The 144179-nt window shown below is 37.1% G+C and overlaps 9 protein-coding genes across 23 annotated transcripts in view; 4 read left to right on the top strand and 5 right to left on the bottom strand.

Moving 5' to 3' along the window:
* raph1a (Ras association (RalGDS/AF-6) and pleckstrin homology domains 1a) overlaps positions 1-19463 on the bottom strand; it is a 73179-nt gene extending 53716 nt beyond the window's left edge. For all 5 annotated transcript variants that reach the window (XM_059499757.1, XM_059499758.1, XM_059499760.1 and 2 more), the window contains exon 1: positions 19193-19463. The gene's annotated coding sequence lies outside the window, so the exon portion shown is untranslated. The remainder of the gene's footprint in view (positions 1-19192) is intronic.
* Positions 19464-25615: 6152 nt separating this feature from the next.
* On the top strand, positions 25616-29039 carry LOC132094684 (T-cell-specific surface glycoprotein CD28-like). Its single transcript, XM_059499347.1, has 4 exons — positions 25616-25766; positions 26256-26600; positions 28397-28545; positions 28710-29039. The coding sequence occupies exons 1-4, from the start codon at positions 25640-25642 to the stop codon at positions 28785-28787; spliced, it is 699 nt and encodes a 232-aa protein (XP_059355330.1). The 5' UTR covers positions 25616-25639; the 3' UTR covers positions 28788-29039.
* Positions 29040-30696: 1657 nt separating this feature from the next.
* LOC132094683 (uncharacterized) lies at positions 30697-34560 on the top strand. Its single transcript, XM_059499346.1, has 5 exons — positions 30697-30806; positions 31536-31862; positions 32014-32207; positions 33906-33953; positions 34063-34560. Exons 1-5 carry the CDS (start codon positions 30752-30754, stop codon positions 34177-34179), a joined length of 741 nt encoding a protein of 246 aa, XP_059355329.1. The 5' UTR covers positions 30697-30751; the 3' UTR covers positions 34180-34560.
* An 800-nt stretch (positions 34561-35360) lies between these two features.
* On the top strand, positions 35361-47145 carry si:ch211-67e16.4 (uncharacterized). Of its 4 annotated transcripts, none has more exons than XM_059499755.1 (4): positions 35361-36142; positions 37522-37959; positions 44287-44334; positions 44438-44713. In XM_059499755.1, exons 1-4 carry the CDS (start codon positions 35662-35664, stop codon positions 44590-44592), a joined length of 1122 nt encoding a protein of 373 aa, XP_059355738.1. In that variant the 5' UTR covers positions 35361-35661; the 3' UTR covers positions 44593-44713. The 4 variants fall into 4 exon arrangements, with proteins under 4 accessions (XP_059355738.1, XP_059355737.1, XP_059355736.1 ...); XM_059499756.1 differs by having other exon boundaries at positions 35367-36142; positions 44551-44680; XM_059499754.1 differs by lacking the exons at positions 44287-44334; positions 44438-44713 and adding an exon at positions 42178-44263 and having other exon boundaries at positions 35363-36142.
* A 1385-nt stretch (positions 47146-48530) lies between these two features.
* Positions 48531-66338, bottom strand: LOC132095027 (fer-1-like protein 6). Of its 2 annotated transcripts, XM_059499751.1 has the most exons (39): positions 66239-66338; positions 66004-66135; positions 65856-65918; positions 65706-65784; positions 65416-65572; positions 64999-65185; positions 62975-63167; positions 62456-62772; positions 62224-62332; positions 61444-61600; positions 61240-61360; positions 61042-61142; positions 60308-60398; positions 59893-60012; positions 59635-59787; positions 59362-59539; positions 59138-59262; positions 58597-58731; positions 58286-58432; positions 57988-58095; positions 55502-55663; positions 55211-55382; positions 54679-54800; positions 54286-54408; positions 54148-54193; positions 53996-54040; positions 52812-52888; positions 52572-52700; positions 52341-52481; positions 51997-52124; positions 51721-51891; positions 51471-51625; positions 51239-51381; positions 50972-51060; positions 50784-50882; positions 50187-50428; positions 49806-49963; positions 49474-49574; positions 48531-49254 (listed from the first exon to the last, which is right to left on the bottom strand). In XM_059499751.1, exons 4-39 carry the CDS (start codon positions 65779-65781, stop codon positions 49074-49076), a joined length of 4959 nt encoding a protein of 1652 aa, XP_059355734.1. In that variant the 5' UTR covers positions 65782-65784; positions 65856-65918; positions 66004-66135; positions 66239-66338; the 3' UTR covers positions 48531-49073. The 2 variants fall into 2 exon arrangements, with proteins under 2 accessions (XP_059355734.1, XP_059355735.1); XM_059499752.1 differs by lacking the exon at positions 53996-54040.
* A 2325-nt stretch (positions 66339-68663) lies between these two features.
* On the bottom strand, positions 68664-80335 carry prkag3b (protein kinase, AMP-activated, gamma 3b non-catalytic subunit). Of its 5 annotated transcripts, none has more exons than XM_059499746.1 (13): positions 80174-80335; positions 78900-78942; positions 77993-78105; positions 77803-77884; positions 72747-72805; positions 72296-72341; positions 72152-72206; positions 71938-72064; positions 70313-70478; positions 70183-70220; positions 69934-70080; positions 69667-69835; positions 68664-69208 (listed from the first exon to the last, which is right to left on the bottom strand). In XM_059499746.1, the coding sequence occupies exons 1-12, from the start codon at positions 80318-80320 to the stop codon at positions 69719-69721; spliced, it is 1140 nt and encodes a 379-aa protein (XP_059355729.1). In that variant the 5' UTR covers positions 80321-80335; the 3' UTR covers positions 68664-69208; positions 69667-69718. The 5 variants fall into 5 exon arrangements, with proteins under 5 accessions (XP_059355729.1, XP_059355731.1, XP_059355730.1 ...); XM_059499748.1 differs by having other exon boundaries at positions 77993-78136; positions 80174-80272; XM_059499747.1 differs by having other exon boundaries at positions 77993-78133; positions 80174-80272.
* A 1168-nt stretch (positions 80336-81503) lies between these two features.
* Positions 81504-96089, bottom strand: LOC132095025 (tubulin monoglutamylase TTLL4-like). 2 transcript variants are annotated; one of them, XM_059499744.1, is made up of 19 exons: positions 95989-96089; positions 93050-94417; positions 92425-92495; positions 92035-92089; positions 88907-89025; positions 88639-88749; positions 87806-87882; positions 87425-87619; positions 87261-87343; positions 87046-87174; positions 86816-86938; positions 86552-86650; positions 85290-85424; positions 84310-84447; positions 83388-83484; positions 82899-83109; positions 82757-82827; positions 82283-82332; positions 81504-82183 (listed from the first exon to the last, which is right to left on the bottom strand). In XM_059499744.1, exons 2-19 carry the CDS (start codon positions 94336-94338, stop codon positions 82021-82023), a joined length of 3216 nt encoding a protein of 1071 aa, XP_059355727.1. In that variant the 5' UTR covers positions 94339-94417; positions 95989-96089; the 3' UTR covers positions 81504-82020. The 2 variants fall into 2 exon arrangements, with proteins under 2 accessions (XP_059355727.1, XP_059355728.1); XM_059499745.1 differs by lacking the exon at positions 95989-96089 and adding an exon at positions 95836-95966.
* Positions 96090-99689: 3600 nt separating this feature from the next.
* Positions 99690-110958, top strand: si:ch211-67e16.11 (uncharacterized). 2 transcript variants are annotated; one of them, XM_059499743.1, is made up of 7 exons: positions 99690-100333; positions 103694-103915; positions 105154-105324; positions 105454-105585; positions 105673-105842; positions 108282-108518; positions 109618-110958. In XM_059499743.1, exons 1-7 carry the CDS (start codon positions 99868-99870, stop codon positions 109804-109806), a joined length of 1587 nt encoding a protein of 528 aa, XP_059355726.1. In that variant the 5' UTR covers positions 99690-99867; the 3' UTR covers positions 109807-110958. The 2 variants fall into 2 exon arrangements, with proteins under 2 accessions (XP_059355726.1, XP_059355725.1); XM_059499742.1 differs by having other exon boundaries at positions 109615-110958.
* A 1370-nt stretch (positions 110959-112328) lies between these two features.
* Positions 112329-140234, bottom strand: abcb6b (ATP-binding cassette, sub-family B (MDR/TAP), member 6b). The gene is made up of 18 exons (XM_059499741.1): positions 139774-140234; positions 139452-139650; positions 136774-136866; positions 136490-136682; positions 136278-136399; positions 135446-135555; positions 135283-135348; positions 135076-135201; positions 134911-134987; positions 134717-134780; positions 134123-134208; positions 133947-134004; positions 133728-133832; positions 122488-122662; positions 122106-122218; positions 121931-122025; positions 116884-116952; positions 112329-112856 (listed from the first exon to the last, which is right to left on the bottom strand). Exons 1-18 carry the CDS (start codon positions 139858-139860, stop codon positions 112730-112732), a joined length of 1965 nt encoding a protein of 654 aa, XP_059355724.1. The 5' UTR covers positions 139861-140234; the 3' UTR covers positions 112329-112729.
* Between the last annotated feature and the right edge of the window lie 3945 nt (positions 140235-144179).

Here is a 144179-nt window from a genome sequence, read left to right as displayed (position 1 = left end):
CGTACCGGTCTCCCTTGCTGAGTGGGGCTCTGACGAGCCGCAGGAAGGCATCTTAAAAAAGACGCAAGCTCTTTTACGAGTGTGTGTCGCAGGGCGAACACACACGCATAAAGAACAACTGGATATAACAGAATTGAAAGGATATGTGCGCCGGACCGCGCAGCAGTAACGGCAGTAGAAGGCGGCGAAGGCCAGCAGCTTCAGAATGGCTCGTCCCGCTGAGATGCTTCTCAGACGGCGCTTGCTTCCTCCGTGATCCAGCGATGCGTGAGCTTCGCTTAAGAGATGAAAAATCAGGTGAGTCAGCCTTTTCAAGCTCCTTTTATAGGGTTGGGCCACACCCGTTTCGGCGGGAAGTGGCGTGATGGGCGCGAAGCGTCCTAATTGGTCTGATATTGCATCAGCCTGCGCTTGATAGGCTGTGCACTTGCTGCAGAGCAGCCAATGAGCGAGCGAGCCGTCTCGCCTATGGCTGTGTACTGCTGCAAATGCGCTTTACAAAAATTCAAAATTAAGGATAATTTTTTGCTTCAGTATTTCGTGAAAAGAGACTTTTCCCGTAGCCTCTTAGCTAAGACGCAGTACGAGAGAGCTCTCGTAAGAGAACCAAATCTTAAGCTAAGGAAATCTGAACCCTCACTGATGAGCAGGGCAAGAGCACCAAACACACTTTCCACACACCCAGTGAGGAAAATCACAAACGTTTGCAATTCAAATTCAAGGATCAGCTCTCTGCAGCAGGAAGCCACATAAAGCCTAATGTTGTGAGCTAGTTACATCTTGTTCATACTGATGGAAGGAGAAACAAAAGAACGATTATCACTGTGACCTCCTCCACATCCTTCTTTCCATACAGACGAAAACTGATACACTTCCCTTTGATGAACATGCGAGTGAGAGAGAGTATAGGGTAGAGCAGCATGCAATGCAGATTTGAAGTACACAGTTGCAGTGTTTCGGCGCAGGACGTCAGAGAGGAGAAACCGAGCTGTCACACAGCATCAAAGCAAGCAGTGACCACACACTGACCTAATACAGCAGCTCCATTTAGAAAAAAACACACTAGTGGAAGGAGCTTGTGCCATTTAGGCCAGTTTCATTCAGAAAAAGAGAAGACAAACTCATGTTTTTAAGAGAACAAGCTACTTTTTAAATCGCTACATCAAATCTTTAATGTTGTATTGCACAAAAATGCTTTTGATGTGAAAAAAGGATTAAACAAATGCCAAGTTCTGTTATGAAACTCAAGATGGCATAGGCTGATGGGTCGTTAACACAAAGTGATGATATTCACAGCTTTAATCTACTTTAATCTACTGATTGGTTCGTGCTTGGTGCTTTACATTTAAAAAGCTTGTTAGCATTCACAAGATCATTTCACAGCATGCTTTAGAGTTCCTTTGAAACCCTCCACCCTCCCCAGCTCCACCTGTATAGATCTGCTACGTGTTATTTTATATGCTATATGTGCAGCAGATCGTATCAGCGCATGTATTGGCAGTAGTAAGTTCCTGTGCTTGTTTTGCAGCAGCAGCAGCAATAACCAAGAGCTGCAGCAATTCAGCAAACGAAGCAGATCTGTTCCGCAAAGACCAAATGCATTAACCTTGTCATACCCACTATCATGCTAGAATTTTCAGAGAGCTGTCATGTTAGAACTGAAAGTGGTGACAGCCAATTTTGTTAAAATCTGCTGTTCATTGTTTCTGACTTCTAACCAGTTTTTTTTTCCATATTTAAATAAAATCTTTTTACTCTAAATGCAAAAATCCATTATCTGTTCAAATCCACTGTCTCTGTATGAGTCTTAATTCAAAAACACCCACTTGTTTTTTTTTATATATATACTGAAATGACATTCTGAAATTTATGAAATGAAATTTTGACACTGAAAATTTGCTGAACATTGGTAGACGTGACCACACCTATTGACTACTGACTTGAAAAAGCTGCAATGTAATAATAACTTGACTGTAATTTAACTACTTAAATACTGATATGCGTCATCAACTAGAAGTGTGGGTGCAGTATCACTTTTTCGCAATGATTTTCAGTCGGCTATTGATATGACTATAGTCTTCATCTCAAGTAATTGCACATCTTTTTCAATCGTAGTATCCATTTACTAAAGGGTAATACCCAACACATTTTCACAGCAATTTTGTTTCCCCCCAAATTTACAAATTCATACATTCTCATTCGCTGCTTATGCCCCACTGACAGTTAGGTTTCGGACATTTCCCAGATATTTCCATTTCTTTTGCAGATGAAGCAGACAGCTATGTGTATTTGTTTATTAATGTAAGTGCATCTGTGTGCACGTCTCTACCCTACAGCTCTCATTTCAAAGTCAGAGCTGTAAAGGAGGAGGTCCGTTCGCCCTCCAGACAGACACAGATTAAATGAGAAAAGGAGGGAGCTGCTGACAGCCTATTACTGCACCGCCACGGGCTTTAGTGTTTCACCTGTCTCTTCGCCCTCCAGGGCTGCATTTGGAATTGAAATAATTAACCTGGCAGAGCTAGTGAGCTGCTGGTAGTGTGGACAGACACAGCGGAGGCTGAGAGTCATTATTAGGTCAGTAGGACTCGCAGAAGGAATGGACCAGAGGCCATACTATGGCTTTGATATGTGATGGGTGTTTAACAGTGAAAGCCACTGCACACTCTCTCTGAAGCCCTAGAGAAGAATTACCATCACCCATTCACGAAAAAGCTCGAGCATCATAGCTAGTGGTAGTAATTAGAACTCAAGCAGCTCACAAGAGAGAAAATAGAGTACTGCAACAACTGGGTCATGCAAATGGTTGGAGGGAGACTACTTCTACCACCTCTCTGCAAAGTCTGGTGTGACTCAGTAGGCTAAAAAGAATGAATAAAGAGATTTTGAGGCAATCTGCTGTGAGACTGCTGTAGCAATCAATGACATTTTAGGAAGCAAGTGCCAGAATCTTAAGCAATCCCCAAAACAGTTTACATGAGAATAAATATAAACTGTGCTTTAAGGCTTCAGGCGGTGCACCTTTGAGGAATTCTGTCTAAAAAGCTAAGCACGTTCTTAGATCAGACACTGTAAGACAAACCAGAGAGGAGAATAACTAATTAGCAGCATTTTCTAAGGCAACTATCACAAATGCTTTGAAATTATCTTTGAAAACTCCCAACCCTACATATATTAATCACAATGTCTGACTTAAACTACTATTCAATAGAGCCCAACCGATATATCGGCCGGCCGATATTATCGGCCGATATAAGCTAATTGCATTTAAATCGGCATTTATAACGGCCGATGAAACATGAGAAACAGAGTCTCATGCTTCACTCATGTTATGAGTGTTGCATAGTGTGCCCACCAGAGGGAGCTCTGCAGCTCCAGAGTTAACAACAGCGCCAGAAGTCCACTACAGAAGAAAGCGATCAGCCAAGCCACGGAGATGTAACTTACTGTTTTGACGTTGAGTCTGTCGTTCGTCATGTGAAATGATTGTAGATTTAGTTCATACCCTGTATATAAAAACTGTGTGGTAGTTCTAGCTAACGGTCCTATCATTATCACTTCTAACTATTCACTTACAGCCGCTAATGCATTGCTATATTAGATTAGCCACAAAGCTAATACCATGTTTATCAGTGGAAGAGCGCGAACGTTAATAGGAGGTCAAACTATAACGTTAGCGTTTAACTTATTCTTATTCTATTGCGGTGTGTTTCCCACATAATGACCGCGTAATTGGGCCTTTCACACAGGACCCGGTATGCACGGCGCTTGCCGCTGGGTTCAGCGTTGCCCTTCAGATACAACGCGATTTGCGCTGCGCTATGGCGTAGGCGGAGTTTTAAAAACGTTTAGCGGGAGCTCTTTCATAGTCTGTTCCTCCTCCTTTCGGTCAGCAGCAAACATGTATCTGTCCCGTTGTAAGAAGCGAGCGATAGCGCTAGTCCTGCTGATGAGAATTAAGAGAGAAGCAAGGAAGAAGAGGCTACCCTCAGGTCCAGAGAACAATTTGGTGAATTCAGGCTGGTTACGTAACTCTAACGCTAATAGCTTCCTTTTTAGCAGGCCCCTTAAATGCTTGCTATTTACTTGTTTGAAGGTGGTTCTTCTCAAAATTGACAGCGGTGTGTTCATGACACTAACGTTAACCATTCAACTTCGAATTGATTCCCTAATCTTCCAGTAATAGTAGGCAAAACGATGTTCTGTGATAGCAAATATAGTGTAGTTACAGTAACTACAGTAGGTGCGTCAGAAATGATTAAACCAGAGGGGACATGTAAATAAATGAGCTGAACAAGCGCTTTTTTTTTTTTTACATATTGTTTCAAAGCAGCTTTACAGACATAACAGGAAAATGTTGAAATAATATTGTTAAATATAAATAGGTAATACCTATTGCTTGACAAATAAAAAATATATATATATTTCTCATTTTTGCCTATGTAGGAGATCCCAGTTTATTATTATTATAATTCTAATGATGACATGAGTAATGATACATGGTGATATTATTAATACACATGCTTATTCTTTCTCTGTCTCTCTTTCTGCCTACAGATGGCTGAAAAAGGTGAATGCTGTAGCAGCAAAGTGTGGGACTACTTCTGCAAATACTTTAACTTTAGTATTATAATTTATTTACAGTACACACACAGACTGTTAAAACCAGCTTCAACTGGAAGAAAGTAAAAGTGTTAAATGTTTAAAACCAGACTGTTTTTTGATCATTAAAAAATATATACTTTTGATGTGCAATTGTTTAGTCATTGAGACTGTAATCTAAGGCTTTTTTTTTAACATAGTCCATTCTGGAAAATGGTTTATACAGCCCACATACATAGAACAGGCAGATATTTTGCTATTGAATGTTGTGTAAGTGCAGTTTATAGGAAATGGGTCAAAAATCCCTATCGGTCGGGCTCTACTATTCAAAAATATTTTTTATTTTTGAAAAAGGGATATTTTTTATACCGCGGATGCAAAAATGATAGTAAAGATATATATATATATATAATGTTACAAAAGATTTTCAAATAAATTTAGTTTGAACCATCTATTCATCAAATAATCCTGAAAATGTATAATTGCTTAAAAAAGAACTGCTGAACTGGATGCTTCAAATTGTAATATTTATCAATATAACTGTTTAACGGTCCATCTTATGATCAAATAAATACCGCCTTGGTGTCCATAAGATACTTTTTTCAAAAACAAAACAAATTAAATCTTCCAGACCACAAATATCTGAATGGTACTTTTATACATTTTTCGCAAACAATCAAACTTATGGCTTTAGTCTGGTGGGTGATAAAACATGCACAAATATCCCATAAGCTCACACTTAAGGAGGTACCATATACACCAGAATATCTTTGAGAATCCAGGGTGGATGGTTTTAACTTGGGCATATAAGTAACCACCCAAACACACAAGAAACTACATCAACACACTAAAAACAACACTTTTACATAAGCTTGTGTATTTGGCAAAAAAATAGCAGAACAACAGTAAATGGTGGCCGCACCTTAGATGTGGCTACTCCTGCTTTCCTGCTTGCTTTTCACCAACAAAGCACATTATGTGACTCTCGTAAAAAGTGTGAAATAGTCCCATATGAGACCCACATGAAGTAACAACTGGGTCCATTTAGACTCCAAAATTGCACCGGCGAGTGACACAGATGAAGATACACACTCAAAAATATGACTTAACAACCACCCACTACGACCTCCAACAAATCTCACACAAAAGCCTCTCTGTGTGCTTGTCTTTTATAAGAGAGTTATGTTCTGAGTGGCTCAACTCCCATGACCACATGTCTTTTCTACACAGAGTATCCTAAACTGGGCCACATGGACAGCAAGACGGTCGCCCCACCTTCCCTGAGCTTTAACAAACCCGGGTGGTGCTTAGTGTTAGCATGGCCACTGATGAAAATAGCATCAGTCAAAAAGGATATACAAGAGACAATCGCTTCTACATTAGATCATTGCAGGAAAACACAGCAACAAGAAAGAATGGTGTTAAAATGGAGCTGGTGGAGAAACAAGACAAAGCAGGAACAATATTGGTTGCAGCCATTTCCTCCAATTCAAAAATAGAACCGTATCTGGAGGCTAAAGTAATGTTTTAAAGAAACTAGGCAGCATGTGCAGACGGGAAGAGCTGCTAATGGACAACAGCAGAACATTTAAGTTTTTAGAGAAACCATTCAAAGGCAAATGACATAAATGTAAAGACACCATAACCAGCAGGGATCTCTTTCTGGAGAGATCCTGGTTTTTCCCTCTGGGTGGGAGAGTAAGCATGAGAAGACACCTCATCCATATCGATCCAGGCTGTTGGCCTTTCCCAGAAATGCTGCAGCTCTGTACACTGGTAGACATTGAATGGCGATATGAGGCATTATTACGCATTAGGGCTGTCACTTTTGAGAAAATTCGAACGGATATCAAATATCATGCAATGTATTCGAATATCTACGAATAACTACTTGATCTGGATTAAGTGCGGCTCTCTTTTTATTTACAATGTTCCCCACGGTGGAGAACACACGTGCGGAGCGCACAGACGTGCCTGGCTACTAGCTATTATTCGCTTGATTTGGTCATGGGCCTATGCTACAATACGTCTAGAGTGCCCTCTACTAGATAAGATGGCAAAGAATAGAATAAAAAACAAACGGTCTAATGACAGACTGTAAAAGATGCGCTACACATGGCACTTTAAAAACCGGATATTTTATTTATAGTTCGATTACGGATATTGTGTAATATATATATATATATATATATATATACACACACACACACACACACACAGTGGGTACGGAAAGTATTCAGACCCCCTTAAATTTTTCACTCTTTCTTATATTGCAGCCATTTGCTAAAATCATTTAAGTAGGGCTGCTCCGATCACGATCTGACGATCGTTAATGCGCATCTCGTCAGTAAAGCAGGTTCTATAATCAGCGGTAACTTCCATCAGGTGCGTGATTTCACATAGAGCAGCTGTTACTACACAGAGCCGTTGTTAACTGAGAAGATGCGCAAATAAACACTGAAAATGAACGTGGATTTGCGCAGCTTCTCAGTTAACAATGGCTCTCTCTCCATCGCGCATATTAATCAATTGACACGATGGTGTCGATGTTTAAATCATTTAAAATGAGAATGTAAGTGTGCTCACCCCATTTTTGTTTGTAAGAAAAAAATTTATTAGATTTCATATCGCAATATATATCGCAGAAAAATAAAATATTGCAATGTAATTTTTTTCTAATATCGTGCAGCCTACTTAGCACATGTGGCTTCACAACAACTCCGTGACTGTTCTTGACTGGCCCAGCCAGAGTCCTGACTTAAACCCAATTGAGCATCTCTGGAGCCCTGAAAATGGCTGTCTACCGATGTTTACCATCCAACCTGACAGAACTGGAGAGGATCTGCAAGGAGGAATGGCAGAGGATCCCCAAATCCAGGTGTGAAAAACTTGTTGCATCTTTCCCAAAAAGACTCGTGACTGTATTAGATCAAAAGGGCGCTTCTACTAAATACTGAGCAAAGGGTCTGAATACTTAGGACCATGTGATATTTCAGTTTTTCTTTTTTAATAAATGTGCAAAAATGTCAAAAATTCTGTGTTTTTCTGTCAATATGGGGTGCTGTGTGTACATTAATGAGGAAAAAAATGAACAAATGATTTTAGCAAATGGCTGCAATATAACAAAGAGTGAAAAATTTAAGGGGGTCTGAATACTTTCCGTACCCACTGTATATATATTATATTATGTGGTTGTCCTGAACCATAAAACCAGTCATAAGGGTTTTATAAAGATTTTATAAAGATTTATACATCACATGAAAGCTGAATAAATAAGCTTTCCATTGAGGTGTGGTTTGTTAGGATAGAACTAGGGATGGGACGATAACCGGTTTTATTGATAACCGTGATAAAATGTGCTGAAGGTTAGTAATATCGTTTAAAAATGAATTATCATTAAAACCGTGTTTGATTATCGCGGTTTTAATAACTCACTATTAAATAATGTCCAGCCAGCAACAGTCTGACGCAAGCGCAGCGCACAATGTTTTTTTTGTTTTTTTTTCGAGAAGGAATGGCGAAAGTCAGTGACTTTTCTATGCTTTTCTATGCTTCTACACTTTTCATTGTAAGGAAGGAAATGCCACAGAATTTAATCTTTCTTTAAATTAAGTGCATAGAGTTGCTTGTTTTATTAGTTGTTTGATGATTATTAAATATAAAACTTGCTGAAATGTTTTCAGTGTGAGCATCAACTATTTTTGAACACTTTCATCTCGTTTCAACAAAACCGTGATAATATTGATAATCGTGATAATTTTAGTCACTATAATCGTGATATTAAATTTTCATACCGTCCCATCCCTAGATAGAACAATATTTGGCCGAGATACAACTATTTCAAAATCTGGAATCTGAGGGTGCAAAAAATCTAAATATTGAGAAAATCACCTTTATATTTGTCCAAATGAAGTTCTTAGCAATGCATATAACTAATCAAAAATTATGTTTTTATATATTTACAGTAATAAATGTACAAAATATCTTCATGGAACATGATCTTTACTTAATGTCCTAATGATTTTTGGCATCAAAGAAAAATCAATACTTTTGACCCATACCATGTATTTTTGGCTATTACTATAAATATACCCCATAGTGGTCCAGGGTCACATATAAATAATTACCAGCTTATTGTACAAATTGTACATTTAATTGTACAGCATCACACATAAAAAACATAATGATTTAGCAATGAAAATGAAAGCAAAACACAATGACAAGCTAATACATACAAAGGAAAGCCTTAGGCATGAATCTGATGAAGAGCCATCATATGAACTCCAAAAGCCCCGCTTTGAAATTCTATCCCATATCCAGGAGGAGGGAGCACAAATCCATTAGCCATCTCCACTTTCAAACCGCAGTAGCTGTCTTTATCTCATTTCGACACACAATGGTGTGTATATGTGCATGTCTGGGTTTAATCGCAGAGGAGCTGATTAGTTTCTGTGCACAGTATTAGGAGCCATTGGAGGGTGAGAGCGATCTGTTTCAGAACACACACATGATGAGTATTAAGAAGCACACAATGGTAGAAATGTTACAATGACATCTCTGAGCCAAATATGACAACAGAAAGGATGGAGCTATGCCACTTTTGTCAAGATCTCTTTAAGAGAATAAGTACACTGTGTGCACAGTAAAGGAATAGTTCACCAAAAAATGTTATTTCCTGAAAGTTTAATCACCCTCAGTCAATTCAGGATGTAGATGAGTTTGTTCTTTCATTGGAACAGGTTTTGAAAACTTTACTTCACTTTTTCACCAACTGATCCTCTTCAGTGAATGGGTGCCGTCAGAATGAGTCCAAACAGCTGATAAAACATCACAATAACAAACAAGTAAAATGCACTCAATTTACCCTGCATGCGCACTTATGATGCCCTTAAATGCTGCATACACAAGCTCAGGATAAAAGAAGAACTTATTCATTGTGAAACATTCAAACTCCATTTAAGTTTTGACTATACAGTAATTACAACTCAGTATTACATGTAATACATCCTACAACAGGATAACCAATGCCACAAATGTTGTTACATGACTTGGTCGACCCCCCCAAGAGATTAAAAAAAAGAAAAAATGCTAAATAAATTTGAGCAGCAAAAGAATAACTAAAAATTAAATAGTGCATATCCACTATGTACATGTAGACTCTGATTTAAAAGTATCTAAGAAAAATGTGAAAGGAACGTTACGTTGTAGCACACTGTCTCGATGGTGGTCTGATTAAATTTCACCTTCCTGAACTTTGTGGAAACCTTGCGCATTTCCATAAGATAGCTGTCTTCTGAAGAAGAGATCTAGACATTTAAACTCTGTAACACCCCTCTTTAGCCACCCACTGTGAATCTGGCTCTGGGACAGTGTTAGGAGGATCTAGGCCATGATGACACTTGAAGAGGTGGATCCTCACAACACACGCAAACACAGACATGGGTTTTAAGAGATGGTCAACCACTCTAACAAATGCTGTATTTAAATATACACACATTTCAAAATTCAGTATTAACTATCATTATATCAAGAAAAAAAATAATTACACATTATTATGTTTAAAATCATAACAAACCTGGCAACAGTATGCTTGATCCAACTATAATGTGACATTGCACACCTCTAGGGCCTGATACACCTTGCATTACTAAACACATTAAGACTTACTCTGCCCTAACATGTAATTTCTCCATTACAGCAATCAGTTTGGAAATTTCTTCTGAACTGAGCTTCCACAGAATGACCCATTTGAAAAAACAAAACAAATGTCAATAAACCCAAGTTATATGAAGGTGTCAATCTATACAAACTTCAAAATATTTCTTATAGAGATCCAGAAAGATTTGCCTCTCGTTTACCAGAGGGAAAACAGCTGAGATGCAATTATGTCTCTCCTTGCATTATGACAGCTGTTCCAGGCATGTCATAACACGATCAAATGATTTTCTGTGCTTTCTGAACAGTAAGGAGTTCACTCTTAGAGCTGGATATATAGAGGATGATGTTACACCCAGTGCTGTGAGACTTACTTATTAATTATGAGAGAAGATTGCAGCTCAAGAAGATAAAGTCTCAAACTATAGTCAAGCAACCCTTTTTAAAAAGAATGAAAATAGCTAAATAGATCGCATCAGTTTAAAGAGGCAAAACAATAAGAATGTCAATTGTCAAATTAAACTTTACAACAGCTGCATATATGAAACACAACTAATAAAACTAGAAAACTTTTAACTAAACGGCAGCAACTAAAAACGAAAAATTAATCGAGCATGTTTATTCACAGACAGTCCGAACTAGGGATGGGACGATAACCGGTTTTATCGATAACCGTGATAAAATGTGCTGAAGGTTAGTAATATCGTTTAAAAATGAATTATCATTAAAACCGTGTTTGATTATCGCAGTTTTAATAACTCGCTATTAAATCATGTCCAGCCAGCAACAGTCTGACGCAAGCGCAGCGCACAATGTTTTTTTGTTTTTTTTCAAAGAAGGAATGGCGAAAGTCAGTGACTTTTCTATGCTTTTCTATGCTTCTACACTTTTCATTGTAAGGAAGGAAATGCCACAGAATTTAATCTTTCTTTAAATTAAGTGCATAGAATTGTTTTATTAGTTGTTTGTTGATTATTAAATATAAAACTTGCTGAAATGTTTTCAGTGTGAGCATCAACTATTTTTGAACACTTTCATCTCGTTTCAACAAAACCGTGATAATATTGATAATTGTGATAATTTTAGTCACTATAATCGTGATATTAAATTTTCATACCATCCCATCCCTAGTCCGAACCAATTCACTAAAATGGATCACACCAAACACTTTTCTCTCTTCATTCTCTCTCTACATTCTCAATCACCTTGACTTTAACCAGCTATTGAGCTAGTAAAATAAACCGTGTAATTAATCAATAAACAGAGAGCTGGGAGGAAGTCCATAAACCTGCGTCCTGATCTCCATCCTCTCATTCCTCCCCCAGTCCACCGCAGAGGGAACAGAGCAGAACGCTTGGCACGCAGGGAAGCAACAACATTGGACGAGTGAACCAAAAGCAAGGTTAGATTTTCCAAGCACGGATTTCGACATTATATTAACTCCCCAGAAAGTTATTCATACTCTTTTTCTATTCATACTCTTTTTCATTTTACGATCTGGCTTTCTGGTAAGTGTATAGTTTTATTGCTGAGAGATTACCACCTTTTATGAATCATCTATAAAACCAATAATGAACTGGGTTGCATGGCTACATCTAAGGTAAGACCTCAAAGATTGATAAACCACATACAGGGCAAGACAGAACAACTTTTGACGCTCAGATTGCACTGACAAGGCCACGCAGAGATTTGATCGAGCTGAGATTTGGGAACACAGATAACTATGGTGCAAACGTGCAGTCAGAGACACGTCTGCCACTATTTGAGCTGACAGAGAGACAGCACAGGCCGTGATAGCTGATGCTCTTTCATGCGAAATCTACCTGAATTTTCACTATCTAATGCACACATCCCTGAACTCACTTGGCTGCCTTACGAGAGTAGGTCAGGACTGATATGGAGGCTTTAACAGCAGGTCTCTAGTAGGCCACTTCTTTGGTCATGCTCAAAAGAATATCACAGTAACGTTTGCTAATACCTAAAACATCCTAAAAATGACACACTCTCTTTTAACTGTGTTGGAGAACTCACTAGAATCCAACACATTCTCATGTTACTGACCTTGTTTTTCTCACTCTCTTTGTGGTTTCTCTTTGGACTTATACTCAGGTGCGACTTATAGTCCAAAAAATACGTTATATTTATCCCTGAATGAGACTATTTGATAATTAATTTATTAAATGTATAATTTTTGTTTATTTCATTGTTACACAAATTAATTTAGGGACTTTAATTTAGTGATTATTATTATTATTACAATTTTCCAAGAAAAATTTAAATAAAGCTCAGAGTAGTTATTAGGAAAGGTTATAGGTGATTACAGTTGGTTATACTCTACCATTCAAAAGTTTGTTTGTATTTTAAAGAAATTAATAATTTTATTTGACAAGGACACATTGAATTGATCCAAAGTTACAATAAAAAAGAAACGATCACAAAAAAAAAACACTGCGTTGACAATAATAAGAAATGTTTCTTGAGTAGCAAATCAGCATATTTCTGAAGGATCGTCTTGACACTGAAGACTGGGAGTAATGATGCTAAAAATTTTGCTTTACCATCAAAAAATATTTTATATAACGTATAAATAAAGAGCAGTTAGTTTTGGTCAAATAAATGCAGCCTTGGTGAAAGTAAGATTATGTAATTCTGTGTATGTGAAGCTTCAGAGTCAATAACACAGCTCAGGTGACTAGCTCAAGAAAACTGGGTGCCAATGCCAATAAGCAAAGATAGCACATTTTTTAATCATACACTTCTGGGGGCTCCTGCACCAGACAAGCAACTGGCATTGATAGCTTTTCCCCCTGGTATTCATAGGCCTTCTTGGTTCAGATAAACAGGTAGTCCCATTTCAATCTCACGTCACTGCTGCAATGTTAGGCCTCTCAAATGAACAGATTACACCATGTGATGCCACTGGCATAGAGATTACACACTTCATCTTACTAAACCCACTTCACCTTTTACTGAAACCAAATCTGCGCACTGCCTGAGGAGAAGGATAGCTGATTGGCAGAATCATGTAGTATATTTACATAGGGTGAGGCATTGTTCCACCTATCCACCAAAACAAAAGCAGCTCACGCAGCAACAGGATGAATCAGCAAAATACCCACATATACAAACTACTTAGATACTAACAAATATAAAAATTATACCACCTTTCATCACCAAATTTCAACTGATGAAAGCTTGATCTACAGCATTTCTACAGACAACAACCAATCCACAACGACCAACCCTCTCAGCACTCACAGCAATATCAAAGCGCCGCAGGCAAACCTGCTCCACCACAAATACGTTAAAAGTGCTCTCTATCAGCAGTGAAAATCAATATTGTGGAACAAACGTAAACAAGACTGATTACATTTAAAACATGGTTCTGGTTGGTCAATTATTCCGCTTTCAAGTATTTATATAAACATAATGGCCACTATATGATACTCTACATTATACAAACTCGAAGTCATATATCATTTTTCACTTATGAAATCCAGGGGTTGCTCTTGTACCACCCGTTTTCTCATATGATAGATAAAACAATATGACTTAATCAATGTTAAGTATTTATTTGGTAAGTGGCCATGCAATAAGCAGGATAATGTAGTCAGCAGGTCATAACCACAAAATAAACCCATTTCAGGGTGTTACAAGACACCTATACTTCGCATTGTGGTCCTGATTACTCCATCTGGATTATTTTGTAATGAGCTGCTGACTGTACAATATCCCTTAAAACGGTGCCTCATAATAAGAATCACATGTACTGCATTTCTGAAACACTCCTGAGGAATGCAAGAGCAGAGAAACTGCTGTCAGATATGCACTGAAGGAGGACAAACAGCACATGTTGAGAGTGTCACTTCACACTCGTCTGGTGGTAGTCCTTAAGCAGATCTGATAGAGCTCTGGTTATTCATTCCTTCTCTCCCATTAGCCCGCGTCCTATGGGAAACAGTCAGTTCTCTCAGAGGGACGTGGGGAAGAAGGCTGCCAAGGTCAACTGTGTCCATAAAATCTTGGCAGCAGTATAATGTGACACTTAATCTCATTGACAGTCAGTGGCTAAAGGAGCTCAAATGAAGGCTGTAGCCTGTCAAAAGAACTACTCTGCTTTCTGTGGTCTTAACAGATTTAAAATAAAAATCTGTCATCGTTTACTCACCCTCATGTTGTCCAAACTTGTACAGCTTTCTTGCCAAATCCTATGGGTTTGCAACAACATGAGGGTGAGTATATGAAAGAATTTTCATACTTTGGGTGAGATATCGTTTTAGTTGTGGTAAAAATTCCCAGGCAAAAAGGGTCTTGTCAATGTTAAGAAGCACAGCTCACACAGATGTCACATTCAAAACAAACAGCTGTCTGTTGTTTAACACACCAGATTTGTGTTACCAGCCCATTGTGAAATCTGCGAGGGAAAATCGAACGTCAGTGTTAATGTCAGTGTTCTGTGCAACTCTCAAGTAAAGCTCTGAGGTGTGGATCATGTTCAATCAGCCAGGTATAAAAAATTCTGTTCATAAGAGAAGAGCGGGCAGGCGCGTGCTAAAGCAATTAAAAGAACTTTCTATGATTTACATAGATTTTTTCTATGTAAGTACAACGTAGTTAAGGCCACCTAATATAAAGTGGCCAAATATAAAGTGGCCAACTTTCTTTGTCAACTCAGACTTTGATCCTGATTTTTTTTTCTTTATGCAATCTTTCAGTGCAATCTTTTGATACTACAACTTATTAATGTATACAGATCATGTAATACAAATATCTATTTAAAATAAACAATTTATAATAACTGTTAAACTAAAATTGCTTGTGTGTAAAAGATATATAATAATAATAATTTGAATCACAATAATTATATAAATCATAAAATGACTCCGTAATTATCATTAAAGCCAGACTTATTCTATTGTTTTTTGCGTTTTTTTTTTTTTTGCATTAGTGACCTTTAATTTGGAGCAAGATAAACTGGAGTGACTTTGATATATCGCCCAGCCCTAATCTGTATACCATATCCAGTGTAGACAAGATAGCGGCAGTGATCTTAATGTCTATTCACTTTTGATGCAACGCGACACTCACATTATTAATGATTAATAATGATAATGATTAAGTGTAAACAAGTGTCAAGGCATTAAGCAGCTGAATGCCAGTGGGCGGGGCCTATGGTGAGATGATGACTATTGATTGATGTCTTGCACTGGAACTGAATCACAAACCATACGTAAAATGATTTCATAATGTTTTGTCAGGAAATTACCATTTTATTTTGATTATGTTGTCAAGAAACAGCACCTTGGATCCAAACAAGCTGTTTTCTGAGGATAATTACATAAATGTTTTTTTTTTTTAATTGATTAGATGAGGACATTTAAAGTTATGAAACTTGCATTATGTATTAAGCATACAAAGACCTCTCAAGACTTTTTTATGTCATGACCCCTTTAATATAACTCCACTTGTATTCGTCTGAATGAAGAAAGTCATAAATCCAGTACCTAGGATTGCTTGAGGATGAGTAAATCATAGGGGAATTTCATTTTAGGTGAACTATCCCTTTAACTTGATTTACAGTGACAAAACAGACTACTCTTTGGTGATATATGCTGGACTTCTCCATTAATTTGACCTGCTTAAGCACCTAGCTAATTGACTGCAAACTTGCATTCATAAACAGTATACTTCCATCCAATCAACAACCAGACAGAACCAAGTCCACACCCATTTTCCCCCATTAATCCATTTCACCTGGATGTACATCACAATAAAGAAGAAAATATCTCTCACTATTTCTGTTTCATTGCATCTTAATGTTTCGGGTCAAACTAAAATATGCATTGTGACAGCAGATTGGTGTATGAATGCAAAAAATCTTCCTCTCCAACAGTCTGCCTTTCACAAAAAAAAAACATGTCACTTGCCTGGTGGTAGCTGCCAATGTTCCTAAAACAACACTGGATGAGAGGTTGTAAACACTTTTAATCTTTTACCAACATAGGCAATACTGTCAGAAGGGAAGCCAATGCAAGGGGGCAAAATCTGCCATTGTAGTAACACAGTTCACATTGATATGAACATTATTACAAAACCAAACACGCCTAAATAAAACATTAGATCACAATGCAAAGCTCAACAAACCATGTGTTCAAACACTCGTCATGAGTCACCCTGTTCAACCTTTATGTTTGTAGTGTGATGGAGACAGAAGGGTTTATGACAAATCATTCTGATGACAAATAAGGCTTTGGTCTAAGGTCTGTTATCCAAGGGAGCAAACATCTGCATTGAGTGCCATTCATGAGCCAAACTATAAGCTGACGACAGATCACACACACCTGACAATACATTTGAGCTGCTATACAGCAGATGTCACCGAAATGAGCTGATTAAAGTTGGCACGAAGTCCTGCCTCACTCACGAAACATTAGCAATATTCCACTCGTGCTGCTTAGAAGATTGATTCACACGGTTGACCTGCTCCTGCCACAACAAAGGACGTCCTCTCGTCCGAGACTCATGGGACGCTATTAATTTAAATCATTTCATTCCCTTTCATCCTAGCTGCCCGTTTCCTCTTCGTCTGCTATTTTCCTCCGTCCTGAAGAGCCTTGCCGTCATCTCTGGTTTCAGTCCTGAGTCGAGGGAGAGTGGGCACAGTGTGAGCCGTCAGATAGCTGCTCATGCTGCAAAGGTCAGCAACCACAGAGAACCTACTGGATCTTTATCAGGACTCATTTATGATCACTTAGAACAAAGAATCTGTCGAGCAGAAAAAGATCCAGGCTGCATCTGGACTCCAGGGTCCTCACAGAAAAACATCCACCCTAGTTTCACAATCACCTGACGTCATTCTTGTATAGGAGGCCAGCTCTAAAAAGAGGAATCCGGTGGGGATGGACACTGGCTTACTGCTGCACATATGGTGAGAGGTAATGAAAGCAAATTCTGCAAATAACACTAACAATGTATTTTAGGGGAAAGGTCTTATAAAGATAGCAACACAAAAGAATAAACATCCCTTTGTAATTCTTATTTGTAAATATATATATATATATATATAATGGTTTTACAACCCTCTCAGCACATATTCTACAGCTCCCACTGGATTAGACTGAAGCAACAGCACTCGGAGCAGAAAAATAAATCTCAAGTTTAATGCATTACCAGCAGCCAAGATCTAAGGCAAAGAGCTCACTGGAATATATTTCCTGTATACCAATGATACACATTTAAGATCCACTCTTCCAATCTGCAGCTGGCCTCACCAAAGATGCATATTAAAGGATATGCAAGATGATCTACTCATTTAAGGATAATTTTATATGATAGCCTTCTGCAATCTACTGTTAAAATGGCATAGGAGCAATAAAGACATGATTTTGGATCGTTCTGACCAATACACCAGCATTTTTGGGGATTGGTTGAAACTACTGGTTTAAAAAGTGGCTTTTAGAACAGTCTACTTAAAGGAAGAAGAAAAAATCATTATGTGGATGCTTAAAATGTATATTATGACTTCTGTAAATTGAATTCTCCAAACAAAAAATGTTCAGGAGTCAGTAAGATTTTTTTGCTCACCAAAACTGCATTTATTTAAATAAAAAATACAGTAAACAAACTCACACTGAAATATCATTGCAATTTAAAATGTTATTTTTCTTATGACAGTCATTACTTTAGCCTTCAGTGTCGCATGATTCTTCAGAAATCATTCTAATATGTTGATTTGGTGCTCAATAAATTTTCTTATTAGAATCAATGCTGCAGTTGTGCTGATTAATAATCTTAATGTATAGTTTTGTCCAATTATTCCAGGTATAATACATTTTTTTCAGGATTCTTAGATGAATAGAAAAAGTCCTTAGTAACAGTCTTTACGGTCACTTTTTTATGAATTGGATGCATTCTTGCTGAAGAAATGCATTATTGCTTTTTTTTTTTTTTTTACTAGTTACATTAGTTGGAAATGTATTAATTTTTATAGTTTAATAATTGATTTTTTTAATCATTTGAAATGTTTTCTGTTGAACAGTTTTAGCGTTTGCATGCTGGAAAAACTCTAAATATTTAATGGCAGGTTTCATTGTGGCAGTATACCAAATGTAACGTGACAATACTGTGTGTCTGTACAAAGACTGACTTACTGAAACAAAGCCTGAAAAATAAATATTCACTGAAGTAAAATATTACACATACTCAGACAAGCTGGGAAAAAATGTGTGAAAACAGGCCTCCACTCTACAGGCACCAAGACTGGCACTTAACCCACAACTGTCATGGCAAAGGGTGGAGCCTGAACATATCAGTGTGTGTGTGTGTGTGTGTGTGTGTGTGTGTGTGTGTGTGTAGGGGAGGGGAGGTCCAATGTGGCAACAGCTCATCTGTTTGCAGTATGAGGTACTGCAGAACACACTCCACCAGGTACAAAGAGGAAAAACACAAATAACAGCAAAAATGAGGCTTGCATTAGATACAGAAATGCTGGAAACCCAAAAGGCTTTTAGCAAATGAAACATCAGAGGTTAAACATCTCAACCAGCTTCAAGAGCTGGAACAACAGCAGATGCATTCAGATAGATGGAGATGCATATCCTCCCCTCTCTTTGACAGACCGATTAATCCCACCTCATTATTCCAGATTCCTTATCCATGCCTCCATTAACCGTTTCAGTATTTTATTATCGAATATAACGTTTCTTCAAGGGAGCAGCCCACATCATATTCAGTCATTGAAGGCACTGCACAGCTGTCTGAATTTCAATTTCAGGGCTGTTCCCTGGATTTTCCTCTGTGTATCTCTAGATAATGAGCTAATAATTCACCGCCAGCTTCAAATACACAAGCCATGCTTGTGATCCGCTCATTAATATCTTCATTTCAGAAAGAGGTCGCATGCAGCAGCGAGTGTAAATGAAGAGTAAGCGCTTACTGTCGCAAACCAGCCGACGGTTCCTGCGGCTTCTGTCTTGTCCGAAGGAAACGGTAACAATGGGGGGAAAGCCACTGATGTGTTGCGCAAATCCAGCGACAGAATGCCCGCTCCTCTCCCACCTTAATCTGGTTTTCGCTTCCCGTGCAGATTGCTTATATTTGATGATGATGATGATGATGATGAGACAAGCGAGCCTCCCGTTCCTCTCCCGCTTCCATTCCCGTTCTGAGCTGTGGACCGATGCGCGTTCCTGTCTCCGTTTCCTGTCCAGCCCCGAAATCCATGTGATTGCGCCCTACCCGTTGTGACGTCACGCAAGGCATGGAAATACGAATCACTTACGTTTTGACACCAGTGAAAATTTCTGCTTGTGTACCAAGTAGCCTATGCGTTGAAATGCATTATAGGCCGCTCTTACTATATAAGCTATATGGGACATTTCCCATATTTATCTCGCCTTTGCGTCCTCTAAACAAAGATTTTTTTTTTTTTACATATTTGGGATATTTTAATCTGTAGCCTAGTTCAGAGGTAAATAATTAAAACGATTTGTTTTTTCAATCTTCTATCGTGAAATTAATAAAAGTTGCTGTTGCTTCGGTGTAAAAATGGAACATACACTTGAAAAACAGAACGTGTGCGTTCAAAAGTTGGGCCAATATAAGATTGGTCCAGTAGGCTAAGGTGTTTTTATTATTAAATTGTTGAATTAATTCATTTATAATGTTACCAAAAAAAAATCGATTTTAAATGCTATTAATTTGTTTTCTATCTTTATCAAATAGTCCTAAATAATATATCACGGTCCCCACATTAATGTAAAGCAGCACAACAGTTGAAAATTGATTAGCAAATATTAAGAAATGTTATTGAGCAGAACAGCATAGCAGAATCATTTTTGAATGTTCGTGTGACCCTGAAGACTGGAGTGATTATGCTGAAAAGTTTATGATCACAAGAATGGATAACATGTATATAGCCTATATATATATATATATATATTAAAAGAGAACAAGTTAATTACAAAAATGTTTCTTACTATTACAAGGGAGATAATGTTATTGACCCATAAATGTTTGAATGGCGGCTTATTTTTGTGGAACATGTCATCTTTTGTATTGACTTCATTTATGGAACACCTTATCAGTTTAATTAGCTTAATGCTTCTACACACAAGTTTCTGTGTGATTCCACAGGTGCAGACAATGTTAGTAGTTTAGGGGTTCAAAAAGTTATGAAATGAGAGTGAAGGCCCGAAGCCTACCCACATCAAACAAGTGTGACTCATCAACACTATGTGAAACTGAGACCACTACAATCTCATCATGACCATATTTCTGTGGTCTCTACTGATGAAACTATATGTGACCCTGGAGCACAAAACCAGTCTTAAGTCACTGGGGTATATTTGTAGCAAAAGCCGAAAATACATTGTATGGGTCAGAATTATTGATTTTTCTTTTATGCTAAAATCATTAGGATATTAAGTAAAGATCATTTTCCATGAAGATATTTTGTACATTTCTTACTGTTGATAGGGTATATTAAAACTTAATTTTTGATTAGTAATATGCATGGCTAAGAACTTCATTTGGATTTTCTCAATATTTTGATTTTTTTGCACCCTCAGATTCCAAATATTCAAATAGTTGTATCTCAGCCAAATATTTTCATATCCCAACAAACCATACATCAATGGAAAGCTTATTTATTAATTTTACCTACTTTAAGAAGGTTTATAATTCTCACAAATTGTTTTTGTGGTCCTGGGTCAATAATTAATCCCAAAAAAAAAAAAAATTTAAAAACGGAAAAAAAGTTCAAAATATAGAATCATACAAGAACATAGTAGATGTAAACAAACTAAAAAGATATATATAAAACATGCAATACAAAGTGAATTTCACAGCCTTGTGTGTTATAGCATTAAACCAAACAACAGGTGCGAGAGATTTCATGTTTATTCTGCCATTTAGTGGTTATATCTGTTACTGCATGTGATTTTCAAAGCTAGTTTAATGCAATTTTAAGTATAATCAATATAAATATTGAATGAATGTATTAAGCAATTAAAGCACCAATCAGTGCATTTGACATTTGTAGATAGTATATATAAAATACTATGCAAACACTTTCAAATTTGCATTCTTGATAATCAAAGCAATATTTTAAAGAAGAATTTGTAAGAATTAGTTAGAATTTCCTACTTGGACATCATTTTCTATATAATTTTTATTTCTTTTTTTTTTTAGAACAGGTTGTACATTATTTTTTAATGACTTATAGATTAGTAGAGCATGCAAGACTGCATTTAGAGGTAGAGAAGCCTTTGCTTGCTTGTAAAAACAGTCACCAGGTGCAGAATGTTACGGAATGCTGATGGTAAAATGTACTTGTTACTCTGAATGTAAAATGTAACCACAACACTGCCAGCAACACCTCTTCTTTCCTTTTGTTATCGTTCATTTCCTCTTATCACTGCAGTGCTACACTGCAAGACACTGTATTTGTTTGTGCCAGTGCCGAGAAGTTTCAATGACGAAGTGAAGAAAAATTCACTCATTATGTAAAAATCTGCAAAAGGGAAAATCACTCATGCCCCAAATAACCTTTCAGCTTTTAAAATCCAGAGGAAAATATGTAGTCTGTGTTTATTTTCTTTGTTCCTTCTTTTTATATAAAGTTTGATTGTGTTGGAATAATAGTAGTTTTACCAGTTGTCTTCTTTTACTCATTGTTTTTATTAGGTTAAGTATAAGAGAAGATAACCATAAGGCAACACTTCATTTTTCTCCAGAGAAAAATGCATGCAAGGATCAACCATTTGTCAGTCCTCCATAGTGTTAAACTGTGACGCAGGTAGGAAACAGCCCCCACCCCCTCACCCTGTGTCACCCGTGCATCTGTCTGTAAAAGCTCTGAAGTCATATTCCCCTGTATTCACGTGCTCAGAGCAGCAGTGCAGAAATGCTTGAGCAGATGATCATAGCAATGGCTGTTCTCCTTACCCTCTTCTGTGCTGAACTTACTGAATCCTCCTCAAGCTGCTGTCTCCTCAAAGGTTTGAGATTTTCTGTTGCTTCTTAATTCAGTTGCAGCGCAGTTGATGTATGTTGTGTGCAGCATATGAATCCTTGTGGATATTTATAACTGAGTGTCTCCAGAATACTGATCAAAGAGAGATGTTGTATAACTGAAATTAATATTACAAAATTAGACTTTGCATTAAAGAAACAAGTCAACACACAACAACAACAACAACAAAAATGGGGGGAAAAGCAGCAGAGGAAACAGCCAACTCCATGTGCAGTGCACCACATCCTCAATCTCTAACTTTCTCTTTCCAGACTAAATCTGCATATGTGCTTTTATCTTTCAGCCGAAATAAAAAGAGTGGATGAAAATGCAACAGCATTTGTGTCCTGTCCAGCACTTGCAAAGCATGAAAAACCATCTATCTCTCTATACAAGGGAGATACAAAACTGCACTCAACAAACCTGAGTGATGTGGACAGAAATCAGTCACGGCAAGGCTTTCAGGTGTACGTACAAAACTCCTCCGTCTCATATAAGATTCTAAGGGCTGAAGCCAGAGACACAGGAGTCTACAGTTGCAAAATCGACACACAAATCAAGACCTGTGCCTCCCAGACTATATTGCTCATTAAAGGTGAAACAACAAGTAATTAATTTTAATTCACATTTGAATGTGTTTAATCCCAGTTTATAATTTGATTAGTAAATAGGTATTGGTCTAATCCCTTGTTGACCAACAGGATCACTGTACCCTTGCAACCTCTTCACACGACGAGTTAAACCAATACAGAATAAAAGACATATTAAAATATTATATTAAAAAAGCACTTTTACAGTAGAAGTTTTGATTTAGTATTTTTTACATTATTTCAGATGCTCTGCAGCCCATAGACTCAACTGTCACTTGTCCCATTGATCAGACACTTCCACTTGCGTTTGTTGTTAGCTGTGGGGTCATCGTTGCATATGATCTGTTCATCACTGTCTTCGTCTGTTACCTCACAGTGAGTACCCACATCTGCAACCACATATTTACTCACACCAAATGTCCTAAATAAATTAATTGCCAATTCAAAGTGTTTATATTCGGGATCAAACAAAATCAAGGTTTATATGTTGTTTCATGTGCTAAATTGCTGATATGGTGCTTATATTTCAGTATAAACTCAAGAAAACAGAGCCACCTGAGAATCCCTACATAAACACAAGACCAAGAGGATTCCAACGACGCCGATGAGCTCAGCAGCAAATATCCAGCAAATATCAGCAGCGTAGCAACATTTGTACCTCCTATCAGCTGAGCAGTACTGCCCAGAGAGTGTATTAAATGATCAACTAATTGTTCTTGTATCTATTGCTGTTCACCAGTGTTGGGGAAAGTTACTTTTTAAAGTAATGCATTACAATATTGCGTTACTCCATAAAAAAGTAACTAATTAGGTTACTTAGTTACTTTTTATGGAAAGTAATGCATTACGTTACTTTTGTGTTACTTTTTAAATCTGGACAGGGCTTGTTTGTTTGTTTTTAAAATAAAAAAGTTCTATTTTTGGCAATATAAAAGCCTTTTCACATCAAATGTGAAATGAATACGCCTCAGGCTGAAGGGAAAGTAAATGTACGTCCGTACAGTAAAAATGCAGAAGTAATTTCAACACACTTTAGTAATAAAATAAGACACAAATGTTTGTCTAAAGTAATTTTTGCTTATTAGTATTGAACTGGATCATCGAAGGTCAGAAGCAAAGGCATTGGATATTTGTGTTGTTTAACGTTTTAATTATTGCAAGTTTGCGTCATATTCTAAGTTGCATTATTTTTATTCATTTTGAGGAATACTAAATGTGTAGAATTGGAAACAAAGTAATTAGCGTTACTTATTTGAAAAAGTAAATCAGATATTCTCCTGTAAATTAAAAACGAATGTGTTACTTGAAAAAAGTAATCTGATTACATAACTCGCTCTACTTGTAATGTGTTATCCCCAACACTGCTGTTCAGTATATATGATAGATATTGTATAGTGAAATTTACACTGGGGGTCAAAGGGTGGAATATTTAGGATTTTTTTAGTTTTTGTAAGAAGTCTCTTATGCTCAACAAGTCTGTATTTATTTGATGAAAAATCATGTGAACCAGTGATATTGTGACATATTACAAAATAACTGTTTTCCATTTGAATATATTTTAAAAATGTAAATTGTGAATTGCTCAAAAGTAACAGTAAAAAAGATTTCATGTTAGATGTTTAATTAATGTTTCTCATGTTCATGTTCAAAATTGCTGTTTTTTGGCAGGGAGTTTTAACTGCTGGATACATCACCTGTTTTTCACATTTATAATAAGAAATGTTGCTTGAGCAGCAAATTGCCATATTAGGATGATTTTGACCCCCAGTGGGTGTGTATTTTCATTGAAACACTATATGACGCTCTGACTTTAAAGGAAACCTGCTGTGTTTCATTTGTTGCAAACGTGTTTCATTCTGCCATTTCTTCAGTGTGACTTGTGTAGGATTTGAAATCATGATTTAGAGACAAATGCAAATTGTTTAATTAAAAAGTCAAGCTAATCAAGATCTTTTGTTGAACGCATGATCTGTTGTAGGCTACAATCAGTTTTAGCATCTGTAAGTACTGCATCTGTAATTACAGTATTGCCGTTAAATATGCAATACATTGCAAAATGCAAATCTGAACCCCACAGTAAACTATAACATTTACTATTATAGCAGTATAATTCGTTAACAACAGTGAGACAGGAAATTACAGGAAAAAAGAGGAGGGTGGTGGGTGGCAAGACGGTAACCACTGTTCTCCAAAATGTCATGCAGGAATGCAAATGTTAGTTTCACAGAAAAACATACATGTACACAATAAATGCATTAGCCTACAGCTTTCAAAAGCTTGAATTGTAATACAAGTAAATAGTAGGAAAAGGCACATAATATAAAATATGGCCATAGAGAATGGAATAGAATTTTAGTCTTTAATGAACATTACTTCAAGAGACATTTTCAGTTTCCAATATACTCTGATATGATGCAATAATGAACAAGTGATCAGTAGATATGTTGACCAACTGAACAAAAAATTAAAAATAAAAAAATAATTTATCGAACTAATTCCGAAAGTGCTAAATCTGATTTCAAGTGTATCTGATTTCAGTATTTTCCCCAAATTCAGAGTCAAATAATCTCTTGACCACTGGGCTTTATGATAGGCTGAGAGTCAAACCACACCCTTAACCAAATTTTCCAGTTCCACTGCTATTGTACTGTTTTTGCTCGAGTCTCATTCTGCTCGTTTGATTTTTTCCCCTTGATTACACATATTGTGCAAATTGGCTTCATTACTTATATTCATTACTGCATTTGCAGTCAGCTTGAGGTTTCCTGCTACGTTACTGATGTCACAAAGATGTTTCCAGAACTCCGTCAAGTATAAAGAGCCAGGGGGGATACCTCCACAGTTATTACATGACACAATGATTATCACACTTATTAGAATCTTTATATATATCCCGCTAGGATTGGGTAAGTACCAGCTGAGCCTCAAATGTTGTTGCTTTTCAGGCACAGATAGTCTAGATGGTAGCTGCTTTAACCCTGTGTGGCAAGACTGCTTGAATAATAAAGTATAGTTTATTAATAATTAGCCTAATCTTTTTTATGAAGCATTTATCTAGTAGCCTATATCTTGTTCTATGACTGATTATTTTAATATGCAGCAAAAAAGTAAACTAGGTCAAACTTTGACCGAAATATATACAACTTCCACCATGATCCGGATGCTTATTTTCAGACAGAATTCTTGGAATATGATTCTATATGTGCATATTATATTAGTTTAATGTGAATAGTACTTTTGTCATAACTGTTCAATCAGATTAAAACTTAAAAACCTTTCTGTACTTGACATTTGTGGAGCACTTAAACAATCACCCAAACAGAACTAAAAAAAAAAAAATAGAAGGAAGTGAGTCTGTAGGTTAAGTCTGAAGACCTTTTTTGTTTTGTTTCCAGCTCTGCATGTGTCTCAGCCGTATCGTGTGGTTGGGAAAGGGGGAGAAGTCCCTCTCCGCTGCTCCTTCAGTTCAAAGTTAAAGCCTGAGGAAATGCAGGTGTCTCTGTACAAAGGTTTGCACGGCCGTGAGAGGATCTGCAGCGCTTATGTCAACCTCTCCGAGCCCTACTTCTCAACAGATGGCACAGTTAATTGCAGAGGGAGTATTAGCTCTGGAAGAGTGGACATGATGATCGCTGGACTGCGAGGGAACGACACAGACATCTATCGCTGTGAGATCGAGATCCTCTTCCCTCCTCCGTATCTCAGAACGCTTGGGAACGGCACTATTGTTTACATTCAAGGTAAGCGATAACCTAGTCTTGTTTTCAGTCTCTTGCATGTGGTTTCCCCACAGTTTCACCTTTTTTTGTACAGTTGTCAATGTATAGATGATCTATAACAATAGTGTGTTTTTGTATTAATAGCTATTACTAATAACAAGTATTGAAATAACAAACAACAATGCATTTTGGAAGATAGCCATAACGCAATCACTTAAATTAAATACTCTATGTCATCATACTTTTTAAAAAATCTTATCCCAGTAATATTATTTTAATAGCAAATTCGAATATAGCGTTCACTACACTTAGCTGTAGTTCATAGGTAAAGCGCTAGAGGGAGCCAGATTATAAAAGAGTGAACAAGGAAATGTTGTTGTCACCTGAGGTCAAGTGGGTGGAAATGGGGCCTCCCCGGCACATTCAACTTTGCAGCACTTACTGCTCTACATTTTGATATTACCGGTGGAAACTTTGACTTTACACGAGAATGATGTTTTTCTTTGAAAATGTAGATTTATGACGCAAGTGTGCTAACATAAGCGCTTAAAAAGACAAAAGAACTGTGAAAAAACAATCTTCAGAGATGAGAAGGTTAGCCGTTAAATACCGCCAGCTTCCTGTTGTCAAACATGTGGAGGCCTCATCCACTAAATTTGGAACACTGTGAAAAATTTAATTCACAAAATGATTCACATAAGCCTACATCCCTGTTGAAAAAAAACAGTATATGCTGGTTTGGTATGTTTTGATGCTGGTTTATGGTCCTTTGCTGGTTTAAACTGGTCCTTTGCTGGTTTATGCTGGTCCTTTGCTGGTTTATGCTGGTCCTTTGCTGGTTTAAACTGGTCCTTTGCTGGTTTAAGCTGGTCCTTTGCTGGTTTATGCTTGTCCTTTGCTGATTTAAGCTGGTCCTTTGCCAGTTTATGCTGGTCCTTTGCTGGTTTAATCTGGTCCTTTGCTGGTTTAAACCGGTTCTTTTGCTGGTTTATGCTGGTCCTTTGCTGGTTTAAACCGGTTCTTTTGCTGGTTTATGCTGGTCCTTTGCTGGTTTAAACTGGTCCTTTGCTGGTTTAAGCTGGTCCTTTGCTGGTTTAAGATGGTCCTTTGCTGGTTTATGCTGGTCCTTTGCTGGTTTAAGCTGGTCCTTTGCTGGTTTATGCTGGTCCTTTGCTGGTTTAAACCGGTTCTTTTGCTGGTTTATGCTGGTCCTTTGCTGGTTTATGCTGGTCCTTTGCTGGTTTAAACCGGTCCTTTTGCTGGTTTATGCTGGTCCTTTGCTGGTTTAAACTGGTCCTTTGCTGGTTTATGCTGGTCCTTTGCTGTTTTATGCTGATCCTTTGCTGGTTTAAACTGGTCCTTTGCTGGTTTATGCTGGTCCTTTGCTCATTTAAACTGGTCCTTTTGCTGGGTTATGCTGGTCCTTTGCTGGTGTAAACTGGTCCTTTGCTGGTTTAAGCTGGTCCTTTGCTGGTTTAAACTGGTCCTATGCTGGTTTATTCTGGTCCTTTACTGGTTTAAACTGGTCCTTTTGCTGGTTTAAGCTGGTCCTTTGCTGGTTTATGCTGGTCATTTGCTGGTTTATGCTGGTCATATGCTGGTCATTTGCTGGTTTATGCTGGTCCTTTGCTGGTTTATGCTGGTCATTTGCTGGTCATATGCTGGTCATTTGCTGGTTTATGCTGGTCATTTGCTGGCAAAGGACCAGCATAAACCAGCATCAAAACATAGTTCAAGTTTTCAGTGAAAGTAATACTGAAATGGGCTTAGGTTGCCATCCAGAGGGTAAAAACTAAATCTTCTATCTTCTTTTATAGAAACTCCAAACTGCCCCACTGCATCCACCCAGAGCCAGATTCAGAGCCAGATCCAGACTTCAGAGCGGGAAGATGTCAAATATGATGTAGGCCCACTTCCTCTGCTATATGCCATCCTAATCATCACATCCTGCAGTTTAATTCTACAGGTGAGAAACAAGTCTATTCTAATGATTTTCCTTAACAGACTACCCTGCTGAAAAGATTTGTGTCGACAAGCTGAACTGAATTTCTGAATAGATTTACTCAAGTTTAGAATTTGACAATAATGTGATCAAATGTCACTCAGATGTCATTTATCTCTGTAACACAGATGATCGCCTGCAAATGGAGGGCCTCTACAGCCACGGCACCTATGCTTTCACAAAAAGAGAGCTATATGAAATTCTAAGGGGGTAATATCTCCGTTCGCATGTACTAACATGTATTCTAACCTGCATGTACTCACATGTCATTTTCTTCTGCATGTATTTTCATGTAATTTTAACCTGCATGTATTGGCATGTACTCACTCACTGTAATTTTCAACTACATGTACTCACATGAATTCTCATTTGCATGTATTCACATGTATTTACACAACATTTGACCACTGTCTTTGTTATTCCATTTTCTTTATATTTTATTAAAATGAAATAAACATATTTACATTTAACCCTTGTGCTTTACTGAATATCCTGCCATGTGTTTGCCTGCCCATCCAGTCCTGATTGTGGTACTACATAGAGAGAGAAACGCAGAAACTTCTGCTCATATGGGTTCATAAGGATGATTGTCAGGACTGAATGTTCCAAACATACATTTGGAACTTTATTTACCTAACCTATCACAAAAATAGATGGTTGGCAACTGCTAAAAACCTGACTTTATCATGAATTACAGCAGGAATATGTGTTGATAAAGCAGTTATTAACACACTAAGCAACTATTATCATGTCTAAATAATTGTGATACCTTAAAATTGCTTGTAAATTTCCTATTATGCTTATCATCACCAAATACTGGATTCAGTCTTTTTGTTAACATGTTCTCATACAATTAGCACAGATTTTCTTGGAGGTTTTATTATTGGATCTGACTTATCGCAGGCTTGATCTTAGCTTTTGAGTTATCATTGCCAGAATTATCTACAACTAATGTTTTCCTTTTTTTTCGTGGTAATGGAGGTATAATCCTCAAGTCACTTTACAACATGATATGACCCTTATAGAAAAAGACTAGAGTCTGTTTTAAAAGCAAAAGATGCTTCAACCAAATTTTAGTTAATGGGAATGATCATGCAACTAGGTTAGACTTGTTAGTTCCCCCCTTTTCTATTTGTATTGGATAAAAAGATCTGAGATTATTTACTCTGGGTTATTTTTTACATCACAAAAAATCTGCTATGACCCACCTTGCGTACCAAAGTGAGTCATATGATGGAGTCAAATAATGCAACAGATCGTAATGGCTTTTTATCAGTAAAAACTTGTGTCATCCATCAGTATCAATCTTTCCTATCACCAAGACATGACGAAGAAAAAAAGTGACAAGGTCATCACAAAAGTTTTTGTTTTGTGAACCTCGGCTATCCATCACAAAAACAGGACATGATACTGATAACCTGCTGTGTTTTCATATTTGATGTGATGCTTCAACAGGATGTGGAACCGAAAAGAGCCTGGTTTACATAGTATACGTTTGAATCACAAACAACAGTTGCCACAACTAGGTTAACTTCAACTTTAATCAGCGCTCCTTCATTTATTTGCCTAATTGGCAGTGACGAAAATAAAAACTTAGATGATAAATCATGTGAATATATGCTGGCTAATGTAAAACCACCATTACCCACAATTTTACATACAGTAGCTGAACAATTGATCATAACTATTGTGAAGAAAATTAGAATACTGCATATGACTTTTTTATTCTTATGAAACTAAACTGCATATGAAAGTGAGTGGATCAGAATTACTTTATTGCTCATTAAGTAGGATATGGGTTTTTCCTAACATGGCTGCACATCAAACATTTTCCTTTCAACAACTTCATGTTACAAGAAACTGCCCACTCATTCCTCACCGTCAGACGCCTGTCTCAGCTGGGACACCTAAAGAAAAGAGGTTAAAACTCAAGTTGTATCACAAATTATGATTCACTTCACAATAATGAATGGTTTATCAAGTGTGTTAAATGTTGCTGTCTTCTCTTAATCAATTGCTCACAGCATACTAAGCAACAAATATGATGTCTGTGGGTGATATTAATCATCCAACCCACATACAGTACTTCCTGTGTTTTCTAACTCCAGCAAAAACAAATCGTAGAGCTTCGTCCAGCATCACACTCTCACACTGACGAGGATATGTTAACATGCCTGACAGGTTCACTCTGCTTACTTTCAGCTTTTGTTTCATACTTCACAATGGTAAGAGGCTAACCTTTTTAATACTGTTGTCAGTTACTGGTCTGTGTACATTCACACCAAAAATGCTTATTAAAACAGATTACACTTACGGTTTGGTTTTCGGCAATAATGATTTCTTACTGGTGCAGAAAATTACACTGGTAACCAGCAACAAGTTGTTTTTATCTGGCCATTTTTATGGTGAATTTAGCTCGACATGTTTGTTTAAATCAGCAGTAAAAATCAGTGTATTAAAATAAAACACTGCATTAATCAGAACTATATAAATGTCCTAGTTGCCAAAACCAGATCAAACAAATATTCTGGTTTCCGTAGACAGTTGTCATATGCATATATTTACTTTGAGTCCTGTAAAGTATTGTGAATATAACGGAATACTCATTTATTTACATTGTTGTTTAAAGTTTTAATGACGTGAATGAGAATAAGCTGATTCAGTTACTGTTCAAAAGTACTAAATGCATCATAATAAATTGTAAGAAAGAACAGAACATTAGGAAAATAATGTCTTATGTTTAAGATTAACAGAGTATTAAGCTGATTATACATTTCAGGAACATGTATATATTCAGCAAGATTCATGTAACTGTCGAGCATGTAAATGGTATTTTCAAAATAAAGACTTAAACAGCTGTGTGCATATAAACGTGGTCAGCGTCAAACTGTAAAATTGAAATCTGAAACATTTGATCTATAAATGAACTAAACTGATTTTCTTTGTCACCTCAGTTTGTTGTTGGAACGTGAGTGAACCTCTCAACCACACATTCAATGACGACGACTCTGTCAGTGTCACATGCATGCTTATTGGAGAGGAAAAGTTTCATATGGAAGCTAAGTTGAAAATGAATGATGAATATATTTGTGAGATTTACAACAAAAACAAAGAACCGGGCAAGTATAAAGACTGTACATGGCAGCATAAGGACAACAAATTCACCTTCACCTTAAAGAACCCTGAGGGCTTACACAAAAATACATTTTCCTGTGAGATTTTCAAAGTTAAACCAATTCCAATCACACATAAAAAAGGACCCAAAATTAAGCTTTTCCGAGGTAAATTCATCCAGCATAAACCACACAGTGCATCAGTTTTAAATTCCAAGAAATGCATGCAAAGAATGTGGAATATTTCAGATTTAGTTTAAATCTTGCATTTAAAAAATAAAATAAAATCAATAACCTTTATAAAAAAATTTTTTTAAAGGTTGTAATAAGTCTTCGGCTCCACCGATGAACAGCTGTCCAATCGCTAATCAAACAAATGACCAGGATCACAGACTTGTAGAAAGTCACACACCTGAAGAAATGTATACCCTATTAATCTGTGGTCTGATAATAGTGGTGGTAATGCTGTGTCTCTACAGCATTATTCTTACAGCAGTCTTCATCAGATTGAGGGTAAAACTTATTTACTAACTTTTATTTTATGTTTGTGTTGTTTTATACTGTCTTAACCACTGAATATCTAGTATCTTATCAGTATTGTGTCTGTATACAGTACATATCTTGTTGCATTGATTTATTTAATCAAGATGGAGAGGCTGTGCTACATTGTGAGTATACTGCAGTCACAGTGCTGTTGTAATGCACATCAGATTGACTATATTCACACTACAGCACTGCCTCAAGGACCTTACTGCTTTTATAAAACAATCACCACTTTGCGCTTTCCCTGATGTTTTTTTCCTGTCTTTTATGTGCAAGCACTACTTCTTAACATTAGCATCTTTATCAGCTTTACTTAGTATCTTTGAAAACATTTTTGTAAAGGAATAATTAACCTAAAAGTGAAAAATTTTCCCTCAGGTTATTCAAGATGTGAATGAGTTTGTTTCTTCATCAGATTTGGTGAAATTTAGCATTATATTACATGCTCACTAATGGATCCTCTGCAGTGAATGGGTGTCATCAGAATGAAAATCCAAACAACTGATTAAAAAACATCATAGAGTTATTAACATGACTCTAGTCTCGCAGTTGTCTCATTCATGTCTTATGAAGTGAGAAGGTCCGCTTTAAGCTAAAGTTGTCCTCTATCCATAGTATTGCTTGCCCTAGTTCTCTCAATCAGGAGAGAAATATGCACAGATCGAACACTGCAAAGTTATTAAGGATTATTTTGGCCAGTAGAAAGAGTTTAAAGTTAAACACCTCAATGATGGATTTGTTTCTTACAAACACACAGCTTCATAAAACATGAACTGATGGACTGGAGTCGTGTGGATTACTTGTGTGTTATTGTGACATTTCTATCAGCTATTTGGACTCTCATTCTGACAGCAACCATCCACTGCAGAGGATCAATTGGCGATCAAACGATGTAATGCAAAATTTCTCCAAATCTGTTCTCGTGAAAAAACTAATTCATCTACAACTTAGCTGGCCTGAGGGGTCTATTCTTTAAGTGTAGATAAAGCTGAATGGAATCACAATGTAATATAGGCACCAGATATGTTGGATTATTTTTAAATCTACGCTATAAAATAATCTTTAAAATATATGGTAAAAAAAAACAGAATTATACCATAAAAAATATGGTAACACCATTTTAGGTTTAACGGTTTTACCTTAAATTTACAGTTTAATACCGTGATTTAACTGATATAATGTTAATATACCAACTTATTGAAGTAATAAAATCTGTTTTGTACCTTTGTAATACACTGGTAACCACCAAAAGCAGGTGGTGATGAAAAGTCACGTGATGAAACAAAGCCCATCCCAGCTTTTAAATAATAAGATACATAAAAGGTGCACAGATTCATTCACACAAACACTAAACACCATCAGGGTGAGACTCATTAAACTGAATTATGCAATAAACATTAGTTTAACAACATTATATGTAACATACAAAAAAAAAACCCATCACATTCTAACAAAATTTGAAATGTAATGCAGAGAATTCTGGGAACGTCAGTTTATGGTTTTTCCCTGTAAATTTTAACCATTAAACAGGTTTGTACTGTAGCATTTTCACAGTTTTTTACCGTTAAAATCACAGTCATTTTTTACAGTGTAATACAATTACGTTGCTATCCTGCAGTAGAGCTGATATGCATTTATATATTGTGCTGTTTTTATCTTCCTCTCCAGGCCACAAAGCCTGAGTCCTCTGACACACTGACCTACGTCCCAATGCAGGTAAGTTCTTTCCTCTGTTGTGCCAAAAATGATTTGTGCCAGTAATGCAATATGTCTGTGGCTGTCTGGTACAACAGTACTTCAAATACAAACAATTTTACTGTTTCAGAGGAAGGTAAACCGGCGTGATCTAGACAACACCGAATATGTGGACATGCGTGAAGTGCAGAAACGGGGAGGATCCCACAGAGATATGAACCACAACTCTCATTTTGCTAATGCCTGAGCTCATTTCTAGTGGCATAAGTGATCACGGGATAAAACTGTTATCTCTCTACCAAAAAAACAGCCTTTCCTAAATGCCTGAATCTGCATATTGTGTCTGCACCGCATACAGTACGCAGTCTTGATGTTCTCTGTGTCAGATGGTTTCATCTGGTGGCTTGTATAACCTAATGTTTAATTGTAATTATACCAAGCTAAATGTATATAAGGGTCTAGCTTGGTCATTTTTTAATTATCATTTTGTTCCCATGGACCAATAATCAATGATAATATGAGTTTTGTTCAGTGTTGCCCTCCCCCCAAATATTTTTTTAACAATAAATAGATAAAACAGAGACTATATTGAATGATTCTTTAAATTTGCTGATTATATGGTGAAGTAAATAAAGAAAAAAACAGTAAGATAAGATATAAATATGTGATATGTATGTGAATGTCTCAGCCATATTATTGATTTAGTAAGGAAATTAGTAACAACCAGTGACCAGTCTGACCACCAGTGTCGTAACATTATCATAAACACTATCATAATCATAAATCACACATTATCATAAACACTGTCACATACTGTAAATCATTTGCTTTTACTACAGTTTGTTTCAAACAAAGACAGAAAGAGATATACAGAAATATCTCTTTAGAAAACTACCCACAACTGCACGCAAGGTCATAATCTGAGCATGTCTGGTCATAATTATTGATCTTGAGAGATATGTACATCCCTTTAAAATTTGTTCAATGTATAATGTCAACAAATTACACTTACAAACTAACAGTTTTTTATACCAGCTTAGTTAGAAAAAGACTTAAAGAAGACAGGCTATTCAAAATTAAGAATCTTTTGATGACGTACGTACAACTGAATTTGAAAGGTACTAGCAAAGGTTTCACTCTCTGTGGAACAAACTCAGCCCAAAGACAACAGCATAAGCCTACGCTTTCGCATCTCTCACATGTGCATCTTTTCCACATCATGCAGAAGGTTGTATTATTCATTTTTTGACCAAAAAAAAAAAAAATCCAAAACTTGTTCTCCTTATTCTTCTGAATCCAAATGTGCAGAACTTTCCCTGGAGAAATTGACATGCACACAAACTCGCCATGCTAAAATCAACAACACGCTGTAATGTTTTTATTCAAGCAACATACCGTATGCGTTTTTAGCTAACTGAGACTTGTTATAGCACTTATATGTCATTGCTCTTTTGTTGTTTTTGATTGCTTCCATTGTCCTCATTTGTAAGTCGTTTTGGATAAAAGCGTCTGCTAAATGACTAAATGTAAACGTATACTTCCTACAGTGAGTTAACGCTCCCGCTGAACCGGACGTGATTCCTTCTCAGTTGCACTGTTGTCATTGCACGGTCAATGGCGGACGGTGCTTGAGCGTTTATCTGAAAAACGTAGGTTTCGCACAAATATACTTGAATATCGACCGGCCATTTAAAGCATTTAGATCGCACGTGTGTTTCGGCCCGTCAGCATGGATGTGAATCTGACCATCTCTCTGATGCGGGGCCAGATGGGCGCTGTTATTGAGAAAGCCGTGAACATCGCGGTGGAGACCGTGTTAGGAGAGATGATCCGGGTGGTCGGGCTCAAATTCGAGGAGATCAAACGGGAGATGACCGCTAAAGAGAAGGAGAACGAGAACATCAGGAGGATGTTGGAGACGTCGCGCTGTCAGATGAAAACCATGCGCAAGTACATCAGCGTCCTGTCTGCTGAAGAGCCCAGACATAGACTGTATCAGGGAGATGGAGACATGGCTACAACATCCACAGGGATGCACTGCAGAAGAGGGCAAAACCCCTGTCCCAGACCTAGAGTCTCTGAGCCAGCCCCTGTAGCTGGACCCTCGTGGCTGAGACAACAGATGCACATGTCCAAAGAAACATTAAGAAGTGACAATCACATTCCTGAGCAAGACACTGAAGAGACCCATGCATCAACAATTCATAAAGGTATGAAACGCCACCTTCATGTATGGGTAATGCGTGCACTTTTCCATTATCCCATCATCAATATGACATTAGGTGGCTTTCCTTTCAACCAAGTGAACATAAGACTTTTTAAAGCATTTCATTCATTTGTTTTGAGATTGTCTTGTCATTTTTGCCACTAGGATAAAAACATATTACTTAAGAAAGATTCCTGATATCTATTTTGTTATGGTCTTTCTTTATATAGTTTTATTTAGTAGCCAATTTTCTCCTCAGTTTTCATTTCCACCCTGTTATCATTCAGGAGGATGTGACCATTTTTTGTTGGAGACAACAGTACCAACATCTCTAGCTAGGTCTTAGCGTTAACATTTGATTGGATGTCTTTAGTTATGCTTGGATGTATTAGTTGGTATTAGCTATTTTTTCCATCCTGTTAATGTTCTTGCTGTTGTGTAAATAATCATATTATACTTTTCTAAACTATGGAGTATAACACGCATACTAGTTTTTAAGAGCTGAATAACAGGACTGACCAAACAAGTCCATTGTCAGTAATTATACAAACAAATACCAAAAACATATATCACAGACACTTTTAAGGAAACATGCACAAATAACCACATGAGCACCAAAAGGCTCTTTACATGAAGCAAACCCTTTTATAAACTACACTTTTTGTATTATAATAGATCCTTTTAAAAAATAGTTTTTAAAGAAGTTACAATGCTAAAAATGTGCAGCGTAACAGGAATGACCAAAACATTACATTATTAGTAATTGCAGCAGTAGACAGATATTTAATTGCTGATCATATATTCTTAGAACTAGTGATAGGCCAATATGATATTTAAAGCAGAGTTGTCTTATGATGGCACGTATCATATGCACAACATTAACATTAATGCACTTTATATAAACACTTATTTTCAAGTGTCATGACAATTTCTTAAAAATTTTCAAGGACAGTAGCTAGTTTTAAAGGGAGAAAACTGTTCCTATAAAACCTGTTTCTACAATGCATAAATTATGCATAATTACATGCAAGTAACCCTAAGCCAAACCCTAACCATATAGTTAGTAAGCAAATGCAGTTAATTAATATTACTCAGTACTTAAATATATAATTACATTGTAACAAGGACAGCTTAAAATAAAGTGTTACCCCAACTTTCTGCTAATACTAATTAGCACAAAAGGTTGTGGGTTCGATTCCCAGGGAATACATGTTAGGTAAAAAATGTTAGCCTGAATGCACTGTAAGTCGCTTTGGATAAAAGCGTCTGCTAAATGCATAAATTCAATTAATACTTATTTAACTTTGTACTGCACCAAAATAATGTCACTTTCCTACTGTTTTCCCTCAACTCAACAGAAAGTGACTTTTGTTGTTTCTGTAGTTGTGAACTCAAGCTCTCATCTGATGGACAGTCAGGCGCTTCTGTCAGAGACCATTGATCCCATCTGGGGTCAGAACCCTCTGGCCTCTGCAGAGACTGGACACACAGACATGCCTGACAGCAGCGTCCTCTCTGCACCCATGATGGCAGATGAATACATGTCATCCCAAACGACAAGCACATTGACCCTTGGAGCACCATCACTTAAAATCAAACAGGAGGAAGCGGAAGTTGAAATAGTCTGTGTGAAAGATGAACCCGCAGAAGCTGGCAGCATCCCTAGATTTGAATATTCCAACGCTGAACTTCACCAGCCAGCGGGAGAACCAGAGCTTGGGGTCTCACTAGATCTCCCCGCATCATTTCAAGCTCTTCAGAGTCCAGGCACTTCAGCAGACCTTGCAATCCCAGCATACATTGGTGTGGACCCGACTACCTGTAAGTATAAAACTCAACATTTCTGCACGGCTTCATTTTTTAAATATTATGAACGTACTGTAGATAGTAAAGTCTTTTTTTTCTCAGGCTATTAAATCCCTGATATTACGATTATGTCACCAACGCATACCTGCAGCCGTGGCCAAAAGTTTTGAGAATGACACAATTATTAATTTTCACAAAGTCTGCGGCTTCAGTTTTTATGATGACAATTTGCATATACTCCTGTAATGAATTAAACCTTGCTAATCATCGGGAAGAAGGAGGCGGGAACCGGCGGACAATCAAACAACATTTTAAGAAAGCAAAATAAACACAAAACAACGCACCAGCCCCTCACGGACGACTGGTGCGCGCAAATAAAAACCAAAACACAACTAAAAGCCCAGGCCTGGTCCTCTCTCGTCCTTCACTGTCGTCGCTCCAGTTTTATATCCTTCCATCTCCTCCGTGGGCCTCGAGACCGGCGGGTCGAACAGGTGTAGCTCATCTCCAATCACTCCACCGGCCTCGCTCCCATGTCCCTCGGCCCCGCCCCACTCGTCACAACTCCAGAATGTTACGAAGAGTGATTGAATTGCAATTGATTGCAAAGTCCCTCTTCGCCATGAAAAAATTAACTTAATCCCAAAAACATTTCCACTGCATTTCAGCCCTGCCACAAAAGGACCAGCTGACATCATGTCAGTGATTCTCTCGTTAACACAGACAAGGCTAGAGATCGCTCTGTCATGCTGATTAAGTTAGAATAACAGACTGGAAGCTTTAAAGGAGGGTGGTGCTTGAAATCATTGTTCTTCCTCTGTTAACTATGGTTACCTGCAAGGAAACATGTGCAGTTATCATTGCTTTGCACAAAAAGGGATGTACAGGCAAGGATGATGCTGCTGCAGGTGAGATTGCACCTAAATCAATCATTTATCGAATCATCAAGAACTTCCAGGGGAGAGGTTCAATTGGTGTGAAGAAGGCTTCGGAGCGCCCAAAAAAAGTCCAGCAAGTGCCAGGACCATCTCCTTAAGTTAATTCAGCTGCGAGATCGTTTCTTCAGCAGTGCAGAGCTTGCTCAGGAACAGCAGCAGGCAGGTGTGAGTGCATCTGCACGCTCAGTGAGGACAAGACTTTTACAGGATGGCCTGGTGTAAAGAAGGGCAGCAAAGAAACCACTTCTCTCCTGGAAAAACATCAGGGACAGACTGAAATTCTCCTAAAGGTGCGGGGATTGGTTTGCTGAGGACTGGAGTAAAGTCATTTTCTAAGATGAATCCCCTTTCTGATTGTTTGGAGCATCCAGAATAAAGCTTGTCTGGAGAACGAGAGTGCTACCATCAGTCCCGTGTCATGCCAACAGTAAATCATCCTGAGATCATTCATGTGTGGGGTTGCTTCTCAGCCAAGAGAGTGGGCTCACTCACAATTTTACCTAAGAACATGGCCACGAATAAAGAATGGTACAGAAATATCCTCCTAGAGCAACTTCTCCCAACCATCCAAGAACAGTTTGGTAAGGAACAGTGTCTTTTCCAGCACGATGGAGCACCTTGCCATAAGGCAAAAGTGATAATTAAGTGGCTCGGGGAACAAAACATCAACATTTTGGGTCCATGGCCAGGAATCTCCCATTGAGAACTTTTCAATCCTCAAGAGTTGGTGGACAAGCAAAAACCTACAAATTGTATAAACTTATTGTAATTCTCAATAAAAGTCTTTGACACTTAAGAAATTCTTGTAATTTTACTTATACTATAGTAACATCTGACAAAAATATCTAAAAACACTAAAGCAACAAACTTTGTGAAAATCTATATTTGTGTCAATCTCAAAACGTTGTGCCATGGCTGTATGGTGTACAAACTTTTTTGTTTTTAAGCATAAAAACGTCACACTTCAAAAAGAATACATATGTATTTTTATTTCAAAATACTTGGACAATATAATAATAACAGTATGAAGGTTTTATAAATCTGATTTTAACTTGTGTTAAAGCAAGATGATTCAGTTTTAGCAAGTGCTTTGTTAAACAGCTTGCTTTTCAAAATCATTAGATTAAAGGAAAATAAGTTAAAAAAGAAAAGAAAAAGTGGACGTGCACAAAAAAAAAGACAAAAAATAATCGAGTGCTTTACTTAAAAGCAAACAAAGCTTTTATAATTTTATTTAAAAACTAGTGTAACTTTGCAATAAAGCAGTTTTTTTCTATACATACAATTTTTGTGTAAACGTTCAAAACATCAAAATGTACACAAATGTACACCGCAAAGGGTCTGTTTACATGAAGCAAATCTAACTTACAGGAATTAGGTCAGTATTGAAAACCAAAAGCACCTAGAAAAAAAGATTTCCACCTCAGAAAAGGAAGGGTTAGATAATGTGCTAATTCATTAGTTTTACATTTTGTTTGTATTAATGTTTTCAAAAATAAGATTTAAAAATAAGATAAGATTTTCCCTAGCTGTTCTCATAAAGCAGTTCATTAAAAAAAAATAATACTCCCCTCATGTTGTTGAAAACCTGTATGAATGTTTCTTTGAGACACAAATATCATAAAATAATATCAGAGATCTGTTCAACGATGTTTTCTGAGAAAGATGTGTTTGGCACTTCTGTTTATTCAAGAGGTAAGCTTGAGGTAACCTGAGAGTGTGGTTAGAAGCAGATTTCTGTTTTGACACAGACCTCTTTTCACATAGTATTTGAGACTGAACTGAGAGTCGTGACCACTAACAGCAGCTCTTAACCACTGTAGAGAGAACTGATGGCACCAGAAATGGAAAGCATGGTTATCTTCACTGGTACACATGAACATGTTAAAAAAACACATGCGAAAAGTGCATGTCTCTTTCTGAAGACAATTCATGAACTTTTTTTGATCTTCATTTCAATGGTCACTACTCAGTTTAGAGTCTGAAAGTATTGCAGTGACACTGATGCTGTAGTAAGTCATTTTTACACTGAACTTCCACCCTGTTACAACTGATCCTGAAACATTTCTAAATCTCATTCAGAATTATGGACATTACAGGGTTGAAAAACACCAGATATCTACATTTTTGTAAAATAGTACTGCCATTTCTCAACCTTCTACGGACACCTTGGCAATATAATCACCATTGGCTAGTACATTTTTTAGTTTACTCGCCAGAATGATATATTATTTCACATACACACACATTACAATCAGCTTATCTTTGTAAAATGGCACAGCTTCTTAAATCTCAGCTTCTTAGTCAATCAAGCATTATATAGTGGTATTATGATAATTAAGCACAATTTAATTATATAACTTTAATGATTAGAACTAAAACTTGGTAACCATGTATGAATGCATATTTGTCATTTTAACTGATGGTGACTCTTACGATATTGTTAGTCATTCAGGGTTTCTGTAAAAAAAAAAAAAAATTGTAATAGATAATACAAAATCTACTAACATACCAACAATATACAATGCACTACATACAGATTGATGAGCTGCTGGGTTCATGAATATTAATCACATTGTCTGCGTTAGGTCGAACTGATTTGCTGAAATCAAAACAGGGACAGTAATAGATCAGCGCCAGCCAATGACATTGCCATTTGAGCATTAGCTCCGCCCACTACCGGAGAAACCGGCATATCTTCTGCTTGTTCTAAAAAGCTGAATAATTCTAAATGAACTCCATTATTTTGACAGGAAAATACAACAAAGAATATAGTTTACATGTAGTGCAGTGATTCACTCTCTCTCTCTGCATGTGTGAGAAACAGCGCTATCAGTAAAGCGACGGCGAGTCGTGCGCCTTCACACAGAGTTTACAGAGCGTCTAATACGGGTGCGCTGTGCGTCCATTGAGATGAATTGAAAAAGTACAGATCGCTTGATGGAGAGCAAAACTCTGAAGCGCTCAGTCAGTGTTTATACAGAGTATACATATAATAGCCTCGAACACACACACTGGCGAGTAAAATCTAAGAGTTTATTAGCCAATGGCTAACAGTAGACATAATTTAGTCGCCCAGAGTAAAATTTAGTCACATATGCGAGTGATTTACTCGCAATGTAGAGGGTGGGTTTTTACTTACTAAAGAATCATATGGAGAGAGCAATAAATGTAACTCAACTTGCACATATGATGAATTCATACATGTGATCAAGTGATGCTGAGTTTTGAAAGCATCTGTTTTTTTGGAATACGGAGAAGCTGAGCAAGTCTTCATATTGGATTCCTTTTTCAGACACAGTAATGGCTAAAACAGCTGCTGAAAAACAGAGAGAGTACAGGGCGAGAAGGGATGCTGATCCGGCACGCAGGGAAAAGTACCTCAGGAGTGAGCGAGAGAGGTGGAGAAGAGATGTTGAGACAGGGAAAAAGAAGAGAATTGGTGACCTGGGTGAGAAGGCTCAGAGATGGAGGCGCAAGGAGTGGAGAGATGCCAAAGAACGACAGAAGAGGAGTTTTTTAAAATTAATTGCTACCCCTCCAGACAATCCCGAACCCAGTCTGATGGTGTTGCTGCAACCCTGAAGAGGAAGACAGACACACTGTTAAGTCAGGGTCTGGACATCCCAGGTGTATGGAAACTCATCAGGACCTTTATCAAGGCCAGAATCAGTGGTTGATAAACCACTTGAGAGGCATTTATACATCAACATTGAGGCTCCACCTGGTAACTTCAGTGAAGTCAGTGAGCTAAAGAATATTTCAGTAGTAACTTGTATAGAGAGGGCTGGCTGAGATTGATTTCAGTTCACTGAAATGTATGGGTCATTCTTAATATGTTATTCTATATTTTTTTGTATTGTACCTTTAGTTATTATTTAAATGAGTTGTTAATATTTAAATAAATGAATGGATGAATGATTGAATCAATTAATGTATATTTCACCAACTGTACCCAGTTCATCCCTGTTATCATATTCAACCCTGTTACCCCCCCCCCCCCCCCCCCCATCACTGTGTTTTTGTAATATTCTATGTATTTAGTTTACTGTATCTGAGGTAATCAGTAAATTGCTATATGTTATGCCTGGCTGTACTGAATATTTCTTTAGGATACTGATTCACGAGTTGAACTGAAACATTTTAAAAAAGAATAATAAAATATATAACATAAAAAAAATGTAACTTTAGCCTGAGGTGGGAAAATCTTCCTTAGATCAGCAAAGATATTTTCATGAAATAGAAAGCATTCAAACAATTATAAAAAAATAAGTTGCATTATTAAATTGAAACTGAAAACCTTTTTGAACACAGTGAGGTTTGTGATCCTTTCTAATGAATGTTCATGATTGATTTTCACAAAATACACATTTGTCAAAATTAAATAATGATTGTATTTGAAGAAACCAACACATTTTCCCCCCTACATGGCCATTCATGTTTTTTACACATCGCAATGATGGGGATCACAGAAGAAATGCATTAACAAAAACAGGTGAGTCTGGCTGCTTTACTTAAACTTTAAAGGCCACTCTAACATTTGAAGACTTCTGATTACTGTGCTCACAGTCATGGTTTTAAAACTATTCCTTTCTTTGCATTGTTTCATTTCCAAAAACATTATTTTAGAGAGAACAGTGTTTTAATTTCACATTAATATACTGTTTCAAGGTATAATGATATAGGGTTGGGAAAACTGACATTAACTGTAACAGGGTTGACAGTTACACAGTTGAGTTAGACAGGTAAAGATCACAACACTAGAGCCTTATTAGAAGAATTAAATGTGGAGATTTTACATTATACAAATATTTAGTTTTCAATCATCAGTTGTTTACTGTACAAAAAGATAACAGGGTTGAAAAAAAATGTCCCTTCTGAGAAACACTAGAAAAACATGTCCTTGCAGAGTTGACTCATGAACAGGGAATGTTGCAATATAGACATAATTATATGATCCTAAGCACATTTAAATAAAATAAAGAGTTATGATAGCAACAGGGTTGAAATATCTGGGAAAATAACTTCAACCAATAATGTAATAATACATTAAGCAAAAGGGCATGTTTCTAGCTTGTACTTCTTTATATCTGTTTAAAATTAATGCGTGTAATTTCTAAGCTGGGGGGAAAAAAGCACATTGAAAGTTTTAGTTTTCTTTGTTTACATAAAAAATGTCTTTATAGCATAGGGAAAGCGTTCTTGGTTATAAGTCTTAATTTATTTGGTTAAAGTTGGAAATAGCTTTTTACCAGAAATCCATAGTACAAATGTACAATCTTTACAAATCTACAGACAGTGATATTTCTACATGTTTGTTTTATGCTTTTTTGAAATATATTACTGTTAACACACGTGAAGTTTTAATGTTTATACATCTTTTTTTTTTTTTTTTTTTTTACAGCTATGTTGGATGCAAGTCCATGGAGTTTTGAAAATAATCATTGTACAAGTAAGTTTAATCATTTTATCATAGACAATTAAATTCTTAATTTTTTTAATAATTACCATTTTACAAATGGCAGTTTCAAGGTAAATCACCTGTGGTGTTGCAGCTGTAGAGAGGGCTATTCTTGAGTCACAGGGAGGAATGGACTGGAAAATCAATCACCTGACTGCACTGGTTCAGTGTCTTGTGGGGAACAAGCACTTTGTGCCTCTACTGCAGATGGAGGATGAGGAAGAGGATTGTATCTATGGAGGATCTTGACTGCTTGGAGTAAAGACTTATGGATAGAGGGACAATGGAAAAAAGATTCGTTGTAATCATGCAACTAAAGTAGTGAACAAAATGACTGAAACTTTTATGCATAATCTATATATAATTTCTGTTTAAGTATTTCTTCCAATGTGGCAAAACAGCTTCAACTGGTGTGGATGGGGAAACAAGCAAGGCATAAGAAAAACAAATATCTGAGCACTAAAAATAGGTATGTCCAGTTGCAATGTTACAATGTTATAATTGCAGAGTCAGTCCTTTCTGTTCTAGTCTGTAGTGCTATGTTCAGTAATAAATGAAAGTCAAAGGTTTTTTTTTTTCTCTTGGTAACCTAGTAATTTTATCTTTTAATCACACAGCTGCAGCGATGAGGAACAGTGTCCTTCTGAGTCCCACAGAAGCAGAGGCAGAAAAGTGTATCAAAGATTACCTGTGTTTGACTCCAGGGAGGACATCCTCCTAACCTGTTGTAAAAATGTCCTTTTTGTTTTATACATATTATGCTTGTACAAAGAATGACTGTATTACATACTGTTAAATAAATAATTAAATAATTGCTTGACCTGTTTTGAGTAGCTGTGATTTGGGTTATTAACATTTCAATGGTCAGTGTCAGGTTTTTTTTTATCAAAATAACAAAAACAACAATCAAATATCTTGAAAATTTGTATTTATTTATTTTGCTTTAACTGTTGTCAAACTGTCTGTATCTGTTAATTAATCAAGTAAATTCCAGTAGTTTTTCCTCTTGGCATTATTGAATATTTCTATAGAATACAGAATCATGTGTTGTTGAACTGTAAAAACATTGTCGGTACTCTGGAAAATTACAATTTTAATAAACAACAACATTCACAAGCAACATTCAAGCAAAAAATCCAAAACAAACAAAAAATGATATATATATATATATATATTTTTTTTTTTCTTAAATGCTCAGGCACACAGGGCATCTATTCCAGAGAGTTTTTGATTTTATTGTTTTTGTGCTTAATAGTACCTTAAAAGTACACATTAATACATAAAGTGTAAATATAATTACCTAAACTGTACATTTTAGTGCGCATTTTACAGTGACAACTTTTTGGTTTCTCAGTGCAACACCAGTTCCATTTTTGGATTCAGAATCAGGATTTTAAGTAAAAAAAATTGTAGTTTTGAGATTTTTTTTTTTGGAAACTATTTTAAGTGCCCCTTTGCTTCTGCAGTGTGAAAAACACAAATATTACATGTAATCCTTGAATAAAAAGTCATAAAATACATATCAGGCTAAAGTGTAAAACCAAAAGCTTTCTAAAAATCAAGATATCTTGGCTACAATGTAAATGAAACTTGCTTAGCAAACATTGATAAGAAGATATTCAAGATTATCAGGAAACTGACAGGATGTGATTTTGCAGTGAGCAGCCAAAACCCTTTTGAAGAGAGGAAAAAGCTGACATGTGTAACATTAGAAACCATGTTTTCACCGCACGTCGAAGCTGTGTAATGCACGGAATCGCAACCGATCTGCCAGTTCGTGAGTTTCATACAAAAGAGTTTAAAGTTACTTTAGAGTGATCTTTTGTGCCACCCTGTGACAGAGTAAACACTGCCTGTTTATTAATGTGTTCAAATGAATGAAGGCTTCTGTAATATTTCACTGTTTAATTTTTTTTAATGGTTTTCGTAATAGTTTTAGATAGCCATTAATGAACCATTACTTTCTACTTTTGTGAAATGGCTCAATACATTTATTAATCTTTGTAATCTCTCTCTTCCCTGGCCACATTTAGATGACGACTCTCAGCTGTCAGTGGCAGGGGTGCAAAAGCAGGTGCGTCCGAGACGTAAGGACCTGAATCTGTATGAAGAATACAAACTCAGCCGGACTCTGAGAGGCCTCAACACGAACCGAGGCCGTAGTACAAACCGACGGCGTGAGCTGGATCAGACTCTACCGCAGGCTCTACTTGCAGACTTGGTAAGGGAACGAAGGGAAAAGACTCGTCTACGAGTGGCCCGCTGGCGTGCCAAACGCAAACTACAAGCCTGTCTGATGGCATCGCAGGCTGTGCAGTTCAGTGGTGCTCCTGTGCAGAGTTCACCTGCCCAGCGTGGAGGCCTGATCTCCACCCGCAGACGAGGCGGAGCGATGGCACAGCGCGGTGGGCTTGGATTGAGAAGGGGACTGTCAGAGACTGGCACTTATAACGTGCTTCTGCAGCTGGGGCCCAGTCCTACACAATCAGCTTTGACACGCGGCATGAATGAGGGTCTGATGCCGTCTGGAGCCTCAGCGCTATCACAGCACAGAACCACTGCATCGAGATCAACTTATCAATGATGCAGTGTTTACTAAGTATTGGCGCGCTAGGTTGTTGTCGTCATCCTAATGGTTAACCAAGTTATATTTTCCGAAGTGAGGCACTTTTACTATAAACTTAGACTGATCTGTGCCAACCTCATTTACAACAAAAATCGGACTATTCATTAATGTTTATTTTGACATAGGGCTGGGCGATTTTTTCGAATTTATCGATAAATTTGAATTTAATGGTTTGTCATGATCAAATCTCGATCTCGAGTCAAACAGTCAAGATCGCAAGTCATCTGCGTCCATGTTTACTTAGAAAAACATTTACATTTATTCATTTAGCAGACGCTTTTATCCAAAGCGACTTACAGATGAGGACAGTGGAAGCAATCAAAAACAACAAAAAGAGCAATGATATATAAGTGCTATAACAAGTCTCAGTTAGCTTAACACAGTATACACGTAGCAAGGGCTTTTAAATGATATAATAAATAACAAAGAAAACCGATAGAATAGAAAAAGAAAATATGAAAAACAATGGAAAAGCAGCACAATCAAATTAAAAACCTGTTAAGAACTACAACTGTATGTCTGGTATTTTTTATGTTTGCATCATTTTTCTTTCTGCAAAGATATTTAAAAAGCGATGACAACTTCATGCGTGGTGCACTTTGAATAGAATTTTCATTAACTAGGGGGTTAATACCTTAATACAGAAAATGTTACTTGAATCCAGAATTGGTTAAACCAATATAATTGGTTAAACCAATATAATAAAAATATAATTTTATTTTGTGTGTGTATCACCCAGCCCTACTTTTACCATTGCAAACTGAATCCAAATTGGTTAAAATAAACTGTTTGGTTATTTAGTAACATTAAACAACTGAAATTGCACTACAATGTATTATAAAGTCAACTGAGCTGAATAACTAACTAAAAGGTACAAAAATATTTGTCAGCGATAATGTGTTCATCGGTGAAAACACTGTGTGACTGATATCTGTCCTAGAAAACAGTGTTAGCATGACTGCCCTGGTTATGTTAGCTGACGTGCTTGAAAGGTTTTTCCATCTGTATGTTTGACTGCAGTGGTTTGAAATACTTCATTCATTAAAATATATTGTAGCCTAAATTTTTCCAGGAAACGTCATTGTTGACAATTACCATGCTGACTTTCGTTGACCAAAATAATTTGTATGCCAGTGCTTTCTGAATGAGCACACACATTGCAAAACTGCTGTGTAAGCTGATGTGTGTGTTTGATTGTGACGTGGTTTAACAGAAAAAGCAGTGAATGCTGTTTTATATTTTCTGGAAATTAGTCTGTTTTGGTGGCTGATGTATGTTTTGGTATGAAAAGGTATGGAATCTTTTCTGATAAAATGCTCACGAGTAGAGTTACAGTCTCAGCAATGGGAAAAACTGTAAACCAAGAGCCGATATTAGTTTCTTCTCTATTTTTTTTCTTTTTTTAAACCACAGTGACTTTATATTGTATATTGGTATTGTGACTGTTTCTTCAATAATTCAAGAGCCGGAACTTCAAAAGGCATACTCAATAACTGAAATACTACATTAACATTTCAGACTTCTTATTGTCTTAAAATCAGAACTTCATAAAGCTACATTTCTTACTTTATGAAGTATTACCAGCGCTACAGCTAAAATGAGTTAAATTAGTATTCTGAGAAATGCATTGAAATTTCAATCAGCTGAGAATAAATCACTTTATAATTTTTAGATCATTTCTGGTATCAATATAAGGCAATACACAATAAGTTTCACAAAGAATAAAATGTTATCTTAACCCTTTGCAACAAATTTACATTACACTTCCACATTGGGGTTGTGGTCGCTTCTTTTATGTCACTATATTTACACAAATGTTTATTTTGAGTTTTTGCTGTCATTTTGAAAGTCAATCATAATCATTTATCTAGTTTCAAAGCTCTACAGTAGAACAGGTGGGATGAGATTGCTAAACATGTTTTCTACAGTTTTCATGCGCTATTTTCAGTGTTTCATGCTGTTTAAAGATGAATAAACATGTAATGTTGTGTGTGAGTATTACATTTGTTGGTGCACATTAAATTAAAGATCATTAAAGCAACAACAATAACAAGTTAAATATGTGCTCCTCATTTGTGTCCGGTTACTTAATCAGGGTGTTTGATTAGCCATTGACTATCTTACTACTGATCGCCCCTGGTAGGGTGTAGAAGATAAGAACCAGGAACAAGGTCACAATCAGCAGCACCAGTCCGGCAATGATGTATTTCTTGTAGTTTCCCCAGATCAGGTGAAAGAAGCACTTGAAAGGATTCATAAACCAGGAGAAGGAAGTGTCTGGACGACTAAAGAAAAGTATAAGTTTGATATTAGAAATAATTCACATACAGTAAATAGTACATACAGTAGAACTACCTTAAACATAGCTCCTAAAAACACACATCATGTACTGCAATTCAATTCAGCCTTACATTTTTCAAATGATACTGGCCTATGTTTTTAATTTGATAAACAGCTCTAGTAATAATATGAATAAAAACATTGGGTGTATTAGTCTCGTTTACTTTGGTTTCTCTAAAGGCTCTGGCTCCTTGCGTGCACGTCCCACTGGATTTTTTTCTGCCTCTTCAGCTGTTACCAGATGAAACTCTGCTTCTACCTTCCCCTATGAAAAGAAAACAGTTTAAATACTACTTTTATTAGGTCAGGTTTATGTAAATATAATCTTGAAGAATACCACACCTACTATTATTTTGTATAGATCAAATGGAAATGGATAACCATTACATTTTGAATAAATGAGAAAAAGGTTTTGATGGTCCATGTTTGCAAACATGGTGCAATTGAGTGATTATTTCACATTTTTTCTTTCTGTGAAATGATTAGATTCACTCACTGTGAGCTCTCCAGCTTTAATGAAGGGCCACCAGCCTTTGGAGCGTTTCTGCTGAAAGATAGAGATGTTCTCTGTGGATTCTGTCAGCATTTCCATCTTACAAACTTTAGCTGATTTAGCTCCACGTGGAAAACCATGCAGGTCCAGCTCCACTGAGCCTATGGACACATAAACATGACCTTCATGAAGTATTAACATCAAATATTTTGAGCCAAGTTTCTTAGGAATAAATTAATTATTCTGCTACTGAGGGACTGTGGGCTCTATATAGTATATATAGCAGAAATACCATCAGGAGTGACAACAGAGCAGATCTAGGGAGGATGTGATGCTTATGAAACAGTTGTAAATGTAAGCATGTTAAGCAAAAGAGATTCTTACCCAGGAAGTCATCAGAAGAAAGCCTCTCAAAGTCCCACACCTGCATAACAAGGACTGCAGGGATCTTCTGTTCAGTTTTGTCCAGAGAGAGAATGCTTTCTCGCTTTTGTACCACCACCACTTTCTCAGCCGGCATGTAGTTAAAGGGGAACACAAAGCGCCAGTTGAAGTTACCCTCTCCAGTCAGAGAATTGTAATGGACATCAGTTTCCTGGCTGTCTTCTTCAAGCCCCTTTAACCACCTGAAAAAAAAAACCCTTGTGATTTAACAAGAATTTACTGTTAAGTTTGATGTTCTCAGTAAAGAATATTAAACAGCATTCTTTTCTTTCTTTCTTTTTTTTTTTATTTTTTTTAGAATTTTTTTTGGGTGAACCATCCCTTTAATATTTTTTCATAATTCTTTGATCAATTCAATGCATTCTTGCTGAATAAAAGTATTAATTTCTTGCAAAGAAAAATACAAAAAATCATACTAAACCAAACTTTTGAACAGTAGTACATATTGGGAGACTTTTTCCTAAATATTTACATAATTAAAATGACTGCATAATTAAAATGATTAAAGATTGTCTGTGTTCACTGTGATCCACTTACCCTTTGATGTAAATGTCACTTGACTGCTGTCCTGTTATGAAGTTGGTGTCCTCCAGTATTACATCTTCAGTGTTCCAGATAATGATCCTCAGCTCATACCTTTATAAAAAACATAACAAAAAATGGTGCAACAAATGTTAAGTTTCCAGAACAACCCAGTAAGATGGTTTTTTGAATCTTCACATTACCCTTTGGGTTTGCGAGGGGAAATGTCCACAGGAGGACCAGGATGAGGCATATCCATTGGAAAAATGTCCACCCACATCTGCAGATGACCCTGAGAAACATGCAAACGTGCATTTATTAAAATTACATTCACATCCTCATCCATACTGTACTGTATATGTGTGTGTGTGTGTGTATATATATATATATATATATATATATATATATATATATATATATATATATGTAGTGCATTTAGGTTACGTTAACCTCTAAACAACACACAGTACCTGGTCTATTCCTGGTTTGTCCTTGAGGTAGAGTGCGCGAGTTTCAATATGCTCTGGCACAAGTTTACAACTCCCATTGGGCATCTCAGGCCACCTGTGCAGCACCTTTAGTGCCAGGTGCTCATATGACTCCACCATCTGATCTGTGAAACAGCAGCAAACACTTGTGGTACATTGCTCCTCTAATTCTTAATCAACAATGTCACGATATATACCAAAAAAAATGACCTACCTTCATCAGCAAATACAGTTTTCCCTGTAAAAACTTTGTTGCCAATGGTAATACGTCCTGGAGAAAAGTGAGGGTTGTCCAGTCGGTTTTCTTTGCAAAGCTTAATCAACAGTTCTGTTGGCTTGACGCTGTCCCTCCATGCATTATAACCCTCACTAAGTCACATAACATCATCAGTGATTGATGCATTAGTTGGGCATAAAACTAACTTGAGAAGATGAAAATGTTATGATACACAGTAAATACTCACATGGCATATTCAGTAGGCAGGCCGCAGGTAGCTCGATGCCTGCTGTAAAAACGGTTCTCCAAATCAATCTGCGTTTCTCCAATCAAATCATCACCGCCAACAGTGTCATAGTCATAGATGAGAATAGTTAGCAGGGATTCCTTGGGAAAAGTGGCTTGAAATTCAAAGGATCTGAACAGCAGAGGAAGATGAAGAAAGAATGAACCTCAAAAAAAAAAAAAAACATGGAGTTAAAAGAATTTCAAAGTGATTTTCTCAATCATTGTGCTTGTTCACCTTCCAAACACTGGGTTGAGCTGCTTCGGGATGTAATTCTCTCTGTCTTTGATCTCAGTTTTCCCAAGTTTCAGGACTATGTAAGGGTCTGCCTTGCCATCTGGGTCCGCAGGGTGCAGGTTGAAGGCCTAAAAAGCACAAGAGAGTGACTCTTTCGTGTGGTGGTGAGCCCAGTTGAGCGCGGGAAAGAATAGCATTTGTTTTAAATTATAAACCTGCAAGAAACTTATCTGTCACCTTTGATCAATTTACCAGCTGGGTTAAGTAACAATGATCAAAAATGAACCAATAAGTACTTTAATTAGCATCAATATTCCAGAATCAAAAATACGAAAGGCACTTACTGCAACTATGTACACACGGATAAGGACGCTCACTGCAGTGTTTGGAGGTATACCCTGGTTTATTTTAAACTGCCCTGAATCCAAATATCCATCCTCCTCCTCATCATCCGTTTCAGGCAGCTTGTGCAGACAGAACCTGCCCTGAAGGCACGATCAGTGATATCAACTCTGTTACCTGGGTCTTAAAAAGTCTCCATGTATGTAATGGTACTTCATGTGAAACCACTTTACCTTAAACTTTCCAACAAATCTGTCATCAGCAGAACCTTCTTCCTCATTAGCCTTTCCTCGATAGAGTTCAAAGGTTTTAACCCAGTCATCAAAAGGCCCAAACTCAGCCTCCAGCTCTTTGTCGTACACCTAAGGAATGTTTGACAAGTGAGATTGCACATCCATTTCATGGATAAATCCTCAATTACTGTACAGAAAACAGTTGCAGGTAAACCAAGCCATTGTAATGACACATTTTACCTGTAGTGTTGAAATCCTGGGCTGTTCTATCACACTCTTGTAATTCACTTCCTTTTTCTTGTCCTTAACGTTTGAAGCTAAAGATTCCACAAAACAAAAAACCAGCATATCAAAATAACTCGCACAAATCTAAATGACTTTAAAGGTAAACTGATTTTTAGAGATTAATTTGATTAAAGAATCACATAAATATTCTTTCATCACTTCCACCAGCAGTTTTCAGGGTCTTACACAGCCAACACAAAATAACCAGCAGACAACTTCCCAACACAACTGCCCTTAACAAGAAACCACATTTTAGTTTTTTTGACATGCTAACCCTCACCAGACACAATACAGTTAATGCATTGATACATTGCAAATTAGTAAACTGTTATATGCTAAATGCTCAATTATCTGGGGTCAGTAAGATTTGTTTTTGAAAGAAATTATCATTTGTATTTAGCAAGGACACATTATATTGACAGTAGAGACATTTATAATGTTAAATGCTCTTCTCTCTCTTTTGTACAGAGCCAGCACATGACATGCAAATAATAATAAAAATAATAATAATAATAATAATTACGGGGATTAATCAATAAACCCACGGGAACATATTCTTTATTCAAGACAAAATTTCATTACAATCAGGAAACAAATGCTTAATTTATTTGATAAATATATTTCTTTGTGCTTTTGATAAACATACTTTGATAAATGTTTCTTAAGCATACTAAAATTATTTCAAAGGATTATGTGACACCAAAGAAGTAATGAAAACTCCTGAAACTTCAGCTTTGCCTCCATAAAAGTAATTACATTTTAAATTATATTAAAAGTAACCATTTTGATGTAAATTATATTAATATTTGACATTATCACAGTTTAACTGTGTTGGTGATCAAATGAATGCAGCTTTGGTGGGCATAAGAAATTTCTTTCCAAAAATCTTACAGACCCTAATCTTTTGAAAAGTAGTGTATGTGCACAAAACAGATCTGGGTTCACTGGGATTGCAAAATGTTGTATGATCTCTTGTGTAAGCACCATTTACTTAAAAAAAATAAAAAATAAAAGGTTTTAAATTAATATATAGGCAATTTAATTCCATTCAGATGCACAGGGTTTGCAAAGTGAACAAAACATTCTGCAATCCTGTTCACCGCAGCAAAGAAAATAGACAGTCTCCCAGTCATTCTTACCCAGACTGATCAATCCTTCGGAAATAATGTTCTCCAGAGGAGTTACTGAAATACATCATAATGTGATCATGTTTGACTAAAGCTGGAGCATGGTTTGTCTACATGATCTAGAGGTCAAGACTGAATCTGGAATAAATTCAGATATCACTTACTGTTTTCAAAGAGCAGTGGAAATGGATTGTTTTCTTTTTGCTTTGCCTAAGAAAGAAGATGTGGTACAAAACAACTAGTAGGCAAAAACACACAAGACAAATAAGACCAACTCCTAACAAACTAGTTTGGAAGCTTACCACTTGGATCTTCACCATTGATGCATAGTATTTCGACCACCAATCAATGACATTATCAGCAGACTCATCAGCTGTGGTGCGTTTCTTCCTTTTCGTAGACCTTCGTTTGCTCTTCTTTGACACCTGGCATTGATGAAGAGTTTAATAGTCATAGTCGATTGGTACTACTTATACATATGTGACCTTGCACCACAAAACCAATCATAAAGGGTACATTTTTCGAAATTGAGATTTATACATAATCTGAAAGCTGAATAAACAACTATAACTAAAATAGCTTTCCATTGATGTGATGTTCAGTATAGATACATAGTTGGTAATACTGGTGTTAATATGATGTTTTATGAAATTTTTTACTTAATAATATCCAAAATTTAAAAAAAACAAACAGACCTTGTCCTGGAAGTCTGGCTCAGTTTTAGGGGCAGGGGTGATTATTTCCTCCTGCTCTATTTCAATGGCGATCTCTTCTTTGGGCGGTGGCACAACACTCTGCTGCAGAGACAACTGAGCCACTACAGGCCAAAAACAAACCATACTTTTATTTAGATTCCGACAGTCATTTTTATTAATTGCTCAGTAGGTTTAGGGATTTATTAAAAAACAGACAGATGTGTTTGAGCAGGGTTTGAACTCAATTTTGCTGATGCAAGATTAAGCATCCCTGTCATCTAGAGTTACATTTTTTATGTGGGTGTGTGTGAAAAAAAAATCAGATGTAATTATTTCTCAGAAACTGTAACTGATTACAATGACATTTATTTTGTAATTAAATTACATAATTTAGTTACAGTACATGTAACTAGTCACTCCCCAGCAATGCTTATGCTAAAAGAATAGCTTAGATAGAGTTAGATTTTTCATTGAAAATATGTGACAGTGTAGTAGATTTTGTTACTGGGATTATAACTGTGACGTGCGTTACCTGCTATATTTCTGGGTTCTGGTTGGGGCTGTTGGATGGACAAGGGGATGTGTTTGAATAAGGCAAGGTTGTTGATCATATGACTACCCACAAGTGTGCTCCGCCCAAAGGCCCTCCAGTCCACCACAGTGATAGTGAGAGGAGGGAGGAGGTGTTCGTCTTCAGGCAGCTCCTATAGAGAGATAACAGCGGCCACAGACATGCTGATATTAGCTGAACATGCAGCGAATCACAAGAACAGAGCATCTATACATGACCCCATATACTCTGTTATTGCAGCAGTTGACTTACCACATCAAAGGCATCCACAAGTATTGTGAAGTTCGGGTTTTTCTTGTAACTCTGTATCACTGAAGAGTTGACGCCTCCTCCTGCACACTTAATAAAAACTTGGGGCCGATCGACAGATAAAAGCTGAACCTTCTTCAGTTCTCTGAGGCCCCAGAACAAAACCTGCAGTGCACAGAAACACAAACTCAACAATACTTGTATTCATAGTATAGACAAAACACTAACGGTGTACACTGAAAAAAAGATAATAATTAAAAAGAGTCGAAGAGTCATAATGGTAGATCCATATTACAATTATGTAATCGACATAACTAACACTTCATTACACGTTACACATTTTTGAGCACAAATGTAATAACACATGATTATAATGAGACCTGATATACACAAAACTATTTCCTACTACTATTATCCTTTGTCTATATGTGTAACTGATCAGATAATGAATGGCATTTGAGAGGGAATTCAAAACTCTTTAGGGAAAAGATCTTTGATTGTTCAAACGAAAAAGCTCTGAGTAACAGGTTTCAGAACAAGATGTCACGTTGACACATGAAAGATGTAAATACATCTAGCGGAAAGCAAATTCAAAATGCCAATATTCAAAAGTGTGTTCCATTTATAGGAATTGCCCTGAATGGGTTTCTAGAATGCAATGATGTAGCTGAACCTGAATTATTTAAATATGTATTGTATGTATGTACATAGCTGTTCAGTAAGAGATCAGTAAGATTTTACATTTTCATTTAAATGTATTCATTTAGCAGACGCTTTTATCCAAAGCCGATTCTTGAAGATGGCTAAGGAAGATGGCCTTCAGAAATCAGTCTAATATGCTGAATTATTATCAGGGTTTAAACCAGGGATCCTCAAATCTGGCCCACGAGATCCACTTTCCTGCAGAGCTTAGCTGTAACCCTAATCAAACACACCCGAACATGCTAATCAATGTCTTCAGGATCATTAGAAAATCTAAAGAGCTAAATTCTGCAGCGCATTGGTCCTCCAGGGCAAGATTTGAGGAACCCTGGTTTAAACTGTTGTGCTGCTTAATATTTTTTTGGAACCTTTTTTTTTTTTTTTGATGAATAAAAAGTGAAAAAGCATTTATTCAAAATAGAAATCTTTTCTAACAATACAAGCCTTTACTATCACTTTTTAACCATTTAACACATCCTTGCTTAATATGATTATTAATTTCTTAAAAAAAAAAAAATAATTTACTGACCCCAAACATTTTAGTAGTGTATATCATAACAGTGTACTGCATATTGTTTCTATTTTGAATAAATGCCGTTCTTTTAAACTTTTTTTTAATCAAAGAACCCCCCCAAAAAAAAAAATGCATCACATGTCCCAAAAAATATGAAGCAGTACAACTGTTTATAACATTTATTATATCAACTTATTAGACTGATTTCTGAAGGATCATGTGACACTGAAGACTGAAGTAATGATGCTGAAAATTCAGTGTGCCATCACAGGAATAAATTATATTTTATATATATTATTTTTTATAAGTATATTAAAAGAAAACTTTTTTTAAATAAAAAATTATATTTTTTTTCTGTATTCTTGATCAAAGAAATGCAGCCTTGATAAGCATGAGAAACTTCTTTATAAAGCATTAAAAATCTTACCGATCCCAAACTTTTGAATGGCACTGTACAGTATGTATGTTTTTTTTTTTAAATCCTTATACATTTTTTTTTAAATTAATAAATAAATAAATAATAACTTAATGTATGTTGGGGCTTAGTTCTCTGAACTTATGAAATCAATGGTTTATAAATGGTTCAATAATGATGGCCTTGGGATTCAAATGACCAACGACCATGAATCTAAAAGAAAACACAAAGTCTTTACTGTCAATGTATGAAATGGCTGCAAATACACAAATCTTAAAATCTGTCTCACACTATGTAATGATTTCTGTCAGGACCACTATCATCAAAGATGACTGGCAATTATCCTATAGTGTGGATCGGTGGTATAGCTCTATTCTGGGGAAGAGCTCCCAGCCTAGCATGGATGAGAGCAGGCAGAGCAGCACTAACCCCACAGAATAAACATAACAGAACCAACCTAAATGTATTGCAGATAACATTAAGGTTCAATAATTTAATGTAACATTTTAGAAATTAGTGTGATTCAAAGGAGAATCAATAGGCTGAATTGTGACTGACGAGAGGAGGAGTTGGGGATGGAGGAGGGTAATAAGCTATTGAGCCATGTGAAAGCTGGTGATAATACTGAAGGACCTTATATTTGAGTGCTGTGAAAGGTGTCGCATCCCTTTAAATAGACGTGGATCATCTGATACGAGCTTGACTAACGTCACCTGCCAGAACTGACGCTACATTTCATTTTTACAACTGTCAGTGAAACTAGAGAGCAATGCAATGCGTCTTGTTTGCAGAATGATAATGAAACGGTTACCCATTTTTTGTATTTAACATATAGACCATAATTCACAGATTGTTCACCTCAATTCTGTACTTGCAGAGCACAGGTCGAATGTATGAGGGTACTGGGATAACCCCTCCATCCGGCTCATCTAATTCAGGAAGTGTGTGTTCTCCCGACTTTGAGATCTACAGGAACATGGGACAAGACAAACAACAGACAGGATATTACTTTCTGAATTATAGTATAAATGTTAGTAGAACATAAAAATAACTCATTATTATTTATAGCAGTAGTAGTAGATGTAAAAGTAATGTTAATAAATAGCGGATTCAATGTGATTGAATGTCATGTGTTGTTGTGTTTGTAAGACTGGACCTGAATGAGTTCAAACGCTCCCAGTATGTCTCCTCCTGACAGACCGCCACAGAACAGAGGGCTGTACTGCAGCTGAGGAGGGGAGTATCGCTCCTCTGACAGTCTGACTACAGGAACAGCCACTGTCGACCCCAGGTACTCTGTACCCTGGAGAAAGCAAACCATCACTTCAGCTCAAAATATTTAAGACAAAGGCAAAGATGAAGAGAAACAATATAACTTTGGTTTTTCAGCTGCATATAATGGTTCATTAAATTACAGGACAATCCACACTCGTCTGTACACTGTATAAGTGAATGTATTTTCCTCACCACTGCATCATCATCATACACTTCAATCACAACAAGCGGTGGCTCCTGGACTATTTCATAAAGCCCTCCACACAGACACACATTATTTATCAGGATCAGCTGATTCCATGTGGGAGTCAATGTTTGCTTTATGATCTAAAAAAATAAAAAATAATTACAGTATGAACAAATATCAATTACCTTTTCACATAATAAGATAATTTGCTTTGTGGTAATTATATCCTTTGTGGCTAATTATCCAAACCCAAGTATGTCTGTCTTCTCTATACATTTTCTAAAATATATTTTGACAACTGATTCACCAATTAAACTTCCTATACATCAAAACCTAGCACTTTTTCATTTCAACAACTATTATATTACACATACAGTATATATTTAGACATATTGCTGAAGTATTTGCACTTCTAGATCTGTACTTGTTAAAAGTTAAGTCTAATTTAAACTTAACTAGTAAAGAATATTCTAATAAAGAGTACACTAGTGCAGCATCATCTATGGGATTTTTGTCCAGAATATCATCACAGAAACTCATGCTTACACCAGTGCTTTGGCTACTGGACAGAAAAGACACCCAGGCAAAGGGGTCTGAGAGGCCAGTGTTGTCTGCTGCAATGAGACCACGAGCCTGGTACATATGAGCCCTCAGCTGGAACAAGTGCTGCTCTGCAAACCAGCAACAACAAACAGGGTCACACATGCAAATCAGTGTCTTAAAGATAGAAAGAATGGATACTGAAGACTCTGAGGACTGAGCAGTCTTGCCTGTGTAAAGTAAATAATCAGGAGGAGGGCCAGTCCTGTGCTCAGATGAGATGCCTTCCAGTTCAAAGCCTGATGGGAGATTGCCCAACATGTGGGGGGAATCTCTGCTAGTTCCCAGCCATAAATACACATCAACTTTAGCCTGGACTGTCCACCCAGGTCCACGCTTCCCTGGAGGCTGAACGACACATTTCCTTTTTAAAGTTACAGGAGAAGTGCCAACACAAGATATTTAGCATTTGTCAGTTTTCTATTTGATGACAGAGTTCAGACCTTGAGGAACAGGGTCTTGATCTTCCCACAGTCTCGGCCTCTCTGCTCCAGGCTTTGTGAGAAGAGCAGATGACGAGCAGGGATCCTGGCATACGCCTGGCGCTTGTTATGACTGACCAGACATACAAACACATCTGGTAAAGTGTGTTGAGGCTGAGAAAGGCATGAGATGAAGATAAATATTAGTAATGATGGAGACTTACATTATATGTGTAAGAGTTCAAGGATGTGCATGTAACAATGACACTAAATAACAACCTCTTCCACGAGGAATCTCAGTTTCTTTTTAATTTTCTGGACTTCCAGCAGCATCTCTTTTACAGTCAAAGATCTCCTCTTGGGCTCAAGGAGTCCTCCTGCTACTTCTGTCATACTCTCCTGAAGAGCAGCAAAGAAAACCAAAGACTGATATACAAACACCACAAGTCAAAAGTTTAAAAAAGTTAAACTTCACAGAATTTATGATCTCATGAATTGAACCTACAAAATCATTTCTTAACTAATCTTATATTTTTAGGTTGTGAAAAGAATGAGTTGGACTAGACAGTGGAGGAAAAGCAGCAATGAGCAATAATTCACATTCATACAAGAACAGTAAAGGACAGAGGGCTAGTCTGAAGTTTTACAGATAGAGGTCTTTAAAAATGAGAGCATGCATAGAGTAGAGACCCACCAGCTCCTGTTTGCACAGAGTGAGCCTCTTTTTGTCCAGTAAGGTCAAGTTGCTTCCCTTCACCTTCTTTTCAGCAAAAGCAATAAACTCGCTGCAGTAAACATACCATTACATCCAGCAGAAACATAATTAGGACACAGTTTCAGAATTTCATTAAAGATGGCACATTAAAGGGATGGGTCACCCACAAATTAAAATGCTATCATTATGTTGTCATGTTTTTACATAACTATCTTTCCTCAGTGGAACACAAAAGAAGAATGTCCCACTTGTTTTTGTCCATACAATGAAAGTCAATGGGGTCCAAAACAACACTGGATCCTAAAGGCTTTCATTGTATGCACTAAAAAATAAAAGGTCCACGGATAAAAGAAAGTTGAAACAACAAAGGGGAGCAAATTATGAAAGAATTTTAGTTTTGGGGCGAATAGGCCTTGTATACAGTTCATGAATAATACATTTTCTTTAATCTCGTGAAATTTTGGGCTTTACTTATAAAAACACTATCTTTTAGAATGCAGAAATGTGACACAAAGGTGAAAACTAACACAACAGTGACACCTACTGGGTGCTCAGAAATTTGTTTCATCCTGTCACATTGTAAAGTATTTGAACATGAACTTCACTAACATTTAAAAAAAAAAAAAGGATGTTATGACGGTATTAACAGTATAGAGCATTTGTTCTGGTATCACTGAATATCTCCGTTAACTCTCTATGATCATAAGACTTACCTGGCATCTCTTCTAAATTCCTGAAGAACATGATGCATGACAGTCCCGGCTTCTGGAGACAACATTTTATCCAATTCTGCCACCTTAGTGACTCCCTCCTCCTAAAAACATTAAATGAAAAGAATCACATGAACTACTAGCTTCATGGTAATAGTAATGTAATAAAACACTACGGGATTGAGGGTTCACATCACATACAAACATCAGGGCGATTGTGTCCAGCATGTTGGCGTGATGGAGTCGGTACGCTCGATCCTCCCAGCTGCTATAAATATACACACAGGGCTTCTGCGTTCCAATGGGCAAGTGCATGTAATGCCTGCACAAACAAGATTATGGGTCCAGTCATGACTAAGGTGTTTTCCATTAATGAATGAAAGTATAAACTTGTGTTGTAAGCACCTCTGTGCATCTCCAAAAAGAGGTCTTTCTGGTGTTGTAGTAGATTTGAACGGCATTGTTGCTGCCGTGTCCAACAGAGGAGTGGTCACTGACACATCTTCAAACTTTTTCTTTGAAGGAGGTGGTGCAGTACCATCAATTAAGTTCCCAAAGTTACCTGAATATACAGTACAAGCACACATTTAAAGGGGTCATATTATTTGTATAATCGTACTCTTGTTAGTATATCAATTTTATAATGTTGACATTTTCTCTTCAAAGGCAAGTCTTTTAACTACACAAATTATCTGTGTCCCACAAATCATTACCACAGTATTTTTCTAATACAAAGAACTGAATATTTCTAACAATTGTGACATTTAAAAAGAGTGCTGAATGTATTCCTTTAACTCAGAAAACTGTTACCAAATATATTTTATTGAAAAAATGGCCATGAACAATTAAAAAACAGATTTTCTTTTATTTATGAGTGATTAAACCTTTACTTGGTCTCAAACTAAAGCTGGATAAATATGCCTCGCTTTTATTAATCCATTCTATATTTTTTATATTAAGTTAAAAAACATCTAGAATTAATGCTGAATATTAGACATGTACAACACTTGAATAAATGACAAACTTCACAAAAATAGGCTCAAAATAAAATATTTTATATATATATTTTATCCTCACAAAGGCTGACTATTTACATTAACTCCACCATGACTAGAAAAGGGCTTCAGACCCTATTTTGTTCTTATGTGTGGTAAGTGTGGTAAATGTAAAAACTGTTATGTTTACCAATGGTGAACTCAAGGCTGACAGGCCTATCACCGATTCTTCTGTCAATCATGGAGGCCTCAAACACACAGCCAAAGAGCAGGAAAGTTTCCATGTCTTCATCGTTTATCTAAATTCAAGTTAAACAGTGACTTGGGTGGCTTTACAATATAATGGAAATGTTAGTGTAATGAAAAGGGGGGGGGGGGGGGGGGGGGTGTAAAAAGAAGAAAGACTGGTGCAGAACCTTCACCTTCTGTGGAGGCTCCACTGGCATCACCTCAGGCCCTATGGTCTTGGACTTGTCTTCCTCTCCAGTCCCAGGTTTGGGATCTTTCGCCCCTGCTTTTCCTCCCTTGGTATCTTTCAGACTGATTTTTGAGAGCAGGGATTTGGAGTCAGGAGCACCTCCAGACAGGATCTCCACACTCAGCTCTATGTAAACCCTGCCTCTGAAGGACACCCCTTCTCCAACGCCCTCGTTCAGCTCCTGACTGTCGTCCACCAGTGTGGAATTACGAAGTGAACCATAGAGGTTGATCCATGCCGGTCCGAATGTGGGCAGGAAACCTTGAGAAGAGCAATGAAATATTAAATTATAGCATGCTTAAAACTACCACCATTTGTTTGAAGATGGTACTTGGTTTGATATTTTTTAGTATTTTGTTTCGCTAACAGAATCATTTTCAGACATTTCTATGTCCAAATACTTTTTGTGGCCACTTTAATTCAAAACATCATCTTTTTTGAACAATGTAATGAAATGGTAAACCATTGTCTCCATCGGTGTCATTTGAGATGGTGTGTAGATCAATGTAATGAGTCCCAATGGCCACATCATTCATGCTTCCCTCATCCAGAACCCGAATCTTCAGTCTTTGACACAGTGGAGGAAACATCTCCTTAAACACCACTTGCTCGTTCCACACTGGGTCTGCTGTGCTCTTCTGAGTAGACGTCCTGCCCTTTCAAGCAGAAAAAAAATACACATATAAAGTGCTGTGACAAGGTTTTTGCCCCATTTCTGTTTTTGATTTTTTTTTTTTTGCATGTGTCACACTTAAAAGATTCACATCAAACAAATTTTAATATAATATTTAAATAAAGCTTGATCACAAAAAAATATATACCGTATTTTTCGGACTATAAGTCGCACCTGAGTACAAGTCGCATCAGCCCAAAAATACGTCATGATGAGGAAAAAACATATATAAGTCGCACTGGACTATAAGTCGCATTTATTTAGAACCAAGAGAAAACATTACCGTCTACAGCCGCGAGAGGGCGCTCTATGTCTTCAGTGTAGACTACAGGAGCACTGAGCAGCATAGAGCGCCCTCTCGCGGCTGGAGACGGTAATGTTTTCTCTTGGTTCATGTCTCTTAGTTCATGTCAAATTAATTTTGATAAATAAGTCGCACCTGACTATAAGTCGCAGGACCAGCCAAACTATGAAAAAAAGTGTGACTTATAGTCCGGTAAATACAGGTAAATACAGTATATATATATATATATATAATAAGAATATATATATATATATTATAATGCAAGTACATACAAAATAGAAAGTTTTTTTGGGAGTGGCTGGCCTACCAAAATTACTCCAAGAGCGCAGCAACAACTCATCCAGGAAGTCATAAAAGAACCCAGAACAACTTCCAAAGAACTACAGGCCTCACTTGCCTCAATTAAGGTCAGTGTTCATGGTTCATCAATAAGAAAGAGAATGGGCAAAAACAGCATCCATGGAAGAGTTCCAAGGCAAAGCAACTGCTGACCAAAAAGAACACAAAGGCCCATCTCACATTTGCCAAAAAATAACTTGATTATCCCCAAGACCTTTGGGCAAATATTCTGTGCACTGATGAGATAAAAGTTGAGCTTTTTGGAAGGTGTGTATCTGGCATAAAACCAACACAGGATTTCATAAAGAACATCATGCCAACAGTCAAACAAGACCTCAAGCTCAAGCACACTTGGGTTATATGCAGCAGGACAATGGTCCCAAACACACAAGCAAGTCCACCTCTGATTGGCTCAAGAAAAACTAAATTAAGGTTTTGGAGTGGCCAAGTCAAAGTCCAGACTTCAATCTGATTGAGATCATGATTTCATGACCTCAAACAGTCCATTCATGCCCGGAAACCCTCCAATGTGGCAGAATTAAACAATTCTGCAAGAGTGGGCTAAAATTCCTCCACAGCGATGTGAAAGACTCAATGCCAGTTATCACAAACGCTTGATTGCAGTTCTAGCAGCAAAGAGTGGCACAACCAGTTATTCGATTTTAGGGGGCAATTATTTTTCACCTAGTGACAGGCAGGTTTGGACAGCTTTTCCCTTAATAAATGAAATCATTATTTTAAAAACTGCATTTTGTATCTAATCGGGTTATCTTAGTGTAATATTAAAATTAGTTTGATGATCTGAATCATTCAAGTGTGACAAATATGCAAAAAAAAAAAAAAAAAAAAAAAAAAAAAAACACACACAGGAAGGGGCAAAAACTTTTTCACACTACTCTATACATTGCTATACAACCACAGTAACTAACCAGTATACCCTAATACTGACCAGACACTAAAATTACATGCTACAAACAAACAAACTGCCAAAATGCACCATGTAGGTATTAATTAAAATGAAAATACAAATGTAAATACTATATTAGTATACAACCAATGCTTAAATATCATTCATTGAGGCTAAGTAATAATGACAAGATGTTTTCATCTTATGGTTAACTATCCCTTGAAGTGTGTTTGTTTTGTAATAAGCACTGAATTGTGAGCTTACGACTTGACCGAAGAAGGACACCTCTACATAAGGATCTATGAGTGCTGTCGTGTCCCCAACAAAAGCTTTGGTCACGTTGGCCATAATACTGGAGTTTATTCTGGGAAGTCCTTCTGCACGGTACACGATCACGTAAAACCGGGCCCACGGCCTTTCAGGGTTTAAGCCCTCGGGAAGCAGGAGGTGTCTGGAGGAGGACAGTATCATTTTCATGAGACACAAAGGAGAAGTAGTGGCAGTTTACCAGAAAGGAAAATCAGTGTATTAACCTTTATTGTCTGAATACTAAAAGCAACAAAGCGTATACTAAACTATTAATGATTTCTTAGATACCATAGCTGTCCAGAATAACAATCTTAAAATAGTAAGAGATGAGAAAAGATCTTTTATACGCCATAAAACATACGGAGATCTTACTTTTCTATCTGTTCTTCGGCATCACTGAACTTCTGGGACGGTGCTGCAACATCACCCTTTCCTGACACGCTGATATCACACTTCAGGTGACCTTTCACCCCTGTGCGGATGTCAGCGGGGTCTGTGAGCATGGCCCACTTATTGATGAACTGATGGCCTGGCACAGCAAGACAAGATTTAGTGTTGTTTTACAAGTAGAAAAACCAAGAATCCAAATCTCAGGTCAGATTCTGAACTTTTATCTCTCTAGTTAAAGAAAAGATATGACCAACTGCAAAGCAAGTGTTTACCAGGCTGGGAGTAAACTGTCCCAACATCAATCTTGAAGGTTCCCACACAGTAGCTCTTCATGATCTTCGAGTGCATGACCTTGGAGAGAAGTGCACAAACGTAAGCATTGCAGGTTACATCAAGAAAAGCATTTCGTTTAGCCTACTTACAGATAGTTTGATGACTTTGTCAAAAAAGATGTCTTGATTGCAAAAGAAGTCGAACACAAAATACTGTCGGGATGAGAAGAACACTGTTATTTAATTTTTGCCTTTAAAGCCATTATCAGAAAGCGTCCACCCAGGACAGCATGATCACCTCATTGTAAAAGGGAGCGTTGGTTCCTTCTTTCACAGACGTCTGCTTTTTCTCATCTCCAATTTCAATCACGACACTAGGGTCTATATTGTCCCCGATCAGCTGCCTAGCCTCGGTTATATTGATGGAGATCTTAGGAAGAACAGGTTTTGACTTTCAGTATTAGGAATATCAGCTTTATCATCTCTAAACAAGAAATAACTGCCACTTTCACTCAAAACTGATTGAACTCTACCTGAAAATGTTGTGGTTTGCTTTCGCCTTCCAAGATCTTGGCCCCAGGTTTACACCTTTCAAGTCAGAAAAAGTCAAAACATGAACATGATCTAAAAGAAATAACACATTACACTGTGTAAAGTTTGGAGAGAAAAACAAAAAGTGCCTCTTAGTATTAGCAGGCTGTCTGAAGGAAAGGGATGCAGAGGTGGACGCTTCAGAGGGTCCAGGCTGGGGTACGTCCACCACATCTGGATCATCAGGATTCGCTTCAGGCTCCGCCTCTAAAATATAAAGATTAAACCAGCTCAGTCAAAATTGGTTTACAAGCATTTTAAACCTTTGTAAGGATCAGCTGCCATATGTCTGAATTTATGGTGTCAACAAAACCATGCAGTTAATCCTCATTAAATTCTTTACAGTACATCTTATGTAACACAGGCCTAGTGTTTGCATTCATGGTCTTACCTAGAGCATTTTTGTTTGCGATTACAACACCCTTGTGTCCTTTCCTGGGTTTCTTCTTCACTTTTATTCCGAACTTTTTGCTGCAGAAACACATTGGAATATCAAACCATTGTAAATAAAAACTCCTCTCAGTACATTTACATTACACCCCCCCCCCCAACATAATTATCTTGTATTGAGGAGCCCTAGTAGATAAAAATCAGAACTAGAGAAGTTTATGTACTGTATTAAACTCCAAAAACCCGGTGTAAGCAATGATAATATTGAGCCCGTTGGGCTTTTCTATTTAGATAAAATGACTATTGACTGTTTATTAGATATCAACCATTTATGCTGGCTGTGCTAATCAGAGAGCCACAAGTAAAACAGCTTTCTGAAGAAAAACTGTTCGCAGGAGAGCTTACCCATGTGGCGCAGTGCTGTCTTTATCTCTGTCCATTCTTGCAGGAGGAATTCAATCAAGAGAAAATATCCTGTGACTGTAACTCACTCCATCAAGCGAGACAGTGGCTGTACTTCCTCCCCAAACGTCTGTTTGACTTTCTGTTGCCGAACGATTGCATTACAAACAAGGGTGGAAGACTGTGGCATGTGTGTTTCTGGGAAACTCATTAGAGGCCATATACAACATTTAACATTGCAAAATTAAGGGATTATCAATAACAACAAACACTCCACTGCCAAAAACACAGATAGGAATCTTGTGTTGTATTGTTTGTATTGTTTAATATTGTAATTTTATAGTCCTGCCTTAAATAATACATTTTAAGTTGGATAGAATGGAGTCTGTCGTTTTTAAGTGTGCACTCAAACATTCTCCCTTATCAGAATAAAAGTATGACTGAGGCTATAAAATGACATTTGACACATGGCATTCAAGCTTCTCCATCTGGACCTTGGTGGTTACACTTTACAGCTTCTACACATTAATTAATGTGTATCATGAGCTAAACTTAGATTGAGTTAAGATTATAATCATTTAATTTTAAAGCACAGCCACCACAAAATCAGACTTCAGCACCTCGTTTTACTTAAATTCATAGCAAGAAATGGTTTCATTTTACATTTGAAATCAAATCTTTGCATAACTATGATGGGAAACACTTGCATCTAACAATGCCATGGAAAAAGCTGTCAATCTTAAATAACAAAGCATATACATAACCCCCAAGAAGGAATAAAATGGTTATCAAATAAGCATGTGTCCTATTCGGTGTCCTAAACTCCTGAAACATATTTTAAAGCAGTCAATGCAATTTAGGAAAGAAATCAATCAAATCTGTATGTTTTTGAAAATATTTAGATCTAATCCCCTTTGTAATCCTTAACATTTTCAAAAGTAACGTTAATTAAATGACACAATTTGTTTTTTCTCAGTAACTGTGACTGATTTCAGTAACAATATTTTTTAAATTAAATTACGAAACTCTGTTGCATGTAACCATGTTACTCCCCAACACTGCCTATAATTGCTGTTAGTTCATGTTAACTAGTGCAGGCTTATTATAGTGTTTAGTTTGGTTTTATTTGAACAGCATTAACTTGTTCGCAGTGTCTTAAGACATTAGTCACTGATCTACAGTAGTTTTGTGGATTAAGTGCTTCAAACATTAGTCAGTGTTTGAGATATTTAATGTCAAAGGTGCTAGCTACATACTGAAATTAATGTAAGTGTTCAAACTGGTCTGAAGTGCAAATGATGCAAATTAGGCAGTTAAACTCCTTCTTAGAAAGTCAGAAGTACTTAGCATGACAGTGTTTGCTAACAGTGAAAAGCAGGATGTACAAGGATACACCTCTGGTAAATATATGCACCAACAACTCAAACAACTGAACTCTGTATTTGCCATCGCCGGGCCGAATTATTTATTTTCTTGTATTGAAACATTGTAAAAATTAAATTTGACAAATTATATATATATTATATATATTATGGTTGTTACATTTATAGTAGACTCCGAACCATAGTTTGATGCTTATAATTTTGTAAGTTTTATTCTGTAAAGCAGTTTTTCACCCAGACTTTGTCTTTACCAAAATAATAACAGTACAATCATTGAATAAAACATGTTGCATGTGGTATAGTAGGAAAAAAAGAACATTTGTGCAATATAACATTGTAAATCTACTTCGAGTATGAAAAATCTGTAGGAACACTTCAGTGAATTATATGACTAAATAAATAACATGATTATCTGTTTATTATTTACAATGAAAGGATGAGGACAAAAATGTTCTTAAAAAAGAATGGGATTTTTGCCTGGAGGGTTAGCATTATTACATACTATGTGAAAGAAATCGGTAGTATGATCTGACATAGAACTATCAAAATTCAAATGATTATGTGCTAATTATTTATTAAATCATACAAATATACAAGTTATTTTGCAAAATAAGATTAGACATGTTTAAAGTGATGCATAAAATCCCAAAGTGTCAGCGACATCCAAAAATATGTACACGTTCTGTCTTCAAACATTCATCTTCATGGTTGGCTCATGGTTTGCTTTTGGACAAAATTCTGGAAAACAAGATTATGTGAGGGAAAAAAAAAAGCATAATTCTTTTAATATTCTTTAACAAATGTTCCTGGACACGCAGTAACACTTGATCTGCACTTATGTCCATGTATACTTTTGGTCACAATTATATGAACAATCTTTCTGTTCAGAAACAAATATTTGTACGGAAGACAACTCCAAAGACTTAGACCATGTACTCCAGAGCAAACATTATAATGTACTTTCTGTTTGATGACACTACAGATAAGACTCTCAGAAAAAATAAAAGTTGTCACTGGGGCGGTGCCCCTTCAAACGGTACTAATATCTAAGTACTAATATTTTATATGCACCCTTAAAAGGTACAAAAAAGGTTGACAGCTTGTGTACCTTTATTTTTTCCTGAGATGTTTTTTTGCAGAAATGGAGGGATGGTTTATTTGAGAGATAAGAAAGAGAAAAACAGCAGTCTGCCTACCTGGTGTGATAAGAAATGTGGATGATTGTGGAGAGGGAGCCCTCCACTGGTGTTAAGAGAAAAGTGCCTCAACGCCTGCAGGAGTCAAGACCAGAGCCTGAAGCAAATCAGAGAGCGAGACGATTCCCATCACCACATCCTCTGTGTCCACCAGCACTAGACGGTGAACCTGACAAAAACAGCATAAGTGGACCGTGTTTTTCAAATAAAAACAAACCATCAATTCTTGAAGGCAATAATATAGAAATTAACCATTTGTTTTACTACCTCAGCCTCAGCGATCCGATCAATGATGGTTTCGAGGGTCTCGTGAGGGTAACACTTCAGCACCCCCTCAATGCAGCACCAGCGGCCCTGAATGACCTCCTGCATCGTCATGTTCAGGTTGTTGTAGCTTTTCTGTGCAGCCAAATTCTGTTCATGAAAATGCAGATGATACCAACTTTAGCCTTTGCTTGGTACATATGAAATCATTCGCTCATGCGAAAAAAGATGTGAGGATGTGAGTCTACATACAATGACATCAAATCTGGAGTAAAGTGCTACCACTTTCCCTAAAGAGAAAGAAAAATGTCAGAAACCACATAGAAGGCCTTCAGAAGCTGTAGATATGTGTTAGGAAAGAAGAAAAACAAAAGCACAGTACCTTGCTCGTTGATGACGGGCAGGGCTGAGACCCGTCGCTCCACAAATACTGATAAAGCATCATAAACAGTTTCCGTCTCCCTGATAGTTGCAATGCTCTTGAATGTTCCAATGTTCACTTCCTCAATCCGCTTCTGTAAGAATCGTGGCTTAGGGACCATCGAGCCCTGAGATTCATAAAGCAAATTCTCATCATTCATTACAGAGATATGGGGACAGTCAACAAAAGCATTTAGTGACAACAATCGCAAAACAAATCATACGTGTTTGGCAAATTGAGGTCTAATTATTTATCGGTTTATGCCCCACTGGTGTTTTGGTTTGAGATGGAGTTCAGGTTGATCCTCATGCTTTTTTTCCCAAAAATCATACTTTTTCATATGAATAATGTGGTAAGAATGATGTGGCTCACCACTTTATGTAATAGCTACGTTTTTCGCTAGATGGAATTGAATGTGCACTCACTTGTTATGATTTGCTAGCCAATATGACACTTGTTTTAGAAGTATACTGGCACCTTTTGGTGAATATGCAGCATGACACAAATTGAAGACAGCCATTAACTTAAAGGGGTCATATGATGCTATTTTAAAGAGAATTATTTTGTGTATTTAGTGTATCAGAATATGTTGACATGCTTTAATATAAAAAAAAAAAAAAAATTCAAAAATATTTACATTATTGTAGGTTCTCTATGCCCCGCCTCTCTCAAACGCATCGTTTTCTACAAAGTCCCTCGTTCCAACAAGCGCAGTCTGCTCTGATTGGCCAACTGACCCAGTGCATTGTGATTGGCCGAACACTGCAAGCACTCGTGAGAAATGTAACGCCCCTTTCCATAACCGCAAGCTTCATCTTTCAAAATAAATGTAAAGACAATAATAATGTCCTTAGTTTTACCATCAGTTTAAGCCCGAAAGGGGAACAGAGTGGCGTGACAGACACATTGATGAAGCTTGTATGTGTTTGCAGTACACAAGCCAAGGACGCTTAAAACAGCTGACTCCACTGTGATGTGATCCTGTCTCTCTCGCTCTCTCTCTCTCTCTCACAGACACACACACACTCGACGTGCAAAACTCTGCATTTGAAAAGTCAATAGCAAATACTTCAACTAATAACAAAACATGTTTACAGTAGCTGATTCAGAAGCGCCAGATTGTCACAGCAAAGACAGAATGACCTCCTCTTCTAGGTTCAAGAAATGGTCGTCCATAAAATGCATTGCTGTTCTGTTATAAGTAAACTTAAAGATTCCTGAATGCATTTTGCTTTCACATAGAAACACACAGCATCTGCCTGACATGGCTGCTACAACACTAACTACTGTTACTGAAACCACGACTGCTTTTTTTGTGTGAAACCACGACTGCTTCTTTTCCGGATAGGACAGTGGAGATCTGACAGGAAGTGAGTGGGTGGGGGGAGGGGGGGGGGGGAATCGGCAAAGGTCCACGAGTTGGGATTCGAACTTGGGACACCTGTAATGCAACTCTGCAATATGTTAGTGCGCTGCCTAAGAAGTTATAAGCACTAACAGTAGTTTAAATGTTTTTATTGAGTTAAAATGACTGCGTGCACCGTCAATGAATAGTGATATCAAAAGTACAACATAAAAGCTCTTACAAAGATGTGTAAGAACTTGAGGATGCGTTTATGGGTGAGTATGTGGAGGACGTTCCCTGATTCTGGATCTATGATGGGTAGCCGGTGAATCTTATTCTTCAGCAAGGAATAAATGGCTTCGAAGAGGCTGCCAACAGGAAACACAACTCTCTGTCACTGGAAAGATAAAAGAAAAAGAAAGGACAAACAAAGTGCTGTAGAGGTCCTGCTTTACCTGGAATCAGGTGTGATGCTGATCAGGGAGTTGAGAGAATACTGTAGATAGACCTCTGAAAGAGGGAACAAATACAGCTACTACTTTAAAACATTACCATGTGTGTGGAATTACATATTTATCCTCAAAACTATACACAATCACCTCTCCATGTTTCGATCTTGTGTTCCTCCAGCTCATAGATCTGAACCTAAAACAGAGAATATACATGATCTTTGTTTATATCTGATATATAAATCTGAATACACTACCATTCAAACGGTAAGATTTTTAAAAATGCTTTTGAAAGAAGTCTCTTATGCTCACCAAGGCTGAATTATTTTATCAAATACACAGTATAACAGCAATGTTGTGAAAATCTATTACAATTTAAAATCACTGTATTCTATTCTGACCTATTTTCATTTATTCCTGTGATGGCAAAGCTGAATTTTCTCTAGTCTTCACTATCACATGATTGGAAACTGTCACTGTCCTTCAGAAATCATTCTAATGTGATGATTTGCTGCTCAAGAAATATTTCAATGTTATAAAACAGTTGTGTTGCAAAAGCCATGATACATTGTGAAAACCATGATACATTTTTCAGGATTACCAGGGGAGATCTGTAGTAACGATGGAGAATGTTGATAAAGTCTGTAATGGTGAGCATCCCTGCAAAAACAGAACACAATCACTTTGAATTCAACTTTAAATTTCAACTCAGCAATTAATTCATACAATCTGATCTGAAACGGACTTGACAGTACTGCATGTAAATAGTTACTAAGCATTGTAGTTTGAAATTAAAGTATCAAGAGGCCTAACATTAGCATAAACATACTAACTCTCACTATGCACTGAAACAAGAACACACTCCTGCGCCCAAGCTGCCTTTCAGTAGGAGGACATGCTTTCTCATTAGCATGGCTATTATTACTCCCAGAGAAGGTTCAGGGGATTAGAGCTCTACCCTGCCATTTCCCACCAGATACCACAGCCCAGAAGCCACACTAAACTTAGAAGCTGGCACTGATGGAGGGGACGGGTGTCTGTAACAGTCCCAGATACTGACACTGCAACAAATCAAAGCCGTGTCAGCGGACACATGTACAGCATGTATAACATGGTGTGTCCTCACTTGTTACTGACCCCATGCCTTTGAATGGTACCATACATCTTTAAATGTTTTTGAATGAGGTCTCTTATGTTCACCAAGGCTGCATTTATCTGATTGCAAATACAGTACAATTAGAATTTGAAATAACTTTTCTTTTAAAACATATTTTAATATTTAATTTTCCTGTGATGGCGAGAATAGCTGAATTGTCAGCACACATTACTTCAGATTTCACTGTTACATGCTCCTTCAGATATCATTTGAATATGCAGATTTGCTGCTCAAGAAACATTTCTCATAGTCCAAACTGAACAGTGATGCTTCATATTTTTCATGGATACATTTGTCAAGTATCATTTGATGAATAGAAAGTTCAAAAGAACAGCATTTATTTAAAATATAAAACTTTTGTAACATAAGAGTTATTTACTGACAATTTGATCATCCTTGGTCAACTATTATATTTATATTTTATATGACCTATTATATATATATATATATATATATATATATATATATATATATATATATATATATATATATATATATATATATATATATAGGTGCATCTCAAATTAGAATGTTATGGAAAAGTTCATTTATTTCAGTAATTCAACTCAAATTGTGAAACTTAAATTAAGTTCAGTGCACACAGACTGAAGTAGTTTAAGTCTTTTGTTCTTTTTATTGTGATGATTTGGATTCACATTTAACAAAAACCCACCAATTCAACAACAAAACTAGAATACTTCATAAGACCAATAAAAAAAGCAAAAACATTTTTTTCTGAATTGTTGGCCTTCTGGAAAGTACAGTCGTGGCCAAAAGTTTTGAGAATTACATGAATATTAGTTTTCAAAAAGTTTGCTGCTAAACTGCTTTTAGATCTTTGTTTCAGTTGTTTCTGTGATGTACTGAAATATAATTACAAGCACTTCATACGTTTCAAAGGCTTTTATCGACAATTACATGACATTTATGCAAAGAGTCAGTATTTGCAGTGTTGGCCCTTCTTTTTCAGGACCTCTGCAATTCGGCTGGGCATGCTCTCAATCAACTTCTGGGCCAAATCCTGACTGATAGCAACCCATTCTTTCATAATCACTTCTTGGAGTTTGTCAGAATTAGTGGGTTTTTGTTTGTCCACCCGCCACTTGAGGATTGACCACAAGTTCTCAATGGGATTAAGATCTGGGGAGTTTCCAGGCCATGGACCCAAAATTTCAACATTCTGGTCCCCGAGCCACTTAGTTATCACTTTTGCCTTATGGCACGGTGCTCCATCATGCTGGAAAATGCATTGTTCTTCACCAAACTGTTGTTGGATTGTTGGAAGAAGTTGCTGTTGGAGGGTGTTTTGGTACCATTCTTTATTCATGGCTGTGTTTTTGGGCAGAATTGTGAGTGAGCCCACTCCCTTGGATGAGAAGCAACCCCACAAATGAATGGTGTCAGGATGCTTTACTGTTGGCATGACACAGGCCTGATGGTAGTGCTCACCTTTTCTTCTCCGGACAAGCCTTTTTCCAGATGCCCCAAACAATCGGAAAGGGGCTTCATCTGAGAATATGACTTTGCCCCAGTCCTCAGCAGTCCATTCAATATACTTTCTGCAGAAGATCAATCTGTCCCTAATGTTTTTTTTGGTGTGGCTTCTTAAGTGGCTTCTTTGCTGCCCTTCTTGACACCAGGCCATCTTCCAAAAGTCTTCGCCTCACTGTGCGTGCAGATGCGCTCACACCTGCCTGCTGCCATTCCTGAGCAAGCTCTGCACTGGTGGCACTCCGATCCCGCAGCTGAATCCTCTTTAGGAGACGATCCTGACGCTTGCTGGACTTTCTTGGATGCCCTGAAGCCTTCTTTACAAGTATTGAACCTCTTTCCTTGAAGTTCTTGATGATCCTATAAATTGTTGATTTAGGTGCAATCTTAGTAGCCACAATATCCTTGCCTGTGAAGCCATTTTTATGCAACGCAATGATGGCTGCACGCGTTTCTTTGCAGGTCACCATGGTTAACAATGGAAGAATAATGATTTCAAGCATCACCCTCCTTTTAACATGTCAAGTCTGCCATTCTAACCCAATCAGCCTGACATAATGATCTCCAGCCTTGTGGTCGTCAACATTCTCACCTGAGTTAACAAGACGATTACTGAAATGATCTCAGCAGGTCCTTTAATGACAGCAATGAAATGCAGTGGAAAGGTTTTTTTGGGATTAAGTTGATTTTCATGGCAAAGAAGGACTATGCAATTCATCTGATCACTCTTCATAACATTCTGGAGTATATGCAAATTGCTATTATAAAAACTTAAGCAGCAACTTTTCCAATTTCCAATATTTATGTAATTCTCAAAACTTTTGGCCACGGCTGTATGTTCATTTACTGTACATTTGCTCAATACTTGGTAGGGGCTCCTTGTGCTTTAATTACTGTCTCAATTCGGCATTGGCATGGAGGTGATCAGTTTGTGGCACTGCTGAGGTGGAATGGAAGCCCAAGTTTTTTTGACGTTGGCCTTCAACTCATCTGCATTTTTTGGTCTCTTGTTTCTCATTTTCATCTTGACAATAGCCCATAGCTTCTCTATGGGGTTCAGGTCTGATGAGTTTGCTTGCCAGTCAAGCACACTAGCACCATGGTCATTTAACCAAGTTTTGGTGCTTTTGGCAGTGTGGGCAGGTGCCAAATCCTGCTGGAAAATGAAACTAGCATCTTCAAAAAGCTGGTCAGCAGAAGGAAGCATGAAGTGCTCTAAAATTTCTTGGTAAATGGGTGCAGTGACTTTGGTTTTAAAAAAAACACAATGGAACAACTCCAGCAGATGACATTGCACCCCAAATCATCACAGACTGTGGAAACTTAACACTGGACTTCAAGCAACTTGGGCTATGAGCTTCTCCACCCTTCTGCCAGACTCTAGGGGTGCTTCTCAATTCTTATTTGTGCATCCTCGTTTCCTTTCCTCGCTTCCTTTCCCCGTGTCTTAGCTCCACCTCTTCAGGATGCGAGGGAAGGACGCAAGGAAAAGACATGAGGATGGAGGACTTGAATCAAGAGAAATGATTTATCCTCGCTCCCTTCAGCGTTACTTCAAAGTGTCATCAGCTGTGATTAAAGGGATCTACCTTTAGGTTGTTAAAGTTTGTTAATTAAGACATTCATAATAAATATTAATAAAGCAAGATGCCCTGTTTGAAATATATGACATGCATGGTTTATTTGAAGTGAAAAGGTAAAATAAAAATAATTACAAAAGATGTGAAGGGGGAGGAGAATTTATACGTGCGTCACGTTAAGTCGATAAAAGACTTCCGCATAGGATACACCTGTGTATCCTTGCTCATCGCTCCTCATGAAGCCTCCTCCCTCCTCGATTTTCGCCTCCTTGTGGTGCAATTAGAGAATTGAGATGTCCTTCAAGATGGCTGTGCTCGATCGGTTTCTGGGTCATAGGATGGAGGACGGAGGAGCGAGGAGGGATATTGAGAAGCACCCAGGACCTTGGTTTCCAAATGAAATACAAAACTTGCTCTCATCTGAAAAAATGACTTTGGACCAATGGCAAAAGTCTATTTCTTCTTCTCCTTAGCCCAGGTAAGATGCCTCTTATGTTGTCTGTGGTTCAGGAGTGGCTTAACAAGAGGAATACAACAACTGTAGCAAAATTCCTTGACACAGCTGTAGGCCTTGACCCCAGCCTCAGTCCATTCCTTGTGAAGTTCACTCTAATTCTTGAATCGATTTTGCTTGACAATCCTCATAAGGCTGTGGTTCTCTCGGTTGGTTGTGCATCTTTTTCTTCCACACTTTTTCCTTCCACTCAACTTTCTGTTACCATGCTTGGATACAGCACTCTGTGAACAGCCAGCTTCTTTGGCAATGAATGTTTGTGGCTTTCCCACCTTAAGAAGGGTGTCACTGCTGATCTGACAGTTGTCCAGAAGACAATCAGTCTTCCCCATGATTGTGTAGCCTAATGAACCAAACTGAGAGACCATTTTGAAGGCTCAGGAAACCTTTCAGGTGTTTTGAGTTGATTAGCTGATTGGCAGGTCACCATATTCTAATTTGTTGAGATTGTGAATTGGTGGGTTTTTTGTTAAATGTGAGCCAACATCACAATTAAAAGAACCAAAGACTTATGTACATATATATATTCTGGATTCTTTGATGAATAGAACGCAGCTAAACATCAGTCCAGCGCAGTTTATCTGGTATTTATAAATAACTGTTTAAAAAAACAGTTATTTATCCTCAGGTTATCCTCTGGGACAGTTATCCTCTGGGAGCATAAATGTAATATCACGTCATCCATAACGTATGTTTTTTTTCTATCCTGTATTAAAACTCTAAATGGATGGCATACTTGGTTATGGTTTGCATGTGCTAAGTGTTTTAGCATATGTATCTCATGCTTGCTCTTCCTAATATGGGTTTATGGGTGAAGATGCTGTAGTGACATTATAAGATTTCAGTAATCTGATGCAGGCTCACAGATAAGCAACCACACTTCAACAGACTCAGCAGATCCCCAATGTTTGCTTACCTACAAAACACTGCAGCTTGTTATCCCATAAAGGTGCTGCTCTGACCCCATTTGAAACCATTGCAAAGAATGCTTTTTTCACCTGTACACATCACTCATATATTTCAGTGTTTGTTTTAAACATCTTAAATAAGGATATTTTTAATTGAAGTCAGTCTACTAAAACACTGTAGTAAGTACATAAGCACACCTGTAGCGTTGTGTCAAAGATGACCAGTTTGGAGCTCGTTGGAATGGCATCGTAGCAGCAGTGACTCATGAAAAACTTTGCATACACGTCTGAGTCAGGGCCCTGGAGAGGCTCTTGAGAGGGACACAGAGAGGGAGACCCCTGCTGCAGGTCGGTCAGTCTGCAGCTGTGCTAATCTCATATAATCGGATGTACCCTACTGGTCAAACCCCACAACTGCAGTCCAACTCGTCCTTTTTGTGGTTTCATCAAATTAATCACACTTATTATGGCACAAATAAGGTAAAGAAACTCCTTATACTTGAGGCCTTATACTCCACACTTCTATGGAAATCTTCTATTGAAGTGAACAACTACATTGAATATATTTTCCCATTTGCTCCAACATCTACAGATATATATATATAGAATTGCTAGATTTATGATGTTAATAACTGTGGAAATGCATCATTATGACCTCTGAAAATTATCCATTTGGCAAAATCTGTAAATTATTTACTTCAGATATAGCAAGATAATTTTAAGTACTGATTCTTTTATCCACAAAACTCCTTTCACCTTTTTTTTTTAAGCTTCCTGTCTATAAAAATGAAACATTTATTAAATCACAGTTAAAGGAATACTCCTCCCCAAAATGAAAATTTTATCCCTTTAATAATCAATCTAATAATTAATGGAAACTATACACAAAGTCTTACAGTATGTTATAGTTTCAGAAATTTTGCATTATAGATACACACATCTACAACATTTATAAAAGGATTATATCAAATGAACAAAACAAATATACAATTAAATAATTTAGCACTTGTAAACAGAATTTCAGAGACCATCGCTAAGAAATGTTCATGTTCATGTTTATATTACGAAATGCACAGGCAGGTGTACAAAAGATACTGTTAGATACCTGTCCTCTTCATGGTCAGCCCCTCATCCTCCATAAAGGGGATCTACAAAAAGAGCAGAGAATAAATGGTATTTTACTAAAAGGTAATAAATACACTTTAAAAAAGGAAAGCAATCAAAAGTAATGAGGACATAGCATCATCTTATAGCTTACCTGTTCAAAAATATAAAGAGAAACATTAAGCAACAGGTTGCTGAGTATTTGTTCCCCCAGATTTTTTGTTTGTTTTGGTAACTGCCTCAAAGCTACTGTAACTAACTGAACAGTTACTGATTATACAAGTTATTTCCGGTTGTTAAATTTGATTCATTAACCGATTAAGACAGTCCAACAGTTTCACTCTTTGTATCACTGCACCTGTCTGTGTTTGTTCCAGCAGTAATTATGCTGATTTTTCAGTGACTCTTTCTGCATGTTACAAACTTTCACCAGTAGATGGCGACAAGTGTCTTTAAAAGTGAGTCACTGAATCACTCATTTAACCGATTAGTTCAAACACATCGATTTATTCAAGAGTACCATTCTGCTCTGAAATATTACCTACAATTATGCAATTGGTCTGAATTATTACATAGATTGATTGGTATTGGGATATTGCTTAATTGCAGCACTGTCCTTCATTTTCTATCTAGAACTCAAATCCTGCCACAGAACCCTGTAGACTAGAGACAGGTACATTATTTTTACAGTATGACCAGAGAGATAAATTAGGTTACATATAACATTCCTTACATACTAACCATAAATAATTAGATAGATATAATTTAACCCAAATTAATTAACGTACAGATTCAATACAAGTGCTCAGATTCTGTATACTATTTACACTGAACTTTACCTAAAACTTTAACAATAGTCTTTTTCTACTTTGCAATCACTTGTATTTCAGGAAATGCACATATAGTTAATTATTATTAGAAATAATGATGTTTTTCGGCAACATGTCCATTTCCATGGAGGCCTCGTCTCCATGCACTGTTCAGATCTCCAAAAATAACCTCAAACATAAACACAATGTACAAAGCAACCAGAATAACTGGTTATTCATGTTATCGGTTGAATCCACTAATTTTAGATTATCGACACTGAAACAAGCCTGGGGGTGCAGTTTGCTTATTGACATTAGCTTTTTAAACCACAGCAAACATATCAAGTTGATATGACAAAATTTTCACAAGCAGTAGACACTAAACTGGCTTAACGGCTCATGGAATAGGATTTCGTTCATCTGAAGCATATGTGAGAACTCATACAGGTTGCTCTTTGGGTCTTACCTCCGTCAGAGAGTCCATGTTCAGGGGTCCCGCTGTGAAACAAACGCATTCAGTGCTTGAGCTGGCCTGACCGGAGCATATTTCAGCTGTGTTCTTGTCCCTGTGCAGAGCACGATCTAAATCAGGAGAGAAAGCCGGCCCAGGCATGCAGAGGGCTGGACGTGGGATGGGGGGAGGAGAATCACAGATGCTGTGGCTGTGTACACAACACCCCTGTAAGAGACCTGGATGGTATGAACATGACACAGCACAATCAGGACCTCAATCTATAACAAAATTACAAAGGAATTTAACTTGAATTTAATTATTAACTCATGTTTAACATAAGACCAGTCAGCTGAAAAGCATACTGCTGACATTAAAGACCACTGCAAAACCATGACCTGCAAGATGATCATAAAAATGTCATGTCAAGTCTAAAAAGACTTGTCTCCTGTTACCTGATGATTACAGTTTGGACCTCTTGTTATCATTTCACTGTCCAAGACTGGATTAGGCCACAATGTGGGTTTAATTGTTACTGGATACATGTGTTAACAGTAAAAAGTAGAATAAAGTGATGCATGTGAGCAAGAAACATTTCTTGAGTTATTGGAAACATTAATGTTTTTAAATAAACGACTTAAAAGTTTGCATTGCAATTTGTTAACATTAGACAAAGATTTCTAGTCACGTTTCTATGGTCAAATGTTACAAAGAACTCACGCTACTGTTCGAAAACCATATTATTAAATAATATGTTTTTTCATGCACCCCGATCTTTTTAACCCTTAGATTTACAGGACTTTTCCAGGTCTACATATAAAACTTTTATATTTAGCCTTCCTCATTCATCCAAGACTTTGGGGAACTTTTGGGAAACCTTCTGAAAATGGGTGGGGGGACAGTTGTTGAGGGGGTAAATTAAAAAAATAAACATCTGGATTTGTAGTTTTTACACTTTTTAAAGGTTGTTTTAGTTTAATTTAATTTAAGTCATCTTGAGGCTCCTTAGGAAGTTTGCTGATGCCTACAGAGCCCTGATCAACAACTGCTGTACACTGTTTGTGTTTGCTATAAGCAATAGCAAAAATATCACTGAAGTAAACAGACTGTCAGTACCCAATAGTGACTAAACACACACTAAAGGGAATCTGCCCCTATGAGACGCTATTTCAGTAAACCATCTATGCAGTTGAAATACCAGTCAGCCAAGTAGTTGTTGCATAAAACAGTTGATAATCTCAAAATAACCCCAAGCACAAGTGTGATCAAGATCCAAAGATGACTCTTAACATTCAACTCACTTTTGAGGAGCTAATAAAATGGTTCCGAAAGAATGAAAAGGTCATATTTCAAATAGCAATTTTAATTTAAAAACATTAACCTGAGCATGTTGTCTACCTTGAGCAGGGCATGCAAATATCATTAGACATATGATAGTGATTTTATTTTTACAATAATATCTCTTTTCCAAACTTTTCACATTTCTTCCCGTTCGTTTTAAATAATCAGCTCAACAGATGCCTGTACTATACACAGACCTGTGATTTTAACAATGCAAAGTATCTATAGGCTGATATGGAAACAATCAAAACTCCAAACAGGAAGAGATTATTCCTCCAGCCACCCACATGCACTGTGTATTTACACCTGTTGGTGTGTTCCAGCAACAAAATACTCATTCAAAATACATCTGGTAACACCAATCCATTTGGCCAGTTAATTTATTTAGTCTGCTTTTCAGTCTTTTCCCCCTCCAAAGGCAAAAAAGCACAACTGTAGGAGCTCTGCTTGGAGTGTCACTGGATGTGACATGTATACACACAGCTTGGAAGCTCTGAATGTCAAGGGTTGTGGGATGAAGCTCAAAGGTCATCGTGAGAAGTCAGGCTGGAGCTGGAGGTGGGACTGGGGCTCAGGCTGGTGGTGCTCAGCAAACTCATGTCTGGAATACTCATAGTGACTGACTGAACCTCCCGGTCAGACGAGTCCTCATCCTCAGCATCAGACCTCGGACTGACCAGCACACTGAGGAAAAACAGACAGAGACATGAAGTGAGTCAGATGTAAGTTGTACATAAGACCATCATAAGTCAGTGTGAGATGGGTGTAGGTGTGTGTACATACCCAGATCTAGTCATTTGAGGTCTGTGTCCATGATACGACTTGGAAGACCACTATGAATAGAAGAACAAGCATAAAGATAATACACCAATAAAATCATCAAAACAAGGTTCACATAATAAATGACAGACACATTTCCACTAAGTTTTTTTTAGTATTTTGAATTTAGATGTGCATTTTTGCCATTTTTTATATTTTATTAATGATTTCAATATATATATATATATATCTAAAAAAAAAAAAAAAATAATAATAATAATAATACTTTATTTAATATTAGCACACATCAAGATACAGGCCAAACTTACATCAACTGATTATACAACGGCCACAAAAAAACTAAACAAAACAAAAAACTAAAACAGAACAATGCACTTTGGTCTCTAAAATCTCTAAGTCCAACAAGGCAGCCATATAATATAAGAGTCTTTTACAAAACAGCTATTGCAGTAAAGCTGCATAAACATCAGTACTTACGCGATGAACAGAATCTGCCAGGTTGCCCAGGTGCACCCTCTTCTCACACAATTCCCTCAGCAGATTGATACCTAAAAGTATGAAAAGAGTCAAAATGGGTAGCGAGTTACAGGTCACAGCACTGTGCAATACAAACAAACACCTTTGCTCCTGCTGAGCCAGTATTTCTGCTCCCATTGGTTGAGGAGGATGTTGAGGTAGCGTGGTTGCTCAAAGAAACAGAGGTAGCGGGAGGAAGCATGAGAGGGAAAAACTCGCTCAAAATCTCCTTTGCGACACAACTCGTCCTCACTTTCTGCCAGCACACGAACATCATCAGGTGTCAGCACATCCAGGATTGTTGCACAGAAATCCTGCAAACAAAGACATATTTCATTCAAATGTGTGTGGAACTGAGATAAGGCAGTCATTAGTATTATCAGTTACTACTAACTTGGTTAACTGGACATTGTTTTTTTAATTTTAGCTTAATTGGATAGTTCACCTTCAGTTGCTGGTCTCCTTTGACTCGCTTAGTGTTTTTTTCTATGGAGGTCAATGGGGAACAGCAACTGAAGGTGAACTACCCCTTTAAGTGACCATCAATGATCAATATCTCAGTATGTGATGAAGGCGAGGTGTGACTGAGTACCTTGTCTCCAAAGCGCTGGCTCAGATAAAAGGCTCTCTTTGCTTTCTCATCAGTTGAAACATCTGATCGCCATTTCTCTCGCACCGCCCCACATAAACTGAACAAAATGGAGTAAAACTTAAGTTAGAAGCAATAACTTATTTAAGAATAACAATAAATAAATGGATTGTATACTTTTAAATTGACGTTTAAAGGTTTGAGCTCGGGTAAGATTTTTTAAATGTAAGAGGTTTCTTAGGCTCACCATTTCTTTGTTAAAAAAAATCCAGTGAAACAGTAATATTTTTAAAATATCATAATTTATAATAACCTTTTTTTTATTTGAATGCATCTTAAAATATAATTTATTCCTGTGATGGCTAAGGTGATTTATTAGCAGTCATTACTCCAGTCTTCATTGTTACATGACCCTTATTATTATTAATGTTCAAAACAATTGTACTGCTCAATATGTTTGTGGAAACCACAATGTTTTTATTTCAGGATTTTTTTTCAGGAGAGAGACAGGAAAAGGAGAGGGAGAGAGAGGGGGTACGGGATCAGCAAAAGTCCACGAGCTGGGACACCCGAAAAGCAACGGCACTACACGTCGACTTGTTGCCCACAAGGCTATCGGTGCCGACTATTTCAGGATTTTTTATGAAAACAACTTCAGAAGAACAGCATTTATTTCAAATAGAATTCTTTTAAACATAATAAAAAAATCTTGCTAAGTAAAAGTATTATGTATAAAAAAAAAAAAAAAAAAAAAATTATATATATATATATATATATATATATATATATATATATATATATGCACACACACACACACACACACACACACACACACACACACAGACCCAACACTTTTAAATGGCAATGTACAGCAATATAAGTGCATACAAAGTTTTTATTAAATACATGCAAGAGCAGAACTGACCTGTTAGTGGAGCTGCTGGCACTGGAACTGGATGGTACAGTCTCTTCTCTCAGCGGCAACACAAAGCCAGCGAGGTTCAGCAGGTCCCGTATCATCTGACCCTTGATGCTAACATCCAGCGGTGTGTTAGAATGGAGGCTAGAGAGACACCGAGAGAGAGGAAACATTATGAGAGTGATATTTGCTATACATGGATTTCTCGGCGACGTCATCACTGCTTGCGCACGCAACCAAGAGGCAAAAGACCCGCGCTCTTCGTACTGGAGTAAATGGTTTAGGTGGTGGTGTTGTCGCTAGTCAAAATGCCAAGGAGTTGTTGCGTTGTCAATTGTACCAACCGAGCCAGTGCTGGGTGTCAGATGGATGTTTTACATAATGTTATATAAATAATATATTAATATGAAACACAAACAAACAGATCCAACTCTGAAATTGCAATTTCTTATTGAGTCAACAAGAAATTAAAAACAATGCGAAATCTACGTTAATTACAATGTTCTTTTACTGAACTCGGCATAACAGATAGCGGTTTTCTGCCTCCTGGATGCGCGCGCATCCGGTATTGTTTGTATACAAGAAACCCGTGTATAGGGCAAAGCAGGATTCTGTGGAAGGCAACAACTTAAAATTATGAAAAGGAAATGAACAAAAAAATCTTCTGGTCCAGTGCATTAATGAGACCATATTTTGAACTTCTAGGTAACTGATAGAGTTGGGGGGATGACTAAAAGCAGTACTAGTGACACTACTTCACAACTTCGTAGTGAATTTTTGTATTACAGTCACCCTTATTTTTTGTGCCAAATAAATACTGCTCTGATTAATTCAACACATGATATAACCCAATTTATAATTTTATTCCTGATGTCAGTGTCATTACTCAGTCGGTAATTAGTAACAGAGACTACTCTTGTCTCAAAGTTGTCTGACTACTTTACATTCTGAACAGCGTAAGCTCCAAGACTTCCTGCATGCTGTACCTGGGTGAGATGTTCACCTCCAGCACCCATGGCTTCAGACTCTCTTCCAACATGATGTCAAAGCCAAACAGCTCATGACAGCTGTAGGAAGAACGAACATGCATCTTCACCCGTGGGTTCACATATGGGTCAGACCTGCCATATGAAGAGACAACACACTCAAGTTCAGTTTGGAGGAACATGAATGTGCGCACTAGGGGTGGCACGGTTTAACTTTTTCACGGTTCGGTTTGTTATACGGTTTTAGAGTCACGGTTTTCGGTACAGTTCGGTATGTGCTATGTTTATGAAAAACTATACTGTCTTTAAAAAAAAAAAAAGAAGATTATTCTAACTACAAGCAACAGCACAAATAAATATAATAAAGATACAAACAATAAACATTGATTTTCAGTTTTTTGTTTTTTTTAAGGCAGGTCTAGCATTAGTTTATAGTTACAGAAATTGAATAATGTAATCAAATGTAAAACAGCATATTGGACTGTATAAATTAACGATTATTCTTTATTAAAGTTATAAAAGCTCTTTAAGCAAGAGCAGTGAGTGATTTCTTTGTTGTTGCTGTTATTAATATAAAGACTGTCACTTCAAGAGAATGCACTGATACAGTGGCCTACGTTCAGCTGGCTATCCCTGCTGTAGGATTATTACCAAAACAGGCATTTTGACATAATTTTTGTGTGAATTTGTACATTTAAACGCAATACTTCAGAGAGAGCTTATATTTGCGCGCGTTCTGAGGCGCGGGTTTGCGCGCTTCGGATGAGCGCATGCACAAATTCTCACTGCGCGCACAAGCTTGCGTCCTCTGGCTCTTAAATGTTTAAACTGACAAATCTTAAATGAGTTTAGATTAAATACATTTTAATCTGTGCTGTTCAGGTCTCATCTGTGAGTGCGCGCACTATCAGCACCCGGATTACGGAATAAGTGACTGCGCATATTCAAGCATAAGTCATTCTTGATCAAGAGTGAATGATTTGTCCAGGGTTTTTTTTTCTCATCGCTATTGTTGTAATGTCTGGGAATCCAGAATGCGCATCCATCAACAGAAACACATATTAGTTGAACCCAGTTTGTTTTAAGTGCAAACCATATTATAGATGCTTTGTCAGTTATAAGAAGAACCGCGGGGTGCCGAACCATGTGGGGAGAACCGAACGGTTCGGGTTTTTTTTCAGCGAACCGTGCCACCCCTAGTGCGCTCATCCACAAGAACAGTCTACAAATACAGAACAAGACTACGACTTCAGGACACTTACGCAATGATGGTTTTGATGACCATATCTTTGATCTCGTCCCAAATGAGAGTGGTGTCGACACCTTGAGAGCCCAAGTACTGCCACAGCGCTTTCAAGGCCCTGCATTAAATAAAACCTCCATCATTAGACTGTATTACAAATCTGAGACCAGTTTGATAATTTTGAGTCCATGGGTTGCCTGCTGATTAAATCACAAAACATCTTATCTTACCAGTGTAGGACAGACTCGTCCTGAATTTATAAGTAATATCTCTTTATTCTTACCATTTATGGCCCTGACAAGCCTTATCATCGCTGTTACTCTGATACTCGGAGTTCTTCTTATTTACACTGTAGTTTGTAAGGTGCATAAACTTGTTGTTGAGGGTCTTCATAGAAGAAGAGTATCTGTGTTGAATTAACAATCAGAAAACACCCATTTAAATGAGCAAAGTAATAAGATTTGCACACTGTTAAATACTTTTAGATAAATTACATACTGATGATTTACTCACTTGCAGCTTGCGAAACGGACTAGTCCATCATTAAAGATGTAAACACGGAGTGGGTCATAAGAGGTCACATACACATAGATGCGTAGATCAAACTTATTCCCACTGATGAGGTAGGGCTTGTGAAGATACCTGCAGAAATACATACCACATTACTTAATATATCAGAAACCTGTCTCAATTAGGATTCAGAAGTGATCTATGGTCTTCCAACTAACTTCTGCACGAGGAGCGGTCTCTTGCGTGGCATTTGGCTCCACTTGTGAATGACCTGAATGCCAATTCCACGAGCAGATGCAGGCTAAGTGAGAAAAATGGCAGCACGTCAATGATAAGAATGTCAGAGAGTAATTTCAAAACAACATAAGTAATGTAATGGTACCGGTTTGACAATCCATTTCTGCTTGCTGGCTCCATCCTCCCAGGCCTTCCTTAGCAGCTTGATATCCTGTGGGAGAATGAAGGAGCGTGGGAAGAAGCCAAACTCTCTTTTGCCAAAGCGTGTCTGCATCTTGGACAGGTTCCTCCAAAGTCGGTCCTTCCGGCCGATCTGAAAGGAGCCTGGAAAGTGGTTCAGCTGCCAAACAGAAATGCATGCTTGTTAATACTCAGCTGACAAGAAAGTATTAAGCAATTACAAAAGGTTTCGAAATACCTGACAATAAATGACAATCACAAGGTCATTAAATTTTAAATTACATTTTATTACACTATGGTAATACACAGATGGCAAAGCACTTCAAGTTTCCAATCCCAATCTCACCTTCTGAAACTCTCTAATGGCCTTGAACCCTGGTGACTTCATATGGTGACCCCAACAGCCAAGCCAATCGTGACTCACTAGAAAAAAACAACACATGACAAACTGCAGACGGAATACTGGAGCTGGAATACATGACAACTTCTGCACATATTTTTGCCCCAAATTGCAGTCTAGATGAGTAAGTACTGCAATTCAGAGCAAGTCTGCAAACTCTAAAAAATTGTTTTTATTTTTTTTACTGACTGTTCACTTGCCTTTAATCACGTTAGAACTTTCTCAGACTATAGTTTTTGCTGTGTTATATGAAGAAGTACTTAAAGTGTATGGAAAGTAAAGTTACACTGATATAAAATTAGTGCCATTACTGCTAAAACACTGCTGGCCACTTTCAGAAGTTAAAGTGATTCTTTCTTTTCCAAGAAAGAATTTGAGAAAAATTGGTTATATAATTTTCCTTTTTAAATAGTTTAAAATATAACTGAAAATGAAATTTGTCATGAAAACTTTACACACTTTAAGCAATATCGTATAATCGCTTTTTTTACAAGGTATAGTAAGGTATAGTAAAGTAAGGTTTTCTTCAATACCGCACAGCCCTAAAAGGCACACACACAAAAAAAAAAAATTATATCCAAAAGGAAGATATTAAAAGTTTCATATTTCACAATGATTTTACAACACATATTGGTTTTCATTTGTCATTAAGAATATGAGAATTGTCATTAAGAAAATTCTCTATAGCCATTCACAAAGTTAAAATCTATGCTACAAGCAGTTTTCACACTGAACATCACTAAAAACCCAATGTTACAAAAAGAAAGCTCTCGACTCACTTTTGGTGCCTTTGAAGTGTGATCTAGAGATGGTGTTTTTCACAACATTGGGGGTGACTGTAGTTATCTTCCATTTGAGCAGCTTCCTCTGTTCAGCTGGCAACAGCTCCACTGAAGTCAGAAGAAATTATAACAACATACCGTCTCGAAAACAAGAGCTGATATTTAAAAGAGAACAATGTGTATTTAACGATCTGTTCATATTGTGTCGGACATTGGTAATAAAGAGTCATAGAAAGTCAGTGCTTTTGTGAGTGTATATGGCAACCTCTTTCATTGGCAGTGCTGAAGTACAGCGTGGAGGGCATGTGGGGAAAGAGACTGGGAACAAGTGCAGGTTTCTCCACCAGGTCCCCCTCCACATCAGGACTAATGAACTCCTCGACACTTAAAAGAAATAAAACACACAAGAAATATATTACCAGGACCTCCCCCCCAAATCTCTTAGTTTATTACACTTTCTGGCTAATTTGAAGATGCTTTTAGCTGCCAGCTGTAGTACTCTAAGCTCTGTTAAACACACAGGATTCAAAAAATGGGCACAGAAAATTGCAACTCTATCTGACATATTACCTTAAGTGAAATACGATCACAAAGTGGGCAAGAAAAATCACAAACCATTTTTGAATTCTTTATGCAAGAGAGTCTTATACTGTGTTTTAAGGACGTCAATAGCCAGCTTCCTCAAATAAAAACAAACCACTTTAGGTAGAGAAAACAATGAGAAAATGTTAAAACCATTTAAAATTATACTTAAATCTGACACTCAGATTGATGAAAAAGTAAATAACTCACGTGACAGTCATGTAGAACCGCTGAGGTTGATTCAAAATGGTAAATCACACTGATTTGATCTGAGTTTGAGGTTACACTCAACATGGGCCTTTACTTTGAGTGGGAAAACTAAACCAGAAAACACCTACTACAAACAAACAAACCCATCAGCTGGACGTCACTTCATGACAATGCCTCCACAGGCCTGACAATTCACTAGAGACTCATTTTCCTATTACAGAGGGATAGTTCTACTTCTATCACACAAGAACAATAGTGGGACTTTTCTACAGGCCTCTAGCTTTTAAAGCTTTTTTTCTGACAGCAACTACTAGAAAAAACAAAAAACTGTCAGGTACTTTTCTGTGTGATGGTCATCACCATAGTAATGTCAGGTGACTAGAGGAGAAACAAGCAAAGTTATAAGACCCTCGTCTACTGTAATCTAGCTTCGATAGTCACCCTTACTTTGCACTCTAAATATGTCAAAAGTAAGCATTTGGCAGATCACCAGCAACCAGCGCAAAACCAGGATTAGCTAACAGAAAGAGAACTGTGAATCAGCAAAAAGACAAAAATGGGGGTTTGCTAAATAGAGTAGCTAAAGTCTGAGGTAAAACTGTGTGTACAGAAAATGTTTTTTGGAAAATTAAAATTTTGTGGTAAAAATCATCTGCTTGAGTTTATATAGATTATACTGCTGATATATCGACCCAAAACATCTAATTTCTTTAAAAACAGTAATGTATATACATATGTGACCCTGGAGCACAAAACCAGTTAGAAGTAGAGTAAGGGTATATTTGTAGCAATATTCAACAATAGATTGTAAGAGTCAAAATCATAGATTTTTCTTTTGTCAAAAATCATTAGTGTATTAAAGGGTTGGTTCACCCAAAAAGAAAATTACGTCATTAATGACTCACCCTCATGTCGTTCCAAACCCATAAGACCTCCGATCATCTTCGGGACACAGTTTAAGATATTTTAGATTTAGTCCGAGAGCTCTCAGTCCCTCCCTTGAAACTGTGTGTACGGTATACTGTCCATGTCCAGAAAGGTAAGAAAAATATCATCAAAGTAGTCCATGTGACATCAGAGGGTCAATTTGTTGAAGCATCGAAAATGCATTTTGGTCCAAAAATAACAAAAATTACGACTGTATTTAGCATTGTCTTCTCTTCCGTGTCTGTTAAAGCAGTTTGTGATATCCGGTTTGTGAACGAATCATTCGATGTAACCGGTTCTTCTTGAACCAGTTCACTGAATCGAACCGAATCATTTGAAACGGTTCGCGTCTCCAATACGCATTAATCCACAAATTACTTAAACTGTTAACTTTAACGTGGCTGACCCTCCCTCTGAGTTCAAACAAACCAATATCCCGGAGTAATTCATTTACTCAAACAGTACACTGACTGAACTGCTGTGAAGAGAGAACTGAAGATGAACACCGAGCCGAACCAGATAATGAACGAACAATTGACTCGTTCTTGAGACATGAGGGTGAGTTCTTAATGACATCATTTTCATTTTTCGGTGAACTAACCCTTTAAACTGTGTTCCGAAGATGAACGGAGGTCTTACGGGTTTGGAACGACATGAGGGCGAGTCATTAATGACATAATTTTCATTAATGGGTGAACCATCACTTTTGGGTGAACTAACCCTTTAAGCAAAGTAAATTTCCTACCGTGAATAGATCAAAACTTAATTTCTGATTAATAATATGCATGGCTAAGGACTTCATTTGGACAAATTTAAAGGGGATTTTCTCAATATTTTTTTTTTCAAAATAGTGATGTTATATCATAAACCATAAATCTAAGGAAAGCTTATTTATGCAGATGATGTATAAATCTCAATTTTAAAAAATTGACCCTTATGACTGGTTTTGTGGTCCAGGGTCACAGTGCCTTGCCACAGTATGTATTTTGCTTTCATTTTATTAGAAGTAGGCCTACAGCGCCCCCAACGAAATTAAAACTCCTTACTAAGTGGGCAATAGGACCGAGGGTGCTATTACTGTTTACTATATCTTTGAACTATATGTGCATTCTCAGTTTAAATGCAGTGACCCAAAACAGTGAATCTAATCACCATTCTGGAAAAACTTTGCTTCAAGAATGATCCACAATGCTGACGTGATCTATTCGCATTGTTGACATGATCTAATCGCTAGCACACCCTGAGCTCATGTGAGTTAATGTATTCCTCTTATCGGCAAGACATATCGGCATCATTTTTCAGATTTTTTAGGATGCAGATACTTCCATTTAAAGCCATTATCGGCCGTTTCCAATATTGGTCGGATAATATTGTGCATCCCTATTTATAATAATTTTATACATTTTCTAATCCAATAAGTTATAAGAGTTTTGTTCTATAATAAAGCAGTATGATGGCTGTATTGAAAATAAATACTGGTATTTTAGAAGTTGCCCTCATAACATGAGAGGCTTCCAAGGCTGGAGACAAAACCTTAAAAATGTTAACTATTTCCCTGACTTCATTTTACAGGTGGATTACTACCACATTTTTAAGAGAGATCAATAAACACTTAAAAAAAAAACACAATGTAAAACAGTGAGATTTGTCCTGGAGTACTGAATTTCTATTTACTTGGACAAGGTTGCCATGGATGTTGTTGAGGAGACGTCACAATCATCTGAGTCAACTGTAAAGCAAAAAGTAGCATTAGATTTTTTGAAAACAATCAGAAAATGAAAGAAAAAAAATTAACCTTAAAGGGGTCATTGGATGCTACATGCACAGTTGTTTGAACTGAAATGTGTACTGGCATTGTATGTACACAACTACCCTATAATGATAAAAATCCACCCAGTGTTTTTTTTTTTTTAAATCTTATTAAATAATTTTCCCTTTCTCAAATCGAGCCAATCTTTAGAAAATGGGCATCCGATGATCCCTTTATACAAATACATATTGATAATAAGTTGTGGCTACATATGTTTATATATGCTGAGGTTAAAGTAAAAGAATAAACGTTACCATCATCACTGAAGTCATTCTCTAGCTTATCTGGAAGCTCCTCCTCATCACCGTCTAGAAGAATTCCCTGTCTGAAAAGTGAATTAGAAGGGGATTAAAAATAACAGACATGTGACTTTTATGGTGTAAGATGCACAATATTTGAGAGCTTTAAAGTTACGTCCAAAATAGATGCATGAACATTTTTTGTTGGAGTTTTTTTAATAATTCAAACTAGTCTGAATGACCTGATTTACTAAAACAAATTAAGACTTCCCATCAGCACATTATTCATAGACATACAATACGGTCTAAAAGTGAGGAATCAGAATCAGAAAGCTTTTTTGAATGAAATGATCACTTTTTCAAAAAGGACCCTTTAAACTGATTAAAAGTATATAAGACAATTAAAACTTCTATTTCAAATTTTCTTGAAAACTTTCTATTCATATATACATATTGATAGAATATAGATAAAAAAACAGTTATCAAATAAAAACATTTTAAATTACTTTTACAGCGTTTTTAATCAAATACAGCCTTGGTGATTATAAGTAACTTCTTTATATACATAAAAGCTCCTCAACGCCACATTTTTGAACTGTAGTAAACATATAAAAACAGTTAATTAAGAAATTACACACACCTCTGAATCTCATGACTTTCCTCCTCTTCTTCGTTAAGTGTTATGGGGCTCGTGTCCACCTGAGAGGCCTGATAGAATTCCTCTTTTGTGAGTTGAATGGCAGATATCTGGTTTATCACGGTGTAAACAGACGGCGATTGAGGAGAGGCCATATCCTGGCCAGTCACCTCTGGAATGGCACAATCACCTCCCTGTGTCTTACCATCACATATAGCAGCAGACGGGCACATTTCATCCGTTATATCAAAACTGAGAGCACTGTTGGTTTCCATAGGTGCAAAACAAGACTCCTTATCTTCATTAAGAAGGCAGATAGGTACAGAACTGCCTGTGAGATGTTTTACATTGCTCACACCATTGAGTGTCCGGCCTCTTGCATGTACATTGATTTTGGTGAGTTTTTGCACAACGGTGGCAGCAAACTCTGCCTCAGAGCTGATTTTAGTCTGAGGAGCTTCACCGGCACCGTGTCCCACACAGCAATCCAGCTCTACTGCTCTAGTGTCTTCCACTGTGATCTTCTCAAACTGCTTTAAATCCTTGGCCACCTTGCTGTAGTTCCACGCTGTAGTTGGCACGCTCGGTTGGGGAGGTTTTGTTGCATCAGTTTTGAGGCCTCGTGAATGTGTTCCATTGCAGCCGGATACAATATTGGCAGGACTGTGCAGGTCAACGGCCACTTGTTTGGAGTATGTGGGCATTTTGGCATTTGGGGGCCGCATGACTCCATTGCTGTTTTCCCTTAGCTTGTTGCTCGTCCAAGGCAAAGACTGATTCGTAGGCATGGTTTTCTCAATTACGACCTTTTGAGAAGACGACTTAGGTGGGGAGGGACTGGCAGGACAAACAGACAGCTGAGGCGAAAAGGCCCTTTTTCCTAACAGCCCTGACTTGAACCGAAATGAATCAAGGGTCCAGTGGGTTTTACGGTGGCTATGGCATGAAGCAGGAGCAGCGTTAATATGTGGCAAGCTCTTCGATAAAACACTGTGTGTCCTAGCAGCACCATTCAAAGAAGTCGCACTTGTGCTCTGTATGCGGCTGACTCTTACTGTAGGCACGTGTGGATAGGCAAGTTGTGCAGGGATCCCTGAGACACAGATGGGCTGATCATACAGCACTCTCACATTCGGCTGAGGCACCGAATCACCCGCGCCGCCCTGCGATCTCTTTCTTTCAGCATTGAAGGAGCCTCGTGCACTGGGTGAATGCACTACTACAGACTTGGCTTGGATGAGGGCTGGTCGAGATGCCCCATTCCTTATGTCTTCAGCTCCACCGGAGGCCATTAATTGCCATCTCACACCCTCCTGGCATGGGCTCGGGCAAACACATAAGTGAGGAACCGAAGGATAGAGGGGGCTGCAACTGTAAAACGGAGAGAAATAACACCAGTTACTGGCATTTTAACTCCATTTTGTTATCACCATTATTTAATCAGATATGGCCAAGCATTTGATATTCTTGATGCTGCTCTGCTGAGCTTCATTACACACTGTCCTGTTTCCTTTACTGTTCACAGAAGTGAAAGAATGTAGAATTAAAGTAGATAACATTTAAATCTGACCACCGTTTATGATCAACAATAATATTCAAATACATTATTTTTATTTTTGAGGAATTTCACTATTTAAATAAAAAAAATCACTGTAATAGAAAATATAGGGTATCATTTACATAATTCATGTAATTAATAACTGAATGTGATGAAACATTGAGTATTAACAGAACCGTTGTCAGCAAATTGTTTAACAAATTTATGTGCACATTTAAAAAATATGATATTTGAAATCAGTTAAAAATTTTGGTTCATTAGTTTAAAAGTATTAAGTTTTAGTTTCTTCCTTATTTATAATTTTTTTTAATTATTGAATCCCTTACAATACAAAAAGACTTACGGTCTTTTTTTAAGGGATTCAATAATTAAACAAAAATACCCCCCCCCCCCCAAAAAAAAACCCCAAACAAAAACAAACAAAAAGCCATATCATAAATGATTATCTATATAAATAATATAATTATAATAATATTTATTATAGTTACATTTAGTAAAAAAAATGTCTAATAAAAGTCTAAATGCAGACAGTAATATCACACTTGCTAGCAAACTAGTTTTACTCTACACAAGCACAATCAAATATTTCAGAGTAGAACAAACCCAGAAAATAAATAAATAAATACATGCATGCATACAAATATTGTAAATACATTTTAAAAACACTGAATATTTCCAGATCTAGAAAAGACAACAATGTTAACATTTTTGGACATGTAACGTTATTGTAGTATTCTTGAATACAGGAATAAGATAAAAGTATATGCATATATTTGATTATCCGTTTAATATGAAAGTGAACTAAAAGAAAACTTCCTATCAATATCATTCTCTGTATAGGCAGATCATAAGATTTTGAGACACATCAACAGTGTTTCATCAAAGACTTGATCTTTTCAGATTCCTCAGTCCGAATTCCACGAGATTAGCTAAAACATACACCTCCTCTCACTGTATACACAAACACCACGTTGTTATAATTATTAATTTAACATTTTTGTCTTCCATCTGTCTGGCGTTGAGCTTTCATCAAGCCAACACACATGAACGAGGCTTTATTGTTGTGAACAAAGTCAAAGGAGACATACATGCTGTGACTCAAACCTCAGTCAGCTGTCTAGCTAGACGGGCTTCTGGAAATGATAGCCACATTAAATACTGCCAACGCAGGCAGCGCACTAGATTTTGAGACGCGGCCAAAGCGAGGCTAACCGTTAGCGCGTTAGCTTACCACACAACACTAGCAGCACAATAGGGTTAACTCTTTCTCTTGCCACACATCACCAGCGTCCTGTGTACGAGACGAACACGTTTTGTGTAACACTAACGTTCATTACTTATGTGAGACTTATGTCTGTTTCAGCAAGTGATACACGCGTCTTACCGGCTCGGGATGACAGGGCAATTTGTAGTGTTGCCCTGCCTCGCTCAGAGATAGTGTCGTGCTCGAGAAATCCGCCTCGTGCTGCCACACACACACACACACACACACACACACACACACACAATGTATATATACAGGCTTACTGTTTGTTACTGCTGGTAAAATATTAAAACTCGCGTTCAGTCTCTGAAACAAAGCGGGTATAGATTAACATTACCTGAGAAAAATAATAATAATGCTAAAAATAAAATCGAAAATTTGAAAATGTTGCCGTGGCAACTAACTGAAATCAATAACCTAACATTACTTACTAAAACTAAAAAATAAAAAAAAACTATATAGAAATATATGAAAATGTAAATTTCGCATAAAAAACTCATAATAAAATGACTAAAAATAGGCTTCAATTAAAATGAAAACTGAAAATATTTTACATTTAATATAAACATATTATACAGTATATATAGGCTCCCAAATGAAAAACATACTATAATAATTTGTAGTAAATACTATAGAGTTTTTGAATCTTACTGTAGAAAAGTGTATTATATATTAGTATTTACAACACTTGCAGCATACTACTATAGTGAACTGACAAACTGTAATAACTACTGTAGTGTACTTTAGATATTACTACAGTAAACTGTAGTGTATTGTAGTATAATATACCCTATAACTGTAGAAAACTTAGTACAGTATTGGGTAATTTGTTTATATTACTATAGTTGTTATATTACCACAGCAACTATAGTATTGCCACAACAAATTAATTCAAGCATTTTACTATAGTATGGTTCAAAGACACTATAGTATTTACTATAAATTATTGTGAATAACATATTATGACGCAACACTTATTTTGCGATTGCATGAACTGATACTGTACACAGTTAGGCCATGCTAGTTAGCACACCAACTGCAATAGTTAGGCTAATACTTCTCTGAGGTTTAATTATTAATGTAATTTTATGTATGTGCATGTATTAATGTCTTGTTGTGGTTTTGGTTATTAAATATTGTAGTTGATAAACTATAAGGTTTCTAACATTTGAACACTGTGGTTTCACTTGTTACCCAGCTATAGCAAAAATATGATGATGAAATTATTATAACCTTATAGTTATAAACAGTATCTCTTCTAACAATCATTTGTGGTCTTCCCTACATACAAAATACATATACATATATAGACCAATTGACAAAAATATTTCTATATAATAAATATTTTGAAGCTCTGACTAATTATACATTTAAAAAAAAAAAATTGTGACATCTGAAAGTTATGGAAGAAAAAGCATAAAAAAAAACTAACTTACCTTTTACAAATTCACATCTTTTCTGATAAATTCTTAAGGATTAAACTAAATAATCTCACAGTTAAACAGAGAACAACAGATCCAAGGGATGTTTTCTGTGTTAAAGCTTGAGTCAACTGACTAAACTTATCCAGTTTCCACTCAAGTTAACTCCTTTACAGAATGACGTAACCCAGTATCGCCATCTCAAATGCACTTAAAATTAAATATGCATTGTGACAAACCACCTGCAATTCAAACTCTCAGCAGGTCACCATGATGCTTTGCCCTTAGACACACACACACATACACACACACTTGGTGAACTAAGCAAACCGTTGCTATAAAACACACACTCTGTTAAACACATCCTGGTGGCTTTACATTAAGCTTTGCAATACCTTTTAGTCTGAGTCAAGGATGAAACTGTACCATTTCAGCAACCCTCATGAAATCACAATGCTGTGCTGTCGTGTTAGGTTCTCAGGTGAGAGAGGACTCGATTAGATCTTTTCTTCAATGAGCCCTAGACTGACATGACATTGGATAGGGTTACAAAATGCAGAACTGAAGTTGTGGTTACATTACCATGGAAAAACAATCACACTTACTACCTAGGCAATGGTTGAAGTACAGTACTGAGGGGAATAAATATCTGAGAATAAATGACAAAACAAATGTAGGCCTGTGTATCTGGTTTATTATTAGTTTAGCTTTTGTGTCAGGTACTAAAAGTCTAGAAATTATGTTCCTGTAACCTGATATTCCATTTACAGTAAAGCACAATAAATAAATCAATCAATCAAAATAAAACCAACCTTCAAAATGATGAAGATCAGCACAGTTAAGACATAGTGCCAATATACTAACAATACAGAATATACAAAAAAGTTTCCTACTTAGGACGTGAAAATAGAAGAGAGATTTTACAAGTACACTTGCATGCAGATCATGTTTCTAATTAAGTGTCATTAATGGCACACAGGTGTATAATCATGTCCAGAAGAAACTGAGACAATCTGAGAAACTGCACAGTCATGAAAGATGTGTCTAACAATATGCGGTGATAAAGGATCTCTTTAATCTGCTTTGAAATATCAGAAAGAATGTGGTAAAATCATACTGTTATAAACCATTATGGAATTACTCATCATAATTAATATAGGTCTGTTATTGAAAAATTAGGTTCTTACTGATTGGACAAGTTGTTGCTTTAAATATGACCATGTTGGAGGTGCCCTAATCTACAATAAATGAGAAAACAGCGCCACTCTCTGGTCAGATCCAATAACTTCATTCGGAGAAAAATAATAATTATACTTTGTGTGTAATCAAGGACTTCGTGCTGAATTTCAGACTAAGGTTTTCCAGGTTAAACAAAATGTGTTGTTTTCATTTGACGAAAATGTTATGGTGTATTGTTGCATATGCGTGGTTTCTCCTATTTATCTGTATACTTATAATGGATATTTATGTATATTTTATATGAAGTTTTATTTCAAATCTTTAGGCTGCGCTGAGGATTCTTTTGCATCGGTCTCTCACAGGCTTCTACTTATTGAAGCAGACCAAAAACCCAGATCTAAAATATTTAAAGCCTTATTATTTTTAAAATTATATCACTATCATATGTTAACACTATCCAAGTGACTGCGAGACAGAAAAAAATATAACAGCAACATGTCAACACTGAAAAATGGACAAGACTTTTTCCAATGCAATTTCATGTGGATATAAAAAGATGTCTCTCTTTCTCTCCTGATGACTTATGTATTCTGCCAAATACTTTCTCTTATTCAGTTTATAACCACTTTACTGGTTAAATTGTCTTAAATTATGTATGTTATGCAAAAGTGGAAAATTCTCAATAAAACTTACATTTTCTAAGAAACATATTTTAGTTTCACAAGATTGTACATGAGCCTTATAATATCAAATTAAACTGCCAACACTGTTAACTATAAGATATAACTGTTCTAAATTATTGAGTTTGAGATGTTAATAAACTAATTTAATTAAATAAATACAATTTATTACCATATAATTTAACTGATAAGAGTTAATAAAATATCTAAAATAAATGAATAAATAAATCATAGAACTGCAAAAGGCCCTGCAACATTATTTGTGTTTTGGGGTCTCTTTGCTCCAGAAAAAAAAAGTTCATGCATGAAGATGCAAATACAGTGGCAGCAGTTTACAGCTGCTCATTTTCAAACAAGTTGTTTTCCTTTAGAATATCTTTGATATAATCATTTATCATAAAATTATGTCAAATAATCATTTTGTTAATGGGAATTACCTTACAGGCAGCTCCATCCTCCCTCCCTCACACACACACTCTCTCTCTCTCTCTCCTTCCTCTGTTCATCAGCATGTGATGGAGTTACAGCACATTACTTTCCATCTGGATGCTGCTCTGAGCAGCTTTAATGAAGAGAGTCGCGTCTCTCCAAACTTTACAAGACCCCTGACCGTCCAACACGCACCTCCAGCGGAACAAAGCCGTTTTAAAAGTAACTTTCCCGAAAATAGCTACACAAGCAAGCCAGGACATCCAAACATACCTTTACACAGCCAAAGCATGAAGCTCCAGTGCTTTTCTCTTCTTATTTGTGCTTTACTCATTGGCGAGTGCTGCGGGTCTCGTCTGGACCGCTGGGTCCGAACTGGACTTCAGTACGTGAAGCTCAACCTGTGCCGGAGGGTCTCTCTACCGGAGACCGAGTGCAGGAAGCTGTCCCACCTGCACCTGAGCGGGGTGGTCGTGTACGTGACCGAGTCCGGCTCGGGGAAAGTGCTGGCGATCCTGCCGGACTCATACTCGAGCGGCGCGCTGCAGTCCAAACAGAGCGGCTTTTCTGCGGACGCGAGCGCGGAAGATGAGCGCAGGGCGAACGAAGAGCTGTACCCCGGCGCGAGCGCGCATGACGCCGCGCTGCTGCTGGACCCCAGCCCCGGCGAGAGCTTCGGACACCCGGTGGTCCTGTTCTATGTGGACTTCAACACAACCAAGAAGAAATGTGCTCATATGGACGGCATTTACCTGGGTAAGTGGACTTGATCTGTCCAGCCGGAGATTTAAAATCATCAGTCTAAACGAGAGAACAGAATTTTACTTGAGTAAATAAAAAATTATGTCGAAAGCTCGTGGCAATCGCTACACGTTACTGAACCCAATAAAGCAGGCTAAACCATTTGTTATAATGTTCCTATTTGCAGCGTATTTTTACTCTCGTATAGTCCAATGGAAAAAAAAAAGTTTCAAAAGAGCTGATTTTTTTTTTTATTTGCTGACCCAACAGAAAGTTGAAAACTTAAAAAAATTTATATATTTTTGAACTAGCCTACCAAGTAGTTGTCAGTGAAAAGAGATTAAGGAATAATTGTGTATTCCTTTTAACTTTAATAATACTTTTAAAAGTAGAATTGAACCCCCCCCCCAAAAAAAACCCCGATGATTGACATTTTTAATAGCTATAGTAACCTACATTAATAATAGACCCAAAATGTTTCATCGAGTTCTGTCACGAACATATCTGGAATCAAACTGGAATTAGACAGCTCTCCTCATGTGACTTTTTACACCCGCCATGTAAAAGTCTTCATATTAATTTATAGCTGTTTAGACCCTTCAAACCAAACGTAGCCATGGCTTTTCATTTGTTACCAGTGTGATTAAATGTAAAGTGTAAAATGTAAAGTGTAAATTACCATGGTTAAAAGGATGTTACTCATGTTAGCGGCACCTTACTAATTATAATTTCATTTTATGTAATTACTACACTAATTACCATAATAATGTGCATTTACAGCAGCGAAAAACAGCACAAAATAATTATAAGTAACATAAATTTCACTGTAACAAGAAGACTATAATGCATAATATTTATTCATTCAAACATATTTGAAAACTTGTACAAGGAATAGCAGAAAAGTCCTGCAAAACGGTGTAAAAAAACTTACATATACATTAGCTACACAGACAGCTCTAAGATGTCTGGTATAAAATGTCAATTGATAAACATGGAATTGAAACACAGTATTGCTTTATAAAAAGCGAGAGTAGATGTCTTTTTTAACACTTAAAAAGATAAGCAAAGGTCATCTGCCCTGCGACATGAAGCTGTGCGTGAGGTGTGTGAATCAGTCTGATGTCTGCACAAGCATCTGCTCTTGGGAGCAGTCAGACCACGGACCCCCTGCAGGGAAAGTGAAGGGCAGACACACGACTGAGCCGAGAGTCATGCATTCACAATAAGAATGGTCAATAATTCATTCCTGACTGAGAGTTCAGTCCTTAACACTGGGTTCAGCTGTGCCCCAGTCCACAAGTCAAACCCTCACCTTTGAACTAAACTTGATTTGCATCATCACTGCTGAAAGATACTAGAAAAGTTGGGATGATAAAGTTGATTCTTCTATATTTTCTTTTCTAGGACATAAACTTTTTTCCAAGTGACTGTTATTGAAGCAAGCATCAGATTGTCTTAAAGTGTAGCAATGACAGCTGATGTACTAACAACATCCAGAAGAAAGTCATTTAATATCTTGACCAGACTATTTGACTATGATTTCATATGGGCTGCAGCTGCGGCTGAAAATTTATGCTGGTAAAGAATCGAGATATCCGTATCCAATTATTTGTGTGAAATTTCCATCTACTGAGATGCCTTCATCTGGTGAATATTTGAAGGCAACTTTGATGTGTCTTTCTCCTTCATTGGCTAGGATATCCCAACATCCTGTGTGGGATTAGACTACTTCTGGAAAAATAAATATGGCAAATGAGTGCTGAAAAAGAGTACATTTATTTACAAATGTTATTTTAAAATTCACATTATTAATCTATTTACACAAGTTTGGGGCCAGTAAGACTCACCAGGGCTGATGAACAATACAATAAAAATGGTAATAAAGTGAAATAATTCTAAAATTTAAAATTACTTTTCCATTTGAATATATATCAAAATGTTTTTATTTTTTGTGATCCAAAGCTGAATCTTCAGCATCTTTACCCTCCAGTCTTCAGTCTACCCATGATCCTTCAAAAATCACTTTAATTTGATGGTTTGTTGCTGAAGAAACATTTTTTATTATTATCAATGTTGACAAGTCTTGTGCTGCTTAATATTTTTTGTGAAAACCGTGATTATTTGTATTTTCATGAATCTGCCTTGGGGACGTGGTAATTATGTAAATATATTTAAATAATCTCTCATTGCAAGAAAGTTCTTAAAGGCTAAGCGCATATGTCGGGCCTCAAGCCTTCCTCAAATCAAATTGTTTCAAGAAATATTCTTAGTAACTGGAGACAAAATGAAGCTCAGGAAGGGCAATAATGAGCAGACACATTAGAAATGGTAAACAAAAATGCTCTGGTTTACACTCGAGCTCAAGGCAGAAGGGTTTGTGTGACTCAGATCCAAATCTGGAACCATTTTCAAGTCTCACTGTGTCCAAACCTGACCATCTCATCTGAAGATGCGGTGAGAATCAGAGACCAGAATGAAAGCTGGGTTTAGTTCTGGCCACATTTAAAATCATCCCAATCTTCTCTCTGAATGGGCCTCCAGATACAACTGACCACAGAGAGAGACTCTGTAGGGATACTGATGCTGTCTTACCCCACATTACCAAATCATGGCCAGCCAAGGAAACCTTTCATTGTAAGAACCAATTTTAGTTGTTAAGGTAAATGGATTTATAATGGCTTGTGATTACACCTCCTGCGCTGCTGTCTAATTCAGGCTTCCTCAGCGTGAAACTGATTGACAAAAATGACTTGGCGTCAGTAGCCCTGCTGCAGTCTTGTCTAAAGTGCAGTATGTGCCTGAATGGATAGTGTGCAGTTTTATGGCAGATTACTAAAGGAATGCACACTGTTTTGCCCAGCCTGATGCTATGCCTGTTTAAAAGTCATTATTACTGCTTTTCCTGAAATGATTTTTTGTCACATTCTCAGGGTAGAAATTAGCATTGCAGGCAGGTCTAACTTATTAAAGCCAGGTGGATGATCACAAGACAACAGCAGAGCAATAAACCCAAGACAAATGACAGCAAAGGTTCTCATTTATCTAGGCCATAAACATTGGGCAAATATTGACATTGGTATGTTCTTGAATAATCACCAGGCAATAAACCAAATACATTGCTCTTCATAACGGATTGTTGCTTGGATTCTTTATTGGCATCTGTGGTTCCAACATGCATGGAACATTTTCATTGCACAGAAAGTTATTAAAATGTTCTTCACACTAATAAAAACTGGTTTTTTTTAGGAACTGTTCACTAAAAGGTTCTTGTGCAATCCAAAAGGGTGCTTTAACAGCACCAAAACCTTCATTTTTAAGAGTGCAAGCGACTATTAGCAGATTGTACATTAACTGTTTCATGCAACATGTATACAGGGGAGGAGTGCTTGACGATGGCTGTGAAGACACGCTGCCAGAACCAGCTGAAGCGGAGGAGGAGTCGCAGCGACCGTATGGTGAGCCGAGTGAGAACCCGCAGGAGCACGACGGGCAGAACCGGCCGAGCGGAGCACAGCAGCGGCCTCTGTGAGATTCACTTTCTCCCTCTGGTTGTGGGAGTGAAAGATAGCAACCGAACCCAACGCCTGCACTGTGTGGGTGAGTCACTGAATAGTAGAGTTCAACAGGTTTCATCATCTCTGAAAGGTCAGTGACAAACTCGTAGGAAGAGAAATAAGCACAAATTACAATTATGAAACGTTAAACAAGTTATTTGAATTCTGAATCAGGAATCTGGCTTATTATTTTTTTTTATGTAATTTTATCTGTTTTTATAAAAAACCCACAATTTTGCTAATTTTAACCGTATGCCTCCGCTCCAAATACATGTCATCCAACCATTTCTGGTTAAGCATTTCTAATTGCGGGTTTTTTTATTTTTTTTATTTGCTGTCAGAGAGCCAGGTATGAATTCTTGGAATACTTATTTTAGAGAAGTATTCATTCAGATTTTACAGTGGACAAATCACACAGTTCTTTTTAAGTTGCGTTTAAGTCATGTAGGAATTACTGCAAGTAATTTTCGGAGAGCTCTGCTTATACTACCTAACAGCTGCAAAACCCTGAAAATGGCAGTCAAATGTAGTTCTTTCGTAATATTTAAAAATCTTATAACTGACTACTGTTAATGTTTTAATAATGCAAAGACATTTTGAAAATAAACAAAGCAGCATAAATAGTTTAATGTAGCTATAGCACAGAGTTGAATAACTATCTAATGTTACATTTATCCATTTAGCAGACACTTTTATCCAAAAGGACTAAGGACTGAATTCAGGCTATACATTTTTTTTGACCAGTATCTGTGTACCCTGGGAATTGAACCGATGACCTATTGCGCTGCTAACGCAATGCTCTGCCACTGAGCAACAGGAACCATTTAAGCTAAATAAACTATACATTTACTAAGGCATATGCATAACAGCCATTACTTTTTTAATTTTTGTTATGGATTCATTATGATGTAAATTGTGTTGCCACAAAAATGCATTCATCTGAGTCCAAGGATGGGAACAGCTCCTAGTAGAATGTCTGAGTTATCTAATAATTGCACCATGCCTTGAATTCAGCATAAAGGGATGGTCACAGAGGTATTCTGGCATGAAATGTACAAAAATGGACAAAAACTTTCAGAATTCACTTTCAAACTACAAAGATTTCTGTTGGTCAAAGTGGCAAATTCACATGAACCCGTCGCAATGATTCCCAGTCAAGCAGATTCCTACAGAAAATTTAAATTCAAACTAGAAAGATTCGCTGAAGAAAGAGTTTATATTTAAAATGAATCATATCATGTTTGGATCTGAAGAAATGTGGTAATGTGGTTGTTGCTGTAGATCACCCAGACTTTGCCAGATGCCCGCAGCCTTTGCCACTGACCAGTCCCAGCACACCCATCTCCAGCTGTGAGCTCAATAAAAACACCCGCCGGTGCCATCAGCAACGCCTGGCCACACACCTGTCCTGCCGCCTCTACCAGACCTGTGATCATGCTGTTCTCCTGTCAGGTACAAAACACTGGCTCAAAGAACTCATTTGTATGATCTGACCCATATGAAATGCTGGATGAATACTTGGACTCATCAGCTGTCTCAGGTATGCTGCTCCTACATAACCTTTAACCTGTGCACGTGCAGGTGGCTGGCAGGAGCAGATAACATACCAACAACATGCAAAGAACCTGCAGCTCTTCGATCAGATGCTGAGGAACAACGGCTTCCATAAGGACCACATAAAGACATTCTTTGCTGGGAATGGACAGGTAGCAGGTCAGAGGACATTTCAAGTAATTTAAGCCTTTAATTTACCCTAATGCTTTATATTCAGATTTTCACAAATTGTTTTTATTTCCACAGCTAAAGAGACCGAGGGCATGTATCCAGCCACAGAGAAAGAAGTGATCAGGAATCACATTTCCTACATCTGCCGGAAGCAGCACTGTGTGGATTCTCTGGTTCTGTACCTGAACAGCCCCACACGCAACGACGGCACCATGCTGCTCTGGGACCGCAATAACAACGGCATTGTGAGTGTGTGCATCTGGTGTGTAGTGTAACACGTTTAAACTTTTAGTTTGGCGGAAACCATGAACACAATAAAAAAATTTAAATAAAGCATTAAAAAATGACAAATATAAAAATTTTAATATATAAAATTAAGGAAAAACACACTTTGTACGAGGAAACAAACTACTAATCCTATGTAGCATTGTTTGTGAATGACAAATAAATATCAAAAGCATTGATAAAAAAAACTAAATTACATTTAAAGTTTTATAATAAAGTTTCATAATAATAAATTAAAATCAATTAAGTATAAAATAATAAAGCAATTGATTAAATATATTTTAGGTATAATGTGAAATATTAATATATACTAATGCACTACCAAACAAAATTAAATAAACATAATTAATACTTTAATTCAGCAAGGATCTATTAAACTGATCAAAAGTGACAGTAAAGACACTTATGTTACAAAAGATTTATATATATATATATATTTTAAATGCTGTTCTTTTGAACTTTTTGATTTATTCTGTATCACAGTGTTCTCTGAATGGTGGATCTTTTCTTCTTGGACTACGATTAATATAGTTCTTCATTCAGAATTCAGCTGTTGAAAAAGGTTTAAAAATTAAAGTGAAATCACACCGCTTTACGGCCTCTACCATTACTTTCATAATCTCAGACATCATGGCAGGTCAGTTTTAAAAGGTGTTTACATTACCAAAAATGTATTCCTCTATGGAGGGGGGGCAAAAAAAGTATTTTTACTCATGGAACCCAACTGTTGTGCTCTGTAGTGGTTGAAAACCACTCGTTTTGGAAATATTTTAGTTCAGTGGATTTTGTAACAGGATTATATTTTCACAGTCAGGCCTATGGTGTTATTCTGAAAGTGCTGAAGTAGATTTGTTATAAATGTGGGGGTTCCTGGAATCACAGAGAGGTCAGATTAATAAAAAGAGTTTAGGAATTCCTTATCTTCCCGTAAATGAATCCAACGTGTTTCCTCAAGACCACCACTTCAAAGCGCCCACTAACCAAAGGATAAAAGTATTACACTAAGGAAGCTGACTTTTGGTCAACTCTCATCTGTTCATTCACTTTCATTTCTTGAAAGGGATGAATCTGCAGACAATTTGCAATTTGGTGGTTCTTGTCTTATGAGTGCATGGAGTATTTTTCGTGCAGCTAATGAGAGCACCACCTGTTCAGCAAACATCCAAGAGGGGATGCTTTATCAAAACCTATTCCCTTAATGCACATGGACAACCCAGACAAGACTCCTCACTTAACAAGAAACACGAGAGAGATGAGATCAAATTTCATAGCGAAATACAGCACAATCTTAAGTCCTCAATCTTATTAAGAAACTCACAATAGACCAGCCATGCACCTCTTTCATCTATCAGTAATACAATCATTCCAGAAACTGGGCACACATTCAATGATATTGCTTTTATAAAGTACACTCCTGATGAACCACCAAAATCCCACAATCCTTTGCAAAAGGTGGTCAGTAATCCCAGCCATATGTTTAGAGTGTGGCAAACAGAAGGGAGCAGACTGCACAGTAAAGCTCACCCTTCCATGACAATAGGGACAGACTCTCTAGGGACAAAGGCAACAACCTGATCCCCAGACAGGGATGTAGTGACAAAGAAGGGCTTGAGAGACAAGGACCACACAGGATCAGGGCCACCAGACGCTCGGCTTCCCACAGGAAAGCTGCTCATTTCTTCTTCGAGTAGAAAGAGTACGGCTAACTGTTCATTTCAATAACTGCCACGAGTCTGAATGCCACGACAAATTAATGTCCGCTCGCCTTTTGAAGTGCCTTAAAATAGACCACAGTCATTTAAGTGAAACAGTGCCCTGCATGAATGAATTGTAAGTGCATTGGATGCAATTAAAATATAAACTAGAACAAAATAGTGATGAGATAAAAACTGTGTGTGGGGGGGGGGGGGGGGGGTCTTAATGAAAAAATGTATTTTTATTATATTTTTCTATTATAATTTAATAATAATATTATAGTTATATATTACAAATTAATTCTGTTCTTTTGAACTTTCTAATCATCAAATAATTCTAAGAAAATTACTAAAAACATCAAGCATGACTGCTTTCAACATTGACAATATTAACAATTCTTGAATAAGTATTCAACAGAAACTGTTTTTACTGTGCTGTTGATCAAATAAATGAGAAAAAAAAATCTCACAATGTTAAACTTTTGAACAATAGTCTTTAATTGCTGTCTAAGTTTTATAAAAGCATTTTCCACTCAAGTTCTTGCACTGCTTTTATCTAATGTTGTGAAATCACTGTAATGTCCAGACTTTTGTGGATTACTACTTTAATAAATGGCATTTTAAGGCAGAATCTATCAAACTTGTCATTTTATATGCTAGGAAAGCTCTATAGGATGGATTAATGGTATATATATGTTTCTCCAGGCAGATCTGAAGGAGCGTTACTCTGTGGGTGAACTGTTGGCGGATCTGGCCGGATGCAGGGCGAGCCGGGTGCTGCTCTTTGTGGAGCAGAGCTACAGTGGAGTCCTCAGCAAGAGACTGATGGGATCTCTCAAACACGTCAATGTCGTGCTGCTGAACGGCCTGCCCTGGGTGCACACAGCCGAGTTCTGGGCCTCTCTGCACCCATCCGAGTGCCTCATAGACCACCTCAGTAAGGTGAGACTTTACAAGTCTTTATGAATCTGGGCTGTTCAGATCACTTTTTTTTTTGATTGTACAAAACAACAAAAAGAAGTGCACAACCATTTGTGTCTCGTGTGAGGCTTCCAGTGTCAGCAGCTTCCAATTATATTAGCTGTACAATCATGTATCAATTCTTATCATAATTATAAACAGATTTCGCACTTTGTTTATCTTCTAGTAATTTATTTACAGGAGCTAATGAATGATAAATCTCATACATTCACACAAAAAAGACGCAAACTTGTTTATGTGATTCAATGATTATAAATGCTTAAAGGGACAGTTCACCCAAAAAGGAAAACTCGGTCATAATTTACTCTATGTATTATTCGGTAACACTTTTGAATAATTAGTAACACTTTACAATAAGGTTTCATTTGTTAACATTAGTTAACTACATTTGTTAACATGAAATAACAATGGAAAACAATTCTAAAGCATTTATTTATTTGCCATTAAAATCAAGATGTGTCTTTCAACAGTTTAAAGGGATAGCTCAACCTTCAGTTGCTGGTCCACATTGACTTTCATAGTATTGGGGAAAACACTATGTAAGTCAATGGGGACCAGCAACTGAAGGTGAACTATCTCTTCAATGGACCTGAGCCAACATGAACTAACAATGAACAGCTGTATTAACAAACAAAGATGAATATAGTAAAAAATGAAATGTTAATTTTTACTTAAGTTAACCAATGGGCCCTTAATGTCAAGTGTAACTGAATATCCTAGCTGCTCTTTTCTTTGTAATAAAATTGAAAGAGGACAGAGGCAAGTTCCACTTTTATGACCTACATACATCATAAACACAGTCTATATGACTCACGGTCTTTATTCTGCTAAGTCTTCTTATAATGACAGCTTTGTCTGTGGAATAGGACCGAAGTCAGTTTTGACAAAAAATGGTCACAAAATCAAATGTCGAGTCACCGTGTCATTTTTGTAGCCAATGCAACCTTTACATTTCAGATCTTCTGTGAAATAATTTACATTTCTGTCTGTTTTCTAAATAAAGCTATCTTATGACTTAAAGGCTTTAAACGCTTTCCTTCTTTGCTTAATGCAACAGCAGAGTTCTGCGATGCCCCGACTGGCTGATGCTGCTCTGGGACTGATGAACGTGACTCTGGCCGGTGCCCCATGCAACTCCACCCCTCCTCTCACCGAAGCCGAAATTAGGAAGGAGTACATGGGCTGCCAGAACCTCCCTACAGCTCTGTGGTACCAAAAACGGCCCAAGACCAACAACAGCAGGAATTGAGCAAACTGACCGCTTCCAGGACATTCAGAAGGAAAAGAGCCAACTCGACTGTTCCCAATACATAATTCGGACACTCCAGTGGAGTACTTCCATGAGAACCAAGTACCAACGAGTAGTCCTAGAAGTATGACTTTGTATAATGCACAAATCCATGACCAGCTCTTTCCTTTCACCAAAAAAAATAAAATACCCCTGTGTGTGCGCACTAATTTTCACCCGGTGATGCACACAGACCCTGACAAGCTGTTGAGGAACGGAGACTGCATAATGTGTGCTTAAGAGATCGACAGAAGAGGTGGTAATGCAGGACAGAGAGAGAGAAAACGTCTGACATGTCCTCACTTTGAACCTCATTTCCCCTGCTTGCTGTTCTGTAGAAGGCGTCCCGTGGGGAGCGTCCCATGCAAACTTCTCCTCTCTCCGCCTGCCATGGGGGTTCAGCGCAGGGGCATCCGCGCTCCTTTACCAGAGTGCTCTTCCGTGGGTCATCGCACAGGGCGCGCCTGGAACTGAACAATGGTGACAAGGCCACTCTGAAACACACCTCACACTCACTTGAACATTTCAGGACAAATCTCCTTGTCCCTCCTTCAGCTCAGTAAGGGACAGGGCGGTCCAGCATGATTTAGTAATGAGAAATGTTCCCTCACCACGTCTGGACCCTAGCAGACACTGGGCTCTGCAAGCATGTATTTAAGTCAGACCTCTTATTCCTCACTGTACTAACCACTCTGTCCGCAGTATTCGCTTATCTCCGCAAACATTTAATCGCCAGTCGCCGATAATGTTGACAGTGATGAGAAGGTATTTCAGGCCCCACGCCAGCTCCTGTGGGAATTCATACACATTCTTCAGAAAATTACAAACAGTAGGATGATATTTTTCTGCAGTGCATCTACTTGTTTAGAAATATACGCTCTTGTTCAAATGTTTGGGGTTAGTACGATTGTTTTAGTTTTTGAAAGAAGCAAGTCTCTAATGTTCAGCAAGGCTGCATTTATTTGATCAAAACAGTAAATATTCTTACAATTTAAAATGACATTTCTATTTCAAAAATATTTGAATCCTTTCAAAAATTGATTTTTATCCTTCAGAAATCATTGTTATATGCCGGTTTGGTGCAAACGTTTATTATTTATTTTTATCAATATTTTTGTGAAAACCGTGGTGAATTTTTTTTTTCAGGATTCTCTGATGAATAGAAAGTAGAACATTTAACAGAAAAGAACAGCATTTATGTAAAACAGAAATCTTTTAAACATTCTAAACATCTTTACCATCACTTCTGATCATTTTAATGTGTCCATGCATAAAAATATTACTGTACTAAAAAAAGAGAAAACCTACTGACCCCAAACTTTTAAACATTCACATGGGCTCCCATTTGTTCATACTTTTCTTATAGTATTGATGTGAGTGGGCCAAAGCCCCATCAAACCTCAGTGCATTGTAGCCAATCTTTAACTCTAAGCCTAAACCATTAAAGATAAATATCCGTTTTTGTATAGTTCAGAAATGCGTTATCCTGTAAATATTTCAGTCATGTTCTACTTAATGAATGGATTTTAATGTCAGTTGTGTTAAAGGATTATACAAGTCATTGTTTGTGTTAAACCATAGCTGGAGTGAAAAGATGTAAATACTCTAAATAAATTAACTTTTGTACATAGTCAGGGTTGCATTTATTTACAGACTTAATTTTTTTAAATTAAGTACTTGACCAACTTGTGCACATTTCACAAAGAAAGGTACAAAACACCTAACGTTTCCATGAAAGGCAGCATCTGCTCTTCATAAAGCACATTATCATTTTAAGAATAATCCAAAGCCTACAGATGTTTTATCCCCCTAATATTCCTGAATGGTTCTGTTGTTCATGTCAAGTCCCTTTAATATCCATCAGTTTATCTTTTAAAATGAATTAAATTCCTTGTTCAATTATGTACATTCAAAACTACAAAATTGTTTCAAATCAAAATAGAAATCAAAGACCTAGAAAAAAAGAGAATATATATCAAACACCTCTCAAGTTCATCATGTCATTAATATTAAAATAATGGTTTAAATGTATAAGAGTATTTTCTATGTTCAGATCTCAAATTATAAATGTGGATGTGGGAACAGATAGGATAGATTGATTGTGAAGGGGGACGATAGTTAATGTGGTTTAGTAAAGCATTCACACTTTGCTGAAAAAATTTGGCTCAGCATAAAGAGGTCTGATGGTTTTTTGAAATTATGTTTTTAGAGGAAGCAATTGGGAACACTAAATTTGACAGTGTACATGTTACACATACTTCAATTGAAATACTATATCAGTGTTTTACAAATTCATGTTATTGAAATGTAATAATATAGATAACATGAAAGAAAACTTAATGCACTTGGAAAGTACATGTAGTTCATTAGATTTACTGTGTACTTTTGTAAATACAGAGTAACATGAAAACTGCAATATATAATGTGACTAAAATGTTTGTGCCGGTATTATAATGAAAGAAACATGACCCTTAGCAAGTGAACATGTTATCTACAATTCCCATCTGTATTGAGGTACTGAGGTTCCTCCACATATCTCCTCAGTTTACAGTGATGGACAGAAATGTAAACAAAAGTGTTACATGTAATAAAAAGAAAACAATGTAACAGTGTTCATGTACACGCAATAAAAGTCAATGGGAACCACTGGTTGCCAACACTCAAAATCAAAGCACATAAGAAAAAAAGTCACAAAATTTGGAACAAAATGAGGGTAATGAGTAAATGAGGACAATTTTCATTTTAGGGTGAGCTAACCCTGACACCCTTCCCTGAGAAACACTCTTCGTAGTTTATTACTTTTGTGCAGTCTGGTGCCCCTGTGTCTGAGATGAACTCTTTTACCATTTTCCTGATTGATTTCACCCATCACCATTCATCATCATCATCGCTGCTCCATCAGCTGTGGCTTCTGCGGCTGTTCATCTGTAGAGACCTCTGACTCTGGGGTCTGCTGCTGTTTTAACCACATGGCTGCGTACAGTCCCCCCATGGCCAGCAGCTCCTCATGCCTACAGACAGAGAGCAGTCAGACACAACATACTGTAAGCAGACAGACCACTTGCTCAAAAGTGTACAAGAGAAATTGCAACACAAGGAAGTTTCATTTTTCTATTTTTCTTTGAAAAGTGATTTTTAACCTTAAACACTGTCAAAGTTTTTTAGAGATTTTATTATTTACATGTACTGTACCTTTAAAATAGGATATTTGCTAGACTATAACCTAGACTGAAAACAGCTGCCCAAGGCATTGCCAAAGTGGACTGGCTAATCTTAAACGGACTTCAGAGCAGTTCAGCTTCACAGGGGGTCGGAGAAGCCAAATGAAAGCTTCCTTCTGGTTCCAGAAATCACTGAAGGGTGACGAGACTCTCAGGACCATCTCTATTCCTTTCCTTTCAGTTTCTCAGATTGCTAAAACAGAGTTAGGAGGGTCGGCCTAGGGTCAAGTTTGTCGAAGCATCAATTACTTAGAAGTATGACATCAAAAGTTAAGCAGACGCAGTGGGGCATTGAGCTCTGGGAACGAGAGTGTGGAAATTCGTAATGGAAGAACACACTAGAAGTTTCAAATGGACCTGAGGAAGCATTCTGTAGCAGCTGGAAAGGTGGATTATTACCTGTATAAATTGATAACATGGCCAGTGTTTATCTTACATCTTTTGGTCAATAAATATATATGAGTTTTTCAGTTGTTTATCCTAACTGGACAATATTTACAATATTCCACTTTAAAAAAAAAATATATTATTTGAAGTCTGAATATTTTAAGATGAACACAACTAGGCTGATAAAAAATGATGGTCATTAAGAAATTTCCAGATTACCAGTTGTTGGTCCTTACATAATTTTATCTTTTTTTAATTAATTTTAAAATATTGCACTTAAAAACAGATATTATGTCTGATTATATTTAGTTAGAAAAATGAATAGTCACTAAGAAATTTTTATGAGTTTTCCTATTTTTTGTTGTTGTTCTTATTGGATATGGATTCTTAAAAAATCTTCAATATATTGGGTCACACTTTATTTTAAGGTCCAATTCTCACTATTAACCATTAACTATGACTTTTGCCTCAATTAACTCCTAATTTGCTGCTTATTAATAGTTTATAAGGTAGTTGTTAAGTTTAGGGTATTGGGTAGGATTATGGATGTCATGCATTATATGTACTTTATAAGCACTAATAAACAGCCAATATGTTAATAATAGGCATGCTAATAAGCAACTAGTTATTAGTGAGAATTGGACCCTATACTAAAGTGTTACCATATATTGTACTTGAAACAGATTGTATTATATTACAAAAAAAAAAAATTTTTTTTAGTTATACATACACTCCCCTCCAAAAGTATTGGAACAGTGAGGCCAATTCTTAAATTTTTGTTGTAGACAGAAAATATTTGGGTTGACATCAAAAGATGAATATGACAAGAGATCAAGAGTTCAGCTTTTATTTCCAGGTATTCACATCTGGATCTGATATGTTTGAACCAAGCCATTGTTCATGTGTCCAAAAGTACTAGAACAGATTGATTTAAACTAGATTAAAGTGAATAAAACTTAATATTTAGTTGCAAATCCTTTGCTTGCAATAACTGCATCAAGCCTGTGACCCATTGACTTCACCAAAGCTTTGCATTCTTCTTTTGTGATGCTTTTCCAGACTTTCACCACAGCCTCTTTCAGGTTTGTGGGGTTACTCCCTTCAGTCTCTTCTTTAGCAGGTAAAATTTATACTCTATAGGGTTTAAGTTTGGAGATTGACTTGGCCAGTCTAAAGCCTCTTTCCCCTGATGGGCTCCTTTGTTGCTTTGGCACTGCGTTTTGGGTCATTATCTTGGTGCATGATGAAGTATCTCTCAATCAGATTGGTTAAATCTTTCTGTAAATTGGAAGACAAAAATATTTCTGTAGAGTTCATTTTGCTGCTGCCGTCATGTGTTACATCATCAGTTAAGATGAAAGCCCAAGCCATGACATTAACTCCACTTTATTTTAGATGAGGTTGTATGTTTGGGATCATGAAAGGATCCTTTTTTCCCTCCAAACCTTAGCCTTTCAATCACTTTGGTAAAGGTTAGTCTTTGTCTCATCAGTCCATAAAACTCTGTCCAGAATTTTTGAGGCTCGTTTGGTTTGCATCTTCTGGTGTAACCTCTGTATTTTTGTTCATGAAGTCTTCTGTGGACAGTAGATTGTGATTCCCTCACTCCTTTACTCTGGAGGTTGTTGCTGATGTCATTAACAGTTGTTTTAGGGTCTTTCTTTACAGCTGACACAATGTTTCTGTCGTCAACTGCTGTGGTCTTCCTTGGTCTACCAGTTCGAGGTCTGTTACTTGGTACACTAGTGGTTTCTTTCTTTCCTAGATAGGGCCAATGTTTGTGCAATGGCTCTGATTGATTCTCCATGTTTTCTGAGCTTCATAATTGCAGTTTTTTTCACCCATAGATGCCCTATGCCCTTTAATAAATCACCGGAGAATGTTAGCTAAAATGTAGACGAGTCCAACAAGATTTAGATGCAATGAAAGGTCATCTTTCAATTCATATGAATAATATTTTTAGTTTGGCACTATAGTTTGGGAAAATTTCAACAAGTGAATGTGTTAAAGTTTATGTCACAGTAACACTAATAAAGTAAAAATAAATGACTCATTAGAATGAGATCATCTGCGGCATCAAGCCTCGTCGGCATCACAATTCAATGTTTATTCCTCACAGCACGTCTTCTTCAAAAAAACGAAAAGTAACAGAGATGAACTTGAATCTCTATCTTGAATTTGCTATCCCTCTAAGTTGTGTTTATCAGATCCAGATGAAAATACCTGGAAATAAAAGCTGAAATGTTGATCTCTTGTCTGATTTTCATCTAGTCTCATATTCATCATGTCAAACCCAAATGTTTTCAGTCAACAGCAAAAATAAAAGAATTGGCCCTATATATATATATTATTTTAAAAACGATTATCATATAACTTATGTCACATCACCTGAATTTTTTAGATGAGTATAATCAGAATGATTTATAGTCACTAATAATATACATGACTTTTCTAGGCCTGAAAAATCGCTAATTTTAAATTCTCGGATACGTCCAGGTTTCCCACGACCATGTGAACCTCGCATCTTCCCTCCTTGTTGAATCTTTTCCCAGATATTTCCTAGACCACAGACATCTCTTTTCAGGAAGTAGCCTGTTAAGGGGGCAGCACAAGGTGTATCTATTAATTCCTCTATTCTGAAAGCATTAACCCTTCACCTCCCCGAATAGACGTTCCCACCTCGCTGTCTTCATGTGAACGTGTGTATTCCGATACACTGTTCCTGTTGGTTAAAAGCCTGTGTGGATCATGTTTACATCGCAGTGTCAGTCAGGGCTGAATCTGTGAGGTGTGGAGTTACATCCCTGATGGCTGTGTGTTTTTTGCGGACGGTCTGTTGGCTTTGGCTCATATTTCAAAGGACCGAAGTGCAGGACAGTGAGCACAGGGTTAAAACCAGGGCTGAACGGCCAGGATAAATGGAAAAATCCATTAGTGGAACACTCTGTGTGTGTATCCGTCAGGTTTAAGGGAGGAACTCTGTGTGTGTGTGTGTGTGTACCACCTGAGGGCCTGCAGCGAGACAGGACACACCGATCAGGCAGGGTGTGGACCGCTCGGATACTGAGAGACTATATCCTGTCTCTGGGAAGATGAGGACGCACTCAGACGGCCCTCAGGTTAAGACTACAGATCGACTGATAACAGGAACACTGCCTCTGGGACGCATCCTCACACACAGATCTTGGGTTTCCTAAGGATGAAGAAGACCCTGTCTGTCCCAACACGTCTTCTATGGTTCACTCTCAAACGAACCAAAGGAATTTCACTCAATCAGGACAGAGAGGGTGTCACATTTCCTCTTTTATATTCATTCTGACGGGGAAATGGCCACGCAGGGGGTGTCTTTGAAACTTTACAGTAGGTTTTTCTCTCAGAGTAACAGAAGCTTGAGGACAAACGCACACACACACGCACACACTCTACTGACCTTCCTTGTTCTGCAATCCGCCCATCATGAAGAACCAGAATCTGATCGGCCTTGATGATGGTGGATAACCTGAAAATACGAAATGAACGTTATTACATTAAATAGAAATGATCTGCCGCTCAAAGTTCATCTCTATCAAACTAATAATTGAATAACAACGTTAAATGTAATCTTCAGCAAACCTCACAATCATATAATTTATCATATTGTACATTATAATGTTGTGACGCCCAAATTCACTTGTAGCTATTTATGTAAATGCATTTTTTTATTTAATATTGGTTATCAGCCTTTATAAAAATTTCATTTTCAGCTTTTCAGTATTGAACAGAATGTATCCAATAAAAGATACTGAGCTGATAGTGTAGCTGATAAAATACCTCAGAGTGAACAGAAAATGTCACCATCACCTTGAGGAATAACAAAAAGAAACTATTCTCATAGAGGTTTCCTGAAAACCATCTTCAGGCCATGACTAACCCAGCCGAGGCTCAGCCATCAGCCAATGACAGGCATTTTTTGTGGTCTGCTTCAAATTTCTGACAACTGCCATGTAGAGTTATTTCTTCTAATTCAGACTTGCAACTTTTCGGTCGCCTGCTAGAGATTTGCTGTCGATTAAGTGTTTCTGTGCCTTTCCACTTATTGGAAATATAAAGGATAGTCCTGCCTCAAACTCAAATTGTTGTGTTGGGCTGGTCAGGATGCTCAAAGAAAACATAGGCGACGCTCTGCTGGTTACATTAAGCAACAATATTTACAACCTAAAAACAGCTTACTTGTTTGCATAATAATTTAGGTAGGAGAAAATATTTGCAGTATTAAAAACATTAGACTTCACATTTAAAGGGCACAGACAGGAAACAGGTCACTTACTCTGCCCCTAAAGCCTGTTTTTATTCCTGCATCACATCAAAAAAAACCTTAATCCTTGTTTGTATCCTGTTCACAAAGCAGAACGATTCAGCTGCCGATGTACTGTAAACGCATTCCCTAATTTAAAGCAGCAGCAAAGTCTTTAAGCACTAGATCCCTCTTAATCTAATCCACACACACTACTCCTTTAATTCACACCCAAAACCCTTCTGCAGGTCGTCCTCTCAGCTGCCCTTCATCTTCAAACAAAGGAGCGGAGACTTCTTTATTGATCGCTAACCCCAGAACCACCACCCCAAAACAGATCAAAGTGACACCACTGTCTCAGAGGCTGGACAGGATCAAAGCTCACAGACTCGGATCCTGATGTGTTTACAATTTTCTAAAGAGGAGAGCAATGAGAGACCAAGGGAAAAACATTAGGGAGAAGGAAACCGAGACGCTGGACAGGCAGAGGCGCTTTTTCCAAGAGCGACAGCAGGAGTACGAGAGTGGTGGAATGTGACACAAAGACGAGAAAAAATGGTGAAAAGAGGAGAGGAAGTGAGCGAGGCGTTTGAATCAACGTCAAAAGTGCCCGCTCTTCTCATAAAACACCAATACAAAATAATTCCACACTAATAACTAGCAGGCGCACACGTGCTTTCTGTTGAGGACACAGCAGACCTTTATCTAACACTATCGTGTGTGGACTAGAGGTGAAACGATTCTTGGACAAAAAAATAGTTTGGTACATATTTGTACTGTTTTTCATCTTATGACTAACAATACCTCTGAAAAGAAATATATTACATGTGGATAAACTGTAAGATGTCCATTTGTAGTTTGAGTAATTAGCATTGAATTAGAGTGCTATTAGAGAGGATGAGAAGAAACTAAGGCAGGTGGATGTACAACTGAACAAACTGACAACAAACAAAGTAGTAAATACTAATGTGAGTATATGATAGCAGTCATACAAGTTAATGCATTTATAGAGGTTCGGCATAATCTTCAAATGCAACAATTTATATTAAATTAATAAATACAAACATGTATATTATAAGATTTGTTTTATGTTTTTGAAAGAAGTCTCTTATGCTCACAAAGGCTGCATTGATTTAATCAGAAATATAGTAATACGTTGATTTGATGCTCAAGAAACATTTCTAATCAATATTGAAAACACATGTGAAGTTTAATATTTTTGTGAAAACTCATTTTTTCAGATTTTTCAGATTATTTGATTAAAGGAGCATTGCGTAGGTTCTAAAATTTCTAACCGTTACTGACACCAGTGGCCGTTAGAGGAACTGCAGCCAGTCTCATGCTTGTTCTCAGTGCGCATGCTCTTTTTTTTTTTTTTTTTTTTTTTATTTACGAGGAGTGTCCGTTGGTGTCTGAATTGTGGTGGAGGCTGGTCGCTTTTTTCCATCCGCAGAGTCCATTTGAAAACACTATTGCCCTTGCTTACTATAATGGCTGATGTGCCGTACGGTTGTAAGCCCAAGTAGACGCGCATGATGTCACATTTTGTGAATTTTCGCGCCAATTCGGGCCCGACTCCTCCATACACAATTGAGCCTACAGGCTGATAGAGGCAACCGTTGTGGACAGTCGAGGTGTCATTCTTTTTTTTACATCATGGTTGGCTCATACATGTACAAATGAAGACTCTATCTTAAAGATTTTATTTAAGTAAAAACCTCCACATAGCTCCTTTAAAGTTCAAATAAAAGCATTATTATATTATTATATAAGCAGTTAACATTTTATTTTAAAGTCCAATTCTCACTATTCATTAACTATAAACTACAACTTTTACCTCAGAGTTAGGAAGTTGTTAGGTAGTTGTTCAGTTCAGGAATTGAAGGGATGTAGAATATGGTCATGCAGAATATTTGCTTTATACAAGTACTGTACAAATAATTAGCCAATGGTCCCTATACTAAAGTGTTACCAAAAATAATTATATTAAATGTATTTAAATTCATTGTAATCAATTTAATGCATTCTTTCTGAATAAAAGTTTTTTTTTTTAAACTTACTGACTTCAATCCTTTGAACAGTAGTGTATTTGAAGAAGCATATTAATTAATCATACCTTAAACTTCTCTAACATGCATGAATCATGTGTTTGATGACGTTGCAAGGTGTTCCGAACGAGCGCACTTTTTGTCAGATGAAGTGAACTTCAACAGATATCCTGTGTTCAGGGAGAAGGGAGCAGTGAACCCTGCATAAGGACCCTGTCAATTGGAATTCAGCTCGAGTCTATGCCGCAATGACGTCAATCAGACGTCGTCTTTCAAATGAATAATTAGTGATTGTGCCATTGCGTCATCAGTATCTATATATAAATTAGTGACGTTCTTCTGCACCAGATGGCTTAATGCTTGTAAAGTACTGTAAAAGGGGCTTTATGAAAAATAAATTGACAATCAGATCAGCTGATCACGGTGTCAAATCAGTGGTTAATAATAAAGGGTCTTTAATGTATTGGTGCACACTTAATAGTAAAACTTTGACAGACCGCTGAAACTTTATGAAAAATACAGTTTTTCTTGTTTGCTAACACCTGCTACGATAAGACCAATATCTTGATCACCAACTTCACTCTCATTTAATCCCAAGTGTACAGAACTAAATACAGGAGAAGATCACTAAAACCACATCCTGAGGTGGTCAGACACCCATGTGATCAAATCACCTCTGCAGCGTAAAGCCCTGATCTATTAGTGTCCAGTAAAGGCCCACTCACCTGTTAATCATCCACTACACTAAACAGATGTTTTAAATGTTGCCAGCTGACTGAAAAATTGGATAGGAACATGCAACTACATTGACAAAACTCAACACAACATTTACACTGATTGTTTATCCATTACATTTGTTCAGCCAAATCTACAATTTACTGTTAAAGCAAGCAAAACTTTTTCTAGGTTCAAGGGGAGATAATGACAAAAAATTTCGAACTGCTGTAGACTGTAATGTTAACTTTTCATAAAATCCAGAAAAAAGCAAGATTCTCTCTTTTATAACCCTGACGATATTAAATTTTCTTTTTAATGGACTATGCCACAAATATTTAGGTGTGAACTATGAGCTCTGCTACTATAACCCCTTTCACACTGCGATTCCGGCAAATACACGGGTAAAGTGTTCCAGCTATTGTTCCAGGATTGCTAGATTTTGCACTTTCACACTGCCAGTGATTGCCCGGAATATGTGCGTGCTTTCACACACAACCCGTAAAGATCCCGTAACAACACGTGACATCAGGGCGTGACGTGTAATGTACGAGTCGAAAACGTTAGGCACGTTATACTTTCACTGAATCAAGCGAACGATCTCGGCGTCAGCGCGGAAAGTGAGGAACAAACTGATCTCTGCTTCATTACAGTTTGCACATATTTTTTTTTTTGTCGTGAACGTTGATCTTCCTTCAAAACAGCCGGTAAAAGAGTTGCGCGATAATGCGCATCATCACTTCGACAAAGCATTAGATCTAGCTTTTGTTCACACAGCGCTCGTCCCGGGATTGAACCCGGCAATGTTACTAGGTCCCCGACCCGGGTTCAATGCCAGAATCAATCCCGGGATGTGTTTGCTTTCACACAGAAGGCGACCCGGCAATGTTCCGGCAAATTGCCGGGTCCGACGTGCAGTGTGAAAAGGGCTTATGTCATGTACAGCTTTATCTCATTGGCGAGACCACTGATTGCTATTGTTTGGATTATCCTTCATACACCTTTCATTTCTTTGAACTAGGGCATTATTCTGAAGACACTGGGTTTAAGGACAAATAGATTAATTTAATTAATGCTAGAGATGTGGCCCAGATGGCCCAACAAAAGCTTTTATCAATACATGATGTTATCTGAGGGATAAAGCCTAGAATTCAGAGCAGTAGACAAAAGCACTGATGGCATGTCTATATTTGAGGGCCTAGTCATAGTAGAGCATTCAAACAGACATAAAGGTGCAGTCACATTAATGAAATTATGGCATAATTTTGTCTGTGTGGAGAAATTACTTAACCCTCCTAAAATAATGTACTGTAACAAATCAATGGAAGTCACACCAATGGCATTGCTACATCTTTTTTTGTGTAAAATTTCTATATTAAACGTTATTATTATACAAATGTGGAGCTCTTTAGCACTTCTCTTAGCATATGAAATAGACTTACCTGTGTGCCACAACCAGAGTGGTGTGGTTGGCACACACCTTAGCGAGAGAAGCCTGAATGTTACGCTCTGTTTGACTGTCCAAAGCAGATGTAGCCTGAAAGCAGAATTTGAGAATCAGGATTGAGTACAAAACCATATCATTAATTGTGAACCTTCAAGAGAGTCTTTACTCACTTCATCAAGCAAAATAATGCGAGGGGATTTTAGGATTGTGCGAGCGATGGCCACTCTCTGTTTCTCCCCTCCGCTCAACTTCAGACCCCTTTCACCCACCTCAGTACCATATCCTGTCAAATAAAAGGGTATTGTTCAAAAGTGAGCATTCTGTAATCATTTATACACACCTTGTGTTATTACAATCCTATATCTGTTCTTTCAAAACTGTGAACACTGGCTGCTAAAAAATCAGCTTTGCCATCACTGGAATAAAATACATTAAAAAAAATGCATGTATTCCAAGGATGTGGAGATCATATAGCTTGAGTAATGTCAGATATAAAATAAAATAAAATAAAAAAAGACTAAATGTAGCTATGAAAAGATAGCAGTCCTCTACCGTCTGGAAAGGATAGTATCTTATGGTGGATATCAGCAGCCACTGCAGCCTCTTCTACTTCTTGGTCACTTGCAGAGATGCGTCCATAGCGAATGTTTTCACGGATGTTATCATTGAAAAGAACAGTGTCCTGAGGAACTACACCAATGTAGGATCGGAGAGAGTTCTGTTTTACCTGTAGGTTTGAAGATAAATAAAGAAGAGTCATTCAAATAAGTCACTTACAAATTCCTATAGGTGTTACTGTATATGCAAATGATTGTTTTTTCTGCAACTTCACACAAAGACTATATAGCTCTACATAGCCCTATATCATAACAACAGGTGAATTGCAGACAGGTGGGCCTCGAAATTTAAAGTATTTCACCACCCGAGGTTTCGGAGGTCTCCACTGCCTTTGAAAGCTAAGGAGCCAGGTGCTGATGGGCTATGAAGGGGTCCCAAGCTCTGAAGATCTGAAACCCCAATTATAAAGCAGGGTGACAATCTTCACATGCTGCCTGTTGTTGGGAGGGGTGCGGCGATAGACCCCTGCCGAGATCCAAAGCCTGGCAAACTCTGTGAGGCAGTGCCAGCTGACATCAAGGGTTTTGAACAGCATAAAGAGGAGAAGAGACAAGACAAAGTAGGTCTGGAATGGGCACAAATTTTAAGGAAGCACTAAGCTGGCCCCCTTATATCCATATATCAAGAACTCCACTAGAGAGAATATCTACGCCCGTACGTCATTTCCATCTGAATGCCATTTAGTCTAAAAACATATATTAGTGTAAGTTACGTTTGTCCTGGCAGAGGCACAAAACAAGCCAGTGTTTGACAGAATACAGCTGACATCTTATATTCTAACAAATTTATAACCATAATGTCCAACACTGGTGCTAAAATGACCAAAATCAGGAAATTGTCAATTATCAATACACTCAAAATGGAATAAAAGCAGGCCACTCTTAAAGCTAAGTATCAACTTACTTTGCAAATACACCAAATTATATTGTGACTGGTGCAGGATAATCATAACTAACCAGATCCTTAAAGAATTAATGCTGGTTATGTATTAGAGTATTAGTTTTATGTATTAGTTGTACAAAATATAGTGGTAAAAATGTATAAAGATCAGAAATTAGAAACAAAACATGGGAGAATGAAATACCAATATAAGCTAAACTAGTATTGTACATTTCCACGGTCGTGTCCCACCTGGATGTACTTGGTCTCAGATACATTTAGCCATTCAGTAGATGCTTTTATCCAAAGCGATTTACAAAGTAGAAGCAATCAGACCAATGTGAGAGCAACAATATACCCCTGTCTCAAAAGCACTACCACAAAACATATACTACTATTCAAATGGTTGTAGTCTGTAAGATTTTCTCTAATGAAATGAATACTTTATTTGAACAAGGACGCCTTTATTTGATCAGAAGTGACATTAAAATACATTAAAATGACTCCAAAGATTTCCATTTCAAATAAAACTGTTCCTTTGAACTGTCATCAAAGAATCCTGAAAATATGGCTTCCCCAAAAATATTCACAACACCAATCTTTATGAAGACTGGAGTAATGGCTGCTAAAAATACAGCTTTGTCATCACATGTATAAATTTCATTTTAAAATATATCCAAAAGTTAACTTAAATGATAAATTGGGAGTACAGGCATAACTTTATGACAGATGACAATCTGCAAGATAAGTTAGCGGAAGGATGTGTAGAAATCCTTAACAAATAACACAGGAAGAATGTAAGAACCAGAAAATGGGGCTTTAATGCTTTAACTATTAAAGGGAATGTCAAGGCATCTTATCTGTAGAATGAGTCTCTACGAATCAATATTCAATTAAAGGAGATTATCCATATGGATTAGGGCTTGTGTCAATGAGGTCAAAGCAGGTATTACCGGCTCAGTGATTGGTAATGAAGACAAAATTGTGTGATAACATCTAATAGGCTCTCTGTGTCCTAAGAGAGGAGCTTATAGAATTTATTTTTTCTTTTGCATTCAACTTAGGAAAACTGACCCAACAAACCTCAATGATGTACAAACAGAATCTAACTAACTGCTGCAAGAAAAGCTGACCGCAATCTTACCCACAACAAGAGAAACTCCAAATTATTCTTGGATCACATTAAAGAAAAGCCCCAGTCTCGGGGCACTGATAATGACAGAGTGAGAGAGAGTAGGGAGAGTGGTGCTCTGGCGGTTCACTCGACCATTAATCCATGTGGCGAGTGGAACCAGCCTCAGTGTTTTCACTTCAAACGCCTGACGAATTAGATCCCCCTTTGAAGTTTGCTTTTTTGTTTTTTCTTTTGTTTATTTTTCGCCTGTTTTTTTAGTGTGCTTAATTCGCCGTCTTTCCATTCTTTCTTCCCATTCATTTGCCTCTTAAAAAAAGTCAATGTCCTTAATTTATGAACTAATTAACATCAGACTGGGCCGGGTGAGAGAGGGCTTATTGCAGCCATGTGAAACACAAATGGCTTCCCAGGTCTTTATGGGAGTGTAGCATCTGTCCTTTCACAATACAACTTTTATCCTACGAGACGGCACTTTCGCTCTGGTTTCCGGTCCTATCTGCAGTATTCTCAACAGTATTCTCAATCATTTCTAGAACAAAAAAATAATAATAAATAAATGGCAAAATTACAGTATACTTAAAAAAGATTGCACTTTTTTCTTGACGTATAAGAAAAATCATGGATGTCCACTCTTTCAAATAATTGAGAAATTTTTCCATTGAATACAGAATTTGGATATTGATTGCATTGATCATCTTTTCCTTCTTCCAATCAAAAACACTACTATATAAGATGGATTGAGCAGCTTAAATAAGTTTTCCCATCAGTAAGGAACACTGCATTCTCTCTATAGATTCAGATATAGTAGTATAGAATAGTGAAAAGTCAAGTAGTTCTACCAATAGCCAGTGTCAACTACTCAGTTGCACTTGTTCTATATGCTGACAGGAGCTAATTTCCTCAGTTCATAAAATGGGTGCTGGCATATTTGTGTGGCCTGTTTTTAAATGTCCAACATATTTGAATTTACAAGATATGAAAATGCAACGCTTGCATTTCCAAGTCGGCATGTAAGCAAACTTCACAGAGGATAAGTCAGAACTGTTAAAAAATTGCTTTAAGACCCTGATATTAACTTAATCTTGCACAGAGTCAGAAAAATAAAAGTAAGTTAAGGCCAATTCACAACAAGCAATGAAGTTAATCTTTCTAATTCAAAGAGGGAAGTAGTAGGGAAGGCCACACTAGAACTATTACGACAGCCAATCAGAGTTTAAAGAGCAAAGCAGCTGACAACATAACTGCCTGCATACCAGGGGCATTTCCTCTGAGGAGGTAAGGTAGGCAGTGCCTCCTCAAAATACTGGATAAAAAAAAAAATAGTACAAAATTAAAAACACCAATATTACAAAATAACATTAAAAAGTATATAAATCACTTGTTAAATCATTGTCCAACAGCATCACCAGTGGGAGTCTGCATCTCTATCACCTCTCCTGAGCCCACTGAGTTTTAACAGACCCCTACAGTAAATCCCACCTCTTGTGTTGTTCATGCACGTCACCTGTTTGCGAATCAGTTTGAATGACCAATATAATTGCATTAATGGTAAGATTGATAAAAATAAAAAAAAGTAAAAAACTCACAGGTTTTGATATAACCGCTTTATTTCATGTCAAAATAAGACTTAAAATAGAATGATCATATGATCTGTGGTAGTTTATAGCAAGTTTAAGGTAAATCTGTGTCTGTGACCAATATTTACTGAGGTTTGACTGATAATCAGAAAAATTATAATCACAGGATAAGTGCATTTAAGTGTGCGAGACGTGAATTTAAATTGTATTTATTTACAGAGGTATATAATGTCACACTTGTCCGTGTGTGAAGACGTTGTGCAGCGCAAATCCGTGAATGAATGTTCTGAAGTGAAGTAAACTTCAACAGATTTCTCCTGCTCAGGGAGTAGGGAGCAAGTAACACTGTGTAGGGACCATGTCAATAGGAACACAGTTCATGAACGGAGCTCACTTCTAGCAAACTAATTATCTCAATCAGATGTGTTAAAGAGAGACATGCAAAATATGCAAAGCTGGGGGGTGTGAGGACTGGAATTTAGAACCACTGGTGTAGAGTAGTGCTTGTTGTTTCTCCGATCACAAATGTAGACATGGTTTTATGTTTAAAACAGGAAGGAGAAACTAAATTGTACCAATTCTTAAATGGCACATTTGTTTAGATGTTGCTTTTTATTCAAGTGATTCAAAATAAGAAACATAAGGTGCACACTACCGTTCACTCATTTCATGTGGTGGCAGGATATATTCAAATGACTAATGTGCATGTCAAACACCGTTATTATTAAAGAGGGCCATGAATTTGTAATTTATATAATAGAGTTCAGCTATTTAATAAACACTCAATATTGCTAGAAACAATTTATCTAGTACAATTTTATGACTTGTCTGTACTTGTTTGTGACACTACATTAATTGGTCACGAATTACCTGAACACTGAGACACATGTGCATGAGGCACAACACATCTAGACCCTTATATAGGGAAAACAGGCCAAATCAGATGTTCAAAAATGAGAAAAAAAAGCAAAACTGTGATATGCAAAACATAAAACACGCAAAAATTGAATCCACTTGGCGAGAAGCAGACACAAGTATTGTTCAGCATATCCGACCAGATGTGCGCACAAATCAGGGCTGCAACCGTTTATTTGAAAGGCACAAGAAAGGCTGGGAGGGAACTACCCATGTGCGTCTAACCTGGACCAAATGTACGCAAAACATCTTGTTTACACGAACCTCCACATGCTGCTCTGTTTAACACTTCACAGGATTGTTATAGACTTCAGTCTCTTCTCCTCGGCACTCCACTAAGTCAGACGTAACATCAATGAAGTACAGTGCCTTAGAAACAAAAAGGTTCAGCGGGGGCAAGGGGTCATTCCCTTTTGGTCTCGTTTCCATTCTTTGATTCAATCTTCTGTTTCTTCCTACAGTTACATGTTTTTCCACCCTTTGTTTCCATCTTCTGTTTCTTCCAACATTTAAATGTTATTATGTTACATAAAGACAATGCAACAGTCAGAAAAATGAATTGAAAGAGAGTGACTCCTGAACTTGAGCAATGTCTCTGGCGACCACTTGTCTTCTGTAATCAACCGCAACTGAATCAATAACCTCCTTTTATGAAGTGTTCCATATAGTGGAGCATGACAGAAGCACTGTTGGATCCCAGCAGGAAGAGTCATCAACTCCAGCAGTAAAAATTGATGAATGGTTACTATCAATACGCCTGGATTTTATTACTCTAAAACAAGCAGATTTGTGAAGTGTGTAGTTAAACATATTTTAAAGGTTGTTTTTTGCTAATTAAGTTTTAAAGGAATGAACAGTACTATTGAGAAATATGTTTAAAATGATGTACAAGTTTAAGTTTAATTCTACATGGAGCGGCTCACCCACACATGGGAGCCGCCATATTGAAATCACATGACCAGCTGTGCCATTCAATCCAAACTTACTAACACTACTACTAATAACAAAAATATATACACTTTATAAAGTGCTTTAAATTATCGCTGTAGGTGCTTTATAAACTGTAAACCTACAATACAATACAATACAAACCACAAGGACCCGCAGCTCCCATGCTGTTAGTAAACAAAGTAAAAAAAAAAAATCCACATAAATCTTTATTAAAAATGGTTTTCACTAGTGAGCAGTTCTGGACCTACTATCATTAAAAAATCTGGAGTCAGCAAGTTTCTAGAAGACTCCTCTTATGACCGACCAGGCTGCATCTATTTTAACCAAAATACAGTAAAAATTAAATTGTGGAATATTTTCACAATTTAAAATAACAGTTTCCATTTGAATACATTTTAAAATAAAATTACTGTCATGGTAAAGCTATTGGTATAGCAGCCAATACTTCAGTGTTACATGATCCTTCAGAAATAATTCTAAAATGCTGACTTGCTGCTTGAGAAACATTTACATTACATTTAGCCCTTTTGCAGACGCTTTTATTAAAAAAAGGGACTTACAATTTGGGGATACATAAAGCAATTCTTCCTAAAGAGGCAAACAGACACAGGGAGTGCTTGTAATACTAAGTTTTAGACATTGTTCAAATAAGTACAAGCTAGAAAGTGAAGGAATAGATACAGTAAAAAAAAAAAAAAAAAAGTAGTTTAGAAAGAGATGAGTTTTCAGTCGCTTGAAAATTGTCAGGGATTCAGCATTCCGGATAGGGATGGGAAACAATTAAAAATGTTGAAAACAGTTGTGAATTGAGATGCTTGATATTTTCATGGAAAATGATTTGATTTTCTTTTTTCAGGATTCTTTGATGAATCGAAACTACAAAGGAACATCATTAGAACTATTGTGTAACATTATAAATGTCTTCACTGTCATTTTTCATTTAATGCACGTGCTGTATATAAAACTATTCATTTTTTACTAAAAAAAGCTTACTGACCTCAAACTTCTTAACAGCATAAATCTCTTAACCTATGCGAACCTTGCAACAGGTCAAAATCTACAAATCTAAAGGACATCTGCGCTTTGGTGTCATGAACACACACATTCTTGAATGTAACATAGGGAAATGAGCCTTCCTCTTCAAGCACATTGTTGGAATGACAGAAACAGCTTTTCATCGCAAGCAATGCCGTCTATCAAGATGAATGAGGCACTTGTTTGCATGTGCGAGCGCACCAGAACATGTGGCCCGTCAGCTGTCAGTATGGTGTCTGTGTTGCTCTGCTCCCATCGCTTACAAGATCAATGAGCCTCAGCAGGCACATCACTCCACCCCTTCCTAAAACACGCTGGCAAACAACTTTCATTTTCTACCATCAAAAGCCACTTTGAAAAGAAACATTTACAATCCTCAAAATCACTTATTCAAAAAAGTTTTTTAAACAAAGCTTTCATGTTAGTCATTATTAGCATACTACAATCTTTCCCATCTTGTTTGCGTTTGAACCGGTTTGTTTTACGAGTCAGGAAACTTAGGGAGACGGAATGCAATGACAGCATTCATAAAGCAACAATCATCAGCTGTGAAGTCGATGAGAAATAGCTCTGATATTTCGGAGTCATACTTTCCCCTCGTCGTCTGACGGGATGGATTCCCGTCTTACGTGCAGCTCTCACATCACGTGGGCATTAAATGCAGCATGGAGAATGGAGAATCAGTGATCAACACCAGGATGAAAACAGCCCCTAGGAATCTATGCATTCAAAGGCCATGGAATTCATATTTTGATCTATTATTTCTGCCAAAGCTCTTACCTAAGAAAATGAGCATGAAGAATAACAAACAGATGTTTCTCGCCATCTATATCCTGCCACTGATCTCTGGAATATTACAAGATTTGTTGCACAACTGCTTGGTCATGATGAAAACTACTTCTAAAGTTATAGGAAATCTAGCTTTGATATAAGATATATGACATAAGACACATATTTAAAGGTTTTCTCCTCAGTTTTAAAGTGGGTAAGTGACTTTACTCTTGACCCATCAACTATGCAAGGTCATATGATTAGAGACATCACATTCCCATCTCTCATACGCAAAAAATTTAATTCCACTCTCATACGCAAAAAATTTAATAAATAAATAAATAAAAATAAAAAATTGTCCTGCTCCCAACAACAAAAGACCATAGAAAGATGTATACAAGTTTCAATATACAAGATTAGTATACAAGAAGTATACAAGATTCAGGTCTTTTTCTTTTGTTATAGGCTGTTTTTTCAATTCCTACACATACATTTCTGTTCAGACTGTATCAACTATAACAACACAAATGTTGTTCATTATGTGTGAGACTTCAGCTGTGAATGTTTTTGTTGCAACACCTGACCTAATGACCCAATGCACAATGAACGGCGAAAACCCCACATCAAATCTGATAAGATTGTTCAGACTGAGAAGCATTAAGAAAAATCTGATCTTAATCAGATTTCAAAGCACCTATAAATCAACACTGATTTCTGACGCCTGTCTGAACAAGTCCCAAGAGTCAAAAAGTGCATCTCGGTCTAATAAATATTTCACATTCATGGACAGTTATGTGATTTCACGCAACATATTTCATATTGCAATACTTGGCAAAAGATCTATTAATTTGCCAGCTCATGCTTTAAGAGTCCAAAGGCTAATGTTCCAGTGAGTTTAATGAGTTCGATCTGGCCAGTAGTGAGAGAGATAAGATGCTGAACTGATGACAGCTGCTCTATAAAAGTAAATCTCCCCTCATGCCTGTACTGTGAGAAAGCGCTCACTCCCTAGGAGTGTACTGGCACGCTGACCTACCTCATGCTTCCTGCTGCGCTCCAAACACATTAACCCAGCAGGAATGTGTGGCCATCGTGTGCAAGTGTGAAAGCGGTCGCTTGAACGCCGGGTTGCTGTTCTCATAGATTTGACATGATACTTGAGAGGCTGTGAATGCATGTGTAGGAGAGGACAAGAGAGATACAACTATTTACATGTCCTCCCTTTCCATCTCCTCATTCTGCCAGCACAGTTCAGTTGTCAGCAGTGTTTCCTCCATTTAAATGACAAACCACAGCTTCCATCTCTAAACACTCTCAGCCAATCGATTATCTCAACTCTCTCAAGAGGAGAAATAAACAGGAGGTTGCATAAACCATGTTTCCTGAACATTGACTGAGGTACTGTGGCGCTTTTAAAAAACGGAAACAATCTCTCTCTCTCTCTCTCTCTCTCACATACATATAAACATACATACATACATACATATATACATATATATCTCAGTACAGATACTTGTGCTGTTACACCCCTAATAATTACTAACAAATATCTGAAATTAAAATTATATTATAACATTAATGGCTAAAAAACTTTTTGTTTTAACCACAAAAACTGAATCTGGGCTCAAGAAAAAAAAAACTACTTTGCGATCTAAAGATTGTTTTAATAGATTTATTTATCACTGTTTTTAAAGACTCAATAAGTGAGCATTAAATTGACAATAGCAAAGGTACCCTAAATATGAAAATAAGGGAAATCAGCATGCAGAATTAAATGCAACAAACCAATACTGATCAATGAAAAGAACCCTATAATAATGGATTGGATCACCAGGCTGCAAGCAAACACAGCCAGTCACAAGTTCATCTTATTATAAACAATTATTCCAGTTTTTTACATTTTTTACGATTTGCTTAATATACGCCTGGGAGCTAAGCCATGCTACACAGGCCTGTGAGCAAAGGTAACAAGCTTCAGTCCTGGATCAGAACAAGAGTCCAAGAGTGATTCTAGCAGCACTGAGCAGAGGCCACAGTCTCCCCCAGGACACTGGAGTAAAAGCAGCTTACAGCTCCATATACATTATTTACATCTCTCTCACTATGATTAATTCACAAGGGGCAGGTTTACTTAGAAATAAGAGGCAGTAGTAAATTATATTCCTAGAATCTCGTCATGTGTAGTGGAGGTTATATGATCTGCATCTTACATCACTGGTGTCACTGCACTGTAGTTAACAGTGTGACAGCTTGTACGGTCTGGTATAACATCACCTCAAACAGGCTACTGTTACACACTTCTCTACGATTGACATGCATTTGTATTCCTGCAGCTAATCAGAGAGGTAAACTGAACAGTCATGTTTGTGTGAAAGCAAAGCATTAAAGCTTCATGGATTCAGAAGATATAAAAGTTTGACGCTGCGTGTGCTTAAAATAACTTCACCATGTAAGACGCCAATAACAACATTATTCATTATCAATGCAATTACTGCACTACCAAGTGCACTCCGAGATCAAATTGTGACTAAAACTCATGATTTCTTCAAGCAGACTGTCTGACGTAAGGTTGGTAGGAAATTAATTTTTCACATTTTAATGCAAGCACTTCGTCCTCTTCATTCAGTCAGTCAGACACTCTTGCCGTCTAACATCAGCCCTGTCACTATTCCAACCCTACATTAGAGGTTTTCAACCTTGGGGTCAGCACACATGCAGGTGGGGTTGAGAAAGATATCTGGTATAATCTTCAAATGTTTTTTTTTATAGCTGCAGTCTAGACCTATAAAATATGCAGCTTCTCAGAAAATCACGGTAACTTTTAAACAAGAAGATGAATACAGGCGCCAGTGTGACCTGTGATGCAAAGGTGAACTCAGTTTACTGCCATACTTCCTGGTTTGCAAACTTTTTCATATTCATATGACTTGGTCAAATTCATATAGATTAATGTTACAATGTCTTTCTCTGGGTTTCTGCAGGTTTTATGAAAATAATCAAGTACTTTATGACCAAGTAAAAAAAAAAAAAAAAATTGAAGGGAACGCAATACAACAATATGGTCTTGTTCTTCCAATAGATCTCCATTACTTTTATCATCGTACATCATAATAGCTCTGCTCAAAACAATAACTTTTAATGTACCTTCTGATCACACTGCAAAAAAAGTGATGTTCTTCCTCAATATTTTCATCTTGTTTTCCATGTCTCAAAACATCCTTACACATCAACATACTTGAGAAGCAACATGGCAAAATAAGACATCTTTTATATGAGAAATTGACCAAAATGAATTGACTTTGATTAAAACAAGAACAAATGTATGCTAAAATCAACTTGATTTTTTTATAAAACACCAACATATATTTTGTCTAATATTTGTTCTTGTTTTACACAAACTCACTCATTTTCTCAGAAAACAAGACTTCATTATTGTAATTTTGCTTTTTGATTCTCGTATCTTGATTTAAGGTTGTTTAGATATTTGTTCTTGAATACCGCTTTAATTGTTTTTTTTTATTTCTTTATTATTATTATTATTTTGCAGTGCAATTTAATACTATGATATTGAATTTATGACTGCTCTGATTGAAGACCTTTTCAAGGCTTTAAATTGTGAAAGGGTGAATTAATACATAAGACATTTTTAAGACCCGCAGAAAAATATAATTTTTGAAGCTTGCAAATGTTAATAACATAAACCTTCAATAGATGGACAAAAATTTGGAGAATATTAATAATTTCTTCATTTGGGTTTTGAAGATGAACAGAAGTCTTGGAATGAAAACTAAATGTTAACAAAATTGCTGTATTTCTCTAAAATCTTACAGATTCTACTCTGGTAATTTTATACAATTTTCTATAGAAGCTTTAACATCTGACCCTATAAGTGTCTCGGTTGTCATGCTGACCTTAGAGATGTCCTGACCATCAATGAGGATGCAGCCACCCTGCACGTCATAAAAACGGAAAAGCAAACGGATGATGGTGCTTTTTCCTGATCCGGATGGACCAACCTGTTAAATAAGACATTAGCAGGGGTGAACATCTAGCTCCTATGCACGCTTTCTTATTCTATAAACGTTTTAGCACACAGTATTCACAAATGAACAATTTAGATGTCATTTTACCAGTGCAACTGTCTGACCAGGCATCACTGTGAATGAGACTTCACTGAGAATTTCTTTCCTGTAGACAGAAAACAGGAAACAAAATTTCAAAGATGCTAAATCTAAAACATAGAGATGCAAGCACTGTTCTCCAACAGAAAAAAAAAAAAGTTTATACTGACATTAGCAAGACTCACCCAGCAATGTAACTAAAGCACACGTTCTGGAAATCAACCCTTCCTTCTGTGAACAACAGGTCTCCTGCATTCACATCATCCTTTACCTACAGCAGAGGGAAATGTGCAGATTAGAAAGGGCAATTTTGGCATGTACCACATGACACGTAGAAAAGCATGGCACTGGGCTGACTCAAGCAAACCATGACAAACATACTGAGGCCTCTTTCAAGTCAAATTCAAGAATCAGTTTGCAAATTAGCTCAGACGGCTTTTTCGAATATATAAAAAGAAATGTGAAGATCAAATAAGGGTTTTAGTAAGATTATTTGCATATGAATAGAATCTAAATAGACTGGGAGTGTCGAGGAATGGCCGGCTGTTGGTTTGTGTGACTTCAGGAAGAGGGTTCCCAAAGGACGGGGGTAACCTGACACTCACTGGTCAACAAGACCAACACTGGCACATCCAGAGAGGCCGCAATGTGGCTTCTAGGAATTGCCTAGACAAGTACTTGTTCTGTGCAAACTGATTTGGATTTGTGGATTTATAAAAGATTTAATAAGATTTGACTTGGCTACAAAATGACTCAAAGTGTCCACAGCGGCCACCCACCTCTTTTTCCTCTGTTAGCAGATCAAACATGCTCTCCATGTCAACAAATGCACTTTGGATCATTCTGTGAAAACAGAAAAAATCCTGAACATTTTGGTAATTGTCAAAACTGTAAAAATATATATATATATATATATATAAACAAGAAAAATAATAGATGAATCTGGCCACAGATAATCTTCCTCTAAGCTGACCTATAATATGTACCAAACCAGTTGAGTGGAGTGTAGAGCTGAATAATGTAGGTTCCAAAAAGAACATAGTCACCAACCTATTATAGGAACAACAGAGCATAAACAACAAAATAATATGCTCAAGACCAATAATTACAAAAAATATAAAAGTGGTGATTACTGTACTTGAAACTTGTCCACTGTAACATAGTATGCACAAAACAGGGATCCGGCCAACAGGCCCAATCCAATAATCAGGTTCTGAGTTTGGTTCAGGAGAGCCAAGGAAGCATTGGTCTTCCATTCACATGCCTGAACACAAAGAGAATCCAACTAAGCATCTCTCCACTCAACAGATTATAAAGTCCAAGTATGTTAAGTGATCGCCATTACCTGATATTTCAGGATAGCATCCTCAAAGCGCCTGACTTCAAAAGCCTCTGAATTATAGTACTTTACCTGAATAGAGACAGATTTTGTAATATATCAATGTTAATACTGTTAACAATACTCCATGGCCAACCTAGGGCAACTGCTATGGCAGTTTGTCACTTACAGTTTCAAAGTTGAGAAGGGAGTCTACTGCTTTTGACTTGGCAATGTTGTCCTGTGTGTTCATTTCCCGCCTGTACTTGGTCCTCCATTCAGTGATAATGATTGTGATAGCTGAAAACAAACGTCAAATTAAACTAGACATCGAAATGTGCCTGCTTACTGCCATATCCTTTAGAAACACGCAGTAACAATTTCAAAATTATGACTTTGAAACTACTGTGGAGAACACTGCTGTGTATCAGGATCTGTAATATTTACTCAAGAAATCTTTACTTTTATTTTGTAAGTACGTATTCAATTGATCAAAAGTTACAGTAAAGACATTTATGTTATACAATATTTGAAATCAATGCTGTTTTTCAAAAAAAAAAAAAAAATTAAGCAGCACAACTAAATGTTACTTGAGCAGCAAACCAGCATATTAAAATGGCTTCTGAAGGATCATGTGACACTGAAGACTGGTAATGATGCTGAAAATTCAGCTTTGCATCACAGGAACAAATTACATTTTAAAGTATATTAAATTAGAAAACTGTTATTTTAAATTGTGATTATATTTCACAATTTTACAGTTTTTTTTCTGTATTTCTGATCAAATAAATTCCGCCTTGGTGAACAAAATTTGTGAAAGTTTAAAAAACATTAAATAAATCTTACAATTTATAAAACTTGAACAATAGTGTACTAACAAAAACTTCCAGAAATTTGTGATTAATCACCTTAATAACAAAAATATCTGACATTAACCGTTAATAATAAATATATTGTAATTGTTAATATTTTAATCTATCATTTAACCACGACATGAAAATAAGTGTTTGTGCTGCACTTACTGAGGTAGAGAAACATGCAAATTAATACAATGAGGCCGAACCAGGCACTGAAGTACGTCACGAAATAGATGATGGCAATGATGATGTCAGCAATAGTGGGTACAATGCTGAACACAACATAGCTGTAAAAGAAATCAATGAACATTTAAACATAGAAAAAAACATAGCATATTTAAGTACGGTGATGCTAAAATCAAAGAAAATCATCAGACCTTAACAAGTTGTTGACCGAGGAGGTTCCACGGTCAATGCTGCGCAGGACATCTCCGGTGCGGCGGCCCAGGTGCCAGCGTAGAGAGAGGTCATGCAGGTGCGTGAAAAGACGAACCTGCACCACACGGCTGGTGTACTGCTGGACATAAGTCCACAGGAAGCTGCGCAAGTTACTGACAAACCCTGATGTCCCTGAGGGGAGAGACAGACAGTTAATGGTTTGCACAGAATTAAACAAGTTTAAAAGAATCCTCGCAATATCACTTTGAATGTCAACCCTCACCTACCCCTCCGCCCTGCAAGAACTTAAGGAGGACGTAAACACAGACCGTGATGGCCAGGGTTCTCCAGCTCTCCATCGCTGACAGCTGGTTCACTAGAATATTAGAATTGCAAAAATACAATGAATGCATCTAATAGTGCTGCCTCAAATGGCAAATGTTATTGTTTTGCTCAAATATGCACATGATCTTCAGAAATCATTCTAATACGCAGTTTGTTTGCTCAGAAACATTTCTTATTACATTTACATTTAGTCATTTAGCAGACGCTTTTATCCAAATGAGGACAATGGAAGCAATCAAAAAACAACAAAAGAGCAAATGATATATAAGTGCTATAACAAGTCTTAGTTAGCTTAAACGCAATACACGTAGCAAGGGCTTTTAAATAATAAATAAGAAAACAGAATAGAAAAAGAATAGAGCAAGTTAGTGTTAGATTATTAATGTCAATGTTGTCAACAGGTGTGCTGCTTAATATTTTTGTGGAAACCATGGTACATTTTTTTCACAATTCTTTAAAAAAAAAAAAAAAAACATTCACAAAAGAACACATTTTTTATAGGCACAGAAATAATATATAAAAAACAAACCTTACTGACCCTAAAGATTTTTGCTTTTAACTATCCCTTTAATTGTATGTGCATCCCCAAGGCTCTGTGTAGGAAGTGCATACTGTGAACACATTTCACTGTTTTCCTATTAATGAGTGTGTGCAGAGCATCTCCCCTTTAATCACACGTAGACTATAAACTTTAACATCCTGAGTCATGAATAACCACATCACTTCAGTTCAATACAACAACATTTAACAGCTGCCCAAAACTGCCATCTCACTGACTTATACATGAATTCACAACAACAAAAACAGAAAAAAAGAAAAGAAAAAACAGCCGAAAGGATGCGGTGTGAGCATGGAGCCACAGCATAATGTATCTAAAGAGAACACACTGGTCTGTTCTGGGAGCTGAGAAAAAGATCCTCAATCTGATTCATTTACATTCATGGCCATTTTGATTGTGCACTCGGAATCAAATGAGGAAAGAAAAGGTGGAGAGTTGAAGCGAAAGAAAAAAAATCAAAACAATACAAGAAAACGCCAAGGGCAAAAGCAAAAACTCTCTTCCTCTCTGTTGAGCTGGGGGCGTAGAGCTGATTTTTATCCTTGGCATGGGGGCAGAGAGAGCTGCGGACAAAAAGGCCCTTGTACCAGCGTGTTAACTCGGCTAAAAGCCCCTAATGCCCCCTAATCGTGACTGGCAGGGTTGGTGACCTCCCCTATTACCCCTCTCAATCTCTCTCTGCCGCACAAAAGCTCACTTTTCTCCCAATGCGGCTTTCATGTGCCTCCAAATGCAAAGCTGTTACTTGTCTCTGATAATGAAGCACATACACACCACCAACTTCAGGAAGAGATCAAATGAACAACGCACACTTAAAGAACGAGGATGATAAAAGAATGAATGAATAACTGAATCAAGAAAGGGAATTTCAAAAATGGTGGTGAAAGTAAGAAGGAAAAAAAAAAGAGGCAGAGAATGAAGGGTGGAAACAAAGTCTTGAGCCACGGAAGAGTTTAGCATAGTTGGGATTTGTCCCACGTTCCTTTTGTGAAAGTTCGATACTTCTTGGCTTATGTGAACCAAAGGCTTTGACTTCTCGGAGACGTTTTGGGGGCTGCTCACCCATCCAGCTGGCCCACAACAAGAAGGGGCTGAGAACACTGGCAAGGGAGGGGCAATCCCACTTCACAAGCACAAGAACACTCCTTCATATAGATGCTTGACATGTTTCAAAACTGCATTTATAGATAGTTTTTACCAAGACATATTCATCGTCAACATGTTTTAGGGTTTATTAGGTTATCGGTTTCAAACCAATTAAAGGGCCTCAGCACAGATGCATGCATTTTTAATTACTTCAAACAAATTCACATATTTATTCATTCACACACACACACACACACACACACACACACACACACACACACAAAAGCTACTGATCATCTTAAAAAAAAAAATAGCAGGTTGAGCAGCTCTCACCATCCCAGGTAACAGAGTAAATGTTGAAAGCTGCTGTCCTCTACTGGTCATGTATGGTAATGCAAATCCTTTGCTTTTTGTTTTATTTATTTATTTTTATTAAGGGGGCCAAATTTGAACCTTTTCAATTATTTTCAGGGGTATTTTATTTTACTTTTAAAAATACATTTTTTTTTCTCTGAACCACATAACAAAATAGTATTTCATTCCCTCTATGTTAAATAATTCAACTGAACCACCTGTTAATTTTTAATTTTTATTTATTTTTTACGAGAACTAATTTTCTAGTAATTTCCAGCATTTTGCTAGAGCACATTTTAATAACATTTCCATCACTATTTATCAAAGAATCCTGAAAAAGTCAATATAAACACAATGTAAGCTACACAGCAATAAATGTCACCTTTGAGACAGTGAATAGAATACAGCTGTTATACTGTCTGAATAAGTGCTAAACTATACAATACTCATAAAGGCATAGAAACAAGCATTATGGAATATGTCAAAGTCCGGTTAAGGGTGGTGGGACATTTTTGTCCCTGCTGTAGAATTAAAGTAGCCTACACATGCTAGACCCCTGTGTATGACATTGCTACAGATTTTGAGAGTTCTGAATGCACAGATGAGTCTAGTCTCACCTATATTCCTGCTGTAAATGGGTACAAACACATTGATGACCCGCTCAAGACCCAGCAGCCCAACACACAGAACCACCAGAGCCTGCAAGCCCACACTTCCCCTTGGCCACATGTATGGCACCAGCAGACACACTTTCCTCCTGAAGCCCTGCCATGCTGACCTAGAGACCACCTCCACTTGGCCTGGTCTTTGATGCTTCTGAGAGAGAAACATAGAAACAAAGACATTCCGGTGTAAATACAACCTTCAAAAAAACGCACTCAGAAAGTCACTGAGACTCAGATGAGAACTAAAGTGATTTCCATTGATTGTTGTTCTTACCTCTACGGTCAGTGCAAGGGATGCTTGCTCACTTTCATTTCCCAGTGCGTTTCGTTTCGTGTGTCTTTTAGAGTACTTGTTTGCCATTGTTTGACTTCGTATGAAAAAATAGGCTGTCGAAAATACAGTCTGGATGCATTATTCCATCGACGTGTACTGCATTCAACGGACTTGCAAGGTTTTAAGTGCATGTGTGTGCGCGAATGCAGTTTTCTAATGATTATACCGAGCGTCTGTGTTCAGCTGAAGGGGAAACGCTGCGTGTCATATGGGCAGCATTCACATGACTGATAGACTTGTGGTCATGTGGCTCAGATGTTAAATGAAAACGCTGACGCCTTTAAACACTGAAAAGACTTGTTTCCCTCTGTTAGGTGTTGTCAGAGCCGTTGTGAAAGAATAGTTTTCGTGCAGCAAAATTGTTGCTCGCTAGCAGTTTTTAAAATGAGATTCCTCCAGGGGGCGCTTAGAGAAAGGGAGTCGCGTTCAAAACAAAGACGTGTTTGTCTTGCGTAAACTGTGTACTCTACAATATATATATATATATATATAATATATATATGTATATATGTATATATATATTTAAATCAATTCTACTTCTAAGGAATGGTAGCTGAAACAGAAGTCAAGCAATTTTTTAAAATTACATCTATAAGATGTACAACCAAGTTATTACAAAATAGTGTGATTGGTCCAATCTGACCAACGCTGAGAAAAGTAACAAGAATCACATGATAGTACAGGGCCGCGTGCATCCGTTCCATTTATTTATTATTATTATTAAATTGAGTAAAAGTAGCCTACTTAGTGGATGCAGACATTACATGTGTATAAATTTACAAATAAGAAATTATTTTGTCTCACCTCACTTTTTCTCACAGATTTATTCATGAACAATTAACAGCAGTTCCTAACAGTGATGCTGACCTTAACAGACACTACTACATGCACACACGGATGATGAATATATATGTAAAACTGTAAATAAAGATGATAATGGTAATGGTACACACTAATGATAATGGTAGCTCAAGCTGCTCTTATTATCTCACTGCTGATGTCAAGTGTTGTTTACATTTAAATGAGCCTCTATATAAATTCTGTCAATAACAGCTGATTTAGTTGACTTTTGAAATCAACAAATTGTCCTTGAAGCCTTGAAGCTGATCCAAAGTCCTTTTAAGGGTGATCTATAGTCTTTGGCTGATCACACGTGCTACAAGCTCTTCAACTCTACAGTTTGGTAAGTTTGATAAATTTGCCAAATCTGTAAAGTGTTTCTCCTGGCATCTTCATGGAGCAGCATAGCCCCAGAAGAAGCAGGGCTCTTCCCACACACCTGACGGGATTTTTGGTGGAGGGCTTTCATTCAAGAGGCCTGTGAGCTTTCACAGCTGGCAACTATAATCAGGTTAGATGATCACACCTACAGCTGCATCTCTGCCAAAGCTCACAGACCCAACAGGCTGGAGGAGTGATACCTGAAGAACTGCTGTCTTTCTTGACAGCCGTCCAGCGGTCTCATTCTCTTCAGTGGACGAGTGTCTGGAGTCTCTGTGTCAGCAGGAAGATCTGTCTCCATCCACGGCTTCCTTAGTGCAGGGCTACCAGGACATTTACCACTCTGTGGAGCCCATGATGAAGACACACTGGGGTCAACGGCATCCCTAAAGCCTTGAGCTGGGGCTGAAGATCAAGCAGCACCTGTGGGAGACACTCAAGTGCCCTTCACTGCTGGAGACAGAGCTGCCAGATGGACGCGTCATCACAGTGTCACATGGAGCATCACACGGCGGGACCAGCATATGTAAATACTGTACATAGTATGCATAGTTATGGAGTAAGTTTATAGTTTTGGAGTAAGTTTTATTTTGTAGAGTAAGTTTATAGTTTCTATTTTCTAACCCTAGTGTTCTTCACATTGCTGTGTGATTGTTTGGATGTTTTTGGTGATTGTCAGTGCAGTGATTTATGGTCCTCTGTTGTTCTAATTGCCTTTTAGCACTTTGCTACATGGTTGTCAGGATTTTTTCGGTGGTTTTCTGTGTGCTGACGTGCGTTTGCCAAGGTTTTCTGCACGGTTGTTAGTGTGTCACATTGCGGTTGCTGGACTCCTCTGTTTGATTTTTTTATGTGTTGTTATGTGGTTGTCAGAATGTTTTGAGTGGCAGGTTAACATGCGGTTGTTTTAAACAGGGTAAGGCTAGGTTAGGGTCCCTCACACAGTTTGCAGCATGACGTACCTCAGTGATGCTGAGAGCTATGCCACTTCACAACTACTGTAGGGTCACCCGTAGTGGACAGAGTCTCAGCTGAGACAAACCAACTGATTCTGGACAGCAGCAGATTGACCTGATGTTCCTGCCAGAGGATCACCATCTTCTGTTTACAGGTAAGTTGGATAGACATACAATATATAATAGTTGTCAGTTGAAGATAGTAATTTTTTTGCATGCAATTAGAAAATTATGAAAAATAAGAATTAGTCAATTAAACAATTTTATAACAACGAATCAACATTAATTACAGATTTTGAAAGTGCCAATTTATATTTACTTCTTTTAGCACCTTTAGAAATTAATGTTTTATTAACAATTTTCAAACATAGCCTTACTAAAAGTGAAATAAAACTAAAATGTAATGACAAAGTAAAACGATAAAACACACACACACACACACACACACACACACACACAAACACACGTTTGTTTTTGTTGAAAGAGGGGACATCCCATAGGCGTAATGGTTTTCATACTGTACAAACTGTATATTCTGTGGCCCTACACCAACCCTACACCTAACCCTAACCCTCACAGGAAACTGTGCATTTTTACATTCTCAAAAAAACTCATTCTGTATGATTTATAAGTGTTTTGAAAAATGGGGACATGGGTTATGTCCTTATAAGTCACCCTCTCCTTGTAATACCTGTGTCATACCCATGTCATTATACAGAGTAGTGTCCTGATATGTCACAAAAGCAAGAGCACACACACACACACACACACACACACACACAAAACTAAACTTACACTTTAGCATGAAAACAAAACAACACCAGAAGGTCAAAAACTATAATAAAGTCAAAAGTCAAAGTCAAAGTCACCTTTATTTATATAGCGCTTTAAACAAAATACATTGCGTCAAAGCAACTGAACAACATTCATTAGGAAAACAGTGTCAATAATGAAAAAATGATAGTTATAATCTAATAACCCTATGTTGTTATATAGTCACATAGGCTAAATGAGAAAATAATAAAAATCTAAATGATTCAAGTTGTAATTTTTCAAAGTTTCATTTAATTTCATAAAGTCTAATTATGTTTTAATGTATCTTTTTTGCATTAAGACAAAAAACTTCAAATGTTTTATAAGTTTGTGATCTGTTTTTGACCCACAAACTGGATTCAGCACTCAGTTTTGGACATGATATCGACCAGCAAACTATTTTCAGGCGCGTGATTAACAGTTATGAATAGACTGTCCAAAGAATAGGTTGTCAAAAGTTTTAGAAGAGGAAGCTTGTCTTTGTGTGTAGAAATGATCAGCCTCTGTTCAGTGAGGAAAATATCTAACAGCAGAGTGCAGAGCATCACTTACCTGTCATTACTGAGGTCAATAATTGCTGCAGAATGACTGAAGAAAACAGCCATCTAGAAGAACAGAGAAAGACAATTTAGACATGACTGGAGTTGTAGACTCAAAACCTTTTTTAATAAAACATACAAAAACAGTATCTATTTATTACACTGGCCTACATAAGAGTTATTGCCCATAACATCCAAACTGACCAACCTAACAATAAGGATTTCTATACCACTGTCTTGTTCTATAAATGATTTCAAAAGCAATCTCATCAGTTTTTTTTAATATATATTTTTATTCTACATTAGAAGATCCTGAAAACAGAAGCCTGTGATCAGTGAATGTATTACGTTAATACTAGCTGCTGTATGCATATTTCATAGTGTGTATCGCCTCACTGTGGTTACATGTTATTAATGCAGCTAAATCTTAGTGGCCTCCTGCGTATTATACACTAATTTCAGTCTTCTTGTAGTTCAACATATATTTTGTTGAATTTAGCTGAATAAAATAGAAAGTCTTGGTACAAACATCTGACAATAATATTATGTGTCCTGAAAGTGATTAATAAATCAATTGTAAAACAGCTGAGAAAAAGTACTGTAGGGCTAAACACAAAAAAAAAAGAAAAAAAAATTCCTCCGATACACACAAAAGGAGAACAGTGGGCTTGTTTTTTTTCTTTTCTTTTCTTTTAAAAGGATGTCAACGGAGAAGAGCTTTCACTCCGCTGAATAAAGTGCATTTGTGAGAAAACAGCTGAGGCCTATCATATAATGAATCAGCATATTGCTTATCTTCAGCATGTTTGCCATCCTT

Source organism: Carassius carassius, chromosome 19, assembly GCF_963082965.1.
Source record: "Carassius carassius chromosome 19, fCarCar2.1, whole genome shotgun sequence".
NCBI classification, from domain to species: domain Eukaryota; kingdom Metazoa; phylum Chordata; class Actinopteri; order Cypriniformes; family Cyprinidae; genus Carassius; species Carassius carassius.
The sequence above is the reverse complement of the archived record's forward strand: the minus strand, read 5'-3'. Positions and strand labels throughout refer to the sequence as shown.

Coding starts and splice junctions, on each gene's coding strand:
- prkag3b (XM_059499746.1), bottom strand. CDS start 80,320: ATGCCTGGGCCGGCTTTCTCTCCTGATTTAGATCGTGCTCTGCACAGG. Junction 72,806..77,802: donor CAAGCTGCAGTGTTTTGTAG/GTAAGCAAACAT, acceptor CTGTTTTTGCAG/GGATGCTCACCATTACAGAC. Junction 70,081..70,182: donor ACTCCAGATTTGATGTCATT/GTATGTAGACTC, acceptor TTTCATGAACAG/AATTTGGCTGCACAGAAAAG.
- si:ch211-67e16.4 (XM_059499753.1), top strand. CDS start 35,662: ATGGATGTGAATCTGACCATCTCTCTGATGCGGGGCCAGATGGGCGCT. Junction 36,143..37,521: donor TGCATCAACAATTCATAAAG/GTATGAAACGCC, acceptor TTGTTTCTGTAG/TTGTGAACTCAAGCTCTCAT. Junction 37,960..46,376: donor TGGTGTGGACCCGACTACCT/GTAAGTATAAAA, acceptor GGCCACATTTAG/ATGACGACTCTCAGCTGTCA.
- LOC132095027 (XM_059499751.1), bottom strand. CDS start 65,781: ATGCACTCGAAGATCATGAAGAGCTACTGTGTGGGAACCTTCAAGATT. Junction 62,773..62,974: donor TGACACCGATGGAGACAATG/GTTTACCATTTC, acceptor GCTCTTCTCAAG/GTTTCCTGCCCACATTCGGA. Junction 52,889..53,995: donor CGAAGGATTGATCAGTCTGG/GTAAGAATGACT, acceptor TGGAATCTTTAG/CTTCAAACGTTAAGGACAAG.
- LOC132094684 (XM_059499347.1), top strand. CDS start 25,640: ATGTCACAAAGATGTTTCCAGAACTCCGTCAAGTATAAAGAGCCAGGG. Junction 25,767..26,255: donor ATATATCCCGCTAGGATTGG/GTAAGTACCAGC, acceptor TTTTGTTTCCAG/CTCTGCATGTGTCTCAGCCG. Junction 28,546..28,709: donor CCTGCAGTTTAATTCTACAG/GTGAGAAACAAG, acceptor TCTGTAACACAG/ATGATCGCCTGCAAATGGAG.
- LOC132095025 (XM_059499744.1), bottom strand. CDS start 94,338: ATGGCCTCCGGTGGAGCTGAAGACATAAGGAATGGGGCATCTCGACCA. Junction 87,620..87,805: donor CCATTAGAGAGTTTCAGAAG/GTGAGATTGGGA, acceptor TCTGTTTGGCAG/CTGAACCACTTTCCAGGCTC. Junction 87,175..87,260: donor AGACCGCTCCTCGTGCAGAA/GTTAGTTGGAAG, acceptor GTATTTCTGCAG/GTATCTTCACAAGCCCTACC.
- si:ch211-67e16.11 (XM_059499742.1), top strand. CDS start 99,868: ATGAAGCTCCAGTGCTTTTCTCTTCTTATTTGTGCTTTACTCATTGGC. Junction 105,325..105,453: donor TCATGCTGTTCTCCTGTCAG/GTACAAAACACT, acceptor GTGCACGTGCAG/GTGGCTGGCAGGAGCAGATA. Junction 105,843..108,281: donor ACCGCAATAACAACGGCATT/GTGAGTGTGTGC, acceptor ATGTTTCTCCAG/GCAGATCTGAAGGAGCGTTA.
- abcb6b (XM_059499741.1), bottom strand. CDS start 139,860: ATGGCAAACAAGTACTCTAAAAGACACACGAAACGAAACGCACTGGGA. Junction 135,556..136,277: donor TTGCATGTTTCTCTACCTCA/GTAAGTGCAGCA, acceptor GTTTGTTTTCAG/CTATCACAATCATTATCACT. Junction 116,953..121,930: donor ACTCTGGTTGTGGCACACAG/GTAAGTCTATTT, acceptor TCGTATTTTCAG/GTTATCCACCATCATCAAGG.
- LOC132094683 (XM_059499346.1), top strand. CDS start 30,752: ATGCCTGACAGGTTCACTCTGCTTACTTTCAGCTTTTGTTTCATACTT. Junction 30,807..31,535: donor TTGTTTCATACTTCACAATG/GTAAGAGGCTAA, acceptor TTGTCACCTCAG/TTTGTTGTTGGAACGTGAGT. Junction 32,208..33,905: donor CAGTCTTCATCAGATTGAGG/GTAAAACTTATT, acceptor CTTCCTCTCCAG/GCCACAAAGCCTGAGTCCTC.